The 127,942-nt window shown below is 41.8% G+C and overlaps 4 protein-coding genes across 4 annotated transcripts; 3 read left to right on the forward strand and 1 right to left on the reverse strand.

The window, feature by feature from the left end:
• The first annotated feature begins 25,341 nt into the window (after positions 1-25,341).
• On the forward strand, positions 25,342-64,308 carry LOC106605268 (zinc finger protein 385D). The gene is made up of 8 exons (XM_014200715.2): positions 25,342-25,827; positions 31,525-31,670; positions 47,600-47,707; positions 52,041-52,209; positions 60,314-60,664; positions 60,930-61,111; positions 61,723-61,824; positions 62,764-64,308. Exons 1-8 carry the CDS (start codon positions 25,806-25,808, stop codon positions 63,013-63,015), a joined length of 1,332 nt encoding a protein of 443 aa, XP_014056190.2. The 5' UTR covers positions 25,342-25,805; the 3' UTR covers positions 63,016-64,308.
• Positions 64,309-70,525: 6,217 nt separating this feature from the next.
• LOC106605269 (protein phosphatase 2C-like domain-containing protein 1) lies at positions 70,526-72,817 on the forward strand. Its single transcript, XM_014200716.2, has 2 exons — positions 70,526-71,208; positions 71,319-72,817. The coding sequence occupies exons 1-2, from the start codon at positions 70,578-70,580 to the stop codon at positions 72,128-72,130; spliced, it is 1,443 nt and encodes a 480-aa protein (XP_014056191.2). The 5' UTR covers positions 70,526-70,577; the 3' UTR covers positions 72,131-72,817.
• On the reverse strand, positions 72,191-82,696 carry rab5a (RAB5A, member RAS oncogene family). Its single transcript, NM_001140145.1, is given in 6 exon segments — positions 72,191-73,755; positions 73,862-73,955; positions 74,096-74,218; positions 76,594-76,745; positions 78,605-78,832; positions 82,599-82,696. Coding segments are annotated over 5 exon segments (651 nt in total). The 5' UTR covers positions 78,771-78,832; positions 82,599-82,696; the 3' UTR covers positions 72,191-73,639.
• Positions 80,839-91,683, forward strand: LOC106605249 (EF-hand domain-containing family member B). The gene is given in 13 exon segments (XM_045717733.1): positions 80,839-80,856; positions 85,836-85,979; positions 86,403-86,589; positions 86,709-86,813; positions 87,051-87,180; positions 87,309-87,316; positions 87,319-87,388; positions 87,525-87,592; positions 87,779-87,841; positions 87,844-87,911; positions 90,068-90,275; positions 90,734-90,915; positions 91,199-91,683. Coding segments are annotated over 13 exon segments (1,398 nt in total). The 3' UTR covers positions 91,346-91,683.
• Positions 91,684-127,942: the final 36,259 nt, after the last annotated feature.

Here is a 127,942-nt window from a genome sequence, read left to right on the forward strand (position 1 = left end):
TGTGTGAAAAGGAAAGAGGAAAGGTTTCAAGGCAAACAAACAAAGGGATCAATGTGTACATCTGTGTGTGTGTGTGTGTGTGCGTGCGTGCGTGCGTGTGCGTGTGTGCATATCTCCAAGCATTTGTTTGTGTATGTGGGCGTGTCTGATTAAAAAAATATATATAAATGTAACCTTTATTTTACTAGGCAAGTCAGTTAAGAACAAATTGTTATTTACAATGACATCCTACTGGGGAACAGTGGGTTAACTGCCTTGTTCAGGGGCAGAACGACAGATTTTTACCTTGTCAGCTCGGGGATTCGATCCAGCAACCGTTTGGTTACTGGCCTAATGCTTTAACCACTAGGCTACCTGCCACCCCAAATACACTGACAGGTTTGGAATGTTCCATCTCTGATGAGACAAGAGGCATTGCTCTCTCTTGTCAACATCATTTCCAACCAGGGCAAAAAGGAAAACACGCCCTTTCTTCTCTCCCATATTGAAGAATGGCTTTCATTTTCATTCGTTAGTGCTTTCAAATGTTTATGAATAATTCTCTAAGAGCTGAGGACCATAGGCTTCCATATCTTTATATATGATTTCCTGTAATCATACATCTATTATGTTGATTGATGTATATGTACTGTATGTATGATAAAATCTATATCTGTATCCTTAACATATATGCTTATCCTTATTTCTTTCTATGTCTCATTATCTTGCCTTTGCTGCAGAGTTCGTTACATGAAAGGACTTGCTTATCAGAATTGCTTATTTCATTTAAAATCTCAGCATTCTTCCACATCCCCCTCTGCTAACTCATCTGCAGATTATCTGTACTTGCAAGATTGTAATCTCAAGAAATACTGCCACCCTCCATCGACTCCTTCAGGGTAGCTCCTTGATCGTCATTGGCCAGGAGCAGGTGATGTGCAGATCAAGCCATGGAGACTTTACTAAGAGGTTTGAATGATGGATGATTCATCATTCAAATGTAAGGCCAAACGTAGGGCAAAAAGGACCGGTGCATCGGTTTTACTACTTCCTGTATTAGTTGTTAACGAACCAGGTACCCACACTCAACAGATATCAGTCTCACTGCAGCACTCACCCACAAGGTGACAGAGGCCAGGTAGATCATTGTGGGAGCTTCATCCATGCAGAAAGGACAGGGCACCTTTCAGTCACCAGGCCCCATTGTTCATTGAAGGTCAGTAGCAAGGGGGAAATTAAATAGGGTGACACAGCAGAGAGATAACACATAATGGAGACATAATAACACATATGCCAACATAAAACATATTCATAAGCACTATATATCACTTAGCAGCAGCTGGTAAAATCCAATCATTTTATTTATCACATTCTTCGTAAACAACAGGTAGACTAACGGTGATGTGCTTACTTACAGGCCCTTCCCAACAATGCAGAGAGAAACATAGAACAATTATAGAAAGATAATAACACAAGGAATAAATACCCAATCAGTAATGATAACATGGCTATAAACACAGGGTACCAGTACCGAGTCGATGTGCAGGGGTGTGAGAGGTAATTGAGGTAGATATGTGCATATTTTTGTTTAATGAGGCAAGTCAGTTAAGAACAAATTCTTATTTTACGATGACGGCCTACACCGGCCAAACCCTAACCCGGATGACGCTGGGCCACCCTATGTGACTCCCAATCACAGCCGGTTGTGATACCGCCCGGGATTGAGCCAGGGTCTGTAGTGATGCCTCTATCACTGAAATGCAGTGCCTTAGACCGCTGCACCACTCGGGAGCCCATATATAGGTAGGGGTAAAGTAACTAGGCAACAGGATAGATAATAAACAGTAGCAGCAGTATATGTGATGAGTCAAAAGAGTTGGGGGGGGGCAATGCAGATATATCATGTAGATACTGTACAGTCGAAAAACACGTTTATTGGGTAATATTTTAAATAAATCAAAAGACTGGTTGGAGGCATGGGCAAACTAATGGTAAACAACATGCTGCGTTCAGTACTCTGGAGTCATACTTCTATCTGGAAAGCTTCCCCGGCAAGTCGGGCTCAGCATGAGTCATTATGTATAGTCCTCTTTGAATTAGATCCCCTGGAATGAGTAAACCTTTACAACCTATAGGGGTAAGTGAACAGCGCACAAGAGGGGATTTACCCCCCGTCCCCCCAAGCAAATCAGAACCTCCTGTATACTTCACCAATAATGATTTAGTCCCAAATAATGACTTTCATATTTTTGGATCCAGATATTATTAAGAGTCCTCTGCTCTTTATCGAGAACTATTATTTTAATAGGAAATGACATCACTGGAAGCCCAAGGTGGGCCCGTTAAGGGACAAAACAACTGCACTGCCCATTGGCACAAACATGCTAGGGCTGGTCGTTTTTTGTTCACAGATGAGGGAACTGAAATTAAGGGTATTTTGTTCACTCACGCTAGGGTCCGAAAAAGATTATGCTGGGACTTGCAGAGACAGCTGGATAGTAAAAAGAAAAAAAGAAAAGAGGAAAATCCCCAGAAAGAAGCCTGGTCTTAATTACAAAAGGCTGATGGGAATGGTTGAATAGAGGAGCTTTGGAGAACAGATATTTGCAGCGGGATCAAAGGAGAAATGAAGGATGACAAATAACCCCCGGCCCAAGTCTGCTGGAATCCAACTGGTAGACAGTCTAACCCCAGGGATAGGAAAGAGAAGGAGAGAGAGCGTGGAAGGGGCGATGCGGATTGCATCCATCTATTTGAGTTTGCCCTTTTCCTGATTTTTTTCCAGCAACATTTTGGCATTATTTGTATTCAGAAAATAAGGAGCAGGTGGACCTTGACAGTACTATATTTTAAACAATTGCAATCCCCTCGAGTTGTACCAATATGGTACTCTTTTACAACTTTTTATTGCAATCGCACCATTTCAATGACGTCATCAACAAATGACAGCAGAGTAGGAGAGTTTCTTTCAGCTCCTGTTGTGATGTGTATTCAATGTCCAGTTCAATGTTTCACCAGCGCTGTCAATGGAACTGTCACTTTTGGCAAGCTTTGGTGAATTGAGTGCGGGTTACAAAAACAGGAAATAAAGTCACCCGTCTTTCCTCTCATTCCGAACATGCCATCTCCTCCGGCATTGGGAGAATTCCCAGCTCAGCCACAGTATGAGTCCCGATTATTTACACACTTCCTCTATTCAACACCAGGCCGACTTTATGAGAGGCTTTATTGTGTATTTGTAGGCTGTTCTTAGACCAAGAATAGGGATCAAGACTAAATGAAAGAGGATTGCCAATAATGTGACAAAAGGCAATCCTTTTTGTTTGACATCTGTTTTCACTGCCGAGTGGTATCTTGAGTAATAGTCGTGGGAAGTAGGGGTGCTGAGGACGATGCAGCACCCCTAAAAAATCGGATTATTTTTTGTTGTTTCCCACGAAAGTAGTATACTTGGCCTTTAATAGTTCTGTATTAGTGGACCGACATAGCCCTCTGTAGCGCAAACACAATTTAAAAGGATTCCACCTGATCATCTACTGTACATACCTTTGACATTAGTGTAAGATGATTCAAGTATTGAGCTAATGCGGTATATTTTTCTTCCTGTCCTGTTCATGTAACTAACTGAGCCCATTGCTTAAAAATCACCCATACAAAGGATTGCAAAACCGGTGTCAAATTGTTTCAAGGGGTTCGACAGGAAATCACATTAATCTACGGTATATCCTTATTGTTACAGGTTTAAAAAATAACCAAAGTAATCTTCTTCTTCAATAATTCCAGATGTCAGTATGGTGGTAGAAGTACCAACCCCATTCTAAAACACACCACAGGAAAGAGAAGAGTAGCATTACAAAACGGTCCCTAGGGAATCTCAAATTAGTCTATATAAAATAAAGCTGTCTGGTAGGGGAAATGAGCGAGGAACCTGCATTAAGTTACCTAAGAAGTAATACCTTCATCCAGTCCATTGATTTAAAGTGGTGGCTAGTACTCTATGTTACAGTAATTGGCTTTTTAGATAACAAAACAACTTTAATAGGTTTGTGCTGACTGGCTGAGCAGGCTTGTTGTTATCAGTAGTGCAGTGCACTTTGGATGATGGATTAAGTGAGTGGTCTCAGTCACAAGACAACCGGGTCTTTGAAAAATGGACCCTTATCTCGCTGATGTCATCAATGAGAGACTGTTGTCATGACTCATGATACAGCAATCATACATGCCTGGAATGTACAATCACAAGAGCAAGGTAATTACTTTTCTTGAGAGATATTCAGGACTATTTCCTCACTGATTTACTGGAGTGAAGATACTTGACATTGGTTATGAATTTGGAATTCAAATATTCCACTTGTATTACAGGATAGCCATAGTCATTGGTCTTAATTTGGTGTAATTGGGAGTAAAGTTCAAAGCACACAGAGAGATTTTAAAGTGCTAAAACATAATTGCTGCGGTGAAGGAGAACTAATGAACGCCGGCCAAACAGTTTCCACCCTAGGAAAGAACATGTTTTATTGAATCTCTGTGTGCTCCACTGTATCTGAGGCAACTGAAATTCTAGAAGCCCTGTAATGTATTGTGCTGTCTGTTATTGTATTGTGCTTTCAATATCCGCCTCAGCTGGGGCAATACAGCCCTTCTACTCAGTGCCAAAGTTGCCGTTAGCCCAGTGAAAGTAGCCTGTTGCTTCCTCCCTCCCTCAGTTTTTTCTTTAAAATTTGATAAAGCCAAAGTTGTCCAAGTTGCTTCAATAATGCCACCCAAAACAACAGAGCAGTAATGGGAAGGCAAGTTTGTCGAAAACACATTGTTGTTTGTGTGATTTTTTGTTGTTGTATGTTTCATTTTTGGGGGTTTTGCGATCCAGATGCATGTAAAATGAATAACCACTAACCAGTTATGAATATCTATCGCACGTCAGATGTTGCCTTATTAAGTTAATATTATGTCAAGTGGTTATTTAAAGCCCATGTTCCTCAGACACAAAGCAGACCCTTTAATTCAGGAAGTACAAAATTATGTCAAACTACACTTTCAAAATCGCGGAATCCTCAAACATATTAGGACAAATCATTATCATTGTCTGCTTAATTTTTGAATCAACCAGCCAGAGAAAAAGGATTATACATCAAACATACTAAATTGATGTGTGGTCGGGTTTTCAACCCCAGTCAATCCTTTGTGGCTTAGTTATGGAGAGTTTCAATGAACATTATAGGACAAGTTAATTACTTGCCTGTCATCTTTGCTGCATCTTTGCCCAAAAAGAACATTAGTAACATTAAAGAGATTCTCTGGTACTTTTGTTCACTTTTTAGCCAGTGGTCTTGAAAGTAGCACTCACATACAGTGGGGGGAAAAAGAATTTGATCCCCTGCTGATTTTGTACGTTTGCCCACTTACAAAGAAATTATCAGTCTATAATTTTAATAGTAGGTTTATTTGAACAGTGAGAGACAGAATAACAACAAAAAATCCAGAAAAACGCATGTCAAAAATGTTATAAAATGATTTGCATTTTAATGAGGGAAATAAGTATTTGACCCCTCTGCAAAACATGACTTAGTACTTGGTGGCAAAACCCTTGTTGGCAATCACAGAGGTCAGACGTTTCTTGTAGTTGGCCACCAGGTTTGCACACACCTCAGGAGGGATTTTGTCCCACTCCTTTTTGCAGATCTTCTCCAAGTCATTAAGGTTTCGAGGCTGACGTTTGGCAACTCGAACCTTCAGCTCCCTCCACAGATTTTCTATGGGATTAAGGTCTGGAGACTGGCTAGGCCACTCCAGGACCTTAATGTGCTTCTTCTTTAGCCACTCCTTTGTTGCCTTGGCCATGTGTTTTGGTCATTGTCATGCTGGAATACCCATCCACGACCCATTTTCAATGCCCTGGCTGAGGGAAGGAGGTTTTCACCCAAGATTTGACGGTACATGGCCCCGTCCATCGTCCCTTTGATGCGGTGAAGTTGTCCTGTCCCCTTAGCAGAAAAATACCCCCAAAGCATAATGTTTCCACCTCCATGTTTGACGGTGGAGATGGTGTTCTTGGGGTCATAGGCAGCATTCCTCCTCCTCCAAACACGGCGAGTTGAGTTGATGTCAAAGAGCTCCATTTTGGTCTCATCTGACCACAACACTTTCACCAGTTGTCCTCTGAGTCATTCAGATGTTCATTGGCAGACTTCAGATGGGCATGTATATGTGCTTTCTTGAGCAGGGGGACCTTGCGGGCGCTGCAGGATTTCAGTCCTTCACGGCGTAGTGTGTTACCAATTGTTTTCTTGGTGACTATGGTCCCAGCTGCCTTGAGATCATTGACAAGATCCTCCCGTGTAGTTCTGGGCTAATTCCTCACCGTTCTCATGATCATTGCAACTCCACCAGGTGAGATCTTGCATGGAGCCCCAGGCCGAGGGATATTGACAGTTCTTTTGTGTGTCTTCCATTTGTGAATAATCGCACCAAATGTTGTCACCTCTCACCAAGCTGCTTGGCGATGGTCTTGTAGCCCATTCCAGCCTTGTGTAGGTCTACAATCTTGTCCCTGACATCCTTGGAGAGCTGTTTGGTCTTGGCCATGGTGGAGAGTTTGGAATCTGATTGATTGATTGCTTCTGTGGACAGGTGTCTTTTTTACAGGTAACAAGCTGCGGTTAGGAGCACTCCCTTTAAGAGTGTGCTCCTAATCTCAGCTCGTTACCTTTATAAAAGACACCTGGGAGCCAGAAATCTTTCTGATTGAGAGGGGGTAAAATACTTATTTCCCTCATTTAAATGCAAATCAAATTATAACATTTTTCATATGCGTTTTTCTGGATATTTTTGTTGTTATTCTGTCTCTCACTGTTCAAATAAAACTACCATTAAAATTATAGACTGATCCTTTCTTTGTCAGTGGGCAAACGTACAAAATCAGCAGGGGATCAAATACTTTTTTCCCCCACTGTATGTGCAGATAGGCGCACCCTGTCATTGTTCTCATTCTCACTCTGCTGTGTGTGCATCTTCCTAGCTGTCACTCAAATGGTGAGGGTATGAAGCTCATTGGCTAGAACTCAAATTGCTAGGGGGGTGACCCACGTGGGAGAAAATGTAGAGAAAATGGCGCAGCACAGCTTACAGAAAACAGCCACTTTCAAACTAGGGACTTTGTGGCTAATTGAGGTAAAACAGTAATTCTGCTCATAGATTTTGCATGTATGAACTACATACACATTGACCCGTCCAGCCCAAAACAGAATCCTTAAAAAAATTGTTAGTAGTCGCCAAAGTTCCAGAGCATTTCTTTAAATGAAATCTGTGGAAAGGATCAGGGAGTCATCATAACACATTATAAACCCTACAATAAGACATTATAAAGGCGCATGCATGCTTATAACAAGTAATAGCATTATAAGCAGGTGTTAAAGTGGAACTAACAGCGTTTTAGCAACATGAAATTAAAATATTTTCATATACACCCCAGGAAGAATATGATGCCTTTTTTTCTTCTGAGAAGCGAGCACTTAGATATGACCATTTTCACATTTTCATACTTTCATAGAATGGTTGGGAATGAAGTAGAGTAAGGGATTTGTGAAAATTCTATAGAGTGTGAAAGCAGTCGTGCGTTTGGACAATTGATAGACACTGCAGTAAATACACACAATACCTGATGATGACAAAGTGAAAACAGGTTTTTTTAAATATTTGCAAATGTATTAAAAATAAAAAACAGAAATACCTTATTGACATAAGTATTCAGACCCTTTGCTATGAGACTCAAAATTGAGCTCAGGTGCATCCTGTTTCCATTGATCATCCTTGAGATGTTTCTGCAACTTGATTGGAGCCCATTTGTTGTACATTCAATTGATTGGACATGATTTGGAAAATAACACATCTGTGTATATAAGGTCCCACAGTTGACAGTGCATCTCAGAGCAAAAACCAAGCCATGAGGTCGAAGGAATTGTCCTAGAGCTCCGAGACAGGATTGTGATGAGGCACAGATCTGGGGAAGGGAACCAAGAAATGTCTGCAACATTGAAGATCCCCAAGAAGACAGTGGCCTCTGTCATTCTTAAATGGAAGAAGTTTGGAACCACCAAGACTCTTCCAAGAGCTGGCCCGCCCGGCCAAACTGAGCAATCGGGGGAGAAGGGCCTTGGTCAGGGAGGTAACCAAGAACCCGATGGTCTCTCTGACAGAGCTTTAGAGTCCCTCTGTGGAGATGGGAGAACCTTTCAGAAGGACAACCATCTCTGCAGCACTCCACCAATCAGGCCTTTATGCTAGAGTGGCTAGACGGAAACCGGTTTGGAGTTTGCCAAAAGGCACCAGAAGGACTCTCAGACCATGAGAAACAAGATTCTCTGGTCCGATGAAACCAAGATTGAACTCTTTGGCCTGAATGCCAAGCGACATGTCTGGCGGAAACCTGGCACCATCCCTATGGTAAAGCATGGTGGTGGCAGCATCATGCTGTGGGAATGTTTTTCAGCGGCAGGGACTGGGGAACTATTCCGGATAGAGGGAAAGATGAACGGAGCAAAGTACAGAGAGATCCTTAATGAAAATCTGCTCCAGAGCGCTCAGGACCTTAGACTAGGGTGAAGGTTCACATTCCAACAGGACAACGACCCTAAGCACACAGCCAAGACAACGCAGGAGTGGATTTAGGACAAGTCTCTGAATGTCTTTGAGTGGTCCAGCCAGAGCTTGGTCTTGAACCCGATAGAACATCTCTGGAGAGACCTGAAAATAGCTGTACAGCAACACTCCAACTTGACAGAGCTTGAGAGGATCTGCAGAGAAGAATGGGAGAAACTCCCCAAATACACAAGAAGACTCAAGGCTGTAATCGCTGCCAAAGGTGCTTCAAGAAAGTACTGAGTAAATGGTCTGAATACTTGGGGTATTGTGTGTAGATTGATGAGGGAAAAAAACGATTTAATCAATTTTAGAATAAGGCTGTAACTTAGCAAAATGTGGAAAAGGTCAAGGGTTCTGAATACATTCCGAATGCACTGTATATGAACAGATTTTAATAAGATTTCATGTTGCTAAAATGCCGTCAGTTCCACTTTAAAGTGTGTTTTTATTTCACTTTATATGGTTGTCAGTCTCTTTGGTCCAGTGGAAAAATAACCACCTTTTAACTTTGATTCTCACAGCTGGTGTCAGTTCACATTTGTTAAGTGTGGTGTGAGCACGGCAACCGACACATATGTAAAAGTGGAATGCATTTTAAGTTCTACATGGTTCATATGCAAGCATTACTTAGGTATATATCAGGTTTCTGTTTGCGCATTCATTGGATGGAAGTCACAGAGTCAACATTGAAGTAGCGATGGTGTTGTTATGCACTGCTTCCTGTAGTCAGGGAAGTTGAGGGAACCACAGAGGCAATCAACTGGGAGACAGGCATCATATTGAGTTCTGGATGCTGGTTAGATGTTTGAAGATACTGAAGTTGAGCAACACTGTTTAGTGTATGTCACTGTGTTAGATAAGGGCTCAATTAAATGCTGGGTTCATCACACTGAAGTGGATGAAATTAGATGTCTCATTGGCCTGCTGGTAAGTGCAGATCTCATCCAAGCAGAAGGGCTGTGTTCTGAGAGCTTTCGATATCTACAGCAAGGCTGTAGTAATTGTTTTAGATTGAGAGAACCTAACTCATTTGCTTGTACAGTTGACACATTTTTTAGGTTGACACATAGAGTAATTTATGTATAGTATGGTTGGTGTACGTCTTGGATATTTGCAGCTACGTTTTTTTCATTTTCTTTGGCGCTGTAGACACATTTTTTCCTTCACCTCTCTTCATCTGATGTGGAATTTATTTGTTTGCCTGATGCCGATTGAACAGTCTTGGACCTCAAAGCCAAGGTGTCAGCACTGTTTCCAACCCTTTGGCATTACTCAACGATGGTCGAGTCAGTGTCGACTACAAGCTCTCCTCCATTCAGCTCCCTGACTGGTAATTACTGCATTGTGATCTGTGTGTCCGCCTAACAAACAGCCCACCGCTCATGATTGGCCAGCTCAAGGGCGACCGGGCGCCCCACCCTGTCTGCTGCCATTGCTCAACTGTCGGTCCCGGTTCACCGCCGTTCATGCACCCTCTCAGATTCCATGATTCGCCTTCCCTGTGCTCTCCTCCTTCACCCTGCCAGGGACGACACACCAGGATGTTTCCACACAGATATCTTGGTGATCGAGTTGGCGATGGAAAATAGGTTTGAATATCCAATAAAGTGCATCTTTCCTCGCTAACCTTGACAGAGGCTGGGGGAGGATGGGGGATGCGTCCATTTATCTTGCAGTGCCTTGGCGGGCCGGCACATTTATTAGGATTTACGTGTCACTCGCTGACAAGGTGCACATTCTTTCCGTGCATTATGGGCTGGATGATAGCAGTTCTATTTTATTGAGTTATATATTGTGTCGAGTTTACGATTTGGACGAGGCCCACAGAGAAAACGACACAACTACAATGTCCAAGGGAATGTATATGGATGTGTAGAAAAATATCTGTTTTCCAGGGGGGGGGGGGGGTTCTTGTTTGGCCTGTATCATGTAAAATGTTATGAATAAATTCATGCCAATAACTAGACGTGTCAGAACAAATTCATTCTGAGTTAAATTATGTGCACTCACACTGGATTGAAATAGCTAATGTATGTTCACACTATCTATGAATAAAATGGTAACGGTATAGCACATTTAGTGATGAGCCATGCAGCTATGGGATCTGACTATAGCGATAATGAGATATCTGCAGAACTCGTCCTTTGTAAGGATATAAATTACCTCATGATTGAATGTTGCACTGGTGTCATCAGGTTAGACAAATATGGTATAATATTGGGGGGTTGCATTACTTCTACATTGGAGCACTCAAATCCAGGAATGATTAAAATGGATTAAATAAGCACAACAACCATTGTCTCACATATTTTACAATAGCAACTTTTACGGACCAGCCTGGGAAGTTTGTATTGGGCTAACAATATTGGGTGTCATCGATGACGTGTTCGACTGGAGAGACTGAATCCTTTAGTTTTGTACTTCCCTCAGCCAAGTGGTGTTATGGAAAAATACTAACAGTGGGGGATTCAAGATGGAGATCGATTGTTCAAAGTCCTACTCACATCACAGTTTTTCATGAGTAAGCAAAACTGGAATCAACAACTTGGTTCTATTATAGTTGGCTCTGGTTTCTGATGGGAGGAAAAGTGTAAAGAAGTGTTCCCTGCAGGAGAATCTAGATAACTCATGCTTGGTTAGGTTCTTCTGATCAAATCCACAATGTCTCTTAAATGACTTGCCTGCACACTCAGCAACCTCTTCAGAATACATCTGTACATTTCAGCTAAGATCCAACTCATTTCTGTGTGGCGCAAATCAAATCCATATTGACCCGGCATCCTGAAGGCTTGGTGAGCTGAGGAGGCTGCCAATCGATAACCCCCACAGCTCAGATCGGCTTTAGCACCGAGACGCCATCTGTCCGTCACTACACTACCTCTGTGATTCATAGCAGCTAAAACTCCCCACTCATGTCAGCAGCAATTAAGGTCTGGCTGTGCCAGCTGTAATAGAGAAAAATAGATGTTGAGATGAGATCCAATCAGTTAAGGAGGGAGCTTTTTCTTGTAAGACACATTCCCTGAAATGTCCTTCGTGAAGCGACTGTCTGGACTAGCGGTTCTGGGCGGGGGGGGGGCGGGGGGGGGGCAGTGCCCCCGTGACAACCATTTTGGACCCCCTTGTGGCCCCCCTAAATGTGCAGTATGAAATAATTTTTACATAACAACTTTTTGCTATCGTTCTTTTTTTACATCCGTTATTAGACAGTGGCAACGATGATGATTATGAACATGGTCCTTTGCCTGCTAATGCCTGCAATGCAGTGAAGAAAACGATATGACAACAATAACGTCTAATGTAACTGGCCCCTCTAACAGTACAACTGGCCCCAGCTTGGCCCCCCCAGTTGAAATGGTCTAGAACCGCCACTGGCTATAAGCAGCCATAAAACTGTAATCAGTGTGTGTAACAAATGACGTGGCACTGTTCTCCATTTCAACAGTACGCAACTGATAACCATGATCAGGTGATTGGCTATATCCCTAGCCAATCATACTTCATCATGGGCAACCACACACAGGACCCATCCAAACAATTTGTCCTGTTTGCGGTACTTGTCCTGACTAATGTAATGTCAATTTGATCATATTACTCCAGTGCTAGCCTCTCTACACTGGCTTCCTGTTAAGGCTAGGGCTGATTTCAAGGTTTTACTGCTAACCTACAAAGCATTACATGCTTTTGCTCCTACCTATCTTTCCGATTTGGTCCTGCCGTACATACCTACACGTACGCTATTGTCACAAGACGCAGGCCTCCTTGCTGTCCCTAGAATTTGTAAGCAAAAAGCTTGAGGCAGGGCTTTCTCCTATAGAGCTCCATTTTTATGGAATGGTTTGCCTATCCATGTGAGAGACGCAGACTCGGTCTCGACCTTTAAGTCTTTATTGAAGACTCATCTCTTCAGTAGGTCCTATGATTGAGTGTAGTCTGGCCCAGGAGTGTGAAGGTGAACGGATAGGCACTGGAGCAACGAACTGCCCTTGCTGTCTCTGCCTGGCCGGTTCCCCTCTCTCCACAGGGATTCTCTGCTTGAAACCCTATTACAGGGGCTGAGTCACTGGCTTACTGGTGCTCTTCCATGCCGTCCCTAGGAGGGGTGCGTCACTTGAGTGGGTTGAGTGACTGACGTGATCTTCCTGTCCAGGTTGGCGCCCCCCCTTGGGTTGTGCCGTGGGGGAGATCTTCATGGGCTCTACTCAGCCTTGTCTCAGGATAGGAAGTTGGTGGTTGAAGATATCCCTCTAGTGATGTGGGGGCTGTGCTTTGGCAAAGTGGGTGGGGTTATATCCTGCCTGTTTGGCCCTGTCCGGGGGTATCGTCAGACAGGGCCACAGTGTCTCCCGAACCCTCCTGTCTCAGCCTCCAGTATTTATGCTGCAATAGTTTATGTGTCAGGGGGCTAGGGTCAGTCTGTTATATCTGGAGTATTTCTCCTGTCTTATCTGGTGTCCTGTGTGAATTTCAGTATGCTCGCTCTAATTCTCTCTTTCTCTCTTTCTTTATTTCTCTCTCTCGGAGGACCTGAGCCCTGGGACCATGCCTCAGGACTACCTGGCCTCATGACTCCTTGCTGTCCCCAGTCCACCTGGTCGTGCTGCTGCTCCAGTTTCAACTGTTCTGCCTGCGGCTATGGAACCCTGACCTGTTTCCTGGACATGCTACCTTGTCCCAGACCTGCTGTTTTCAACTCTCTGGAGACAGCAGGTGCGGTAGAGATACTCTGAAGGATCGGCTATGAAAAGCCAACTGACATTTACTCCTGAGGTGCTGACCTGTTGCACCCTCTACAACCACTGTGATGATTATTATCTGACCCTGCTGGTCATCTATGAACATTTGAACATCTTGGCCATGTTCTGATATAATCTCCACCCAGCACAGCCAGAAGAGGACTGGCCACCCCTCATAGCCTGGTTCCTCTCTAGGTTTCTTCCTAGGTTCTGGTCTTTCTAGGAAGTTTTTCCTATCCACCGTGCTTCTACACCTGCATTGCTTGCTGTTTGGGGTTTTAGGCTGGGTTTCTGTACAGCACTTTGTGACATCAGCTGATGTAAGAAGGGCTATTTAAATAAATTTGATTGAAGTGTGTGTTTTTTGTTTGGTTTCTGTATCTACCCAACATTTCAAACGTTACTAACTTCCACTCAGTTTATCCCAGTATACTTTTTCTGGTCCTCATAAAGTCGATGTTTAAATAGCAAAGCCATCTTCCACAGCATGTACTTTGTCTTTTAGGCCGTTCTCTCGGCCCTAGATTTGCGTGGGCTTCTAACAAGAGCTCCCAACTGGCTGGAATCAGACGATGTCAAGTCCACATCAGTATCCAATTAGCAGCTGTTAAAGCTTGGAACCTCTCATGTCGAGTTTGGCTCGGCTAAAAGTTCAGAACCATTGCTTTTTCTCGTCCAGTGTCAGTGGAGAGGGGAGAAGAATGTTCCCCTGGTAGTCCAGCAGTGACAGAGCTGGCAGGCGAAGCCAAGACGAGATTAAATTAGTGTGAAACGCCTGTTTTCAGAGATCACATCGTCCCCAAACCTCTGGATGTTTAATTCCCATGTTAAACGGGAACAACAATATGTAAAATGTATTGTTTTGCCATGTTTGTCCTGACATAGAGTGACTTCATAACTCTGTATAGTGTTGTACAGTGCCGTGAAAAAGTATTTGCCCCATTTCAGATTTTTTCTATTTTTGCATATTTTTGATATTAGATAAAGGGAACCTGAGTTTACAAATAACCCCCCCAAAAATGTATACTTTTATTTATATAATTAACAATGCTATGCAACACCCAATTCCCCTGGGTGAAAAGTAATTTCCCCCTTACACTCAATAACTGGTTGTGCCACTTTTAGCTGCAATGACTGCAACCAAATGCTTCCTGTAGTTGTTGATCAGTCTCTCACATGGCCGTGGAGGAATTTTGACACGCTCTTGCACGAAGAACTGCTTGTAACTCAGCGACATTTGTGGGTTTTCATGCATGAAATGCACATTTCTAGTCCTGACACAACATCTCAATTGGGATTAGGTCTGGACGTTGACTAGGCCATTCCTTTTAGACATTTTCATGTAGACTTGATTGTGTGTTGCTGCATGACCCAGCTGCGCTTCAGCTTCAGCTCACAGATGGATGGCCAGACATTCTCCTGTAGAATACTCTGATACCGAGCAGAATTCATGGTTCCTTCAATCAAGGCAAGTCGTCCAGGTCCTGAAACAGCAAAGCATCCCAAACCATCAGACTACCACCACCATGCTTGACCGTCGGTATGAGGTTCTCACTGTGGAATGCAGTGTTTGCTTTTCGCCAGGCATAATTTTTTTGACATTTTTATTTCACCTTTATTTAACCAGGTAAGGTAGTTGAGAACAAGTTCTCATTTACAACTGCAACCTGGCCAAGATAAAGCAAAGCAGTGCGACACAAACAACAACACAGAGTTACACATAAACAAACGTAGTCAATAACACGAAAGAAAAAAAGAAAGTCTATATACAGTGTGTGCAAATGGCATGAGGAGGTAAGGCAATAAATAGGCCATAATAGCAAAGTAATTGCAATTTAGCAGATTAACACTGGAGTAATAGATGAGCAGATGATGATAAGCAGATGATGGAGTGTAAGTAGTGATACTGGTGTGCAAAAGAGCAGCAAAGTAAATAAAAACAATATGGGGATGAGGTAGGTAGATTGGGTGGGCTATTTACAGATGGACTATGTACAGCTGCAGCGATCGGTTAGCTGCTCAGATAGCTGATGTTTAAAGTTAGAGAGGGAAATGTAAGTCTCCAGTTTCAGCGATTTTTGCAATTTGTTCCAGTCACTGGCAGCAGAGAACTGTAAGGAAAGGCGGCCAAAGGTGGTGTTGGTTTGGGGATGACCAGTGAGATATACCTGCTGGAGCGCATGCTACAGGTGGGTGTTGTTATCGTGACCAGTGAGCTGAGATAAGGCAGAGCTTTACCTAGCATAGACTTATAGATGACCTGGAGCCAGTGGGTCTGGTGACGAATATGTAGTGATGGCCAGCCGACTAGAGCATACAGGTCGCAGTCGTGGGTGGTATAAGGAGCTTTGGTAACAAAACGGATGGCACTGTGATAGACTAGGTCAGAACCTTCCAGAGTAGTGATGCTAGTCGGGCGGGCGGGTGCGGGCAGTGAACGGTTGAAAACCATGCATTTGGTTTTACTAGCGTTTAAGAGCAGTTGGAGGCCACGGAAGGAGTGTTGTAATGCATTGAAGCTCGTTTGGAGGTTAGTTAACATAATGGGACCCATGTGGTCCAAACGAGCAGTTCATGCTTGAAAACCCACAAATGACGCTGAGTTGCAGCAGTTCTGTATGCAAGTGTGGGACGAAATATTCGTCAACAGTGACGTGAGAGACTGATCAACAACTACAGGAAGCGTTTGGTTGGAGTCCTTGCAGCTTAAGGTGGCACAACCAGTTATTGAGTGTAAGGAGGGGAATTACTTCTTCACAGAGGGGCATTGGGTGTTGCATAACTTTGTTTATGAAATAAAGGAAATAAGTATGTCATTGTGGTGTTATTTGTTCACTCGGGTTGTCTTTATCAAATATTAGGTTTTGGTTGAAGGTCTGATAACATTCAGTATCAAAAATATGCAAAAGTAGAGAAAATTAGAAAGGGGGCAAATACTTTTTTTTTTACTGTATGTCAACTGTCATGTGCCTTTTACTGAGGAGTGGCTTCCGTCTGGCCACTCTACCATAAAGGTCTGATTGGTGGAGTGCTGCAGAGATGGTTGTCCTTCTGGAAGGTTCTGCCATCTCCACAGTGGAACTCTGGAGCTCTGTGAGAGTGACCATTGGGTTCTTGGTTACTTCCCTGACCAAAGCCCTTCTCTCCCAATTGCTCAGTTTGGCCGGGCAGCCAGCTTTAGGAATAGTCTTGGTGGTTCCAAACTTCTTCCATTTAAGAATGACGGAGGCCACTGTGTTCTTGGGGACCTTCAATGCTGCAGACATGTTTTGGAACCTTTCCCCAGTTCTGTGCCTCGACACAATCCTGTCTCGGAGCTCTACAGACTATTTCTTCGACCTCATGGCTTGGTTTTTGCTCGGACATGCACTGTCAACTGTGGGACCTTTATATAGACAGGCGTGTGCCTTTCCAAATCATGTCCAATCAATTGAATGTACCCCAGGTGGACTCCAATCAAGTTGTAGAAACATCTCAAGGATGATCAATGGAAACAGGATGCACCTGAGCTCAATTTCGAGGCTCAAAGCAAAGGGTCTGAATACTTGAATACATTTGCAAACATTTCTAAAAACCTGTTTTCGCATTGTCATTATGGGGTATTTTGTGTAGACTGATGAGGAAATGTTTTTATTGAATCAATTTTATAATAAAGCTGTAACGTAACAAAATGTGGAAAAGGGGAAGGGGTCTGAATAATTTCCCAATGCATTATATCTTGCTCTTTTCTGCACACACAATCATGGCTTTCCCCTTTGTATATTCCTTTTGTATATTCAAGTTTTCATTGGATTCAAACCAGTCATATCTATTTGTAGTGGGAAACATTTGTCTGAGGGAATGTTATTTTTAGTGGCATGATAAGCTCTTGACTGCAATGTGTGTGTTAGATTGCAGTACTTCCCTGTTCTCTGGAGATCAATACTTTCCTCGTTTCTTTCCAACTGCTCCTCTTACAAGCTGTAAAAGCAGATAAAGGAGAGAATAATGAAAAAATAGAGAGAGAAAGAGGGGAACAGAGATAGGGAGAGAGAACAAGTACATTAAAGAATCTGGAATTGGTTTTGAATGCCGGAACATGTCTTGACTGTGTTCTTGCCTGTGTTCTTGCCTGTTTTCTTGCCTGTGTTCTTGCCTTGGTTCCGCCTGGGTTCTGTTGGCTCTATGAGGAGATAAAGTGTGGAGTGGGTGGATGAGGGTACTTTCCCCAAACTCTATCTAACTATGTCCATCAGGGTACTTTATCCCAACAAAGTGATGTGCTTCTAATCACCCAACTGGGTACAGAGCTATAGTACACTCACGTGATGCCGAGGATGAGATGTGGTTGCTTTGTTCCTCACTGCTGAGAAACTTAGAATAAATTACTGGATGATAAATTCATTGATTGACAACTGAAGCAGATTGATTAAATATGATTAGAAAAATAGTTAAAACATGTTGTGTGCGACAGTTTTGTATAAATGGCCTCATACTGCTGTTGGACGTGGCTGAGACTCAAATAGAAAATGTAGAGCATATAGGGCCCAAACCATCTCTATTTTGTTAAAGGTGTTTCTGCATATTTGTAGGTGGTTGGAAATGCTACGTTGCGAGCGTTCTACCCTGTAGGTATGAATGGTATCTCCCTGCTGTACGCTATTGACCAGATGATGTAAAACACATGCTGAGGAAATGGTGGGAACCCAAGTTTTACTCCCAGAAGGCACTGCAGGAGGGAAGCGGGCCAAATCGCCGTCCTCACACATGGAGGGATTGCACACAACTCGTGGTACCGTTTGCATGTAATGTTTCATTTCAGAAACAATGTGTAACTGTCAACTATCATCAGCGTAATATGTAGTTTACCTACCGAGCGTGTGGTTAAGTTAACATGGCCAACGGTGTTAAGTTTCCAGTGCTGGGGTTGATATTTTCTTTCTTTGAATGACTCATGTTCTTTGAGAAAGTGTTTGACCTAGTACTGTTTCTACTTATTCTACGGTTGTCATGACAGTTCTACTTTGTACCCACAACACAGTTCCAAGAGTATGTTACAAAATCTTACATTACACCAAGTTTGTCAGTATAGACAACATCTATTAATATTCACGCGATGCCTTGCATACATTTTTTATTTTATAGAATTTGGGGTTTGACTAACGCTGAGACGAGGACTTGAATACCAAACAGTATGGCCTAATAAAGGACAGAACCAGAATTACATGCCTGAAGGGCATTTATCTCTGATGGTTTATTCACTTGTGGTGTAAAGTACTTAAGTACTACTTAAGTAATTTGGGGGGGGGGGGGGGTTATCTGTACTTTACTTTACTATTTATATTTTTGACAACTTTTACTTGACATTCTGAATGAAAATAATTTTCCTTGACACCCAAAAGCACTCGTTACATTTGAATGCTTAGCAGGACAGGAAAATGGTCCAATTCACACACTTATTAAGAGAATATTCCTGTTCATCCCTACTGCCTCTGATCTAGCGAACTCACTAAACACAAATGCTTCGTTTGTAAATGATGTCTGAGATTTGGAGTGTGCCCCTGGCTATCCATAAATGAAAAAATAAACAAGAAATGTGAAATGTATACCTTTACTTTGCATTCTTAAGTATATTTTAACAATTACATTTGCTTTTGATACTTAAAACCTCTTACATCTAGACATTCTGCTAGCGGAACACCTGCTCCAATATCCAATGATAGGCGTGGCGCGAATTACAAATTCCTCAAAAAACCTGTGTGGGGGGGCGCCAACCCGGACAGGAAGATCACGTCAGTGACTCAACCCACTCAAGTGACGCACCCCTCCAAGGGATGGCATGGAAGAGCACCAGTAAGCCATTGACTCAGCCCTTGTAATAGGGTTTGAGGCAGAGAATCCCAGTGGAGAGAGGGGAACCGGCCAGGCAGAGACAGCAAGGGTGGTTCGTTGCTCCAGTGCCTTTCCTTTCACCTTCACACTCCTGGGCCAAACTACACTCAATCATAGGACCTATTGAAGAGATGAGTCTTCAATAAAGACTTAAAGATTGAGACCGAATCTGTGTCTCTCACATGGATAGGCAGACCATTCCATAAAAATGGAGCTCTATAGGAGAAAGCCCCGCCTCCAGCTGTTTGCTTAGAAATTCTAGGGACAATAAGGAGTCCTGCGTCTTGTGAACGTAGTGTACATGTAGGTATGTACGGCAGGACCAAATCGGAGAGATAGGTAGGAGCAAGCTCATGTAATGCTTTGTAAGTTAGCAGTAAAACCTTGAAATCAGCCCTAGCCTTAACAGGAAGCCAGTGTAGAGGATAGCACTGGAGTAATGTGATCAAATTTTTGGGTTCTAGTCAAGATTCTAGCAGCCATGTTCAGCACTAACCAAAGTTATTTATTGCTTTATCCGTGTAGCCGGAAAGTAGAGCATTGCAGTAGTCTAACCTAGAAGTGACAAAAGCATGGATTCATTTTCTGCATAATTTTTGGACAGAAAGTTCCTGATTTTTACAATGTTACATAGATGGAAAAAAGCTGTCCTTGAAACAGTCTTGATATGTTCGTCAAAAGAGAGATCAGGGTCCAGACTAACGCTGAGGTCCTTCACAGTTTTATTTTTGACGACTGTACAACCATCAAGATTAATTGTCAGATTCAACAGAAGATCTCTTTGTTTCTTGGGACCTAGAACAAGCATCTCTGTTTTGTCAGGGTTTAAAAGTAGAACATTTGCCGCCATCCACTTCCTTATGTCTGAAACACAGGCTTCCAGGGTAGGCAATTTTGGGGCTTTACAATGCTTTATTGAAATGTACAGCTGTGTATTGTCCGCATAGCAGTGAAAGTTAACATTATGTTTCCGAATGACATCACCAAGAGGTAAAATATATAGTGAAAACAATAGTGGTCCTAAAACGGAGCTTTGAGGAACACCGAAATGTACAGTTGATTTGTCAGAGGACAAATCATTCACACGGAGACAAACTGATATCTTTTTGACAGATAAGATCTAAACCAGGCCAGAATTTGTCCGTGTAGACCAATTTTGGATTCAAATCTCTCCAAAAGAATGTAGTAATCGATGGTATCAAAAACAGCACTAAGGTCTAGGAGCACGAGGACAGATGCAGAGCCTCGGTCTGACGCCATTAAAAGGTAATTTACCACCTTCACAAGTGCTATCTCAGTGCTATGATGGGGTCTAAAACCAGACTGAAGCGTTTTGTACACATTGTTTGTCTTCAGGAAGGCAGTGAGTTGCTGCGCAACAGCTTTTTCTAAAATGTTTGAGAGGAATGGGAGATTCGATATCGGCCGATAGGTTTTTATATACACTGCTCAAAAAAATAAAGGGAACACTTAAACAACACAATGTAACTCCAAGTCAATCACACTTCTGTGAAATCAAACTGTCCACTTAGGAAGCAACACTGATTGACAATAAATTTCACATGCTGTTGCGCAAATGGAATAGACAACAGGTGGAAATTATAGGCAATTAGCAAGACACCCCCAATAAAGGAGTGGTTCTGCAGGTGGTGACCACAGACCACTTCTCAGTTCCTATGCTTCAATTTCTCAAACATATTACTATTTTACAGCTATTTAAAGACAAGACTCTCGTTAATCTAACCACACTGTCCGATTTCAAAAAGGCTTTACAACGAACGCAAAACATTAGATTATGTCAGCAGAGTACCAAGCCAGAAATAATCAGACACCCATTTTTCAAGCCAGCATATAATGTCACCAAAACCCAGAAGACAGCTAAATGCAGCACTCACATTTTATGATCTTCATCAGATGACAACCCTAGGACATTATGTTATACAATACATGCATGTTTTGTTCAATCAAGTTCATATTTATATCAAAAACCAGCTTTTTACATTAGCATGTGACGTTCAGAACTAGCATACCCCCCGCAAACTTCCGGGGAATTCGCTAACACTTTACTAAATTACTCACAATAAACGTTCACAAAAAGCATAACAATTATTTTAAGAATTATAGATACAGACCTCCTCTATGCACTCGATATGTCCGATTTTAAAATAGCTTTTTGGTGAAAGCACATTTTGCAATATTCTAAGTACATAGCCCAGGCATCACGGGCTCGCTATTTAGACACCCGGCAAGTTTAGCACTCACCATAATCATATTTACTATTATAAAAGTTTGATTACCTTTTGTTGTCTTCGTCAGAATGCACACCCAGGACTGCTACTTCAATAACAAATGTTGGTTTGGTCCAAAATAATCCATCGTTATATCCGAATAGCGGCGTTTTGTTCGTGCGTTCCAGACACTATCCGAAATGGCAAAGAAGTGTCGTGCGCATGGCGCAATTCGTGACAATAAAATTCTAAATATTCCATTACCGTACTTCGAAGCATGTCAACCACTGTTTAAAATCAATTTTTACGCCATTTTTCTACTAGAAAAGCGATAATATTCCGACAGGGAATCTCCTTTTCGGCAAACAGAGGAAAAAATCACAAAGGCGGGGGGCGGTCGGGTCACGCGCATAAGCCCAGAGTCCCTTGATCGGCCACTTGAGAAAGGCGATAATGTGTTTCAGCCTGGGGCTGGAATGACGACATTCTGTTTTTTCCCGGGCTCTGAGAGCCTATGGAAGACGTGGGAAGTGTCACGTTAGAGCAGAGATCCTTAGTAAAAGATAGAGATGGAAAAGAAGTTCAAGAAATGGTCAGACAGGCCACTTCCTGTAAAGGAATCTCTCAGGTTTTGACCTGCCATTTGAGTTCTGTTATACTCACAGACACCATTCAAACAGTTTTAGAAACTTTAGGGTGTTTTCTATCCATATGTAATAAGTATATGCATATTCTAGTTACTGGGTAGGAGTGGTAACCAGATTAAATCGGGTATGTTTTTTATCCAGCCGTGTCAATACTGCCCCCTAGCCCTAACAGGTTTAAGCTGCAATGGTTTATGTGTCGGGGGGCTAGGGTCAGTCTGTTATATCTGGAGTATTTCTCCTGTCTTATCCGGTGTCCTGTGTGAATTTCAGCATACTCTCTCTATTTCTCTCTCTCCTTTTCTCTCTTTTTCTCTCTTTCTCTTCTTTCTTTCTTTCTTTCTTTCTTTCTTTCTTTCTGTCTCTCTCTCGGAGGACCTAAGCCCTAGGACCATGCCTCAGGACTACCTGGCCTGATGACTCCTTGCTGACCCCTGTCCACATGATCGTGCTGCTGCTCCAGTTTCAACTGTTCTGCCTGCGTCTATGGTACCCTGACCTGTTCACCAGACGTGCTACCTGTCCCAGACCTGCTGTTTTTAACTCTCTAGAGACAGCAGGTGCGGTAGAGATACTCTGAATGATCGGCTATGAAAAGCCAAATGACATTTACTCCTGAGGTGCTGACCTGTTGCAGACCACACTGTGATTATTATTATCTGACCCTGCTGGTCATCTATGAACATTTGAACATCTTGGCCATGTTCTGATATAATCTCCACCCTGCACAGCCAGAAGAGGACTGACCATCCCTCATAGCCTGGTTCCTCTCTAGGTTTCTTCCTAGGTTCTGGCCTTTCTAGGGAGTTTTTCCTAGCCACCGTGCTTCTACACCTGCATTGCTTGCTGTTTGGGGTTTAAGGCTGGGTTTCTGTACAGCACTTTGTGACATCAGCTGATGTAAGAAGGGCTTTATAAATACATTTGATTGAATTTGATTAATTGATAGCGGATAAGAATGTCGGGCCATTAACCGAAGTCACTGGTTCGAATCACAGAGTCGACTAGGTGAAAGATCTGTCTGTGCCCTTGAGCAAGACACGTATCCCAGTCCTGTAAGTCACTCTGGATAAGAGTGTCTGCTAAATTACAAAAAAACAAAAAATGTACTGTAGTGTTTTTGTGGACTGTACTTTACAATAGTATTTACTGTAGTGTTTTTGCAGACATTACTGTAGTATTTACTATAGTGTTTTTGTTTTATTATCTTTGACATAGAAGTGGAGGCTTTCTCCTTCAGGAAACCTACTTGAGAAATACTAAAATAGCTTATTTTCCATAACCTGTAGGTAGGTAGGACTGGGGTCTGAATGGATAGTAACATGTAGGGAACACAATCATTTTGTATACTTGGCATGTAGGTTTTCTCACTTATTGGTGGCATATGGGGGAGAGGAATGGGCAGGGTATATGCAAATTAAATACTTTAGTATTTACTATGGTCAAAGTGTAGTGTTTTTGCGGACTGTAGTGTTTTTGCAGATATTACTGTAGTATTTACTAGTGTTTTTTTGTGGATATTTACTGTAGTTTTCTACTGTATACTAAAACATTCTAAGTACTACACATGATCGAGGGATACTACAGTGTGTAGTGTAGTATTCTACTGTCACGACTTCTGCCCGAAGTCGGTTCCTCTCCTTGTTCGGGCGGTGTTCGGCAGTCTACGTCACCGGTCTTCTAGCCATCGCCGATCCATTTTTCATGTTCCATTTGTTTTGTCTTGTTTTCACACTCACCTGGTTTCAATTCCCTAATTACATGTTGTATGTCGGGAATTGTTTATTGTAAGTACTTGTGCTATGTGTTACTGGTGCGCTACGGGTTTTGTACCCATGTGTTATTTTGTATGCCGTTAGTTTTATATATTAAACTGCTCCGGCTATTCACCAAGTTCTGCTCTCCTGCGTTTGACTTCCCTGCCACCAGTTACACACCTCTTACATCTACAGTATACTTACTACAGTTTACTATGGAATTCTATAGTAAGTACTGTAGTATTCTAGAGTAAACTGTAATATTTGTTCATGTGGGTCTCTCTCTCTCTCTCCTGGCTCTTTCCCCTCCTCAGCCTCCCTCTCCCAGAGAGCAGTTTAAAGCCTTTGAAAAGCCAGAGAGTCTGCCTGTTGATCAGATAGCCCCATAACTAATGAAAAGCGTCATGGAAGTGACAGCAAGATTAATGAAGTAGCCCAGGCTGCACTTGCACGTGGTGCAGTGGTGCTCCTCGGGCTGCGTCGCTGCTCTAACCGCTATTCATGGAGACAAATAATGCACCATCACTGACACCTGCGAGTCAAGGTTAAAAAAATACATTCGCCCAGCCACCACAGCCACTGCCAGTGAAAGAGAGAGAGAGAGAATGACTAAGAGAGGAGGGAGAGAAGGAGAGGCTGCCTTTTCAGATATGGAATAAACGTATTTACTGGAAGTGGGCTCGGGGGTTGGGCGAGACAGAATGGGAATTCAGGATTAATTGAAAACATCTGTGTGACGCGAGATGGCCGCCATAGCGGAGCCTGAGGGGATAGAAGGAGAGAAATAGCAACACTTGAGAACATTGATTTCTTTTGGGGTCTTGAGGAGACAGTTATGATGTCACTAATGGCTGGGCTGGCTATCTCGGCGTGTGTGTGGACAGACATCACTCTGATCAGGACTGTCTCATTTGTAGTCGATAGTGGTGGCCAGGCTTTGGAGCGGTCAATGCTGCTGTCTGATCTTCAGAGGCATTACAGTGAACCAATCAAAGTGATTGTGTGAAAACAGAGCCAAGGGCGGTGGAGGTTAAGTGGGTGGATGCTGACACACACACATATATACAGGCAAACCCTTGTTGTGCATCACAAAACCTAGTTGGTATTTGTGTGGCCGGTGGCTGTCCCTTGTGCATGGTGCTGTTCTGTGTTGTGTTGTGCCTGAGGAGCCACCAGAAAGAGACGGAGAAGAGCAGTGGAGCTCACACCAACAGCACTGATATCAGCCCAGCTCCAGGAGTCAGATAACAGAGAGAGAGAGAGAGAGAGAGAGAGAGAGAGAGTAAGAAAACAGACAGAGGAAGAGAGCAGAGGAAGATAGGTAGTTAAAGAAAGAAGTAAAGAAAGAAAGATATTAAAAGGAGAGAAAAAGAGGGAAAGATATATAGAAAGTGTGAGAGAGGTGACGGGGAGAGTTTTACACAAAGAAGAGACGGACAGAGAAGAAACCCAGAGAGAGAGAGAGAGAGAGAGAGAGAGAGAGAGAGAGAGAGAGAGAGAGAGAGAGAGAGTGAGAGAGAGAGAGCGGCTGTAGCTGGAAAATGTAGATAGACACCTTGGAGAGAAGAGAAGCACGCAGAGGGGCCAGCGCTCCAGTAGAGTAGAGAGGAGAGTGTTCAGGAGAACGGGTGGAGAAAAGAGGGGAGGAGAGACCAGCAGAACCAGCAAGACGAGAGAGAGAGCAGTGTGTGGAGAGAAAGAGAGAGCGAGAGAGACGAAGGAGGGGGACACAGACCACTGTGAGAGGAGGGTGCCGGCTTTGCACGGTAACGGCTGCAGACACGACACGCAGACAGAGAGACGGACTACAGAGCTGCACACACACACACACTCACACAAACACACATAAAGAGTGTGTGAGACATGCCCAGGCTGCTGCCCATGGACACACACACACACAACCTGGCAGGGCATCCGAGAGGACATACAGACCCCTATGTCTAAGGAGTCATGGAGAGCAGCATGTTTTTCGGTGAGTTTGTGTGTGTGCGTGGGTTTGTGTGGCATGAACAGTGCATATATCATCTTCAGAGATGGAGCGGATGGTTTGGTTAACGTAAAAGGAAGGAAAGTGTGAAGTTCCACACTTACTAGATTTGACATGGTTGGATAAGCCCTAGGCACCGTGTCTATTTCCCCCTAGCCATTATCCATCCTGCCAGACTAGATCCATGTGTGGGGTTGAAAGTCCAAGATTTGGATTTCATCTCACATGTTTTATAGACTCTCGCTGATGTGTTTATAGCGAAGGAATTCAAAGAAGGACAAAGCTAGCTCACGGTCGGCTTTGAGAGCCACTTGATATGGTGTCTAGAATAGTTTGAGAAATGAAAGAATTAGACTTCTTCCATTAGATTCGTGTTTGATGAGAGGCTTAGGCAGACTTAAAGCAGGAGTGCTTTCCTTTCAAGTGCTCTTCACATCTCTGGCTTACATTCTCACGTTAGAAGAATAATTGCATTGATTCTTGCCGCAGCAAGTCTTCGTAAAAAGGCACTGTCTTTTTTTGTGGGATTAAAATGACCTCAAATTACACTGCAACCTTATAGAGTGAGATTCTGACATTATAAGGGGTTCATCATACATCATGCTGATGCCAAGACTTATAATGCATTATAACGGCATTACAATGCATTATAACTGCATTACAATGCATCACACCAGAGGGCTTTAAGTAAAGTGTTACAGAGAGTTTTTGTTTTGGAGCCAGGTGACATTGTGAGCAGACTGTTAATGTGTCCTTTAGGAAAGAGGTTAGGATGTAGGATGTGTGTCAGGTGTGATGTATTAGCTCTCAGAGACCTGTGACTGCTGGTTTTCTGGCAGGTGTTCATCCACAGGAGTATTTCTTTGTTGTTGTATCTTATTCGGATCCCCATTAGCTGTCGCTGAAGCAGCAGCTACTCTTCCTGGGGTCCACACGAAACATAAAACATGACGTAATACAGAATATCAGCAGAAAAGAACAGCTCAAGGACTGAACGACACACAGAGAATAAGAAAAATAGTACCAAAAAAAGGTCCTACTGACAGTTACACATATTACTGACAGTTACACACATTACTGACAGTTACACACATTACTGACAGTTACACATATTACTGACAGTTACACACATTACTGACAGTTACACATATTACTGACAGTTACACATATTACTGACAGTTACACATATTACTGACAGTTACACACATTACTGACAGTTACACACACATCAGTACAGATACATATGCCTCAAAGCCTGAATGCTGTGCGTGTTGTTTTATTTGTTTGCTTGAATAATTTGATAGAAGGGAGTTCTTGGCTCTATATGATCATGGCTCTATACACAATAATATTTCACACAGAAACAAGAATTGATGCAGTCAATCTCTCCTGTACTGATATGCATACTGTTGACATTAGCCCTCTGTGTACATTGAAGGGCAAGGAGTGTTGATGTAGTGGGGACGTGACTGTTCTGGTGTCCTTGGTCTGTGGAGTCACCTCCCTGGTGTCGGCTCAGCCTCGTGACTCATCAGCTTTAGTCAACACAGAGGCCCACATGGAGACAGGGGTAGCCCTAGTGATGATAGGGTTGTGAAATGCACTTTTGTCACTTTTGTCAAATGTACAAGAAGTGCGTTGTGAATAAAATAATCCAAAGTATATTATGTCTGGAATTATTTTGTTCTTTGTTCATTATGCAATGTCGTCATTGCATAATGGAGGAAAAGGGAGGAAGGAAGCTCGTTAGGTTTTGGTTGTGGAGAACGTGCGTTGCTTAAGCATTTGTGGATGAAGATATTAATATCGTTTGCATAATATTAAACTATAAACAAAGCTAAATTAGCTGTGGTGTCAGTGATAGAATACTTTTAGAATACAAATCCAAGTTTGTGGTTTTCCTCAAAGATGTTTTTGGTTGAAAACTTTTTGAATATGCATTTTGAATAATATAAATTCTCATGTCACATAATACTTCTACAAATCCCTACGAATTTGATCCCTTAGAATTTCCGATGGGAAAAAAGAAACAAAAATCAAAATACCTCTGTGCCCCCTATGCAAATAACCCTCTTCGTGAACCAAATGGATGAAGAAGGCCAATGAAAAGACAGTAACTCAGCAGGAGTAATGTCTCCTAGTGAGAGCTGTAATCATAAAAGGGATTAGTGTTGAGTTGGAGGCCCAGAGCACGTATCTGGTGTATCTGGCCTGGCGGTTGGAGTTTAAGAGCACGTAAACATCTCTTTGGTTAACCTCAGATTACAGAGCACAGTGGAAGTGATTGTTGGATCAAACTCCGAGACAGCTGTGTTTATTAGAGGTTACACCGCGAAAGTCATGACAACAGAGCGGGTTACGTTGGCAGGGTGGAGTTCTAGTGTTAGCCAGGTTATTCTAGTCTGAGCCCGGAGCTAAATGCTAACTGCTAGCAATGCAGCGGAGAGCTTAGTGAAATGGATACAGACATGTAGCCTAGGGGTACATTGGCATAAATCTGTTTCTAACAGACCAATCTTCAAATGTTATTGATTAAACAGAGAGTTTAATGTTTCGACATGCTTTGTTGTTTTTGTAAATGGGGTGAAAGCACTGTAACCCCTGCATCTTAATTACAGTGATTGATCCTGAGTGTAATTATAGGGTCATTGGAATACAGTCAGACAGCCCCTGAGAACACAATGCTGTGAAACACACCTGAATAAACATCATCAGGATATGAATGTTTTTGACACGCAGTTGAACTCATATTTCCCAATAATTGGATTTATATTTGCTCTGTGAAATAGTAGACCGTTGCACCGTAGATTCTGTATTCCATGACAGTAGGTTTCCGGCTGTGTGGAATCTCGGCCCTTTGGACAGATCTTATCGGAGAGCAGTCGGGATCAGGACCAGGAGAGGTGGAGGTTGGAGAGTGCAGTGGAACACGATTAATTATTCACGTTAGTCTGTGTCCTTCAGACATCTTTACTCTCGCTCGACACACTGCCGCAGGGTTTTAGTCCCAGATAAAGACATTTTTAAGAGGGCCGATATGCAAGGCGCCCGCATGCACAGACATGCATGAAAAGACGCGTGGCGCACAAGACGTTGACAGATACACATTAAACAAACTCACGAATACACGGTTACATGTATTTACGAGCAGCACACATATCTATTTTACACGTGTTTCAAAACACACCACATGAAAACACACTTGCACACTCCCCATAGGAGAACCCTTTGGTTCCAGGTAGAACCTATTTTGGGGTTCAATATAGGACCGTTTTCAGAGAGGGTTCTACCTGGAACCCAAAAGGGTTCTACCTGGAACCCAAAAGGGTTCTACCTGGAACCCAAAAGGGTTCTCCTATGGGGACAGCTGAAGAACCCTTTTTTCTAAGAGTGTATTATACACAGCTAGAGAGTCTTATACGTAGAGACAGGACTTACTCAAGTCTACAAGCTCCACTCTTAATACTACAATGAGCCATGAGCCAATATAACGTTCAGGTCAGGGAGTTGAAATACTAGCCTTACATGAGGCAATGTTAAAAGATGGAATGTCTCCTTGTGTGTTTGTGCATGTTGGGAGATCAGTGTTGCTTTGTTTTCCTTCGGAACGGAGGAAGTGAAATTTGAACGCATGAGGTTAAAGTGTCTTGTCTCAGTACGCCATCCTGAAATGGGGAAATTGGTTTTTGAGTTACTGCACTCTGTTAGGGGAGACTAAAAGATTGGCTAAAATATTGACCGATGTAATTTGTCCGCTTTTTGTCATTCAGTAGAGCTGAGATGCTGGACTCCTGTGTGCCTCTTGTAAGTGCAGACATTTACTGTATAACAATTCCATCACAACCAGATCCATTCTTTCCTTTTTTCTATGGACACGTTTATATTTGAAACACCACAATGGATACTGTAGCTCACTCCTCACTCCTCCACCAGAGTACAGTTCTGGTTGTTTGAATAGGCTGTTTTGACTGCACGTTGCATCTCTGGTCGGCAATCTGGCTTGTCGGCAACGTGTTTCCAGGGTGACGTCAGGCAACATGTCAGTGGAGGATCCTGCAGGAATGATGGCTGCAGAAGGACATGCTTTGTTAGAGGAGAACTGGGACGTGTCTCCACATGAGCATCGGCATTTGCTGCTTTCCAACAGATGGCAGTGCTCCTCCGAGCAGAAGGGAAAAAAGACTTGTGGTTTCCCTCCCTCCCTCTCTCTCCCTCTTTCTTTTTTACAACTGTTTCTTTTTATTCACCCTTACCATCGCCTGGGGACTCGATGTGGCAAACATAGTTTTTATTTGTCTCAAGCCGGTGTTTTGATATGGTATCTGCGCTTTTAGTCATGCTGGCTCTGAGTTCGTCATGTTGTTAAATGTGCTGTGGTAAAAGTCATCCCTGGTTCTAATTAATGGGTACGGAATGACTTTCTTTAGTTCCTAATGTTTTGGAAAGCTGCTTTCTAATCCCCCGGTGTTGAAGAAAGGCTCTGCTGGTTGTAATTCATGGCTTATAAAGCCCGCTCTGGCTTCTCTCATGGAGATGACAATACAAGTATTTACTTTGGTTTTTCCAGACAGTTTTGCACCCCTTGTTATTGAATCTTCTTAGTTATGGATCTGTCTGGTCTGGTGCACTCATTTCATATTTGTAATTAAGAGGATGGTATCAACATTAAGACGTTTCTCTCTTAAAGATGCACTATGCAGAAATTGCTTCGCCCTTTCCTGGTTGCTAAAATTCGAATAGTTCGCCTAATTTCAGTTTTTCTGACAAAACAAGCAACTATAGTGTAGAGAATCATTGTACCATCTAAACCGCTGTGAAATATATTTTCCATAACCAAAAATATTGTATTTTCAGCTGTTTGAAGCTGGTGTACAAAACCGAAAGTAGAAGACTCAAAATCAAAACTTAAGAATGGGAAGCATAGAAATAGTGCACATAGAACATATCTGCCTCTTCTTAGACTTGGTTTCAATAAGAATGACAGATTTATAACTTACATTTATTTCTATGTGAATTTGGCGGGTCACCCAAAAAGTTCCATATATTGATTGTAGCTTTAAACAGTGCTGATGAGAAGGATTATTAAGGAGTCAAATACAACTGGATAAGGCTGACATGGCATTCCCATGATCCAATTAACACCATACTGTATTTGTCTCCGTAGGCTATGTCTGAATTGTCTCGGTTTATCTATAACTTGTTCAGTCTAGAGGCCTTGTTTTCATTAGAAGAGAGGTCATCATAGTCAGAGAAGGCAGACCAATATCAGATTTTTTAAATATTCTACCTTTATTTAACTAGGCAAGGCAGTTAAGAACAAATTCTTATTTACAATGACGGCCTACCCCGGACGACGCTGGGCCAATTGTGCACCACCCTATAGGACCAATCACGGCCAGATGTGATACAGCCTGGATTCAAACCAGGGACTGTAGTGACGCCTCTTGCACTGAGATACAGTGCCTTAGACCGCTGTGCCACTCAGGAGCCCTCCCAAATACAGTCGGAAGCCCTCCAGATACAAGTGCTCTCATATTTCATCTCATTTGAATCTTACTTTTTTGGTGGTTTGGTCTATGAGACATTTTACATTTTGCTCATAATGTCATACTCTTGTTTAACTGAGAACCACCACAGCACAGACCATCTAACATGGCCCATTCTCTTTCTTCTCCTCTACAGGTAATGCATGTCAAAATGGCCTCCTGCCGACGCTGATACGTCCTGCTCTACCCACCATCCAGCAGTCTCTGGGCATGAAGCAGTTCCAGCTCCCGTTTCCCCTGGATACGGCCTCAGCAGTCAGCCTCTTCCCCGGCTTCGGCACAGTAAGTCCCGGGTCATGTGATAAGGGTCAGTTCAGGTCATTGGGCATTACGATCCTGGTTAGGTCTGGCTAAGGTCATAAAGTACGGTATCTGATATCGTTGGTGCAATGGTTTAGATTTAGTACGATGACATTCATCTCCGAGGGCATGTGATTTGTCTTTTGAAGTGTGAGCCTCTTTCAAACATTTGACCATACATTTCCAATAATTTCAACTGCTGATGTAAACAATTATTTAGGACAGTCTGTGCACTAAACCAGAGCATGCAGTCAACCAGGGTAATTTAAAAGAATATACTGGAATCGGGACTCGTTAAATACATTGCATGTGAACAGACTTCACACATGTCCAATGTGCACTTATTGTAGAAGTTGACTGTATTCTCTTGTACTGTTTTATTTGTATGCAGATATAAATTATAGGCAAGTACTGTATGTGGCCTCATCAGGTTTCAATTTAGCAAAATCATCACAAAATGATGACTAGTGGAAAATATGTGACAGATAAAAGTCTACGGCTTGAGCTTTTTGCCTTTGAATTACGGGGGATAGCTCAATTTAAAGTCCGCTTGAAACACAACCAGAAATATGGAGCACAGATGCAGGAAAACACGGGAGACAAGTGGGGACATCATTACGGAACAAGGCCTGGATAGTCCAGTTGAAAGCCAGATAGTATCAGGAATGGATTTCATGACAAAGTTCAAGTTTTGCCTCCATTCCTCTTCTCACCCTCTAATCTGCTTTTAACAGACCTTTCAGCATATAATGAGTAATGTACTGGGAAGCCTCCAAATCACTGAAAGCTGATACTGGATTAACATGGGGTAATCACCTCTCTCTTACACTCTTTCTTTCTCTCTCCATTTCTCTCTCTCGCTCACTCTCTCTCTCTCTCTCTCTCTCTCTCTTCTTTCTCTGTGCCTTTGACGTTTAATCACTGGCAGAATTAATGTAGGGCGATTGTAAAAGCTAGCGTTGGCACGATCAACAGCGCTATAAAAGTGTTTATGCACAAGTTATTGTTCCATGTTTGGTTGTGCTGCTTACACTTGCATATCTTTTGTATTGGTTTGGTTTCAGGGACATAACAAAGTGGCGCTGTCTTTTTCTTGCATGTGGGATGGAGCGCTTTTTTAGGTGTGTGTCCATTGGAAATGATCCATGGTTAGTTTTGTGCGAAGAGGTTTCACAGCATTGTTGCGAGTGGGATCAATTCAACGTTTTGAAGGAAGAGGCGCGACTCAATGCTTTACTGATCTAATTTCAGTTCAAATCGTGACGTTTCGAGCGTCAATGCCCTTCATCAGAAAGAAGGAATCAATTCAATCAAATGACTGATGAAGTGGGTCAATGACATGTGTGGTAATCATGCATTGTTTTCCAGTGTAGATAGAGAGGTGTTGGATGTCATTAAATGCACTATACAAGGTTTAGCTAAAGCTACCTACCATCATCAGCTATTGGAAAGGTAGCCGTTTTGTCAGATATAATGGCAGTTTTGCTTATGCGCCTCTAGGGCACAATAAACATTTATGCACTCTGATTCGCAAAATACAAAAGAATCATATAGACTACGATGATGACTACAGTTTTCCGTTAATCTACTCCGGTGTAATAAAGTGTCAGAGTTCTGGCGTGATGTTCAGCAGATACATTTCCCACCTTCTTTCCAGAGCCGGGGAGTTACGTGCATGACCACACCTGCATCTGATGAGGTAGATTCCAAGTCTCCTTGCAGCTCTCAGTCAATGTTGTTTTGTAATAATACAGTATGTGACTGACATAATCAGGATGCGTTTCCCCAGAAGGGATAGCAGGAATCTTTTCTCGATGTTTTGTTATACTCCCCCTTGGTTGCCATTCCTTCTTCCTGGGCTGTGTTACTTCTCATAAAATAGAAATGTGTCCTTGTGTAATATGACAGTGTATATATAATAAATGACATAATAAACTTTTTTTTGACTCATTTGCTGTATAGAAGCTGTGCAACACCCCGCTAATTTCCTTTGCATATTAAATTCTGGGCGTTGTGCTGCAGTATTTTACGTTAGAAAGAATTGGTTTGTAGAATCTCCTCTTCGCATTTCCTGGAAAACATTGGGTTTATTTGTCAGGATGTGAAAGAAAGTTTTTGTAGACAAAGAAACAACAGAGCAGGAAGGCCGTTCACAGCTAAGGTGAAACCAACTGTGAAATAGGTGTAGAACTTTAGATTACAGCAACTGCAGTAGTGATATTGAGCTGGCCCGACTGAAAGAACAGAAACAAAACCAAATAAAAAGAGTAAGAGCTCAACACTCAGCACAGGCAGCTGTTGCTTTGGGGGTGTAATGAAAGGAGTGAATGGGAAAAGTAGTTTCCAGTTAAGGGGGCTTTCTTCACCGCTGAAAATACCATTTATCTTGCCAGGGGCCTACATTTGTCTTGAAGAAACAATACAAACTCTATTTCCTCTGTAGAGTAATCAGGAATGTGAGTTATTGATTCCTTCGCACCGATCTGCAGGCTGGAAAATTGCTTTGTAGTCCTGGACTGAGAATGACACATGGGTTTCAGCCAGGAGTCCCTCAAGCATCACAACCCATTTCAATCCCCCCCCTAAAAGTCAATTATTCTATCAATACCAGTAATGGAAATGTAGGTTTCAAATGCGCTTGCGTATAAGCATACGGCTTTATCTGTTTTTGCTTTGGATGATAAAAGATTGCGGAGGAGCGCTGCGTGATTTGAAAAAAGAACAAAGGGCGGAGACTATTTGCAGATTTTTATTTCATTTACACAGGTCTCATAACAGCTAATGGATTCTGTAAATTGTATTCCCAGAAGGATAGCAGCTGAAACACCAAAGAGGAGAACACAGTGGGGATAAGGACCACCCTGGTGGTGCGCCCTTGCAAATTCCACCTGATGTAAACGCGCAATACAGACTATATGGTTATTGCAATGGTTGCTATCAGTTAGCACTCGGTGCTTTTTAACCTCTGCCCCTAACAGTAGCTTTATGTGGCGAGCGCTCTCTTGACGGTTTCTCCCATGATAACATTTCACTCCCCTGGGTAGCGGCCAGCAGAGCTCTCTCAGTAGGAATGCAGAGATAAACTGTGGAGCTAAAGCCAATTCTTTATGGGGATGCTCTGTGCCAGCAGCTTGCCTGGCAAAGTATTGTTAATACTCGTTCACTTATTTTGTAGTGCTTTCTCTCATCTCAAGATTTGCAGTAAGCCCTCTCCAAAGGAGAATATTCACAAAATTGATTTAGATGGGACAATTATGTACGGTGTGAAAAAGTTGACAAGAAATCCTACTGTACTGTATGTGTTATTCAAGGGTCTATGTAGCCCCATAGTCTATGATACACAGGTTGATTTATAGTGGATCAACCAAAGTCTTTCATAAGAAGGAATCATGATTCTGTTGCATTATTAGTTGCTCTCAAAGTGGGCCAAGATGAATAAGAAAAGGTGACAATATATCAATCTTAAATTGTTCATCTGGCAATTTTAAGATGTTCACCTGTTTTCTGTGTATTACCCAACTGCTCTTTCTCACACCCCAGGTAGAGGCATCTGTCCATTGTGGGGATGTGTGCGTGAGGTTCAGGTCTGCACGGTACCATGTTTCACTGCTAAACCAGAAACAGCTGGGGAGTCACGCTAGCAGGTTGCACCTGCAACACTGATTGTTCCCTAATGTAAAGCACACTTGCCATGTACGGTCCCCGGGAAAGATTTAGCAGAGGAAATATTTTCGCACCGAGACAAGGTTGACCCAGTGGATTTACGAGACTGACAATCTTTCAAGACTACATCATCATTTAGATTGTTAGCCTAGAGCGGCTAGAGGGCTGAACTTGCCTATCGTAGAAGATGTTTTGTGGTCTTTTGCCACACCCTACTTCGAGCTGGGATTCTGGGAACATTTATACTTCCCTTCCGCTGTTATGTGAAAGGTTTATGATATGTATTTAAGTCTTCCTCCACGGTTATCCTCCTGAGACTCTGAAACATCCTCTGATTTGTACACAAACTACAATATCTAGAGCTCAGAAGTATTATAAACTTCAAAATATATAATTCCTTGCATTCACATAAAAAAATTATATCACTTCAAGCCCTAACCTTTTGGGGGCCATAGGAGAGAATTTGTTGGGAGGCCCCTCCACCTCGCGGGCAAAAGTAGTTTTAGAATTAGTTTTAGTTTTAAAGTTAATTTCCTGCAATTCTACACATTTTGCCATGGAGCTGAGAGAAAACTTTGCAATTTGATAGCACATTTCATGCAATTCTACTCGTTTTGCCATGAGGCGGAGAGAAAAAGTGCAGTTTTACAGATAATTTCCTGCAATTCTATATATTTTGCCATGGGGTGAAAAGAAATTTGTGCAGTTTTGAAGCTAATTGAAATCCATGTCTTAAACATTGCTACGTTTCTGAAATAGCAACAAAAAAACTTGTGATCTGCTTGACACAATGTTACTTACCTTACAGATAACAAATTCAGCTAATTTACACTCCATTCATATGCAAATACCATTGATTCATACACTGGCTTGTCTGGCTGGCATGTTTTTCTTTTAAGCTGCCGTCCCTTATCCACACTGAAATAATATTATTTCAGTATTCCTCTTTTATGATAAAAATATATATCTATCTCGCATAGTTGTTGAATATATATATACCTATTGTAGGTCCCATGATACAACAATGAATAATGTTGTACTAACAAATGTCATCAAGGAATACCTTAAAATTTCCAACAAACACCTTGTGAAACAGCTGTGAAAACCAACCTGGCAATATTTTAAGATTTAAATATATAAACTTTCATCTTTTTTTTGGTACAGTTGTGTCATTCATTTATTTTCACCAGATTTTTTGGAACACTCACATGGCAATCATAGACTGAAATTGTGAATTCTGGTGTGTGGAATAGAGAGGAGGTGGGTGCTGTGTGGATGGGAGGTTCTACCTGTCACTTGTTCTCAACAGGCAGCCAGTCTCGGGAAGGGGGACTTGAAGAGGGAGACTTCAAAGTCCAGGCACTGCTGCTCTCTTTATTCTTAGTGTTTGCAGTGCTAGTGTATTATGTGCCCAGTATGATGAAGCAAGAAAACCTTCTTAACAGATAATGACGACAACAGTAGCCGTAGATGTAATGAAAAGTTGGAGGGTGGTTGGTAAGGGAGGACATCAGGTGGATCCATGTCTGGGTGTTAGGCAGAACCCCTAGGTCCTGGAGAACAAGAGCAGAGTAAAGGGAACAGGGTAGGAGACAGAGACATAAACAAGCAAATCTATAGTTCTATAGTCATTTGGAGAGGTAAATTAAGGAGGTACATTTTTATAACCTTTCTCAAATGTCAACCAAAGCTTAACATACTTTGGCTCATAGGCTTCACCAAAGTGTAGGGCATCAGGGCTTTCAGTGGTCGACCGTCCAACCACTCCGTCCAACCACTCCGTCCAACCGCTCCAACTGTAGAAGGTTGTTGGCTTCCACCGAGGTAACTCTAGGAAGACAAAGAGAAAACATCTGCGTCAGGTTATTTTGTGTGCAAATGCAAATAGTTATTATCTGAGAGTTTTATATTCACCCTAACAGATGGTGACCCCAGCTAGGAGCGAAAGAGCAGCGAGGTTTCCCAGGTCTCGTCTTCCTTTCGTCCTTCTTCCGAACCAAGTCATTTGCCTCCACATCCTTCTCAGTCCGTGCCTGAAGGTGGTCCTCGAAAGCGTTCTGATCTGGTTCGACACCTTCCACCACATTAGGTGGAGTTTCGGTGAGCTGAAAGTACGTTATACAAAAATAGCAATAGACAAACAACACTAAGTCAATCACAAAATTTAAAGACTACAGTATATGCAATAATTGTATATACAGAACTATTGCATTGTTTACCTCAGTCAACAGCTGCTGCTCCCGTCCGCATATCATGTGATCGTCGAGTACTCTGTGGAGGCCTGGACGCTGCTGTTGTGTGCAAAGAGAATTACCTTCACGTTGTCCTCCCACCGTTCCCGGTACCGTCAAGGGATTTGCCCATGGCAGTCTTGAGGGTCTGGTTGGTCCGTTCATCCAAAACCTGGAGAAGGGGGTAGGAAAGGGACATCTATTGACAATGTAAGATATTGAAATATGTCTTATGTACCATAAAATGAAAATAAAAAAACTGAATATAACCAATAACATCCGTACCTTGTTTCACACAAGATGGCCTGTGGGTGTTGAAGATGTCCATCATCACCTTGAGGTGGCCTCGCCAGTCTCGTTCTTGATTTTAATAGGTTACAGAAGGGAATTTAGAGTTAAGCACATTCTCTTCCGTTACTGACCTTAATGGATATTGCTTCCACCCACTTGGTGAAGTGATCGGTCGCTCTCAGACACCAGCTGTTGCCATTCCTGGATTTTGTGAAAGGTCCGATGAGGTACACCCCTAACATTTAAAGTGTTAGAGAGAAGATTACTTTATTCTTACCCGTATCTGTGTCATGCAGTATGCAGATTTTCATATTTGTAAGGATACTAACACACACACACATTCTATAATAAATAAAGCAACCATTACAAAACAACTTATCAGGGCAAAAATGGTATTGTTACACTTACTGATCATGGTGAAACAACTTTGATGGGCTTGTCGTGTCTCTGACTTCATTAATGAGATGACATGCTATTTTCAAATTGATTACCTAATGCGTAATTGATTATGTGATTGAATTAAACCATGCAACAATTAAACCATTAATAACCTGGGGCACCACAGAAGCATTATTTTATATAGAGTGGTTATCTCCCGAATCCACTCCTGAAGATCTGAAGATCTTTTATATCAATAGCAGTCCATCAGTCATTAATTATTCTTTACCAAATATCAGTCTCATCTGAACGTCATAAAATGTTTGGTTATCTGCACAAAACCAGCCTTTACTTATGAGTCATCCGTACACAAATTGGCTCAATTATTTATTTACTAACTAATTAAACAATTACAGAATATACAATACATAATAACATTATACAGTAAATACCGTCCCTACTGTTCCACTGTGACCCTCTCTCTCCCATATTGCATGGTCAGGGAGACAAGAGTCTCTGCATGGAATTTAGAACGTGGTTGTAAAGTTGTAAAACTGTCATGACGCTAGCCCTTTGAGTGAATTGGCTAGCAGAGATGTGAACACCCCCCCCCCCCACCCCACCCCTCCCCTTCTAACAGGAGAGGGGGGGTTGTTCACATCTCTGCTAGCCAATTCACTGAAAGGGCTAGCGTCATGACAGGCTTCAACTCTGGCGCCACAGTCTTCACCCTCTCAAACTTCTGACAGGCTAGACAGGTACTGACCTTTTAGCACAAAGTCACAAATTGAAACACTGTGTGCTCTCTGATATGACATTCATTGAAATCACAATAATTTCAGATATAATAGAATGTGATTGACAAGCAAAAGGTTATTTCACTTGCCCAGCTGTCTGTCTGTCTGTATGTGTCTGTCTAGCAAAGACACCTAGTTAAGTGCAGTTTTAATTATCATAATTGCTTACACCTATCCATTTGATTGATCAGGGTTAATTATAGCTAGATACCTCAATATGACAGATATATAACTACATGTTTTGCTAGCAACATGTAGATGACCAAATAACTAGATGGAAATGTTTTTTGAAAAATAGAAGTTAACTGCTTAACATTACCCGGAATTGTGAATTTGTGAATTTCTTTGCCCCCTGCGAATGTTGCGCCTCTTGTCGAGATCAGTAATGCCTTCATAGTGCTATGTCTGGTTGGAAAGATAAAATAAAATCTCTTTGAGGGATGCCATTGAAGTGCAAGCTACATACAAACAGAAAACTACAATACCAGGGGCACTCTTTGGCAGGGGGACACTATTTGGCATGACAGGCCCACTGGAGGTCAGTGCCCCTGGACACCCTAGGCCCTTCGTGCCGGTTGGTAATTCAGCCATGATTACTACAAGTTTAGATAGCTGGGTAGACTAACTTACCAATCTAAAAAAATATTAGCTAATATGGGCTAACGAAACGGTCACTGAGTTTATCAAGAAGTGTATAGGAGATGTTATACCCACTGTGACTATTAAAACCTACCCTAACCAGAAACCATGGATAGATGGCAGCATCTGCATAAAACTGAAAGCACGAACCACCGCATTTAACCATGGCAAGGTGACGGGGAATATGGCAGAATACTAAACAGAGTAGTCGATCCCTCCACAAGGCAATCAAACAGGCAAAATGTCAATATCAGGACAAAGTGAAGTCGCAATTCAACGGCTCAGACACGAGACGCATGTGGCAGGGTTTACAGACAATCACGGACCACAAAAGGAAAACCAGCCACGTCGCCAAGACCGACATCTTGCTGCCAGACAAGCTAAACACATTCTTTGTCCCGCTTTGAAGATAACACAGTGCCGACGACACGGCCAGCTACCAAGGACTGTGGGCTCTCCTTCTCTATGGCCAACGTGAGTAAGACATTTAAACGTGTTAACCCCCGCAAGGCTGACGGCCCAGACAGCATCCCTAGCCACGTCCTCAGAGCATGCGCAGACCAGCTGGCTGGTGTGTTTACAGACATATTCAATCAATCCCTATCCCAGTCTGCTGTCCCCACATGCTTCAAGATGGCCACCATTGTTCCTGTACCCAAGAATGCAAAGGTAACTGAACTAAATGACTATTGCCCCGTAGCACTCACTTCTGTCATCATGAAGTGCTTTGAGAGACTAGTCAAGGATCATATCACCTCCACCTTACCTGTCACCCTAGACCCACTACAATTTGCTTACTGCCCCAATAGGTCCACAGACGATGCAAAAGCCATCACACTGCACACTGCTCTATCCCATCTGGACAAGAGGAATACCTATGTAAGAATGCTGTTCATTGACTTTAGCTCAGCATTCAACACCATAGTACCCTGCAAGCTCATCATTAAGCTTGAGGCCCTGGGTCACGACCCCGCCCTGTTCAATTGGGTCCTGGACTTCCTGACGGGCCGCCCCCAGGTGGTGAAGGTAGGAAACAACATCTCCACTTTGCTGATCCTCAACACTGGGGCCCCACAAGGGTGCGTAATCAGCCCCCTTCTGTACTCCCTGTTCACCCATGACTGCGTGGCCATGCACGCCTCCAACTCAATCATCAAGTTTGCAGATGACACAACAGTAGTAGGCTTCATTACCAACAACGATGAGACAGCCTACAGGGAGGAGGTGAGGACTCTCGGAGTGTGGTGTCAGGAAAATAACCCCTCACTCAACGTCAACAAAACAAAGGAGATGATCGTGGACTTCAGGAAACAGTTTTAAGTTCCTCTGCGTACATATCACTGACAAACTGAAATGGTCCACCCACATAGACAGTGTGGTGAAGAAGGCACAACAACGCCTCTTCAACCTCAGGAGGCTGAAGAAATTTGGCTTGTCGCCTAAAACCTTCACAAACTTTTACAGATGCACAATTGAGAGGATCCTGTCGGGCTGTATCACCGCCTGGTACGGAAACTGCACCGGCCACAAACGCAGGGCTCTCCAGAGGGTGGATCAGTCTGCACAACACATCATCGTGGGCAAACTACCTGCCCTCCAGGACACCTACAGCACCCGATGTCACAGGAAGGCCAAAAATATAACGAAGGACAACAACCACCCGAGCCACTGCATGTTCACCCCTCTATCATCCAAAAGGCGAGGTCAGTACAGGTGCATCAAAGCTGGGAGCGAGAGACTGAAAAGCAGCTTTTATCTCAAGGCCATCAGACTGTTTAACAGTCATCACTAACACAGAGAGGCTGCTGCCTATATAAAGACATGAAATCATTGGCCACTTTAATAAATGGAACACTAGTCACTTTAATAATGCCACTTTAACAATGTTTACATATCTTGCATTACTCATCTCGTATGTATAGACTGTATTCTATACTATCTATTGCATTTTAGCCTATGCCCCTCTGACATTGCTCATCCATATATTTATACATTCTTATTCCATTCCTTACTTAGATGTGTGTGTATTAGGTTTTTGTTGTGGAATTGTTAGATATTACTTGTTAGATATTGCTGCAATGTTGGAACTAGAAGCACAAGCATTTCGCCACGCTCGCAATAACAGCTGCTAACCATGTGTATGTGACCAATAACATTTGATTTGATTTGGATGTCAGTAAGAAGAGGAAAACTGCTTGATGCACCACTAAACTTAGAAATTGTGTATTCCACTATTCTAACTCTCAACAGTAAGGGGGTCGGGGGACTAGGCCAGAGTCGCCTAAGCAAGGGTTTCCCAAACTCGGTCCTGGGGCCCCCTCTGGGTGCACGTTTTAGTTTCTGCCCTAGCACTACATAGCTGATTCAAATAACCATCTCACCATCAAACTTTGATCATTTGAATTAGATGTGTAGTGCTAGGGCAAAAACCAATGCGTGCACCCAGAGGGGGCCCCAGGACCGAGTTTGGGAAACCCTTGCTTAGGCGACCGCCTATGTAGCTTACAGTATGCCAAGGGCCGGCCCTGCTTCAAGCAATGTGGGCATGTGTGTAAAACCCTTGAATTCATTGATATTAAAGTGTTCACCGTTATTATATTCTGTGTTTGCAGGTAAGCCATGCATTTCTCTATTTCAGGGCATTGATTTGGGAAAGAGGAATTCAAATGCAATGTAGGTTTTTCTTTCATTATCATGAATATTGGCCTTGTTTGATATTCATAGTATAATATTATGAGAAGATAAATTGTTTCATCTTAGATTTCATTGAAGCATGTCATGAGAGAATAACTCCCCTCGATCCAGTGGGGTGTTGCCAGAGAGGTTTGATAGATTAATCGATTAGAAATCGGGTTATGGAAGAATTTAGCAAAACACTATCGAACCACATCAACTTGACCTACGGTACACAGATGAATTGTGATGTATATTCGAATGTATACACCTTTTTATTGTGGTGTGTTTGGCTCAAGACCTGTGAAGACATTGTATTGCTGTTGTAGATGGATTCATTCAAATAAGATGTGTGTGTGGGGGCGTTGTTTCATAACGTTCAAAGCTACTTTTATATCATGTCACGCGTGACAGTACTACGGATAAGGACAATTTGATGGAGCTCAGATGTGCTTTGTTCTGAGGCAAGGGGTGGGTGGGGCAGGGGTTAAGGGGTTAAGGTGTAACATTTTCATCTGAGCAGGTCGGGGACAGTGTGAGGCAGCCAGGTGGCTCTGGGGAGCAGAGGAGACACCCTAGTTCAATATTTCATCCTAACAGATCTTGATGGTGTGAGAGGGGTCAGCGGTGAAGACCGATGGGAAAATGCTAAAGTACCACTCATACTGGAGAAAATACAATCGGAGACAAGAAGCAGAAAGCCGAGGGATAGATAAGTGGAACGAGAGGCGCAATAGAGAAAAAGAGCAGAGCGAGGGGGAGAAAGAAGGGGTTATAAGGAGAGAGGAGAAATAGAGAGGGAGAGATAGAATTGTCCTTGTGCTTGCTCTGTGTTCGTCGAAAGTTGTCCATTCAGGTTCTCTCTCTCTCTCTCTCTCTCTCTCTACTTACATTTTAATCATTTAGCACTCTTATTTAGCGTTACTGACAGTAAGTGCCTGCATCAAGGGGAAAACAGCATAAAACGTCAATCCTTTTTTAGAATCCAAAACCCCTTAAAACCCCTTAAAAAGCAGCAATATCCACAGGAGCAATATGCATAATGAACCCCCACTCCAGCCTTCTGTGTGGTATATTGAATAAGAAGCCCAATTTAAGAGCTCAACAGTGCTACTGCCCCTTTACATAGTAATGATAGACACACACACACACACACACAAATACACCGGAAACCACCAGACCTATTTTCCTCTATACATGATGAAGAAACACACGTGAAACCCTTTCAGTTTGGGATGCTTCAACCCTAAGGAGGAGAGATAAACAAGTGCAACAATAGAAAGAAAACAGACTGTTCCCTGGGGCTTTTTGAGCAAAGTTAACACTTTGAAGGAGACCAAATTGATCTGCACTAAAGGACTCATAATCCTATTAGAATATTAAATTTAATCAAGATTCTATGAGTTTCATTCTTCTCACGGTCACTGTGAATTTTCCTATCCAGTGACCCACTCAAGTACACTATGGGGAAATTCCTTCTCGTCTCTCTCTCTCTCTCTTCTCTCTCTCTCTCTCTCTCTTCTCTCTCATTCTCCCTCTCTCTCCTCCTGTTGCAAACAAATCCATATCACACCAAACATACTCACTTCTCACAGGATATGATTACGAAAAAGAACTCAAAGTTTAACAGTTGTACTAAGACAGTGGGGGAAAATTGATTGATCTTTCTTTGCTCTTCACCCCTCAGACCTCATTGCTTCATCTCTTCCCCTCTCAACTTCCTCTCATGTGATAAGGGTCTGCTTTTTTATTAACACCTGGGAAGCTTGTTGTTTCTCATTATAAGTTATGAGCGTCCCCCGCATTTGACTTGCAAATGTTTTGGTGTGGCAACAATCTATAGCGGCGTGTCTGTTGATAACTAAGTGACTGGCCCAGGCAGCGAGGTAATTGGGAAACGTATAGGAGGGAGGATTCATTTTGACAGGTCGTTCATCCCACTTTAGTTAATGGTAAGCATGCGTGGCGGCCGTGAATGGAACATTCAGACCACATGGTGGGGGCTGGCTCAGTGTGTTGACCAGTCATTCCCTCTCTCTCTCTCTCTCTCTCTCTCTCTCTCTCTCTCTCTCTCTCTCTCTCTCTCTCTCTCTGATGCCGTCACATCACTGCAGTGGTGGAATCCTAAACAGTAAACTACGAGAACACATAAAGAACATGTAACTGGGCAGCATTTGAGCTGCTGGCCACAATCTTTTACTAAATCTACAGAACACAAAATAATATAATTTTTATTATAATTGTGACAATATGCAAAAAGGCTGATCTATGGATTTATTTGACCTCATGTTTTATACAGTGATGTGTGGGCCTTGTATGGGCATATAGAAAATATCATGTTGGTAAATTAACAAAAATAGTGCTCAGTGTTGTGTTTGTCCAGTTTATCACAGTTAGGAAGTGAAAGTCACCCACCCACACACTGCCACCGCGTCTCATCACTGTCTAGTCTTGTTGCATTATCTTCTGCTCTGAGTGAACCAGTCTCACGGCCGACGCGCTGAACTGTACGACAGACAGGCTGCTGTCGGCTGTCAGATAGTATCCATTAAACAGCCTGGTTATTCCTCTGTCGTCAGGGGTGATGGTCCCCCGACATCTCCCCAACACATCAGCATGAATCACAGAGGACACATGAATGAAAGGAGACACTCGCTCGGACGGAGAGAATAAAATAGGGAAAACTACACGTCCGTGGGCTTTGATAGCAGGCATGTGACTTAGCGTAAAGATGCGTGTGTGGATGGGGAGATATCTCAATTGAAGCCGGCTCCCAGCAGGAGGTTCTCTGTGGAGTATGTGGCGCAGTGGGTGGCTGATGGGAGAGTCTGATGGAGGAATAATGTGTCGCTAGGAATGCAGCTGTGCTGGCTTAGGCCCTGTTCACACTCAAGTGTGAACTGATTTACAACACATTTTGTTTAAACGGTTGTGATACAACAGAGATAAACGGTTGTGATACAACCAAAATAATTACACAAGCGCTGTGGAGACACCGTAAAAAATGTTTTGCAGACAAACTCTATCAGGTTGTATCACCATTGTGTCAAATACGTAGTACATCAGTTGTACAACCGGAGTGTGTACGGGGCCGCAGCTGAGTAGTGGAGGACTGTGTAATGGACAGATTTTATACAGTAGATCGAGAAGAGAGTTCTGTGAACGTTATGTGATGAGGCTATGTGAACATACACTGACTATACACCGAAACACACCAAGGTTACTTGTGTGAAGTACTTCCCTAGTAACCTTGGTGTATTGTGTGTTTATTATTCTAAGTCTACATAGCCCTGTCCCAATATTCATTTGACACTGATTGTGATGGTATTTCTGACACTCAAGCCCAGTGCGTGTTTTAAGTAGAAGGTCATCCTTTTTCCGTGGCACAGATGTTTCTCACACTCGATTCGTTTCCAGTCCTCCATATTAGCCTATTTCCCAGCAGGCTGTAGCTAATGTATCCGTACTGAAGCTTTCCCTGCCAGGGAACTGTGCCAGGTTCATGTGTCATCTTCTCTCCAAAACTTGGGTGAGATTTACAATGGAAGAATGTTGCATAACACACCTGTTTCTTCAATTCACCCACAGTATAGCTCTACTCACAAACTTGTGTAAACATTTTATGACTGCGTTAATCCAATTATGTTCTTGTAGAATGTTCCCTTTTTAACAGTATAGTTAGAGCCCTATAGATCTAGATCTATAGACAGGTGGGATATTTAGCAATAAACCGATGTGTGAGTAACTGTGGAGCACAACAGGCAGGGTTGGCTTAAAATCAAAGGATTGTTGACAACATGTAAACTATATTTCCTCTCCAAATCTGTATTGAAAACATATTGTCACTTATTGTCACTCATTGTACACTCAAATACATCGTTACAGTAGTTGGTTAGCTAGCTAGTACATTTTTGCAGCTTCTTGTCATTGTTGCTAGCTATCTGACGGTCCAGAATCAAAACAACACACAGACTTCTGCTGTGGACGCGGGTGCATCGTTTATGTGACATTGTGAGCTAACCCGTCTATCTACACTACCGTTCAAAATTTTGGGGTCACTTAGAAATGTCCTTGTTTTTGAAAGAAAAGCTAATTTTTTGTCCATTTAAATAACATCAAATTGATCAGAAATACAGTGTAGACATTGTTAATGTTATAAATGACTATTGTAGCTGGAAACGGCTGATTTTGAATGGAATATCTAAATAGGCGTACAGAGGCCCATTATCAGCAACCATCACTCCTGTTTTCCAATGGCACGTTGTGTTAGCTAATCCAAGTTTATCATTTTAAAAGGCTAATTGATCATTAGAAAACCCTTTTGCAATTATGTTAGCACAGCTGAAAACTGTTGTTCTGATTAAAACTGGCCTTCTTTAGACTAGTTGAATATCTAGAGCATCAGCATTTATGGGTTCGATTACAAGCTCAAAATGTCCAGAAACAAAGAACTTTCTTCTGAAACTCGTCAGTCTATTCTTGTTCTGAGAAATGAAGGCTATTCAATGCGAGAAATTGCCAAGAAACTGAAGATCTCGTACAACGCTGTGTACTACTCCCTTCACAGAACAGCGCAAACTGGCTCTAACCAGAATAGAAAGAGGAGTGGGAAGCCCCGGTGCACAACTGAGCAAGAGGACAAGTACATTAGAGTGTCTAGTTTGAGAAACAGACACCTCACAAGTCCTCAACTGGCAGCTTCATTAAATAGTACCTGCAAAACACCAGTCTCAACGTCAACAGTGAAGAGGTGACTCCGGGATGCTGTCTGTGTTCTTTTGCCCATCTTGATCTTTTCTTTTTATTGGCCAGTGTGAGATATGGCTTTTTCTTTGCCTCTTCACTGCTGATGTTGAGACTGGAGTCTCAACGTCTACCCCCGAAGAAGCTCTAAAGCAGGGCTCATCAACTATATTCAGCCTCAGGCCAATCTTTTCTTGAGCGGATGGTCAGGGGGGCGGGAACATAATTACAAATAATTTGTAGACAGCAAATTGGCCACAAGAAGCCCAAACAGATATAATGTTTGACTAAAACATAATCATTTCAAACATTGCTTTGTATGCGATCACATATATCTCTCTACTATGCAATGGAATACTTTGGAACAGATTTCCAAAATTAAAATCACTTGGAGCTGATGTTTTGCTGGTGTTGTTACAGTCTTTTGTGTCCAGCAATAAAAAAATATATAATAATAATCCATATAAAAAAAAAATACTCTCCTCTCTCCCCCCAGATGGACCCAGTTCAGAAAGCTGTTATGCATCACACGTTTGGAGTTCCTCCCTTGACGAAGAGAAGACACGTCTCGTGCAGCGTGTGCCAACTGAGATTCAACTCACAGGTGAGTGAGCTTCTGGAGATCACACGGGTCCCAATGCCCTCGATGAACCTGTGCTGTGTTGAGTCGTATTAGACTGAATAACAAAGTACAAAGGTCCACTCCTACTTGCTCAACCCATATTTACAGGATCCCAGAAGATGTTGATGAGGTCATACTTCAAACAAAGTCTTGCTTGAAACATAAGACATAACGGGCTCATGAATCTTCAAAAGTATATGTAATTTGTTATAAAAGGGGACACATTGCATCCTTATATAAGATGTCAGTTGTGAAATAGCACATGATGTCACTTGTCTCATATGGGGATGTGTCCTGAATAATATATCCAGCACAACATGCCGTCTTTGTAATCTAGGGCAACTTTCTTGTAAAGACTTTAAAGTTGGAGTAAGTAACTGTTATCTTACAATACACGACAGCAGTTGTTTAATAATAAACAAAGTAGTTCTGATATAACCCTCATTGCTAAAATGCATGGAATCTGACTGTTCAATTTCCTTGTTCTTACCATCAAATCACATTTTCCTACAATTTAAAACACATTTTTGAGCCAGGGGTAGTTAATTCAGTAGCATTACAAAATGGCATCGTCATACTTCCTCCTCTAAGGAAGCTATCTATCTATTCAGGGCCCCAATGTGCTAGTGATTACTCACTGCGGCGGTTATTATTTCTTCAGCATTGAGGTCTAGCTCAGGATAATCATCATCCATCCCAGCCATCAATCACAACTCCTGAGCAAACAGATAAAGATGGTGTTTACCTATCAAATCTCCGTGGTACCGAGATAGGGAGAAGAAATTTCAGTTTGATGTCACTTGGACATCAAAAATACTTTATCATCTTTGCAGATTGACTATATAGGAGTTTAAATTGGATGGAGAAACCTGGTGGACTTGGAAGTTGTTTGGGTGGTGGATGATGCATGTAGCCTAACTTACTTTGCTGAAGAACAGAACACCTGGACTTTTGAGTGGTGAAAAAAAAAATACATACAATATGATTTAATTAAAGGGGTCTTTCCATTGTACCATATAATTGGGATATTCCCACCCAGTTTTCTTTTGCACTAAGTCAAAACTGCCTCAATAAGCTGACAGCTCTCAAATTTCTTGCTCAAACAGTAAAACAATTTTTACCTCAAGAGTCATTCTTTAGAGGAGGATGTCTCCTCACATTTCAACCTGAGGAGATAACTACTCATGTTCTGATTGGTGACCAGTAAAACACAAGCCACAAACACACCCACTACCACCAAACCAGTCTCACGCTGTGGAGAACTTCACACTGATTCTCTCCACCTCTTGCTTGGTTGTTGACAGAAAATGTCAGTCTATAAAAAGGGCCTGAAGTATCTGCTTTTCTTCTTCTTCAACTTGCTGCCCTGGATCGATAAATGCATCCTTATGAGTGTCTCCATCTACCAAAGTGAATAGGGATGGAAGCAGTATTGCAGATGAAGCAGTCCCAGCTCTAAACCTGCTCTTAATTGTTGGAGTCATCATCATGGTGTTTGGCTTCCTGGGTTGTGTTGAAGCTGTTGTGACAAGGTAGGGGTGGTATACAGAAGACAGCCCTATTTGGTAAAAGACAGAACAGCTCAAATAAGCAAAAAGAAACCACAGTCCATCATTACTTTAAGACATGAAGGTTAGTCAAACCTGACAATTTCAAGAACTTTAAATGTTTATTGAAGTGCAGTCGCAAAAACCATCAAGCGCTATGATGAAACTGGCTCTCATGAGGACCACCACAGGAAAGGAAGACCCAGAGTTACCTCTGCTGCAGACGATAAGTTCAATAGTTACCAGCCTCAGAAATTGCAGCCCAAATAAATGCTTCACAGAGTTCAAGTAACAGACACATCTCAACATCAACTGTTCAGAGGAAACTGTGTGAATCAGGCCTTCATGGTCAAATTGCTGCAAAGAAATCACTACTAAAGGACACCAATAAGAAGAAGAGACTTGCTTGGGCCAAGAAACATGCAATGGACATTTGACCAGTGGAAATCTGTCCTTTGGTCTGATGAGTCCAAATTTGAGATTTTTGGTTCCAGTTTTGATGTCTTTACTATTATTCTACAATGTAGAAAATAGTAAAAACAAAGAAATACCCTTGAATGAGTAGGTGTGTCCAAACTTTTGTCTGGTACTGTATATATAGAAATAATTCCAATGCAAGTCATTGGAGAGTGAGGCCTGCTACAGCATTCTGACTCTTTCTCTCCCTCTCTCACAAGCACACATAACTCTGTTATGCCTTTGTTTGGACTTCTTTGTCCAGATTGGAATCTTTTTCCTTACACATGGTTGTATTGATCTAATTACACCGCCAGCAAGATATTTCCATACAGCCACCCATATACTGTAACATAGTGACTATAACCCAACCAAAAAATGTCATATTTTGTATATTTTAAGAATGATTTAAAGAATGCATAGAACATTAAATACCAAGTGGGAAGGCACTTTAATTTTCTGTGAGTTGATTGACTAAGTGGCTATTTGCCAGTCTTTTTCCATAAGATGTCTTTCTCACTTATAGACCATCCAAAAACGAATTGCCTCCTTCCCCACCTTAATCAGGTCTGTGTCAAACCACAAGTATCATTAAGGCAATTTTTCCACATCATTGCTCTAATGAAAGATGAATTATGGACTTGATTACACTAAACACTCATCCATATCACTTGTGTCTTCTGGCAAAAATCTACTGATGGCTTGGATACCTGGAGCATGATATAAGGACGCAATATATTGGAGTAAAGATAACATAGACATTAACCAGCTTTCCATCCAACCTTTTTATTCGTGTAAAGAACATGTCGGATAAAAAATGTCATGACAGGCCTGAACGAAACAGCACATTTTGTTGGATAAACTTTCCAAATGTCAAGCAAACAAAATACACTCGACAAAGTGGGATCTTTTTGTTTCTGTAAAATATAGAATGCGAGAAATGGCGGTGGAAACGCCTTTATGCGCAAATATTGATAGAGTAACCATCATATCGAAGTAAATTTCAAGTCACGCGATGATATTGTGTGGTCCTTCCACTACGACTCGTTAAAGCAGGCTGTATATTAGGCTACAGATGAAATAAGTGATGATGAACTTTATAGGGTGGTAAAAGTGCAAGTTGATGAGCTTGATGCTCCTTTCCAATAAATATCTACGTCTTATTCTGATGACATGATAATCGATGCTTGGCTGCCGTTTGAAAAACAAAAATAATCTTGCTGTTGGTTAGAGCGCACGTGCCAAGACCAAAGATTCGCTATAAAACGCAACATTTCTTCTGACAAAATGATCAGTAGAGTTGAAAATGCGATGGAAATCCATTCAATTTATATTTAACAGCAATAGTATAACAAAATATGTTTATATGTACTACGTCATCACGCACAGATCTTTGGTGGTAAAATATCTTAATGCAGATTTTAGAATATTCGCATGAAAATCTGTTGCCAATTGGATGGAAAACTAGCTAGTGCCATGCTTGGCTTTAAAAAAAATATATATTCCTTGCAGCAGAGGATTAGTATTGTATGCATTTTCCAATGCCAATAATTGTCTATGACCTCCACAGACTAAATCAATTTAGGTTGAGTGCAGAGAAAAGGGGTTTTATCTGGAAGTTTCCATTTTGTTGATTTGCTCTAATTGGCATGGAGAAAGCTAATTATTCCTAAAAATTGCAAACGGCAAGTAAGAATTATTTGTCTCAATGGTTTTGATTGAAACTTCCCTCGTAGCCCATACAGATGCTAACAATGTCCTGCTGGGGATGTGGTTGGCACAAAAGGCAATAGAATTTTTCCTAATACCTTCCTTTCTTGCCACGGGCAAAGTCAGCCAGGAAGTATGTGGAGGTAAACAAGGACGTCTGAAAGTTTTTGCATGTGGTCCAGTCCACGAGTCCGGGTAAATCCGCTGTGAAGGTGAATCTTGGACGAATCGTGTCTGGACTCTAAATTGAAACAGCTACATAAATAATACATCAGACTATCACAGATTCACCCATCACATGGCCATTGATTCTATACTGAGATGTGAGATAAACAAAAAAATCACATAACAGGCAAAGGAGCATGGATAACATTGTAAATTAAATTGGACTAAAGTCTGTAGCGCGTGGTCCTTGTTAATGTCATGGATGTTCTTTTGATGCTGAACCCCTTTAAAGTTTGTGTTTACTTAGCACTATAAAAGGCAATGCTTTGTGATGCCTGCTCACTGTGTTGTATATTTCATGAGTCACTGATTTGAGTTAGTTTTTGGTCATAATTTGGCCTGGTTTAAATTGAGCCTGCTATTTGTTCTTCTCACAGAGCCAAGCCTTAGCCCACTACAAAGGAACAAAACATGCCAAGAAGCTGAAATCTCTGGACGCTACCAAATGTAAGCTCAAAGGTACAGTGCTCACCAAGGAAACCATCAACCAGGAAGCCCCTAAGAGCATCAACCCTCCAGCAATGTGCTACGGCACTGACAGGAAAGGTTGGTAATTTTCCTTTACTTTCCTTCCGTGTCCAATGTTTTTTCCAATCCCCATCCACTCTCTCTGTCTGTCACTCATCTTTGTCACATCCATCCAACACATTTCAAAAGGTGCCGAGTCTGCCAAAATACCTGACCAGGTCCCTTTGGTGTAAAGGTTGCAAAAGAAAACTGTGTGCTGATAGTTCTCTTTCTCCACATCCATTTGTTTTCACCTGGATAACATTACTGTAAATGTTGTATATCTGATCATGTTGTCACACTAGAGGAAGTTGGGAGCAGGAGGAAGTAGATACAGGAGATGTCTTGATGATGTACATTTACTACAGGAGACAGGCACCAGGACCAGATAAGCTTGACTCTCTTTTATCTTTCTAAAATGTAGTCAGTGGAGGCCCGGAGGATGACCTCTGTCAATTCCATTAGTCTTACAGCTAAACCCATAGGACCTGGAGAACCAGAGTGCTCTCTGGGTTACCTCTGTCCACTACTAAAGTCTTCCTGTATCCATCTTTAATTGCCTCATAAAATGGCACCAATGAAACCTTGGACCATAGCTTTCCAGGATTAGGTCTGAGTGCCTCAGTCTAGGGCCTACAATCCAATGTTCCATGAGTAAGCGGTTTTAAACCAGGAGCACATTTCTGGAGCACATACAAGCATCCATAATTGAGCTCAGGTTCTGCGATTCCTGTTCACACTCTGAAGGCACTGCATTGTGAACCCTCTGGTTCCACATGCTCACACCTGCAGAATAGGATCATTCACAATTTACAGAGAGAGTATCAACATATTTCAAAAGTCAAAAGTTATTTATTCCAATGGGATAATGTTTTGTCCCCACATTCTAGTCACTTTACCCCTACCATCATATACAAATTACCTCGACTAACCTCTACCCCCGCACATTGACTCGGTACCGGTACCCCCTGTATATAGCCTTGTTATAGTTATTTTATTGTGTTACTTTTTATTATTTTTTACTTTAGTTTATTTGGTAAATAATAACTCTATTATTTGGTAAATAATAACTCTTTCTTGAACTGCATTGTTGGGGTCAGGGCTTGTAAGTAAGCATTTCACAATAAGGTCTACCTGTTGTGTTCGGCGCATATGACAAATAAAGTTTGATTTGAGTTGTGAAGGAAGTTTTTAACATAACGTTTTCTCCACAAATGGGGGATTTCGTCAATGTATGTTTTGGTCCTCCTCATGTTAGTTTAACTGAAACCCCCTTCTAACGAGAGCTGATATCATGCTTCAGTCTAGTACAAACCTAATGAAGTCCAAAACAAGCTTTAGTTTATTCATCCAGTATGTCTTTGAATATTTATGCATGTGTTAGAGAAATGCAGTCCAGAGCTCACTCATAGGTGTGTCTCAAGAACAAGCCCACGTCTCACTATGTGGAAAATATTGTTCGCAAAATAATGTTTCAAAATAAGACCCTGAAAGGCCTCAAAGACAGACCATTAAACACTGTATCGGGAAAAGGAACAAATAGCCATAAATCATTTTCATCACTGACCTCCCAAAACACAACAAGCAGGTTTCTCCTCCACCTCACTATCGTGTCTACAAAGCGTGGGAGCGTCCGATTGTCAAAACGGGTGTTGGGTAATGAATATTAATGTGCTCAGATGTCAGGGAAATTAATTGGCGAGGCGGGTAAACGCCACATTATCTTTGGGGCTGAAGTATTTAGCGGTATATCAGTGCCCGTGAGCTCCTCTAATGAAAAGCCGAGGTCAGGAAAGAGAAATGGCTACGGAGAGCAGATATGAGGAAGGGGGAGAAGAACTGCAGTCTCTTTTGATAGTGGGCTCTCAGTGTTGATGCAAAACTTCTGCCGAAGAGCCATTATAACACACATTCTGTGTACATGTGAGTTCATGTATTTTCTGTATGCATTTTGAGGATGTGTGCGTGTGTGTGTGTGTGTGCTTTAAACTTGTGAACTTGTGTGTGGCTTCGAATGGACAGCCGGCCACAGTGAGATTGTATAGATTAGCCAATGGCTTACCCACTGCTTGTCAAGCTGTGTGTCTGTGTGTGTGTCTGTGTGCGTGTGTGCGCATGCTCGTGGCTAAGAAAGAGAAGAGTTGCCCATAACGCAGTCGCCATCTCACAGTTCCAGTCCAGTGCCTGAGGAAATGTACCCTGATATTAGCTATTAAAGAGCAGATTGTCAGGGGAGCTATGCCTGCACTGACAGCAGCTGCACAATAGAACAGGCATGGGGCATGGGGGCGTGCTTAGGCTTGTTCAGCCATCAGTTAACCACTAAAGCTCCCCATGCACGTCTCCTAACCAACAAGGAATTCAAAGATCCAAATCTGTATGCACTGGGTTGGAAAAAGCCCTTAAACACAGACATGCATCACAAAGTGGAAAAGCTGATGACTCTGTGCATTAAACCTGCTTTTCACTTGCGTGGAACTAGGATTTCCTGTAAATGCCCTCGTTTGTGAGAAGTTCCGAGGAGGTTTAAAGCTGTAGAAACTTTCCAAAAGGATTTTGTCTGGAGAATGAATTCCAATGAGGAAGGAGGGGCTGAATGAGTCAACGTAAATTCTATGACCCCTGCCTGCTGTGAAATATCTCAAAGATAATTTTGCTCTGTTATCCAAATGATAATCACGACCATAATAAATACACTTCTGTGTCAAAGCTACTTTATCGAGATCCTAATCACAGTAGATTCAAAACTGCCTCTGTAGTTGGCCTGGAAATCAAAATGAAGAAAGGAAGGAATGCCTCACAACTGCAGGGCCTTGAGGGGTTTCTGTTCTTTAAGTCATGGTGGCATATAATGGGGCCCCATCATTTTAATTAAAGAGCTTAATCCAGCATCATTGAGAAAGGTAATCAGATCTCAGGGGGAGCTCTGTGATTGCCTGGAAGCCTAACGAGAGTGGAAGGATTTGAGAAGAGCATTTCTGCTCTATCGCCAAAGGAAATCTCCTGGGAAAACTGAGAGCTATAGAGGTATAGAAATAGGCAATGTGGGCCTCCCGAATGGCACACCGGTCTAAGGCACTGCATCGCAATGATCGAGGCGTTACTACAGACCCTTGTCCATTCCCGGGCTGTGCCACAACCGGCCGTGGCCGGGAGTCCCATAGGACGGCGCACAGCATCATCCGGGTTAGAGGAAGGTTTGGCCGGGGGGAGGGGGCTTTACTTGGCTCATCGCTCCCTAGCAACTCCTTGTGGTGGGCCGAGTGCCTGCAGGCTGACGCCGGTCGCCAGTTGAGCGGTGTTTCCTCCGACACATTGGTGCAGCTGGCTTCCGGGTTAAGCTGGCGGGTGTTAAGGAGCGCGTGACTCTACCTTCGCCTCTCCCAAGCCGATTGGGGAGTTGCAGCAATGAGACAAGATCAAAATTGGGGAGAAAAGGGGGGTAAAAAAGAAACAGACGACAAAAAGGACGAGAAGCTCTCCAAGAGGGTCATGATCGCTGTCTCTTTTTCCCAATCGAATTCCCTCTTTCTTTGTGGCATCCTCTCTCTCTCACTTTCTCTCTCTCTCTAATTGTGTCCCTCTCTTTTGATTTTATTTCCTCTCTTCCCCCTTTCCTTCTGGGGTCCCTGCACTTCCTCATCTTTCTTTCACTTACTGTATTTTTCATTCCCTCTTTCTCTCTCACTGTTGCTTCCTCTCCACGCTCTCTTTCCCTCTCCAATCTCTCTTTCTCGTTCCATCTCCTTACTCCTTTCCTTATTTACTCTATTACCCCTTATCTCCCCTTTTCTCTCTCTTTCTCCCTCACTACCCCCCCTCTCTTAGCCCATAACTGTCAGTCCCCACCCGCTGCCTCTCTAGATTGATCACAGTCATTACCTTCATTAATGAGAGGTGATTGAGTTCTTAACAGAGCCAGTTAGGTCACAGCGAGTGGGGATATGGATTACTGGAGCCTTCCCAGAGTAGAGGGCGTTTTAGGCCAGCCAAAGTACACTATAATCACCTGCTCGCGAAAGGCAAATGGCTCTTTAATAGCATTATGGAAGACGAGTGCACTGCAATGCAAGAACAGACACATGTATGTGCCTACATTGCCTTTTGAACAGGTCACCTTTGATTGAAGTAGAGGTGGGTCACTGAAATGGGATTTCCTGTTTAAAAGATGAAGCAACGAAGAGTCACATTCATGCTTGTGTGTGAACAGTACACAACCACACACACACAGTCGTGGCCAAAAGTTTTGAGAATGACACAAATATTAATTTCCTCAAAGTTTGCTGCTTCAGTGTCTTTAGATATTTTTGGCAGATGTTACTATGGAATATTGAAGTATAATTACAAGCATTTCATAAGTGTCAAAGGCTTTTATTGACAATTACATGAAGTTCATGCAAACAGTCAATATTTGCAGTGTTGACCCTTCTTTTTCAAGACCTCTGCAATCCGCCCTTGCATGCTGTCAATTAACTTCTGGGCCACATCCTGACTGATGGCATTCTTGCATAATCAATGCTTGAAGTTTGTCAGAATTTGTGGGTTTTTGTTTGTCCACCCGCCTCTTGAGGATTGACCACAAGTTCTCACTGGGATTAAGGTGTGGGGAGTTTCCTGGCCATGGACCCAAAATATTTATGTTTTGTTCCCCAAGCCACTTAGCTATTACTTTTGCCTTATGGCAAGGTGCTCCATCATGCTGGAAAAGGCATTGTTCATCACCAAACTGTTCCTGGATAGTTGGGAGATATTGCTCTCGGAGGATGTGTTGGTACCATTCTTTATTCATAGCAGTGTTCTTAGGCAAAATTGTGAGTGAGCCCACTCCCTTGGCTGAGAAGCAACCCCACACATGAATGCTATCAGGATGCTTTACTGTTGGCATGACACAGGACTGATGGTAGCGCTCACCTTGTCTTCTACGCACAAGCTTTTTTCCGGATGCCCCAAACAATCGGAAAGGGGATTCATCAGAGAAAATGACTTTACCCCAGTCCTCAGCAGTCCAATCCCTGTACGTTTTGCAGAATATCAGTCTGTCCCTGATGTTTTTCCTGGAGAGAAGTGACTTCTTTGCTGCCCTTCTTGACACCAGGCCATCCTCCAAAAGTCTTCGCCTCACTGTGCGTGCAGATGCACTCACCCCTGCCTGCTGCCATTCCTGAGCAAGCTCTGTACTGGTGGTGCCCCGATCCCGCAGCTGAATCAACTTTAGGAGACGGTCCTGGCGCTTGCTGAACTTTCTTGGGCGCCCTGAAGCCTTCTTCACAACAATTGAACCGCTCTCCTTGAACTTCTTGATGATCCGATAAATGGTTGATTTAGTGGCAATCTTTCTGGCAGCAATATCTTTGCCTGTGAAGCCCTTTTTGTGCAAAGCAATGATGACGACATGTGTTTCCTTGCAGATAACCATGGTTGACAGAGGAAGAACAATGATTCCAAGCACCGCCCTCCTTTTGAAGCTTCCAGTCTGTTATTCGAACTCAATCAGCACGACAGAGTGATCTCCAGCCTTGTCCTCGTCAACACTCACACCTGTGTTAACGAGAGAATCACTGACATTATGTCAGCTGGCCCTTTTGTGGCAGGGCTGAAATGCAGTGGAAATGTTTTTTGGGGATTCAGTTAATTTGCATGGCAAAGAGGGACTTTGCAATTAATTGCAATTCATCTTATAACTCTTCATAACATTCTGGAGTATATGCAAATTGCCATCATACAAACTGAGGCAGCAGACTTTGTGAAAATTCATATTTGTGTCATTCTCAAAACTTTTGGCCACGACTGTACTGTATATACTCACCACAAAAACACAGTGTACATGGAGAGAGTACATACTCAAAAGCACATTTATAAAGACACTCATGTGCGCATGCAAGCACAATACATGTATGTTGATAGACAAACTACAAAAAGACATTTAACCCTGCTTTTCAAGGACAAATCAAATCATTATCTTGTGCTGAAAACCTGCCCACAGAAGGAGGTAGGTTGACAGCTCTCGGTCTCTAGTGAGTTGGCTTTGATTGAAGGATTGGCATAGTGTGACTGAGGGATGTTTTGATACCTGGCACTCAAAAGAAGGCTGGGAGTAGCTGAATAATAATTGCAGGGGGTGAGGGGGCAGTGTTATTGTTTTCCTCTTAACATAAATAGTATTCATCAGTGACAAGGTGAGGCCCACCATCGGTTGCCATCCAATTGTCGTGACGTTGTATTAGTTAATGTGACGACTGCTGCTCATCGAATGATTAAAGGTTTATAATTGCGGGATTAAATGAATCAAGTAATTATTAACTCATTAACCTGGGGCACCATGGGAAAATTTGTTTTATTGAGTTTCTATTTCCCAAATGAACTCAAAGAATATCAGAATATCAATTTTACAACCGTCGCTAATTAATCAATTTCCTCTACAGTCTCATTCTGAACGTCGCATAATCCGGGAATTTGCACAAACCCGAGTCCCACCAATGAGTTCGAATCACACCAATTTTAGTTGATTATTTATTTACTAGAAAGCTAAAATTATAATAAAAGATATACATACACAAAAACACAGTCTAGGCTATTAGTTAGAACTTAGTACAATGGGCCAACACACTCTGGCGCGTTACCCAAAATGGGGATTTAAAAGAGAGAGAAAAAGAGAAAGTACACAAGAGAAATATACATTTGGGTGCATTTGTCAGCTATTCTTATTTTACCCTAGCCTTGCCCCTGAACTGCCGCTCTTATGGGTCAGAATATAATGATGTAATTACGGGTTGAAGGTCTCTGCTGTGGGTCTCTGCGTGGGCCGTTTAGGCTTCCAGAATGGCACACTTCTCTGGTGCAACTCTCTGGTTGTCCTCACGATGTCAGTGTCCTTTTGGCTTAATAGTCTGATTCCTCACCCTTGTTCTGAAAGGGGTCTTCTGAGGAAAGCCAGCATAGGAATGAAACAGTGTAGATACGATTCGATGGGGAGTGGAGGCCGGGTGGTCCGGCTTGAATTCACCCGCTTAGACGCAGCTACTCCTCCGTAGCATGGATAGAATAATGTTCCTTTGTCTTCAACCTCGTGTTGCGTTTTGGGTTTGTTGACTACTCAGACCTTGCTGCAGCTCGGGTCACTTAGTCTGATATGTTAATTCTTAACTCGCATGTCTTATACCCTCGGGTCAAAAGTGGGCGTAACCGCCTTTAGGGCAATTCTCTGGGCGTACCAAGTTAAGAGGCAAGTTCTCGATTTTACTCAAATCCAATTTTAGGCAACTAACTTCACATTTCATCTTTACCAAAATATTCTCTTTGATTTGGACATTTTCCACACAACATACAATGTATAAAAACATCAAGCATATACTAGGAAAACTCTTACAGTTACAATGTTTTCGTAATAACAACATCCTTTAACCTTTAATAACAAAAAAAAATGACATTCATTTTCATATTCCATCTATCGTCATTACCACCATTTTGGCTGACGGAAACCATTGTTCCAAAGTCCATTTATTGCATGTTTAATGTTCTGAGTCTGGTTCTCCATGGTGAGAGGACAAATTAATTTTGTCTGTCGCCTAAGATTTACAATGGGATTGAGGGGTCATAAAATCCTCACATCTCCATACCCCTAGATCTCTCCTCCTCTGTTGGGGGTGAGAGACAATCTGTAGGGTTGTGGTCTCCTGTAACCTGACCTGATCAGGACAGTCATGACACAATTAAGGATTCACTCAAATGCTAATTATGGTGGCTTTATGCGATAACAGAAATATCAAGTATCAAAAGTGTCAACTAGAGTTAATGGTGTATACTGTAATTTGGATATTGTAGAGTGTTATAAATTAAATTAATTCACTATTGATTCGCTCTCTTGGCTGGCGATCTTCAGTCTGTGTCATTGCAGTAGAGAGAACTGAGAGGAATTGACATCGATCAGGGAATGCTGCCAAGACTAACATTTTATTTTGGTAAATGAGGAGCCAGTTCACAGTATTTTTTATACCGACTTGTGTTGTTTCTCTCATCAGATCTTATTGATCCATAGATGACTTTGATCTCCATACATGAGACAATTATTTTTGGTGCAGTAGTCGACTTGTAACAGGTTATTTCAGCAGGGAAGGTAAATTAACATATCTATCGCCCTCTGCAGATGGCTTTCCAGGTGCATCGCCACTACCACTATCTCCTGTGCTCACACTGGCTCCAACCCTGGGATCCCTGACATCAACCATGGCACCCATGACATCAATGTTACCACCCCTGGCACCTACGCTGGCATCGAGTCCCAACTCATCCACAGGGACAGAGACTACCTCAGCTACAGGATGGGATGACAGGGCCTCGCCCAAACCCAGCTCACCTTTAGAACCAGACATGGAGGTGGAGCAAGAGGCTGAGACCGACCCGGAGACAGAGGAAGAGAAAGCCAGGCGTCTGCTCTACTGCTCGCTCTGCAAGATGGCCGTCAACTCGGCATCCCAACTGGAGGCTCATAACAGCGGTGAGAGACCTGCCCTCCTCTCAGTCCCTCCTGTCCCTGGGGGCTCAATCACTAACCCTGAATAGCAGCTCTTAAATAGAGTTCACTCTTCTGTCAATGTGAAGAACACAGCCAATCATGTCCATTATTTGATTGGTAGGGTCTATTCATTGGCAAATAATGTTAGTGCCTCTCAATGCTGTTTACATAATAGTGGCAAAGGACTGTGGATGCAAATGCCTGATAGACCTTATTGTGACTCACTTTTTCCTATTTTATCGTCCAGGTACGAAGCACAAGACCATGCTAGAGGCCAGGAGTGGTGTGGGCTCCATCAAGTCCTTCCCCCGGCCAGGGGTCAAGAGTAAGCTAGCTCCGCCCACCAAGGCAGCCACGGGCCTGCAGAACAAAACATTTCACTGTGAGATCTGCGATGTGCATGTCAACTCCGAGACACAGCTAAAACAGGTGAGATACACCAAGGTGTTACATGAACATTAGCCATTGTATATCATCACAGTTCCATGAGTGAACATTGTGAATTTGGTTAATGGAAATTGTTTGAATTCACTATATGTAAATGTCATGTTCTTATCAGTGGTATATCTGTCTCTCTTGGGTTCGTTGAAGTAGTGTCTAATTAGAAATTATTACTAAGCCTACATAATATAACCTTGAAATTACAGAGAAAAAAAATTCAGGCATTGATTACACTAAATGAATAGAGACAAATTAGTAGGTAGGCTTTCAAAACTGGATGAATGGAACATGTCCTAAAATTGAATTGGCAAGTTTTTATATATATATATATATATATATATATATATATATATATATATATATATATATTTGGACTTTTAGAGTGCCGCATTGATCATGCAATTTTGACATATTGCATTTACTGGCAATTTTCTTGTTTTCATTTGTACCTCTACGGCTGACGACCCTTCTGAATCAATTAGTGGTGTTCTGTCCTCCTTGGTCTTTTTGAGCCCCCTTAAGTAAATCTAGGACCAATCGCTTGTGGTCTCTCTCTTTCATACTATATAACCTTACTGTCCTCTCCATCTCTCCTCCAGCACATCAGCAGCAGACGTCACAAAGACCGAGCGGCGGGCAAACCGGCCAAACCCAAATACAGTCCCTACAGTAAACCCCCGAAAGGCCAGGCCACACAACCAGTAAGTCCCTCGTCTCAATACTGACAAAATACAGAATCATAGGAATCACCTAAACAATCAGAAAGTCTCTACTCCACAAATGTTTATTTATTTATTTATTTAACCTTTATTTAACCAGGAAGGGCTCATTGAGATTTAAAGTCTCTTTTTCAAGCACGTCCTGGCCAAGATAGGCAGCGCCAAGTCATTACAAAAATTACAGACAAACAACATGAAAAACTACAAGTAATCTAGTAAAAACCATAGAATTCACAAGAGTATAATGTCACCAAGATGTGAGAGACATGATTGAGGGTATCTCTTTCTTGTTTTGTAATCTAAAACGGTGTTCTTCATCATTCGTTTATTCAATAACCCCTGGATATGAAGTTGATACGGTTTGTGACTTTAAAGGCCTAGTAAAAATGAAGGTCTGAGACCGACATGCTAAAGGTGGAATGTATTGGGGATTCATCTGGGGCCAAATGGCAGGAAAAAATTTAAGTCAAGTTTCCATCACGGGTCTCATAAAGTGGCAGACAGAGATAACTTGCGACCAGGCCCAGGGGTTGACAATCTGTGGTAAATGACACGTCTAAATCCCATCATCAACTGTATTAACCCAGAGGAGACACTTATATACGGAAAGAGCAAAGATTCCTCCCAGTAGGATAGAATACATGAGTCAGTTGATTGACAGCACATAACAATTTCCATCTTGGTGTTCAGAAGAAGCTCCATTTCCCTATCACTAATACAGAAGACGATTTCAAAGGGCTCCATTGACCTTCAAACCCATACTCTCAGACACTGATTGAGTTTTTTGTTCTGTCTTTCTCTCCCTCATTCTCTCTCTCTGTCTCTCTTTCTCTGTCTCTCTCTCTGTCTCTCTCGCTCTCTCTCTGTCTCTGTCTCTCTCTTTCTCGCGCTCTCTCTCTCTCTCTCGCTCTCACTCTCCAGGTGAAGCTGACAGTGGGGAAGGAGTTGTGCCAGCCTCAGATCACCCAGATAATGCCCGCTCACCTGGCAGCATTGGCATCAGCAGCAGCAGCAGCAGCCATGGGCTCGGCCTTCCCCGGACTCCGCTCCGCCCACGCTCCCTCCCATGGCCCCACCCTCTTTCAGACACAGACCCTCCCTGCTGCCCTGCTCCGCCCCGCCCCCGGGCCTGTCAGGACCTCCCATACACAGTTACTGTTTGCCCCCTACTGACTCACAACCCCACCCTATAGACTCCATGGACTTCCCATGACGGCCGTGCCCCGGAAGTTGTTATGAACCAGAGTCCTCTTCCCTCTGCGTATCCCTTTATACATTTGGACCACAGGCCACCTTCACCAGAATATGGGGATAATAGGCACACAGGTATTGTTTAACCCATACTGCCAGATAAACCCTACTGGGCTGGCCAGACCTCCCGTTATGATCAGTGTCCCCCTTCCCTCTGCGGTTCCCCCTACATTCAGAGAAGAACCACACCGGAACGAATAACGGCTAAAATCAACAGATGGACGCGGTGTGTTAGCGATCACCTGCTGGGTGTGAACGATCCAACATGTAGAATCATGGGGAAATAACCTAAAATAATAGCCGATATTCTGGTCAGTGGCGATAGGACGGCCCCCCACGGCTTTTAACCGTTTGTCGTCCTGGTGTGTTTCCTCTGAAGATTACAATCTTCACCAAAACAACCTGAAGCATTACATCTGGACTACTGCCCACTCTATTCCGTTTGGATTACTACTGCTCTACAGTATTAACCCTGCATTTCCCGTTCCACTTGACTACAGGCCAGTCTCGTCATTACTGTAGGACCACCCTGTCGAATCTACTCGTCCATCTTCACAGAGTCATTGACTCATCACAATTCCCTCCTATAGTAGCTAGTACTTAGTAGTATCCAAACAGCCACCCCTTCTAGTATTACAGGGCTACTTAGCCCCAAACGTTCCTGTGCCATTCTCTTGCCCATGATTCATACCCAAGGACAGGACTTGGGAGTTATATTGTACTGCAATAATGTATAAGACAAACCAGTGAACTATGCAGTGTCATTTCTGTCTAATGCAAGGCACAGTTTGAGCTATAAATGTGCTATAGGGATATCATATTGGTAAAGATAGTGTCGCACTAAGATCATTGCTTCAGTGGAGGTAGCTATCCCTCACGTTTGTAAAAAAGACTGATACGGATCTCCTCTTTTGCTGTATGCACTTTAAGTCCCCCCTCTGTATTAGATGGCTAGAGTATGTGTTGTAGTTTCTCTTGCATTACATGTCTGTGTCTGTTAGTGTGTAAGTGTTTGTTTTGTTTGTCTGTGTGTGTGGGTGTATATGGGTGTTTGTGTGTGACCTTGCCCTCCACCTTAAAGCCATCCCAGCTGACACCCAATAACCATTCTGAATGACCACGTCATGGTTTAAAGGGACCACTAATGCTTGTGTATAATATCTGTTAATGTGTAAAAGATGAACAATTTCAAATAAAAGAGTCTTACTTTGTTAACTTTGTTGATGCTAAAATTCACCAATGGGACTGTACAGTTGCACATACATGTACAAAAATGTATGCACTACTGTAAGTCACTCTGGATAAGAGCGTCTGCTAAATGACTAAAATGTGAAATGCACACGTTATAGTGTCATGTAGACATACAATACAATTTGAAGGCTCTCAGCTTGCTTGACGGTTAGCGTTTTTTGTCATGAATCTTATTCTGGAGGCAGCGCAGCAGAGTGATCACTAGCTGGCACAGCCACAAAGTCATAGAATCTGATGTTTTACCTAACCCTAATGCCTAACCCTAACATTTAAATTAAGACCTAAAAGCAACAAAATTCAATTAAATAAAAAAACATAGTCAATTTAAGGGGAAATCATCCTGTTCTGCCTCCAGGACAAGACTCATTACAATAAACATCAACCTGCAGATTGCTTCCCCTCAGGAAGTAAAATCATTGATAAACAGGTTTCGGCGCTAGCAATTTGAGCTAACCAAAACACTATAAGTCATCAGGTACATATTGTAGACATTTGTTCAGTCTGTCTATGCTCCAGTCCATGAACCCATAAGGCTGTGCGTCAATCCCCAGTATATCTATCCAAAAGACTCCTGACAACATTCCTGGCACACACAACTCCCCTCTCCAGCCAGAGGGAGATACTTCCAACCCTAATCCAACTCCAAAAACCACAAAGCAGGCCGCCTGATGACCAGAGAGCAAGACATTGAATGTGTGACAAATGGGTATTGAGGTTCCTTGGTACCAGACAGTAACATCCAGAGGGGTTTATTTCCAAAATATTAGCACCTTACATTTATCACCTGTTAATTAGGACTCCTGAGAAAACCACAGATTGGATTGATGAATTGCTCCCTACTTGATGCCAACCAAACTTTTGATATATGTTTCTTTGACCACAGAAAACATTCATTTTATGATTGTGAAGAATTGATCTGGTGGGCTGTGGATGTGTAACAGCAGGTGTGTTTATATGCAGTAGAACACACTGCTGAACTAATAGCTGGTTGTTTTCTGTCATCTTAAAAAAGACAGAAGTTCATTGCGCTATTGTTTCTATTTGAGTAGGTCTTCCCTTTCTATCCTGTAGGCTGTAGAAAATGGTGTCATGCTGGAGGGCTAATGTACAGGCAGGGGGATGCATAGTAACACAGTAGGAACAGGCTCTGAAGTCGGATACCCTTGGGACACAAGGGCAGATTCAGACAGCGTGCCTGTCCATGTTCACCTCGGATTCCACATTATGATAAATGCCTCAATTAACATTCCACGTCCATTAGAACTTCATATTTCTTCCATCAGGTTTTATACAGTTTTGAAACCTGGTGCTGTTATCTTAGACTGAACACCTGCATCACATGCCAGTTTGTTTTTACAGTCTCATGTTTCAGCAGACTGCTTTCATGCCTTTCATGGTTCAAGTTAGGATAGGGATTTGATTAGAAGTCCCAGTCAAATATTTTTGTGAGAAGGTAGAAATATTGGAGTGCTCAAAACAACAAAGGAACTCCTAATGTAATCTTAATCCAAACATAGGTCATAGTTTTTGAGGTTTGGTTTCGAAATTCCACAGAGTAATGTGTCTAAAATGTACCGTTTACCTTTTCTTTTTCTCAATCTTAAAGAGCTATACAGTACCTTTGACCTTGGCAATAACGTTGGCCTTAAAAATGAGAGCAAAGCCCACAAGCTTCGGCTTGTTTAGGAGTCTACGGTTACCATGCCGTTCAGATCGACTAAGACACAACAACATTACAAACATGCTTCCCCAAATGTATTGGAATGAGTTTGTTTGAATGGAACTGAGGTGGAACTGAGTTAAGAACTGAGTTAAGGAAAGCATTTACATGCAAACAAATAGCCCAACTAAGTTATCTGCTCTCCACATTGTACAGTATAGCTATTGTTGACATCTCCCATTGGCTCCAAATCCACCTTCATGTCCAATATCAACATGGGGAATCAACAAGGAGAAGAAATTGGCCCAAATAGTATACAAATAAATAAATAATACTAGCCTACATGATTACTAGTGTTGTCATGGATTCATTGCATGCATACAGAAACCCTTACTCTGTTAGCTCAGAATACTACTGGCTGACCCCTCATACTAAATTAGTATTTTCAGTTATATGACCAGCCCATGCCTTGCTCTCCTTGGCCACATCAATTATTGAGCCATTAATTATTGGCTCAAACAGATGTCACTCAAGTGAGACGGAGACTGTGACCCTAATGAATAACCTGCCGCCATAAACACACAGAGAGCGTGTTGGACCAGTCTGAACAGATCTGAGAGATGCTATAAATTACAAGGACAGAGAACTAGTAAAAGGGAATGGTTCCATGTCAGTGACTGGCCAATATATCAGCCAGTATGATGTTATAAATGCTTATACTGCTCCATGTCTCTTCTAGGAACCAAAAAAGCGTTCCAATAGAACATATTAATATATCTAACTGGGGCAATATGGGAAGAGTAGCCTGCCTATAAAAGGGCACTAGGTGTGCAGGAACTACCCAGCTAGCACACAACATTCTGAGAACCATATGTTTCTTAGAGCTTGGTGAGAGCGTGGTTGTCTTATGATTATTTTGCATACAACATTCTAGGAAAGGTGCAGGATACCCAGCTAGAGCGAAACATTCTGAGAACCATATGTTTCTTAGGGGGGAATTTCAGTACTTCAGCATAACATTTCCTAAAGGTTTCGTCATGGTTCTATTTAAAATAATGTTCTCAAATTGTTCCCGAGAACGTTAAGAAACAACGTTCATCTGTGGGAATTTCAGTAATTCAGCATAACGTTTTCTGCAGGTTTCCTCATGGTTCTACTTAAAGTCATGTTCTCAGAACATTAAGAGAACTTTCCATAAAAACCACAAGAAAACACAAGTAACGTTCAAAGAACATAATAGGAATATACACTCCGTTCTTTGGGTCAACAAAACTCTCTCCATCCTCCGTCTTGTTAAGTGTGTTCAGATGTGTTGGCTGCACCCACTAATTGGCCACACCTGATCTTAATGAGTGAGTGTTTTCTTTGAAATGGGGTTTGTTTGAATAGACAAATATGTAAAACTTTGTATGAGTAAACAGGAACATTTTTTATTTTAACCAGTAAATTGACTGAGAACACATTCTCATGTAGAGCAACAACCTGGGGAATAGTTACAACGGAGAGGATGAATGAGCCAATTGGAAGCTGGGGATAATTACATGTCTATGATTTGGAATTTAGGCAGGACACTGGGATTAACACCCCTACTCTTATGATAAGTGCAATGTGAGCTTTGGTGACCACGTCGTCCCATCCGAAAGACGGCAATCCTCAATCAATGCCCTGGGATATTTGCTTTTTTTTCAGACCAGAGGAAAGAGTGCCTCCTACTGGCCCTCCAACACCACTTCCAGCAGCATCTGGTCTCCAATCTAGGGACCGACCATGATCAACCCTGCTTAGTTTCAGAGGCAAGCCAGCAGTGGGATGCAGGGTGATATGCTGCTCACTTCTGTTCTCAGAATGTTTAAAAAAAACGTTCAGTTTTACCGGCCAGGAAACTTACAGCTTAATTCCCAGAACCAATGGGAAACCAAAAATGTGCATTCCCACAACTTCCAAAGAACCTCCAAAGAACCAAATGTCAAAAGAACCATGCTGGGTATGATCTAGAAGGCACGGTTATACACTTTATAGCGTGCTTAAGAAAATTCAAGTGCCCCTGGGCTGAGTGAAAGGTTGTGTAAGGTCTGTGGAAAGGTTGTATAAGTGGGCGTGTGTGCGTGTGTGTGTTCAGTGTTCTCTATCAATGTCAAGTGCCTATCAAGATTTAGTTGACAGGAAATATTCAAGCTATTATTAAAAGTGGAGATGGAGATAATGTAAACTGTTTACCAATGACACATTTTGTTGAGTCATTTTTTGAAACAACTTACTGTAGATGACATATCCCTGCAGGCAACTGCCTGGTTCTGATAGTTGGGAATTTGTGTTAGTTTCAGTGTTGCTGTCTCCTTCTCATCACCTGATATAGAAATGCAGCAGTAATGTATGCACGGCCAGGAGAGTTATCATGGTAATAGAACTGTCAGGGAAGTGACATCTCAGGGTTACGGTGATGACATGTTGGATAGGTGATGCAGGCCGCCAGCAAAGGAGATCACACCAGATAGCAGCTGTGACTTTCAGGAAGTGTCACCTTGTGTTTCATGTCAACTGCAGGTTATATTTTTTATAATTTTTCATTTAACTAGGCAAGTCAGTTAAGAACAAGATTCAAAAGGCACTCGCACATCTGAGCAATCTTGTTACAGGTGCATGGCAACAGTTGAAACAGGATGAATGAAAAAAGGAAACCGCACACTGTTCTTGATAGTATCACTGATATTTAATAAGCTTACGTATCGGCCTAACTAGCTCTAAGTCAGTTAAGAACAAATTGTTATTTACAATGATGGCCTACCCCAGCCAATTGTGCCTCGCCCTATGGGACTCCCAATCACAGCCGGTTGTGATACAGCTTCGAACCAAACCAGGGTCTGTAGTGACACCTCTAGCACTGAGATGCAGTGCCTTAGACCGCTGCACCACTCGGGAGCCCCTAAAGGTAAGAAGGAAGTGAACACATTCTTGCATCTCACTGCTTCCCTAATGCTCTATTGACTGTGTGTCATGCAGTAATGTCTGTACATTGCAGCAGTGTGTTATAGCAACATTTTCACAAATGTTCTGTAAGGTACACTATATATACAAAAGTTAGTGGATTCAGCTATTTCAGCCATTATTGTGAAGTGGAAACGTCTAGGAGCAACAACGGCTCAGCCGTGAAGTGGTTGGCCACACAAGCTCACAGAACGGGACCGCCAGTACTGAAGCACGTAGCGCGTAAAACTCGTCCGTCCTCGGTTGCAACACCCACTACCGAGTTCCAAACTGCCTCTGGAAGCAACGTCAGCATAATAACTGTTCGTTGGGAGCTTCATTTAATGGGCCGAGCAGCCCCACAAAAGCCTAAGATCCCCATGCGCAATGCCAAGCGTCGGCTGGAGTGGTGTAAAGCTCGCCTCCATTGGACACTGGAGGAGCGGAAACGCGTTCTCTGGAGTGATGAATCACGCTTCCCCATCTGGCAGTCCAACGAATCTGGGTTTGGCGGATCCCAGGAGAACACTACCTGCCCCAATGCATAATGTCAACTGTAAAGTTTGGTGGAGGAGGAATAATGGTCTGGGAATGTTTTTCATGGTTCGAGCTAGGCCCCTTAGTTCCAGTGAAGGAAAATCTTAACATTAGAGCATACAATGATATTCTAGACGATTCTGTGTCCACATACTTTTGGTCATGTAGTGTGTTTGAGGTGCCTTTAACGATGGTATGGATGTCAAATTCTCATTCTAATTGTTTAAGGATTATTTCATTAAACTCCAAGTATGAAATTATAGATTTTGTCAACATTTCAAGAGTAGCCTATAAGGTAGGCTGGCTCACACTGACTCATTCCTTCATGGTCCCCTTTGAGGCGGTGTACTACTGCTGCCATCTGTTGGATTAAAGAGGGCCATACAGGTGCACAAAGCCAACTCTTTAAGTTCTTTAAGTAAATTGACAAGCCTATACTCTTTTTGTTGTTTTGTTGTTGTCCCCTTCCCCTCAACACTATTAATCAGACTACTACTTTACTCTAAGTGTCCATAATGACCAAAAGCCTACCAAACATCTTTCTTCATTTGATTCCGGAAAAAAAAAAACTTATTTGGAAGGCTCTTGCACAAGCTGCACAATTTTGTCATAGTGCCTTTAGTTGCCAGGGAAACTGTTTCCATGGAAAGGCCAGTAAACAGCTGAACTCAATCTAAAGTACTGCCATTACTTGAGGCGAGCATAAATGGACTCATGGTACACCCCTTCACATTATGTCTGGAAATATTCACTAGGCTAGTTTGAGAAATAAGTCATTCTTTGTTACTAACTTGTGAAATGGAAAATGAAAGGGCGACACATTTCAGTCCTGATTTGTTTGTGTTTGTATTCCCATTCTTTTAATAATTCTCACTCCAGTATTCCCATAGAGGAGCTCCCTGGCAAATCCTTTGGCTCCAGTCCTGACACAGGAAGCCCTTACCCTTCCCAACACCATGCCCTCCACTACAGTGGTAGCAATATCCATGGCAACCCATCTTCCAATCTGGAGAAAGGTAAGAGCCGCTTCAGCGTCAGCGTCCAGTGTGTGGACTTTGTCCAACTTCAGCGCATGGCAGAATACAGCGTCACCACGCACACAGTGAGCAACCCGTTAATCCGTGCTGTGGCAGTGTGTGAGGAGAGAAACTCCACATGGAAAAAGAACATGGAGGATGTGACCGTTTTTCATGAGGGGTATGGAGGCAAAGAGGGGGCCAGCTTTTTCGGGGTCTTTGACGGGTTTCACGGACAAATTTCTGCAGTTACGGCATCTAGGGAGATGCCCGTTTTAGTCCTGGAGCAACTCTCCAAACAGGACCCCTTGCTCTCCTTGGAGAAGGACCAGGTGAAGCTACTGTCACGCTTTGAGGCCCTGTTCCAGAAAGACTACAACAGACCTTACCCAGGCCAGGCCCAGAACATTGAACTAGGCCTAGGCCCTGAGCAGCTGGAGAATCTGACCAAAGTGGAACAGGTGAACCTAGCCTTCACCACAGCCTTCTGGAAGATGGACCGGGTCCTGGGGCTTGGCAAGAACGAGACCTCCAAGATCCGCTGGAGTGGCTGCACAGCGCTCCTCTGCCTGATCGACAGTGGGCTGCCCTCCTCAGATGGGAAGGAGCAGGGAACAGGACAGGAGAATAATACACCAACCCCCTCACAGGAGTTACAGGGTGGAAGAATTCTCATTGCTAACTGTGGTCAGTATTTTACTAGCATACAGATAATACATTGAAAATATGATACAGAACAAGTCTTATTCATTGAATACTATCAATTTCCAAATCTCTTGTTGATTCCCATTTCACAGGTAACGTCCATGCAGTGCTGTACAAACAAGGCAGGGGCTTCCGTCTGACCAAAGACCACAGCACGTCCAACCCTAAGGAGCGCAAACGCATCCTCCAGTCCGGAGGGGCAATCAGCGTCAACAAACAGCACGGTTTGGTGGAGGGGCTGACCAAGGCCACCCGAGGGCTTGGTCATTATGGCGATCGCAAGCTGAAGAAGTCAGTCATCCCTGTGCCTTACTCTGTGTCGCTACCTACGGACCCATCCTTCCAGCTGCTGGTCCTAGCGTCCAGTGGCCTCTGGGAAGTCTTGGATGAGCATGCAGTGGCTGAGAGAGTTCTGACTGTCATTGAGTTGACTCAACAGAAATTCATATTGAAGACCCTGTGCCTTATGCAAACTGTTGAGGATTCACTCATTTCAGATTCTCAAAGTTGCATACAGTCAAGACCAGGGTCATCTATTTTTGATAGTGTAGAACCTTCCAGTGTCAAGGATGAGGACAACCCACCAGAGTTGGACATGCCAGAGCCTCTGGGGGTACAAGCTAGAGATATGCAGAATGCAGAGGAAACAGAGAGACATCAATCCTCAGTCCTGCAGCAGGAGAGTGAGGTGAATGTGAAGGGAACTATGGCTGACAGTCTGAAGAATCTCAGCTTGGACTACGAGCACCTTGCAGCTGACATTTGTAGAGAGCTAGTGGACACAGCATTGGTCTCAGGTTCAAGGGAAAACATTTCAGTCATAGTCATACTTCTTCATGGATTGGATGTGCTCAGAGAAAACACTCTCAAAGGAGAGTTGACAAAGCAAACCAATACCATGTAATTATAACTTCAGGACAATTTTTCAAGTTTTGCCAAGAATGAACAGCTCTTGCAATTCTTGTGATATTGTATACCTAATTTATTGAATTTAGTGACTTGTACCCTGACACTCAAACTGATCAGTCCTTCTTCACTAGTCATGTTTTACATTGTTAAATCCACCTGGCTTCAGAAAGAAGTCAGTTAGTGCCACTATCGGTTGTTTGAGGCAATAGGATAGCAAGTCCGACACAGTGCATCAGTTTTATAAAATGTAATGGCCAGTCATTAATTCAAATATAGCCAACAATTGTGCAATGCAATAAGAGTCCTCTGAAATATGAACACACCATTTTGAGAAAAGTAACAAGACACAGGGGAGTTGCAATTGAATTGTTAATAACACTACATATTTAAAAAGACCACCATTGATTAGCATTTGACCAGTTTGTGACAAGGTAACAAACCCATAGCTGACCTAGACCTACATTGGTGTACTGTACAATTGTTCGAAATCTCTAGACATTTTCCTGACAAGCTTATGCTCTCCAAGATGTATTGGTAGAAGACAACATTGCAACATCCTATATAACAGTAGAGTAATATTCCACAGACCGATGATAGGTAATAGTCAAGACTTATGTTGGTGCATGTTTTGAGGCCTAATTTTAAACACCACTAATTCTGACAAGTTGATAGCTGAACAATAGCAGTTTGGGGAAACAAAGGACTAGTCACATGTTAGGTCTTTACAAGACAATTTACAAAGCTTGTCGGAGCATGTCCAACTGTCTCAGTGTTCTTCATTAAATCAATGCATCAGAGAATGTTGTGATTTCAAGACGGACTTCCCATGATCCACAAGCCAGTCATCATATATGTGACAAACTTGCATAGTCACCAGCCATCCAATCACAAAATCACCCTTAAATCCTGTTCAACCGGTTGCAGTGGGCCAGTTGTGTAATGGCGTTGGATGTTCTCGCCAAACTTCTCTGCAGACGGAGATGTCGTCGTCTCGGCAGCAGATGCAAGGAGGAGGAATGCTTGGTTTGACAGTCCTTGCCTGACACTGCTTCAATAATATTATAATACTCAGTACAAACAGTCACAGCCTCCAGGCATTTAACAATGGGGGAATTTGGTTTGTTTATGTTGGAAGGACACAACTTACTTTTATCCCCAGTCCACTAACCCTATGACCTAGGTTACACTTTCTCTTCAGGGAATCAGACACACACCTCTCTCTCCCTCTCTCTCTCTCTCAGGGGTTAGACTTCAAACTGAATTAAGTAAAAAATAATAATATATGTTTTAGGCCTTGTAGTGATACATGCATACATTATACTGATATACACTTTTTAAAATGAAAGCAAAAAAAGTATTAAATGCAGCTATACAGAGTCTTTAGCTATTCCGGGGAGAAAGGACGAGAGGTGGAAGGTCTGATGTCAGAAAGGAGAACACCATGTCCTGATGTTATTCAGAGTTAGGAGAGGGGGAAGGTGCATGTTGGAAGAGTGGGCCAGGTTTAGGTACTGCAGCAGGAGCGGCTGGCCGGCTGAGCTGCCTCCGTAAGATCCACTCCCCGGTTACGCCCACTGTTCGCGCCCTCAGCTTGAGGCTCGTTCTTGGGTAATTTCTTTGCTGTGAAGCGATTGGGAAAATGTTTAGGACCGGTGTTTCTATTATCAGATTGAAAGTTTGAAAATGTTAGTCTAAGTGTAATGAACATGGAACATAAAACACTTACCAATAGCCATGAACATCTCATTAACGTTCATAGAGGTCTTTGCTGATGTTTCCATGAACAGTAAACTGTTATCATCTGCGTATGACTGGGCATCCTGGAAGAAAACCACCAAAAATCAGTCAATATGCAACAAAGGTTGTGTTTAACTGCCTTACAGGTCAAATTGTATGACGACTCCATTGAGAATAAAACTAGCACAGTGTAATGTTCATTAGCAAATTCACCGGCACGAACCTGAAAATCCAATGCTCTTTTGTTTGCAAGGTCAGCTTTGTTCCCAGCCAACGCTATTACAATATTTGGACTGGCTTGTCTCTGAAGCTCCTTAACCCAGTTCTTTGCTCGTGCAAAGGACTCCTGGCAAACAGCAGAGGAAGAGAGATTAAGTCAGACAATAACAAGGTCCTTGTGGAAGAATGACAACACAACCCCTCCCTTCATTCCCTGGTTATGCTATTGACTTTGCAGGATATCCAAGATGTGGTCTTGTTAAAAGGAGAACTTCTATAAAATATGACAATTAAATATAATGTTCCCCAGCTTACATGTTTGTCAACATGATGTATCATATTCCTGAGTTGAAGTCATGCTCTGCTCCAAACATTGGCTTAAGCTTTATGTACAAAGCACTGAGTTAGAAAACCAAGCTCGTTTGACAGCTTATTTCCATGAAATACTATGTTCCATCAACTTCCCAGCAAACGTCTTAGCAAATAGAGCAAAAGCAGACATGGGGATCAACATAGAATTTCTCCTTGGAGTTGCTCTTTTTTTTTTAACCAGGTTTGTTCATCTCAATGAGACTCTCTTTTACAAGAGAGACCTGGCCAAAATAGTAGCACAAAGTATCAGAAACAATTACAACATAAAATATCAATTCACACATTGATGGTTTGGGAAAGTGTGGTGACACTAGGGGTAAAAACATTGTCAGCTCCTCAATTCATTTGTTAAAACAAAAGTGCCCTAGATGTGACAAGTTTGTTAGGACCAAATTCAATTAATAGGGATATTTTAGACTTGGGTAAAATCTAAGAGCTACAGAAAGATGCTTGAAAACATGTCAGCAAAACGAGGCTACCCTTTTTCCTCAATATTTTCTTCAGATTCTCAACTAGGCCTATTATAGAGGGCCTAATCATCAAACTCCTGCTAAATTTTCACAAAATGTCTTCAGCTGTACCTAATGCTATACAGTTCATTCGGAAAGTATTCAGACCCCTTTACTTTTTACACATTGTTACGTTACAGCCTTATTCTAAAATGGATTCAATTGTTTGTGTCCCCTCATCAATCTACACACAATGACAAAGCAAAAACAGGCACAGAAATGTTTGCAAATGTATTAAAGATATAAAACTGAAATATCAAATTTTACATAAGTATTCAGAACCTTTACTCCGTACTTTGTTGAAGCACCTTTGGCAGAGATTACAGCCTCGAGTCTTCTTGGGTATGACGCTACAAGCTTGGCACACCTGACTTGAACCCTCCCAAGCTCTGTCAGATTGGATGGGGAGCTATTTTCAGGTCTCTCCAGAGAAGTTTGATCGAGTTCAAGTCTGGGCTCTGGATGGGCCACTCAAGGACATTCAGAGACTTGTCCCAAAGCCACTCCTGCGTTGTCTTGGCTGTGTGCTTAGGGTTGTTGTCCTGTTGGAAGGAGAACCTTCGCCCCAGTCTGAGGTCCTGAGCAGGTTTTCATCAAGGACCTCACTGTACTTTTCTCTGTTCGTCTTTCCACACAATCCTGACCAGTCTCCCAGTCCCTGCCACTGAAAAACATCTCCATAACATGATGCTGCCACCACCATAGGGATGGTGCCAGGTTTCCTCCAGACGTGACGCTTGGCATTCAGGCCAAAGAGTTCAATCTTGGTTTCATCAGACCAGAGAATCTTGTTTCTCATGGTCTGAGAGTCCTTTAGCGGGATGTCATGTGCCTTTTACTGAAAAGTGGCTGTCTGGCCACTCTACCATAAAGGCCTGATTGGTGGAGTTCTGCAGAGATGGTTGTCCTTCTGAGAGGTTCTCCCATCTCCACAGAGGAACTCTGGAGCTCTGTCAGAGTGACCATTGGGTTCTTGGTCACCTCCCTGGCCTAGGCCCTTCTCCCCCGATTCCTCATTTTGGCTGGGCGGCCAGCTCTAGGAAGACTCTTGGTGGTTCCAAACTTCTTCCATTTAAGAATGGAGACACTGTGTTCTTGGGGACCTTCAATGCTGTAGAAATGTTTTGGTACCCATCTACCAAATCTGTGCCTCGACACAATCCTGTCTTGGATATCTACGGACAATTCCTTCGACCTCATGGCTTAGTTTTTGCTCTGATAAGCACTGTCAACTGTGGGACCTTATATAGACAGGTGTGTGCCTTTCCAAATCATGTCCATTCAATTGAATTTACCACAAGGATTTACCACAAGGATGATCAATGGAAACAGGATGCACCTGAGCACAATTTCGAGTCTCATAGCAAAAGGTCTGAATACTTACCTTATTTACACATCTGGTTTTTATTTTTAACACATGTTAATGTCTAATACCCCGTTTTTGCTTTGTCATTATGGGGTATTGTGTGTAGATTGATGAGGGGGAAAAAACATTTAATCCATTTTAGAATAAAAATGTGGAAAAAGGGAAGGGGTCTGAATACTTTCCAAATGCACTGTACCTAATTTAAGAGTCTCTTTTAATGTGTGACAGAGTACATAAACCCGGCTGCTGACTCACTTTGTTAGTGATGTCGTAGACCACGATTGCGGCCTGGGCACCTCTGTAGTACATGGGTGCTAAGCTGTGGTAGCGCTCCTGACCAGCTGTGTCCCAGATCTCAAACTTGACTGTCGTGTCATCCAAACATACTGTCTGAGTCAGGAAGGCAGCTGAGAGGAGACAAACAGTCATAGCAGCATTTAGAATTTTGTTGCAGTAGGCTATAAGAAAAACAACTGGCTGTCCATTTTCCAACAATGGACACATATATATATATATATATCTCATGGGAGATCGCATACCCTACAGAATGTAATCAGAAATGTAGTCAGAATCACTACAGGACAAAAAGATAGTGGAATGGACATAACCCAAAACCACTAATACAATGAGGGAAAAAAAGTATTTGATCCCCTGCTGATTTTGTACGTTTGCCCACTGACAAAGAAATGATCAGTCTATAATTTTAATGGTAGGTTTATTTGAACAGTGAGAGACAGAATAACAAAAACATCCAGAAAAACACATGTCAAAAATGTTATAAATTGATTTGCATTTTAATGAGGGAAATAAGTATTTGACCCCCTCTCAATCAGAAAGATTTCTGGCTCCCAGGTGTCTTTTATACAGGTAACGAGCTGAGATTAGGCGCACACTCTTAAAGGGAGTGCTCCTAATCTCAGCTTGTTACCTGTATAAAAGACACCTGTCCACAGAAGCAATCAATCAGATTCCAAACTCTCCACCATGGCCAAGACCAAAGAGCTCTCCAAGGATGTCAGGGACAAGATTGTAGACCTACACAAGGCTGGAATGGGCTACAAGACCATCGCCAATAAGCTTGGTGAGAAGGTGACAACAGTTGGTGCGATTTTTTGCAAATGGAAGAAACACAAAAGAACTGTCAATATCCCACGGCCTGGGGGGGGGGGGGGGGTCCATGCAAGATCTCACCTCGTGGAGTTGCAATGATCATGAGAACGGTGAGGAATCAGCCCAGAACTACACGGGAGCATCTTGTCAATGATTTCAAGGCAGCTGGGACCATAGTCACCAAGAAAACAATTGGTAACACACTACGCCGTGAAGGACTGAAATCCTGCAGCGGCCGCAAGGTCCCCCTGCTCAAGAAAGCACATATACATTTCCGTCTGAAGTTTGCCAATGAACATCTGAATGATTCAGAGGACAACTGGGTGAAAGTGTTGTGGTCAGATGAGACCAAAATGGAGCTCTTTGGCATCAACTCAACTCGCCGTGTTTGGAGGAGGAGGAATGCTGCCTATGACCCCAAAAACACCATCTCCACCGTTAAACATGGAGGTGGAAACATTATGCTTTGGGGGTGTTTTTCTGCTAAGGGGACAGGACAACTTCACCGCATCAAAGGGACGATGGACGGGGTTATGTACCATCAAATCTTGAGTGAGAACCTCCTTCCCTCAGCCAGGGCATTGAAAATGGGTTGTGGATGGGTATTCCAGCATGACAATGACCCAAAACACACGCCCAAGGCAACAAAGGAGTGGCTCAAGAAGAAGCACATTAAGGTCCTGGAGTGGCCTAGCCAGTCACCAGAGCTTAATCCCATAGAAAATGTGTGGAGGGAGCTGAAGGTTCGAGTTGCCAAACGTCAGCCTCGAAACCTTAATGAATTGGAGAAGATCTGCAAAGAGGAGTGGGACAAAATCCCTCCTGAGATGTGTGCTAACCTGGTGGCCAACTACAAGAAACGTCTGACCTCTGTGATTGCCAACAAGGGTTTTGCCACCAAGTACTAAGTCATGTTTTGCAGAGGGGTCAAATACTTATTTCCCTCATTAAAATGCTAATCAATTTATAACATTTTTGACATGCGTTTTTCTGGATTTTTTTGTTGTTATTCTGTCTCTCACTGTTCAAATAAACCTACCATTAAAATTATAGACTGATCATTTCTTTGTCAGTGGGCAAACGTACAAAGTCAGCAGGGGATCAAATACTTTTTTTCCCTCACTGTACATGAATAGAAGATATCAGATCAGCCTACCTCCGATTGTGCTCTCTTGGAATTCATGAAACTGGCCCTTGACGAAGCGAAGTACAAGACTGGACTTTCCCACGGCGGACTCCCCTAAAAGTACTAATTTGAACTGGGAGATCTTGTTGCCTGTGTTCGGCCCATTGGGTCGTGTTGCACCACCCCTACTTGCCATGTCCTACACCACCGTCTCTTGCTCTGGATGCAGAAGTACCGCTTGAATGGTCACTCCTAGAACTGCCAAAAATGATATGTCACATTACTTAAATCGTCAATAGATCACTGCATAAAGTAGTGGGGGAAAAAATAAATACAACTACAAAATAATCCAAATGATCAACTTTGACGTTTAATTGGTTAGAAATTGTTCAATTAGCTTTGTTTCTGATCATCATTGTAATATCATTGAATCACAGGATGTAGCTAGCTTGTTAACTACAGACAGTATTTGGAAATGTGACGACTTTCACTTGGCAATTAGCTAGTAACGTTAGACTTGTTTACAAAGAGTATATTACACCTATTTCTTAACTGTCCCAACTAGGGTTGCAAAGGGTCGGAAACTTTCCGGGAAATTTCCGGAATTTTCTATGGGAAGTTAAGCCCGGGAATTTGGGTGATTTTTCTTAAATTCATCAACAACAAAAAAGTTAGCTTATAACAGTGAACCTTCCTTGCGGGATACACAAGGCAATTCTAGTTCTTGTGGCATATTTTGGTTAAACTATCCCCAATTCAATGGAATTTCAACCCTCTGCATGCACACTGCATTCTTCCATCACATGTGCAGTACACTCGCCATCACATGTACAGCTGATTCTCAAGATCTTGCACACTAATGAGATGCTATTGAGCCCACACTACTACACTGTCTGAGCCAAGGACTATATTCTTTCTGGTAAGTTTTGATTACAATACTGGGTGGGGTGAATATATTTCATATGACATAGATGATTTTTTGTTAGCTAGTAAATAGTAGCCTACAGCAAAGTGTGTTTAAATCATTTCTAACTTGTTAATCATTTCTGCTAGTTAGTTTTTGCTACCATGTGGGTTTTAGCTTGCTTGAGCCTGCTAACTGAGGAGTGTTAATTCACGTTTCCATAAAAAAAAATTCATTTAAAAATAAAGTATTACAAAAGGAGTTGTTTAATCTAACTGATTAACTATTTATCTCTACATGAATTGTATTTGGGGGGGGGGTGTAAAAAAAATTCTACTCTTTACTGGAAAATGCCATGGGCACTATGTGATGTGTGGAGACATTTCACTGCAGCTAATGTAGAAGGAAAAGCTCTGCACATTTGCAAATACTGTGCCAAATCATATGTGAAGAATGCAACAAAGATGCAGAATCATCTGGCCAAGTACATAAAGATCCCTCAGCGCTCACAACAAGCAGCCTCGAATAGAAGTAGAGAGACTTTTATCTTATCGATAGCAACAGCTCATGGTCCTCCTGGAATCAGAAGTTTTTTTTGACTCAATGGAGGAACGTAGTCAGAGAAATGCTGATGACTGTCTTGCTCGAGCTGTGTATGCAATTGGAAGAGATTTCTGAATGTTGTTTGCCCAGCATAGATCCCTCCAACCAGACATGCTTTATCTACTAATTTGCTGGATGCAGAGTTCAACAGAGTTCAAGTGAAGGTCAAGCAAATCATAGACAAAGCAGACTATTGCAATCGTCTCTGATGGGTGGTCAAATGTTCGTGGGCAAGGAATAATTAACTACATCATCTCCACCACTCAACCAGTATTCTACAAGAGCACAGACACAAGGGACGACACACACACAGGTCTCTACATTGCAGATGAGCTGAAGGCAGTCAATGACCTTGGGCCACAGGTATCTGCACTGGTGACAGACAATGCTGTGAACATGAAGGCTGCTTGGTCTAAAGTGGAGGAGTCCTACCCTCACATCACACCCATTGGCTGTGCTGCTCAAGCATTGAATCTGCTCCTCAAGGATATCATGGCACTGAAAACAATGGATACACTCTACAAGAGAGCCAAGGAAATGGTTAGGTATGTGAAGGGTCATCAAGTTATAGCAGCAATCTACCTCACCAAGCAAAGTGAGAAGAATAAGAGCACCACATTGAAGCTGCCCAGCAACACCTGTTGGGGTGGTGTTGTCATGTTTGACAGTATCCTGGAGGGGAAGGAGTCTCTCCAAGAAATGGCCATATAACAGTCGGTAGATCTGGACAGCCCCATCAAGAGGATCCTCCTGGATGATGCATTTTGGGAGCCTGGTAAGCAGCCTGAAACCTACAGCAGTAGCCATTGCATGGATTGAGGGAGACAATGCCATCCTGTCTGATGTTCTGACTCTGCTTGCAGATGTAAAAGAAGAAACCCGTACTGCCCTGCCCACTTCACTGTTGCTCCAAGCAGAGGAAACTGCAGTTCTGAAATACATGAAAAAGCATGAAGACTTCTGCCTGAAGCCCATACATTCCGCAGCGTACATGTTGGACCCCGAGTATGCTGGCAAGAGTATCCTGTCTGGTGCAGAGATCAACAAGGCCTATGGTGTCATCACTACCATGTCTCACCACCTTGGCCTGGATGAGGGCAAGGTTCTTGGCAGTCTGGCAAAGTACACATTTCCAAGCAAGGGCATTGGGATGGAGATGCAATATACCAACATATCTCATCAGCCACCTGGTGGAAAGGACTTTGTGGATCTGAGGCTCTTCCCCCTGTTGCCTCCATCATCCTCCAAATCCCACCAACATCAGCCGCTTCAGAGCACAACTGGTCCTTGTTTGGGAACACACACACCAAAGCACGCAACAGGCTGACCAATACAAGGGTTGAAAAACCATTTGAGGCGTTTTGAGCCTGACAACGAGCCATCCTCAACAAGGTTGGAAAGTGACAGTAAAGATGAGGCCTCAGAGTCTGATGTTCAAGAGGTAGACATTGAGGAGTTACAGGGAGAAGACATGGAAGCCTGAGAGGAAGACAACCAAAGCTTTAGTTTCTAGAATATCATTTTACAGATGTATGTTGAAAACGTTTTTGGGAGATGCAATAGATCATTGGGGATCATTCAATATTCCCTTTCTTTTGTTCAGTGAAATCATCCCATGTTCAGAGTCAACTCATTTAATTAAAGTTCAATTCGTAACTAAATAGCTTTTTTTTAATTGGAAGGATTTAATCATTTGCATTTATGTCTACTTATGATAAGGTAAAATGTCTCCATATGATATGGTAAATATATCAAATGCAAAAAACATCACATTTAAATGGTATTAATAATCATATATTCCCGTTAATTCCCACGGAAAGTTTCCACCTCTGAATATTTCCCAAAATGTGAAACCCTAGTCCCAACATGTAAACACAACAAGCCTATGTGTCTAGTCTAGCCAAAAATAATTGCAGTGAAGACATGTGGGTCGAAATCGTGTTACGTCAGTCTTAACCACAAATAACCACTGTGTTGACTAGCTAGCTAGTCAGTCATGATGGCGGATAAAACCTATCATCAAGCACTGTGTCCGTCAAAAATAATGATTAGCTTCCTCAGTCCCACCCATTGGTCCAATCTTGTGTACGACAAATTGGTTAGCTAGCACGCTAGCTAGCCAGCCAGCCAGCTAGTTATAACTAGCTAACGTAGCTAGCTATAATTATTTAGATTAGGTGGCTACTGTTAGCGAGCTAGTTTACTTTAGCTAACTAACTAACTACAGTACATACGGTATATTGAAAAATTAGCTAGTTCGTACACGAAAACTATCGGTCTTACCGCTAGCAAGCTACATAAGGTTGAACCACACCTCACCCTGCTTCACGCAAATACGTAGAAACTAGCTACATAAATACATTTCAATGGTCAACTCATAACAGTATATTAAGAACGGGTCAACTGCTGGTTTATTATTTGCTGTGAGCTAGCTAACATAACATAGCTTTCGGCCTAGCCAGGGCTCGCTAGCAAGTTCTGCCGGTAAACTAGCTAGCTAGAATGATATCTGCTTACCTTATCCGATATAATTAACTAGGTAGCTGAAGGGATTTACAAAAATATATATTTCCAGTACTCCACAATCTTTTCAAAGGTCGATAAATTTCATAAAGCTTGTCCCTTTCCCACTTCCCGTTTGTTTTGCATGGTACGGTGTATGATGATACATGAGCACCTACGTAGCGCTGAGAATAAACCAATCACCACTCGTGTTAAAGGGGCAATCTGCGATTGAAACAACAACGTAATCCCCGCCACTGTCTCGGTAAAAAGATGAGGGATGGGGCTAGAGAAATGTAACCGCTCTCAAATTAAAAGACAGAGCTATGGATACAAGTACTGGCCATCCATGGTATCAACATTATAGTTTGAGCTATGTTTTGAGGTTATACAACGTTTGTTTACATTTACTTTGTTGGAGTAAAATAAACGTATATATAGTGTTATGATGGGGTCCGACAGTTGAACTAAGTTCGAGGAATGTATAAGTTATATTCTTAAAGAATCAATTTGTGCATTTAATTAATTTACAAGTCCAAAAATCGATGTAGCAACTGCAGATTGCCTCTAATGAAAGGACCCGGAAAACGAATCGTTTTATAAGGCAAAGAGGTAACGTTACACAAGTGTGATAACTAATTCACAAAAAAACCTTTGTAACATATGACATGACTTGATGTATGCAACTTTTTGTCATAACATGTCATATTGCCAAAGTGTAGGCTAAAAGCAAACATTTGCAACGTTCATAATCATACAGGTTATTAATTGTTTTTTAAATTTATTTATACCTTTATTTAACTACGCAAGCCAGTTAAGAACAAGTTCTTATTTACAATGACGGCCTAGGAACAGTGGGTTAACTGCCTTGTTCAGGTGCAGATCAAACAGTTTTTCCTTGGCAGCTCGGGGATTTGATGGCCCAACGCTCTAACCACTAGGCTACCTGCCGCCCCAAGTGGTTGGGATTGAACCATTGTTTCTTTAACATTTCTTAGTTTGGGTCTGAAACAATTGTTTCCATTTATCAGTTTCAAAGACAAGACATTATATTATATTATATTATATTATATATATATTATATAATATATATATATATATATATATATATATATATATATATATATATATTAATAAACTGCTCAAAAAAATAAAGGGAACACTAAAATAACACATCCTAGATCTGAATGAATGAAATAATCTTATTAAATACTTTTTTCTTTACATAGTTGAATGTGCTGACAACAAAATCACACCAAAATAATCAATGGAAATCCAATTTATCAACCCATGGAGGTCTAGATTTGGAGTCACACTCAAAATTAAAGTGGAAAAACAGGCTGATCCAACTTTTGATGTAATGTCCTTAAAACAAGTCAAAATGAGGCTCAGTAGTGTGTGTGGCCTCCACGTGCCTGTATGACCTCCCTACATTGCCTGGGCATGCTCCTGATGAGGTGGCGGATGGTCTCCTGAGGGATCTCCTCCCAGACCTGGACTAAAGCATCCGCCAACTCCTGGACAGTCTGTGGTGCAACGTGGCGTTGGTGGATGGAGCGAGACATGATGTCCCAGATGTGCTCAATTGGATTCAGGTCTGGGGAACGGGCGGGCCAGTCCATAGCATCAATGCCTTCCTCTTGCAGGAACTGCTGACACACTCCAGCTATATGAGGTCTAGCATTGTCTTGCATTAGGAGGAACCCAGGGCCAACCGCACCAGCATATGGTCTCACAAGGGGTCTGAGGATCTCATCTCGGTACCTAATGGCAGTCAGGCTACCTCTGGCGAGCACATGGAGGGCTTTGCGGCCCCCCAAAGAAATGCCACCCCACACTATGACTGACCCACCGCCAAACCGGTCATGCTGGAGGATGTTGCAGGCAACAGAACGTTCTCCACGGCGTCTCCAGACTGTCACGTCTGTCACATGTGCTCAGTGTGAACCTGCTTTCATCTGTGAAGAGCACAGGGCGCCAGTGGCGAATTTGCCAATCTTGGTGTTCTCTGGCAAATGCCAAACGTCCTGCACGGTGTTGGGCTGTAAGCACAACCCCCACCTGTGGGCGTCGGGCCCTCATACCATCCTCATGGAGTCTGTTTCTGACCGTTTGAGCAGACACATGCACATTTGTGGCCTGCTGGAGGTCATTTTGCAGGGCTCTGGCAGTGCTCCTCCTGCTCCTCCTTGCACAAAGGCGGAGGTAGCGGTCCTGCTGCTGGGTTGTTGCCCTCCTACGGCCTCCTCCACGTCTCCTGATGTACTGGCCTGTCTCCTGGTAGCGCCTCCATGCTCTGGACACTACGCTGACAGACACAGCAAACCTTCTTGCCACAGCTCGCATTGATGTGCCATCCTGGATGAGCTGCATTACCTGAGCCACTTGTGTGGGTTGTAGACTCCGTCTCATGCTACCACTAGAGTGAAAGCACCGCCAGCATTCAAAAGTGACCAAAACATCAGCCAGGAAGCATAGGAACTGAGAAGTGGTCTGTGGTTACCACCTGCAGAACCACTCCTTTATTGGGGGTGTCTTGCTAATTGCCTATCATTTCCACCTGTTGTCTATTCCATTTGCACAACAGCATGTGAAATTTATTGTCAATCAGTGTTGCTTCCTAAGTGGCCAGTTTGATTTCACAGAAGTGTGATTGACTTGGAGTTACATTGTGTTGTTTAAGTGTTCCCTTTATTTTTTTGAGCAGTGTATATATATTACAAACACTTGAATTTTTCGATAGATTTTTAATCACCATAGATGCGGTAAACAGACGCACATCCAAAAAATCCGTCATGATGTATGTATGTGTTACTTAAGTCCGATTTAGATATATTTATCTGTTTTTACGTTAGAAGTTGTCCCTTTTCAGGTTTAGAAGTGACTTCTAAATGCTAACTCCCTTTCAGAAAAACTGGTTAGCATAGCTAGCATACAGAAATCGGTAGTGGTAGGTAATCAGTCGTTTTTAACCGTAATGCAGTTGATTGGTGACAATGACATGAACATGTGTTGGGGTTAACATCTATACAAACATTATACTCCGATTTTTACCTCAACATAGTGTGATATACACATAAACAATATCCTAAATGTAGACTAATGTTGGTAGGGGGCAATGAGAAGATTCGGGATCTTTCCCTCACTGCTCTTCCCCCATGCGTTTCCATGTCAATTCCATTGTTTTGTTCGATTGACCTCTTTGCGCTGGAGTCACTTTTTTCCACAGTCTCACACACCTTCCTTTTAAAGCCCCAAACCCTAGCAGTAGTGAGGATGTTTCTCAACACAACATGCCCAGGTGCAGGGACTATCCAAGTGTTCCATGGGAAAGCCAACGACCCTGATATTGCCAGTATTCTAGTTCATGGAGTGAGCAGCCAAGCTTCTATTTCTGTGAGTAGAGGCCTAAATAAACAGAGACATCCATAGTGAGTTTTAAGCTAACTAAACTCAGGTTTTCATTTTACAGATGTAGGATCTTAATTTGATCACGATTTTGTTGCTGGGAATTTTTACTGCATAACAGGAAATGTAAACTTGTAGTGTATTCATGGTTTAAAAAGACTTCTAAAGTTTCTAATTTCCAGACTTGTTTTGCCCTAACAAAAAAATGTATCAACCGCTACAGAAAATGTACATTCATTATAATCCACATAATAATTCAAATTTCCTGTTGCTGCAGGATTGTTTTCCTGCTGTAGCAAACTGGCTAAAATTAAGATCATACATCTGTAGATACATTTAACATGGTAGAGATCATCAACACATTAATTCATGGAATTGGTATGGTCACATTTGTTTCTGTATTTCCTACAGGGCGGATTAGTGATCAACCCACCACCTAAGACCATCTACCAACAGAGGTTACATCAGCTCCGTGAAGCTGGGTATTCCACCAATCAAAAAGCCCCCCTGGGCAGGTCACATGATCAGAGCCCTGGGCTTCCAAATTGGTTCGACACCGACACCGGCAAAGCCACATTTGCTGTGAAATCCCCCCAAAGTGAGTCAGACAATAAAGAAAGGCACTAGAAGCTACAATGAGTCGCCATGAACATTCATATTATGTCTGAAAGACATATCCACAAGCCTTCATGTACAAGTGTGTTCCTTCTTATCCAGCTGCAGGTGCGATTATCAACCCACCTAAAAGCGTGGAGCAGGTGGAGACAGAGGCTCAGGAGGGACACCAGTCTTATATCTGCTCCCACAATGCCTACTTTCTCGGTGAGTATTGTGGACATGTGTCTCTCTTTGGTTCTGACAGTGTTCAAAGGGACTTCATTTAGGCTTGGAAGTAATTTATATGCTATTCAATATGTTGTTTTACACATTGATTTAACACCCATAATTTTCAGACACATTTCTGTAGAAACACCATAGCCAGTGGTTAATCACACCTGTCGATATTTCTCTGTTTGATTTTAGCCAGGGTAAATCCATCATAACTGTGTTGCGTCCCAGGTGAACAGGTTGATAGGAAATACAAGTGGAGTCGTTATGGAAAGGACGGCAGGTTCGGAGTGCCTACTCCCCACCACAACGATGGACGCAGTGTCTCCAAATCTCTCCACTGATTGTGTGATACTCAGAAGTAAGCACTTATCCTACCTTACATTTATTCAAAACACCTGACTTCTCATCACCATTCAATGTCACACAATGCATTGCCAATAGTCATGACATCAAATGTTGATTTGTGTACTGCTATTTTTCCCATAGGCATAACAGTGCAAATTTGTTTCTCAGAGATGTGATGACAGGGAAAGGATACAGCCACAGATTGGCAAAGTGCATGACCTGTAAGTCTATCACATTAACTCTTTAATGCAGATCTAGTTAAATGCCTGTTCAGTATACGTTCCAGACATATGTATTTCACAACTCATGCCCAGCTTCTACAGTAGCTTTAATTCCTCTATTCCCAGCCTTTTACAGCATAGCAGACACGTTGAAAGTGCCAGCAGGTCATACATTTGGAATCTTGATGCGGCCAGATGACTTTGGTGAGTCAAATTGTTATTAATAAAAGGACACATTTTCATAAAAGGACACATATTGAGTTTTCTATTACAATGCCAGTATGAAATTGGTAAAAATGGGTCAAGCTATAATGTAGTCTAGAGGGGTGAACAAAATGTAAGCCTTCTGTTATTGTTTGAAGATGAAGAATGGTTTAACTTTCTCCACAGGTGCGGGTGACCTTCTCCACTCCACCCCTCCAGCAGAGTACCAGAAAGGCACAGAGTACCAGAAAAGCACCTCAAGAAGGTCAACTTCCACAACTTTAACTCCCTGCTGCAGGCCTTCGGGCACAACGACAAGGTTACATACAGTGCATTTGGAAAGTATTAATACCCCTTGACTTTTTCCACATTTTGTTACGTTACAGCCTTATTCTAAAATGGATTTTTTTTTAAAAAATCAATCTACACTACACACAATCTACACTCATCAATCTACACACAATACCCCATAATGACAAAGCAAAAACAGTTTTTTTGACATTTATTACAAATAAAAAACAGAAATACCTTATTTACATAAGTATCCATACTCTTTGCTATGAGACTCGAAATTGAGGTCGGGTGCATCCTGTTTCCATTGATCATCCTTGAGATGTTTCTACAACTTGATTGGAGTCCACCTGTGGTAAATTAAATTGATTGGACGTGATTTGAAAAGGCACACACCTGTCTATATAAGGTCCCACAGTTGACAGTGCATGTCAGAGCAAAAACCAAGCCATGAGGTCGAAGGAATTGTCCGTAGAGCTCCGAGACAGGATGGTGTCGAGGCACAGATCTGGGGAAGGCTACCAAAACATGTCTGCAGCATTGGAGATCCCCATAAACACAGTGGCCTCCATCATTCTTAAATGGAAGAAGTGTGGAACCACCAAGACTCTTCCTAGAGCTGGCTGCCCGGCCATACTGAGTTATCGGGGGAGAAGGGCCTTGTTCAAGGAGGTGACCAAGAACCCGATGGTCACTCTGACAGAGCTCCAGAGTTCCTCTGTGGAGCTGGGAAACCTTCCAGAAGGACAACTATCTCTGCAGCACTCCACCAATCAGGCCTTTATGGTTGTAGCCAGATGGAAGCCACTTCTCAGTAAAAGGCACATGACAGCCCGCTTGGAGTTTGCGAAAAGGCAACTAAGACCATGGAAAACAAAATTCTCTGGTCTGATGAAACCAAGATTGAACTGAATGCCAAGCGTCACATCTAGAGGAAAAGTGGCATCATCCTTACGGTGAAGCATGGTGGTGGCAGCATCATGCTGTGGGGATGTTTTTCAGCAGCAGGGACTGGGGGACTATTCAGGATAGAGGGAAAGATGAACGGAGTAAAGTACAGAGAGATCCTTGATGAAAACCTGCTCCAGAGCTCTTAGGACCTCAGACTGGGGCAAAGGTTCACCTTCCAACAGGACAATGACCCTAAGCACACAGCCAAGACAACGCAGGAGTGGCTTCGGGACAAGTCTCTGAATGTCCCTCAGTTGCCCAGACAGAGCCCGGACTTGAACCCGATCGAACATCTCTGGAGAGACCTGAAAATAGCTGTGCAGCGACGCTCCCCATCCAACCTAACAGAGCTTGAGAGGATCTGCAGAGAAGAATGGGAGAAACTCCCCAAATACAGTTGGCCAAGCTTGTACTGTAGTGTCATACCCAAGAAGACTCAAGGCTGTAATCGCTGCCAAAGGTGCTTCAACAAAGTACTAGGAAAGGGTCTGAATACTTATGTAAATGTATAATTTTAATACATTTGCGAAAATGTCTAAAAACCTGTTTTTGCTTTGTCATTATGGGGTATTGTGTGTAGATTGATGAGGGAAAACAACTATTTAATCCATTTTAGAATAAGGCTGTAACGTAACAATGTGGGAAAAATAAAGTTGTCTGAATGCACTGTATATACAATTCTACTGTATTAACCTGATAATATCACAGAATTTCTAAACCCCAGGACCAACATCGCAATACTTCCGGGAAAGCTTTGCGAAGCAGACTTGACCGACCAGACATGGGTTTGGGGTTTGCAAGTCAATGGGATAAGTGAAAAATTCTTCCATAGTTGTTAATTTTCCTTAAATCTAAAGGCACAACCTAGATTCAAGCCAATGTCTGAAGTAGCTGAGCATGTTATTACTCCAACGTTGTGAAAGTGACAAACTGACACATTTTCATCAAAAACAACTTAAAATCGAAGGAGTGCCTTTGATTTGATTGCCTGCACATGTGCAGTTTGGCGTGAGACTGCCGTTAGAGCTGATGACATGTTTCTGCACATGAGCTTAGCTAACCAACGTCGCCATGACATCGCCTACAAGCATTTCTATTGGAGAAGCAGTTTCTTGATATCTTCATACTGTACTGTCTTTGATAATATTAAGTTAGTTTGAGATTGTTCAGTGTGTGTGTGTGTGTGTGTGTGTGTGTGTGTGTGTGTGTGTGTGTGTGTGTGTGACTCTACAGAAGGGTCAGGGTGTGATTGACGAGGAGGACCTGCAGGACGTGTGTCATCAGTTTAACCTGGACCTGAGTGGGCCGGTGCTGGATGACTTGATGGAGTACTGGGACATGGACAAAGATGGACTCATCAACTTTCAGGAGTTTGCCAATTTCCTCAACTGGAAGGACAAAATGCCCATCAGTAAAGTGGAGCAGCGCATTCTGACCAGTGGTCAGTTACAGTGTCTAAGCATAGAAATATAATTACTAGAATGCTCATTCCCATTCAAGTCAACCATCTGTGATTGGTGTACTGGCGGTAATTCTATTCCCTTTTGATTGACAACTCTACCTCACAGTGTAAGACCAGCACAGTCCCAGATAACATGCAGAGAGAGGCTCTCGCTTTGAGACCTGCAGCCTCAGAGGCTTTGGCCAGACCGGAGGACCTGGAACCTGCAGAGGTGGGCAGCATGCTGAAGAATAGATATTTAGGTGAAAGATGCATGAAAAATTTGATATCATTCCCACACTTCTCAAAAACAATTCAGGGAGGGAAAATTCTCTGAGATTCAGCACACGATTTCTCACATTTGTATCTTAGCATTACAATGGACTGGTAGTCCTTTTCCCCCTGATTCTCTACATTGTGTGAATCTCACTGTATAATTATGATATCTTTCCACATAGACTATCATATGTATGGGACTCCCACAGTGCGCACCGACCTGGTGGCCCCGCAGATCAAGCGCGTCAGCGACAGCACTAACTACAGTGACCAGACCACAGCCTTTGACCTCCTGTATCCTACGCTGTACTCCCTAAGGGGAGTCCACAAGGAGCACTTCTTCTGTCCCCGCACCAAAGAGGAGGTACAGAATACCAATGAACCCACTGAAGAATCAAGAGAAAGAAAGAAAGATATGGTCTAGTAGATTTTATAGAATAGCACTGGGACATACAGTACCATGTGGGATTTTGTTACAGCATTCATAATGTAGGAAAAACGTTGTTTCAAAAATATAATTGGTATGAACAATTCTGCCATTGGAGAAGTGATTGACACAAAATGTTATTGAAATAGGACGGAGCTTGAGCAAATCATTTGTCAAAGAGATCTTCTGATTCTTATTTCCGCCTCCATTTCCTTTTCAGATCACTGACATATTCCGAAATGTGGGCGTGAGTATTTCCGAGGAGACATTTGCGGAGGCGTGGAAGCTGGCATCCATGAGACACCCCACTGGGGACATGTGTGTGGAGATTTTCCGGGACGTTCTAAAGGAAATTCAAGCTAATTAAATCTGAATAGTATCTTTTACCTCCTCAGTATCTATTCCGTGAAAGAATGTACTTCAAGTATTCCATATACAACAAGTGTTGTACTTCTTTTTTTTCTTTGAGACTAACTATTAATTGAGCAAATTATTTTTGATTGTGGACTGTAATATATTTTCTTATGTTGAGAGCAATAAGCTGTTGCTAGAATTGTAACGGTTGTCCAAAGGAGTTGACCAAGGTGCAGCGTGGTAAGTGTTCATCTTGATATTTACTTTTACTCAGAACGCTTAAACAAAATAATAAACAATGGCAAACGACCGTCACATCTTGCAGGCTCACCGAGCAGTAAAAAAATAAGATCCCACAACACAAGGAGGGAAAAAGGGCTGCCTAAGTATGGTTCCCAATCAGAGACAACGATAGGCAGCTGCCTCTGATTGGAAACCATACTTGGCCAAAACATAGAAATATAAAACATAGAATGCCCTCCCCACACCCTGACCTAACAAAATAGAGAAATAAACCGTCTCTCTCAGGTCAGGGCGTGACAAGAATAAGAATAAGTAAAAAAAAAAAATCTGCTGCTAACTAAATGCTTACCCTTCCTGCATGTGATAATATACAGTATCTACTCCTGAAACCTAAGTAAATATTGATAATTATGAGTACCATCATGCCATCGGAGTCTTATCATTTGAACTCCTGTTTATTCTGTCACACTCTTTGATTAGATTTACACACATATTTACTCTATGGTTTTATTAGTCAGTGTTATAATGTTAATCTGTCAATCCTAATTAAATATGTGACCACAGCTTTCGACACACAAACACACAGGCGTGTGCACATACACACAGGCGTGCGCAAACACCCACCTACTGTACTGACGGCATATTGAAGTAATTGTTTGGATAACAATATCAACTTGAATAACCAGATGAATAAAAGGTACCGAGTACATGCACTAATCCATGTCGAAACCCAACAACACAGAAATATAACATGTTAATAAACACAACACATTAGCTTTTTGTCAGTGTTTTATCACTTGAATGATTCCACTACTGTAAATTACCATTTAACAATCTGACTCCCTGGCGTGGTGAATTGGCTAATATGCTATAAACATATTCACTAGCATTTTAACATAAGTAAAGCTTTCCACACTCATAATCACATTAGGAATAACCAGGAAGCGTCTCTACCCAGAACCCCCTACGCACCTGCCCATATTACCACGCCTGGAAATTATAATAATCCCCAACCATACTTCATTATGCATGAATTAATGCTTACTAATGAAGGAATTGTCTCTCTTTTTGATGCATCATTAATAGTGTGATTTAAGAGTTGACAGAATTGGATGAAACACAGTGTTCAATAGCCTGTCAGTGTATTTTTTTTTACATTGTATTTTATTAAACCTTTATTTAACTAGGCAAGTCAGTTAAGAACAAATGATTATATACAATGACAGGCTAATAGACGATGTTTGATTTTGGCACTGGCATAATACATTACAGTACACCAACATCTGTGATTCCTTTGAGACATTTAATCATAATGTAAGATATGTGTATGCTTCATAAGCACTACATAAACCCTTCACAAATCATCTAAGCATCTGTCATACTCTATAAATGATGTATAAAGGGTGACATAACCATTACCACTGTAGGGTGAACAGCCAAATGTGACATTACACACTTTGTATGTTTTTACAACATTTATGGAATATGACATATGCTTATAGACTATTTGTGAAGCATTTATGTAGTGCTTATGTATGCTATATAAAGCCTTTACAAGTTGTACTTCCTTTAAAGTGGGACCGGTATGTGTATACTATCCTACCTTTGTTTTTTCCCAAACTAAACCGAGGTCACTCATGTAAAATGTGTATCATATAAACATAGGAGGATAAGGAGACTTGCCAGTTGTTATCCAACAGCTTTCAATAAACACTCATTCATATTGTGATTTGTGTAACACTATCGCCCCCTTCTGCTGAGGATTGTTGTGTTTATTAATTGTGTCCTACCTTTATAGATGCTATGCGGTGTCAATTTTACTTCTGAATAATCCGACAACTAAGGTGTTTCTGAACAATACAGAACAACAGTTTAACCTGTGATACTGTTTCAAAGAGATAAAAGCTCATACCGTATCACCATGAAGCAGTTTATTTGGTTCTGGGACAAACTATAACAGCAGGGATATTGTAGGCACTAATTGTTCATGCTGAGGTTCATAGAAAGTCTATTGTTCCCAACAAACCTGAGATCGGAGCACTTACGGATAAATAATACATCTGTATTTCAGTGTGTAGGGCTCTGGTTCCATCCAGTCCACCCTACAAAGCAGCTAGGATTCAAGGTGACTCTTCTGTTGACTTGTAATGGTTCAGTTGAGTTTGGGCGCGCTTGGCTGAGTACAATGGTCCTGCTGATTGAAGTCCTGTTGGTTAATAACGTTTTGTTGAGTTGAACGTTGTCAGAACTGAATTAGGTAAACTGTGCTGTGTATGCTTGGTCTGACGCTGTATCCTGGTGACAGAGGTGTTCATGGGTCTTGTCCAATCACCCTATCAGGTTCCAGTGCCAGATGTTAGTGACTGTCCAATCAGGTTCAGCTCCCCTGGTCAGCTCCCAGTGGAATCTGAGAGGAGAGATGGAGGGATGGAGAGAGAGAGCGAAAGAAAGGAGAGGGAGAGAAACACATTCAAATTAGATCTAATAGGAATTGCTTTTAGATTTTTCTATGGTGTTTTCGCACTTCTGCAAAGCGACAAGAGAAGTAGAGTGAATGAGACACAGAGAGAGTAGAGAGAGCAAGAGAGAGAAAGAGAGTGACGACAAATATATTTTATAGAGTATACTTTTGAAGATGAGAAAAGTTGTTTCCAAACAGCTGAGGGAAGATTCCATTTAAACCAATGCTGACAAACAACCAAACTAATCTTCACACCATCACCTTGAAAATAAGGTGAAGCATCTTAACAGAGCTCTCTTATCCTGCCAAACTGTATTCAGCAATGAAAGGGAAAACATATGAAGTTTGACAGGCTTTTAGAAAAGAGTATTAAGACCTGAAACAATGAGAGTGAGATTCTGGCCAACTAGATAGGTGGGTATTAGGTATGACAACCAAACCGTGTGGTCCAATTCCTAACGGGATTTCTGATCAGGAATGGGAGAAGAAGCTTGATCCTGCTCCGTGAATCGGAAGTGGATTTAATTCCTGTCATTGTGCTTGGAGCAAATCGCGTAAGTGATTTAGACCAAATCAGAAGTTACAGCACTGAAGCGTTCTCTTCAATTGGTTATACACAGGTGTACTTTAATAGCACTTAGGAGGTGTTATAACACATTTCTTACACTGTCAACATGGCTGTCATAACACACTACAACACTATGAGACGTAATACAAAACATACAGTATAAAAGCAGCAAGAGCAAATACAATGTGTTTTCTTTATACACAATATAACTACCTCACGTAGAGGTTTGTATGTTTCCATACTTTTCCCAACCTTCCTCTATGAGATGCAGAAAATTAAGGTCCTGGTTAAATGTTTGCATTACTTATTGTGGGTTCACATACATGGAGAAAGTAAATAAAATATTGACAAACTCTCGCACATCAAATCTCTTGGCTTATCCATCAAGATCCAGTAAGAGATTAATAATTGGTAGAGACACAGCACATACAACTTTTTAATTCATATTTAAACATATTTAAGTCAAATTTAGGGAGACTTAATAATTATAATCCAAACATTTGGATGCATGAAATGAATATTGATTAGTCTTGGATGCCATGCTTAGTCATAGACAGCTGTCACTATCTTCTTCTGTGGGCCTCTTCAGTGGTGGCCATTTTGAAGATCTTGGTACTCTCCTGGTCCTCAGGAACATCAGCAGTGGACATATGCCAGAACCTCATCACAATGAAGCAAAACTTCCTACCTGAGAATAACAGAGGAAGCAGGAAAACAGAGTTAACAGAAGACAAATATACAGAAACAGTGAAGTAGGACACAGTTATGCAACACACTAACTCTCTCTCACACACACACACACGCACACGCACACACACGGATTATTACGGATCCACGTGAGTGGATTAGGGATGCCGACCACTGTGATGCCATGGTGACCATGGCCGCCAGTGCGCTTCCGTTCATTCTCGCTCTCTGTGCAGTACTGTCTGTATTTCTGATGGGAGAAAACCCCACTTTGTCGCCGCAAGTTATGCAAGCTACATAGTGCATAGTACATTCTCCAAGCGGACCCGCGGTGCGCGTATAAATAGACGTCAATGAACGGCATAGGGACTGTTGTGGCATTGTGGAATAGGTCCTATTCCAAGGGTAGGCCAGCGATGATAAGTATGAGCGCTTTGCCAACCCGCCGAGCTCACGGCAAGTGGCGATACATGTAAACCGCTGCATCATGCCAACGCACCTGCGAAAGCAAAACGATATAATATAATTCTCATTCTGGATTTTGATAGAGAGCAAGATTACTGTGTGGTTCTTCAGGCAACTTTATGAAACTATCCGATGCTGTACCCATAATCCTTATGGTAAAACATTTACTGTACCTACAATATCCAGTAGAGGGAACTAAATGTCTACAATTCAGTCTTGTACATGGATAGTTTCACAACTAAAATTGGCTGGGGAAAATATGCAAGTGTCTTAGCGTGAAATCAGATTCCCCATGGAACCTTGAATTGCAGAAGTTCTTGTAAGGTCTTATTTCTAAAACCTTGCATTTCAGACCCATGCCTTTAAAGCTGCAATATGTAACTTTTTGGGTGACGACCAAATTCACGTAGAAATGTGGGTTATAAATCTGTCATTCTCTTTGAAAGCATGTCTAAGAAGCGGGAGATCTGTTATATGTGCTACTTATATTCTCCATTGTTAAGTTTAGTTTTTGCGTCTTTTACTTTCAGTTTTGTAAACCAGCTTCAAACAGCTTATAATACAGTATTTTTGTTTATGGAAAATATATTTCACAGCGGTTTAGATGGTACAATTATTCTCTACACTCTACTTGCTTGTTTTGTTACATAAACTGAAATTAGGTGAACTATTAGAATTTGAGCGATTTTTACATCGTGCATCTTTAATCATTAAGTCCAGAAAAACAACATACAGCCCAACACAAATAGACTTACTGTTAGAGATTGTTGTCACACATGCCCATGAATCAATGGACAATTTAGTTCAAATCAAATCAAATTTTATTGGTCGCATACACATGTTTAGCAGATGTTATTGTGGGTTTAGCTAAATCCTTGTGTTCCTAGCTCCAACAGTGCAGTAATATCTAACTATACACAACAATACACACACATCTAAAAGAAAAATAATGGAAAGAGGAAAAAAGAAATATTAGGATGAGCAATGTCGGAGTCCGGAGTATAAATAAATAAACATATACTGTATATTTATATACAGTATATTACTGTATGTGATGGCATGCATAGACATTATGGGCAGTATGTGGATATAATATATAGTATATCGGAAGAATACGTGGATAGAATAGTGTAAATACAGCAATAGTTGAATAGGATGGACATGACTAGAATACATTATATACATATGAAATGGGTAAAACAGTATGTAAACATTATTAGTGACCAGTGTTCCATGTCTATGTACATAGGGCAGCAGCCTCTAAGGTTCAGCGATGAGTAACCGGGTAATAGCCAGCTAGTGATAGTGACTAAGTTCAGGACAGGTACTGGGTGGAGGCCCGCTAGTGATGGCTACTTAACAGTCTGATGTCCTTGAGATAGAAGCTGTTTTTCAGTCTCTCAGTCCCAGCTTTGATGCACCTGTACTGACCTTGCCTTCTGGATGGTAGTGTGGTGAACAAGCCGTGGCTCAGCTGGCTGAGGTCCTTAATGTTTTTCATGATCTTTCTTTGACACCGGGTGCTGTAGATGTCCTGAAGGGCATGCAGTGTGCTCCCGGTGATGCGTTGGGCTGACCGGTGCGGTTGCTGTGCCAGGCTGTGACATAGCCTGACAGGATGCTCTCAATGGTGCATCTGTAAAAGTTTGAGAGGGTCTTAGGGGCCAAGCCAAATTTCTTCAGCCTCCTGAGGTTGAAAAGGCGCCACCACACTGTCTGTGTGGGTGGACCATTTTAAATCGGCGGTGCTGTGTACGCCGAGGAACTTGAAGCTTTTCACTTTCTCCCTCCGTCGATGTGGATGGAGGCGTGCTCCCTCTGCTGTCTCCTGAAGTCCACAATCAGCTTCTTCATTTTGTTGATGTTGAGGGAGAGGTTATTTTCCTGGTACCACTCCGCCAGGGCCCTCACCTCTTCCCTGTCTCGTCTTTGTTGGTAATCAGGCCTACCACTGTTGTGTCGTCTGCAAACTTGATGATTGAGTTGGAGGCGTGCGTGGCCACGCAGTCATGGGTGAACAGGGAGTACAGGAGGGGGCTGAGCACGCACCCTTGTCAGGCCCACAAATGCTTAGGCCTACATTGTGTGTGTGTGTGTCTGTGAGAGTGAGAGAGAGAAAGAGAGAAAAAAAACTACAATGGTTGAGTAAACATACAACTGTGTTCAAATAGCTTTGCTTTCAGACGGATGTTTGTGCACAGGTGCACAAAATCATTGTCTCAAAAGCTGAAATTTGATCAGTAGACCAAAGCATAATTAAATTCCCGCTGTTCTTGGTGATTACAGGTCACGAACATTTGTGTTTGCTTGATATTTCGATTTCCTTTTAGTGTTCAGGCGAATTAATCTGAAAATCTGAAAATATATTCTAGTTTGACATAATATTCCCACGCATGAAAACAAGCGGAGAGAAGCCCACGCGTGTCCACACCCCTTTAAGTTCTGTAAGTCATTTTATTGATACATAATTGCTAGCGCAGCACTTGATTATTGAAATTGCGTTCAGATATGGAAACCTTTCTGAGAGTATTATAGTAATTATCCACGTCAGTTTAAAATGCTTTTACACCTGTGGGTTGAATGGAGCAAAATAATAAAATATATTGCTGCTCTGATTCCACACGATTGCCAAACTATTTCTATATAAGGATGAAGCCTTCTTCATGTGAAGGCAACATTTTGCAATTTAATTGTAGTTAGTTAAGCCATAATCTATTTTGCCACTTTTGTCCACAACTTTGTCAATAAAACATCCCCATTAACAGGCCAGCAAATAAAATAAATTTAAAACATTTAAAAGAAAGAAATGTGACAGGGTAGGAACTATAGTTTTGGTCAGTGTTTCCCTTGGGACTATAATGAGTGGTGAACATGTAAACTGGTACAAAAACCCTCCTTGTATACCTGTCCCCCCCACTCTTCCACATTAATCTAATATTATTTACTTTATTATCATCTATTATCTCATTTTTTGTTATCTATTTTATCTTTTAACCTAACAAAGTTTGTTTTAAATAAAATCATGTTGGGAAATCACATTAGTTGAATGCATACAGGGAATCTACCTGACCCAAGAGCACCTTTAAAATCACAATTAAAATCCACATTAAAGCAGAGAAATGCCTTGATCTAACCACACCCTCCCTCCTTGATCTTTGCCAGCCTCGCGTCTTCCTCCCATCCAAGATAACTATTTGGACAGAAAAGAGCAGAAGCTCTGAGCTGTCCCATCAGGCCCAGTTAGTCTTAATCCCTCTTAGTCTCTTAGTGTCCAGATGAGAGCTTTTGTGCCGAAGGTACTGTGTGGAGTCATTAGGCTACTGCGTCGTTGCTGTAGGCCCTACTAGTCTACAGTGTATTTGTGTGAGAGAAACCATTTTCTGAACATGCTGTTTTTAAGAAGAATTTGGGTTTTGGTTGGGAGTTTCTACATTGTAGAATAATAGTGAAGGTGTCAAAACGATGAATTAACACAAATGGAATCATGTAGTAAGCAAAAAATGTTAAACATATCAAAATAGATTTTATATTTGAGATTCTTCAAAGTAGCCACCCTTTGCCTTGATGACAGCTTTGCACACTCTTGGCATTCTTTCAACCAGATTAATTAGGAATGCTTTTCCAACAGTCTTGAAGGAGTTCCCACATATGCTGAGCACTTGTTGGCTGCTTTTCCTTCACTCTGCAGTCCAACTCATCCCAAACCATCTCAATTGGGTTGAGGTTGGGTGATTGTGGAAACACTATATATACCTCCAACTCCCTATAGGCCTAAATGGAAAGTTTGAATTAACCCTTACAGAAAAATAACATTATTTCACATGTGGAAAATCACATTATTTCACATGAAATTTCAGATGTGAAACCATGTGAAAACATGTTTTTTGAACACTTCTCATGTGCACTCTTAGAAAAAATGCTTCCAAAAGGGTTCTTCTGCTGTCCCCATAGGAGAACCATTTTTGGTTCCAGTTAAAACCCTTTTTGGTTCCAGGTATTTTGGTCTACAAGGAACCCAACACGTTTCTACTTGGAACCAAAAGGGTTCTACAAAGGATTCTCCTATGGGGACAGCGGAAGAACCCTTTTAGGTTCTAGATAGCACCTTTCTTTTATTACATGTTACATGTTGTCACGTGTTATCATTATTAACTTCACATAAAATCACATGTGATTGCATGAAACCATGTTTTTGGAACACTTCATATGCTCATGTAAAATTAATGTGTTTTTTCCCGTTTTTTCCGTAAGGGGATTAAATAAAGAAAGAGATAAAGAAAGAAAGAAAGAAAGAAAGATCAATGCAATATCCACATTTTAAATGCAAATCCATGGAACAAATTTAAAGGGCAATTCTGCCACTTTTCAACCTCATATTCATTATCTCGAGCACCATACCAGTCTACATATTTGAAAACAGCGTGTTTCTATGATCTGTAGTTAAAAAGATAAGACACCCCCCCAAAAAACATTTTTTTTAAAATCTGTGACATCACAGGGTAGGATTCAAAGTAAGAAAAACTGCGATTTTCAAAACCTGCAACAATGTTTTGTATTTTCTTGCTCCCTACATCACTGCGAATCTCATAGTGTTTGAAAATCACTGTTTTTAGAATGTTTTAACTTCTGATGTCAAAAAACGTTATATTTTTTCTATTGAAACTTTATCTTTTTTCTACTGAAACAATGAAATGCACTATTTTCACAGACACTGATATTGTGCTGGAGATAATGAAAACGACGTTGACAAGTGGTGGAATTGCTCTTCAAGACAGTCATTATCATCCTATTGTGGTTATAAGAAGCTGAGGCCTTATCTGCCTCATCACCTCTGTTTGTTAGTCGTCTTTCCCATGTCATGCCACTGAAAGGCACTGTTGTCCACAAATGAACCCATGAATGCCATAGGTTGATGGTGAATTACAATTCACTGTTGTTGAACCGCATAACTGCTGTCTGTCTTTCTTAAAGATTCTGATAAACAATCGAAAAACTTGCTTCTCCTACAAATTGCCCTAGCGTACTTGCATGCCACCAAAAACTCCCGGGGACCCGCATACGTTTCACATTTTTGTTGTGGCCCTGAACTAGCTCATCAAATGCACCTATTCAAGGGCTTAATGATTAGTTGACGAGTGGAATCCGGTGTGCTACTGTAGCTGTGGAATAGTTCAAATACATTTAATGGCTGTGGTCCCCGAGGAGAGGTTTGAAAACCCCTGGCCTGGACTTAACTGTAATGATTGAACGAAGCATGAGGGCTTCTGAGTGCATGTTCAATGTGCGTCCTCTCCTCAAGACCTGTCGCCTTTGTTAGTACGTTGTCAAGGAGGGCGTTCGCGTGTTTTTGGGATCAGAGGATCACTAGTTCGAGCCTGGTATGGGACAGGGACAGTGGAGGAAGCTGTTACTGTTAGCAGCACACTGACATCGGTTTCGCTTATCCAACCGAACAGCCTGCTTTTACTATTTAACACAACTTTCTTACAATAACTTTTATGCCGCGTACACTACAGGTTTGGCATGTGTTATCTGTCTATTGGCAAGTGGCCACTTGCACAATACTCGGCACAGGTGTGTCGATCAAGGAGAAAAGAATAATCCACATTTAAAAATTGAAATTGGAGTGACAGTCACCGCGGGAACAAGCTTAATATATTTATTTTATTTTTCCTTGCCAAACTATATCTTAAAATAATATAGAGCTTGTTGATCAAGATTCTGAGCAACGATGTCTCTTTAACTTTGGTGCAGGGTAATGAGAGAAATGAGTGCAAATGCTCTAAGTAATAGTTCCTGATTTTTTCCCATCACAAATTATTTTTTCAGCTCGTTTTTGTATCTATGCATAAATTTAAAAATCCGCTGAAATTTATTATTCATCTGAGATGTGATTAATATGCAAAATTATGTAAATTAAGATGCAATTAGGCTCCAATTCTCTAGTGGAATTTTCCATTATAATTTAATACAAAGTAACAGAGTAATTGGTGTCACGTGTAATTACGGTTACTCAAGTATACTTTCAGGCATGCAAATGATTTGCTATATGTTGGTTATCCTATGCAAATGTACCATGTGGTGCTTTAACAAGTTAGGAAATATGAAGGGAAACCAAGAGGAATTAACAAAAAAAGGTAACTCCACCAATGTGCATTTCTTTATTATGAATGGACATTCTAGGTCCTGTAAGTTTTAGGATGAATTTACCAAAGATACTTGGCTGGAAAGCAGTCAACTGAATGTTGAGGAGATAGATGGGGCCTCTTATATTGAAGCTTATAAAACATCACCTGTGCACATCACTATCATATTGTATCTGATCAATGAGAAAAGTAACATCACTTTCAGAGATGGACGAACTAGCATAACAGTTGGATATAAACGTTTTTCTGTTTTCGAGGGCTAAGGTGGGCATTGAGTAACATTAAAACTGTTGATTGCCAATCAGGGAAGATCATGCTAGAGAAATGAAAGGGGCCATGAATATTATACTATATTTGATCAATGGAAAAGAAAATGTCACAACCAATAGTAGGCCTGCAACATAATGTATGAGCTCAATTACTCTGCACAGGGCGACTAACTTCATCGTGGCAGTCTGCTCTGAGGGGAGAGAAAAGCGATTATGTAATTGATATCTATTTAGATAGAATAAAAGTCCTTTACTGCTTCTTGGGAAATTCCTTTGCGGAGAGCAACTCCCTCTCAGGAGCCAAATTGATTTAAAATTGTTACATGGCTGGTTACATGTCCTGACATCTTGCTTTGCTCTCTCTCTCTCTCTCTCTCTCTCTCTCTCTCTCTCTCTCTCTCTCTCTCTCTCTCTCTCTCTCGCTTTCTCTCGCTTTCTCTCTTTCTCTCTCTCTTTCTCTCTCTCTCGATCGCTCTCTCTCTATATATATCACACACACACACACACACACACACACACACACACACACACACACACACACACACACACACACACACACACACACACACACACACACACACACACACACACACACACACAGCTATCTGTCTTGTTCATGATCATTGCACTGAACAAAGACGTCCTCCCCCCTCTCCCAGCTCTCTCTCCGCCTCCACGCTGTGTGCCTGCCTGCTTGCACAACTCTCTCAAAGAACATAATCCCTCAACAAAATGCCAACACAAAAGAAACTTGAGCTCAATCCTATAACACACGGACACAGCAGACAATGCCCCCTCCCACCAGCCCCCCCCAACCCAGCTTCTCTCCCAGCAATAAATGCCCCGTGGCACAGATCAGGCTTTGAGGCCCCCCCATTCCCCCTCCTCCTCCATCTCCATCCCTCTCTCCCTCCATCTTTTCCCCAACCAGGATGATAAGAACCCCGACTCCCTCAGACACACACACTACAATCTCCCCTTCCCTCTCCGTTCTCTCCCATACCTCCACACCCACGACCCATCCCCATCATTGGAGCTGAAGAATGGAGGCTGCAGCTCCATAAACAAGGGTCTCTGTGACCTAAAGATAGACTGATGTGTCATGAAGATAATGGATCACTTACTGTAGGTTGCCAGGGTGATACTGATGATGGACAGCCAGATTAGAGAAATGTAATGCCGAATGAATCTGCATGTGTTTATGATGTATGCCACCTTGCACAAGCCCTCATTTTCTTTTCGACCGTGAGGGTTATTTAACTACAGCACAGCTGTCATGTGTAACGGAGGTAACACCTCGTGATGAATAACCTTACCTGAGGTTGACTCTCCACGTGAATGTCTAGGCTTTAGCACGGTGGGCGAAGACAGCCTTGTCTCACGCAGTGACCCGGGTTCGAGTCACACTGTGATAGTGAGATTTGTGGCCTTTTTTATTTTTTTTACATAAATGGAGGGTGATTAACTTATTTGACTGTCAGAATGTCAACATTTGCTATAAATGCACAAGGCTTCATAGGAACATGGAGATATGCTGTTATGCATGGCACGACAATGGAAAAGATAAAGATCCAAAGAATGACGTTTGTGGCTTTTGTGCATGTAATGTAGGAAGGATAGTGGTGGTTTGCTTCTGCCTAGTGTTTACTTTCATTTGATATTACCGCCCATGCTTCTCCAATGCACTGATACCTGCTCCCCGTGTCCCAGCCAAACCCCTATTTTCTCTCTGTTTAGTGTGTGTTGTCAGCTCTGAGCTCTGGCTGGCGTAGCTACATGGTGCGGTTGGACGAGTGAGTGGGTGAGGTGGGTGAGAAAGGGGCGGAGGTCTGATGTAATCTCATGTCGGAGGCGTTGGCACGAGCAGGGCTCTCATTCACTGTGTGGTCTTCTGAGAGCGTCTACACCCCCTCCCTCGGTTTCGGGGCGAGACGTGCGTTCTGCCCCCCATCTGCTGATTACATCAACAGTGCACTGGCAGACGTGACACCGAGAGAAAGTAGGCCACCTTAGCACCTCGTTGTCACAGGAAGTGGAAGTGTACCGGTGCACCTTCTTCACCTGTGTCTGTCTCTGAGCTCAGTGATGTAGCCGTCGGTACTAGTCAGGCACACATCACTGTGATGCTCTTGTGCAGGATGTGGTAGCTTCGAAAAAAGGGTCCTAGCATGGTTGCCTTTTGAATGGTCATATGAGGCCTCAACATCTAACTAAAAATACATATAGTTGTGTATAGATGATTTTCCATTTAATATCGAATTACTTTTTTTTATATATATATAAGTAAAGTATTGTGCACGTCTATTCCAAAAGTAACATATTGTATAATGCAAGAATAGTATATATATTAATTACAATAAATATATTTTATAAATTAATATAAGACTTTAAAGTGCATTAATGTTTATTACATTATAATAACTGCACAAAATTAGAAATATATATATATTTTTTCATCATTGTATTTTTATCCAAAAAGCAGAGCAATTAACTCTAAATTAATGTGACATTTAAAAATCATAGTAAGGCATTTTTATGATTTTTGGAGGATGCACAAGGCTATTGAACCTCTTACCAAAAATAAAACCCAAAGACATCAGAGATGGGGAATGGAGGGTTCAAAATACATTCTATACATTTGTGCTCTTTTTCATGGATTACTGTCATTTCACATCCTCCATTGTGAGAGCCTGCCAGCCCTGCTTGCCATTTCTGGGCCTGTGTTTGGAACCTTGATATATTTGCCAAATGAATATTTGAAGCTTTAATTAAATGCATTCCACCTCTACACCTTCTGTAAGACGGCCAACGCCACCTTGCACATTTCTCATATTTCACATTGGGTCTATAATGTACCTGCTGGTTAGGGTGAAAATCTACAGCATGTTGCCATTCCAGAGAATATTTCCGCTAGGTTAAATTGACTGATTTGTGAACATGTATAAAGCTGTAACAGGATCATTAAAAGATGGCTTTAGTCCTACAACAGTTAAAACAAAGAAGTCAGTCATTATGACCAAAAATAAGATAGCAAAGAACAAATGAGAAATATAATTGAAGCGTACATATGAATGAAAACAGTAATGATGCAGTAGAACTGTGCTGTGTTGTTTTTCTGGTGCTAATCTCCACTCTCCTGACAGACGAGTGACTATTTCCAGCCAGCCAGGGGAGGACGAGCTAGCATACTTTTAACCAGGACAGAGTAATACATCTTACTGTGAATACTTACTCAACAACCTAGAGCATTTCCCTTTCATATACCCACAGAGATGGTAACTTCCATTAGTTTGGAATTGTTCAGGGGTGAGGGGTTATATTCCAACTGCATCGTGTTTGCCAAATGAAAAGTGTAATAAACCATGCTTACAGTAGATGTGTAATTGACTGTGTACGTGTAGGTTATAGATGGGAGGAGGGATTTGAATAGGAAGTGTTCTGTGAATACTATTCATGCCTACCTACCATAACAGTAGTATATACAGAAGAGCTACACTCAGACAAACAAACACTTGTTCATGGTGAAAGAGGGCATTGAAGTAATGGTACAGTAGGACCCTGAAAACATCAAATACATATTTGATTTCAGAATACAACATTTGTCTGACTGTTTGAATCACCTCATCAAATCCTAGCCCCTCTCCCATCCCCAACCCAAGTACACCCTACACACCAAAGGCGCCCTCACTCTTCTCCATAGCCCCCCCCCCCAAATGCCTCCTCTCCTGTCTTTAGATAATTACCCCACTGGTTCCCAAGCATTTTTAGATCACGGTTATGGTGACATAATTCATTAGTGTTTGCCCAAAGAAATGATTTAAACTCTTTAAAGTGCTCCTCCAAGCAGAATAGCTATTACTGGAGCCATATGCACCAGCTTAAGTATTAAACGGTTTGTTGAAGTCAACTACGGAACAAGAGATGATAAACATAAATTATGGCTAATATACTGCACCAGTGGTTTTTTGAAAAATAAAAAATGACTGACACAGGGAAAACACTTTGTGGTCACCGTCGCAGCAAAACTGCCCCTCTAATCCGTGACTGGTGAAGCGAGTGCCTAGAAAACACAACACTACATGGCACCGCTTCACCTTGAACATTCAGACGGGTTACTGCATCGTTTATGCCTGGGTACACCAGTGTGATTAGCAACTCCTGGTTTGGCATAACTTTGATTTGTTGAGATATCTAGGAAAACATAACTAAATAGAATGTATGAATTCCATGTTTTGGGTTGCTCCTAGTAAATCACATTTTACCCTCAGAACATATTGTGATGAAAGTAAAGAACGCTAACTATCACTGTCTTGTACGTGTGGTTAAGATTGATGTAATTATTATCCTTCTATATAAAAAAAATCCCCCAAGTAAGGATGTGTTTTAAATGTCAGAGAAGAAAGGTATTTTTATCATTTAATAGCAGTTAAATCAAGTTTCGACGAGTCTAATGCCATGTACTTTCAATTATTATTATGATATGATTAACTGATGCTAATGTTCTAGATTTGTTGCTCTACTCAGGGAGTTAAACAGTATTCTTCTAATGTTAACTGACATGTATAACTAACATTTTTGTCTAACTTTGTATCCCACACTTTAACTGTTTGTTCTTCTATTCATCATGATGATCATGACAGTGAAATAGGATAGCGTCAGAAGGGTCCAGTCATTTTTTTCTCTTATCTCCGTACCTTGTCGCTACAGCCAATCAGGTGTGACATTTAGATCCAGTAACTTCCAGTGATTCTGAGGGGAAAACTAGAGGGTACTTTGTGCAGGTTCGCTAGTATGAGGGACCTGATGTGACCTAGCAGCCACTCCCAGTAGCTGAGGGGTCTTTGTGAAGGCCCGGGGTTCATTGTCAGCATGGCCTTACTATTACCATATACAAGCATTCATTACGTTGTCTCGCCTTTGTGTGTATCTCTTTTTTAAGGGAACTGCAGGAATTATTAGAGGCTTAGCATTGAAAGGGCCTCTAAGTAGCTTGAGGGGTGTAAGCCTCTTCCCCAAGTCAAGGCCAACATGCACACTCTGATCCCCAGTCCTATTCAGTGATAATGTACATGTCAGTGGGGACATGCAATGATCCCGCACTTCTCCATGCTAAATGATCACTCTCTTTCTTCCCCTCTTTCTTTCATTTAACTAAATCCATTCCCCTAAAACTCGCAGCAAATATTAACATGTTCCCAAACAATAGTCCACAGAAAGCATGAATCAGCAGACAATTCCCAATTCCAGGCACACAACAGGGGACTGTGTAGGGGAGGGGAGAGCTCTGTCGAAGCCTCCATCTTAAAAAATTCCAAACCCTGGAATAGGAGGGATTTTGATCCTGGGAAAGCCAAAGCGAGTTGCGAGCAGTGCCGCACAACTCCGTGTCTCCAGACGGCCTGATTTGGGAACGCCGTGAAATCCGTGGCACCTCTCCTGCTTCTCCGGCTGAATCGGTGCCATATCTGTGATGGACTGAGGCAGGAAAAGGAGGCAGCCAGGGATGAATACGGCTTAATCTTTACCCAGGCCACATGTGTGTGTATGATAACATGGATGCTTTCTTCCTGTGCAGGGCTATACTCAGCCAGCTGCCAGGTTGCTGCTTCGCTGCGATATTTGCTCACACTAAAAAGAACTATTGCACCTAAGGAGGGGGTTAATGCATGTTTTTGGAATAGGAGGCTCAAATGGTGGTAATTCCTGACACATTTCGAGAGACAGATAGGGTTGTCTTATGGCTACTGACAATATGTAAAAGCAACTACACATGGCGCTTTCTCCCCTCTAGGTCCTTATATCTGATTTGTACAGATCACCTCACGTGGGGTTATTTTTGTACACAAGTGACGGTGTTGCCATAGATGCTCTTGTCAATTAGAATAAATAAGACGTTTTAGTCTCCATGCACGAGGAGAAATGCTACCTGCAGCGTAACACCCCACCAGGATTCTATGGAGGATGAATGTAGGCCATGTTCTGTCTACCTTAAATCCTCTGATTTAACAGAATATAAACAAATGTATCTTCCTAAGCATGTATGGTGCCATAACAAAATACCTGTCTGTGTGTGTGTGTGTGTGTGTGTGTGTGTGTGTGTGTGTGTGTGTGTGTGTGTGTGTGTTGGGGCCGTGTGCGTGTGTGTGTGTGTGTGTGTGTGTGTGTGTGTTGTTTGTAACATCTTTCGCCGCATACTGCCTATATGCAGTAGTCACTTGGACAGCTTTGTTTTAAAAAATGTAAACGGCCTCCCCATTCCCCACCCTTTCCCACATCAAGTCCCCCCCCCCACCCCCCACCCAGCAACAAAAGCCATTTATTATGATTGCATTACCATAAATGACTTTATAACATCTGCTTGTCAATAATTATCGTACAAATTCCCCTACCCTCTGACCCCTGGTTTGGATGAACCCCAGGTGTATGCCACAGTCAGGCTAATGAGTAGCGCGGCGCTAGCACATTGTCCCCACGTCACTGCACACAGCCACCCAACCACTTCAATTAAAACACAGTGTGGGCCTTAATATTAAGAGGAAATGAGGAATCATGAGCTAATTGAAAACATCACATTCAAGAGATACTGTAGCTTCTAAACAAAAGACTTGGATATTTGATCTAATATTGCTCAAATAGCTCATCAGTAACATATGGAAGGATGGTATGTATTGTATGTGATAGTTACAACAAGGGGATATACGAGTATTATTTTATTTTATTTATTTATTTTATTGAACCTTTATTGAACTAGGCAAGTTAGTTAAGAACAAATTCTTATTTACAATGACGGCCAACCAAAAGGCAAAAGGCCTGCTGTGGGGACGGGGGCTGGGATTAAAAAGTATATATATAAACACTACCGTACAAAAGTTTGGGGTCACTTAGAAATGTCCTTGCTTTTCAAAGAAAAACACTTTTTTTGTCCATTAAAATAACATCAAATTGATCAGAAATACAGTGTAGACATTGTTAATGTTGTAAATGACTATTATAGCTGGAAAAGGCAGATTTTTTTATGGAATATCTACATCGGCGTACAGGGGCCCATTATCAGCAACCATCACTCCTGTGTTCCAATGGCACGTTGTGTTAGTGTCACGTCCTGACCAGTAAAGGGGTTATTTGTTATTGTAGTTTGGTCAGGACGTGGCAGGGGGGTGTTTGTTTTATGTGGTTCGGGGTTTGTTGGGATATGTGTTTATGTAGAGGGGTGTTTGTTTAGAGTATTCCCGGGGTTTTTTGGTTATGTTCTATGTTTTGTATTTCTATGATCTGTCTATGTTGTGTATTTCTTTGTGTTGGCCTGGTATGGCTCTCAATCAGGAACAGCTGTACATCGTTGTTGCTGATTGGGAGTCATACTTAGGTAGCCCTGTTTTCACATGTCCCTGGTGGGAAGTTGTTTTTGCACTGCTAGGGTTAGCCTGCAAAACTGTTTAGCTGTCATTCGTTTTCTTGTTTTTGTTACGTGTTCAAGTTTATTAAAATAAACGTTAAAATGAGCACTCAACCCGCTGCGCCTTGGTCTACTCCCTTTGAAGGCCGTTACAGTTAGCTTATCCAAGTTTATAATTTTAAAAGGATAATTGATCATTAGAAAACCCTTTGCAATTATGTTAGCACAGCTGAAAACTGTTGTGCTGATTAATTAAGCAATAAAACTGGCCTTCTTTAGAGTAGTTGAGTATCTGGAGCATCAGAGTTTGTGGTTTTGATTACAGGTTCAAAATGGCCAGAAACAAAGACATTTCTTCTGAAAATCGTCAGTCTATTCTTGTTCTGAGAAATGATGGCTATTTCATGTGAGAAATTGCCAAGAAACTGAAGATCTGGTACAACGCTGTGTACTACTCCCTTCACAGAACAGCGCAAACTGGCTCTAACCAGAATAGACAGAGGAGTGGGAGGCCCCGGTGCACAACTGAGCAAGAGGACAAGTACATTAGAGTGTCTAGTTTGAGAAACAGACGCCTCACAAGTCCTCAACTGGCAGCTTCATTAAATAGTACCCTGTGTTTCGCGCGTACTATTTAATGAAGCTGCCAACAAACATTTTGAGTGTTTGTTGCAGCTCGTTCCAGTCATTAGCTGCAGCAAACTGAAAAGACAAGCAACCAGGGATGTGTGTGCTTTGGGGACCTTTAACAGAATGTGAGTGGCAGAACAGGTGTTGTATGTGGAGGATGAAGGCTGCAGTAAATATCTCAGATAGGGGGAATGAGGCCTAAGAGGGTTTTATAAGTAAGCATCAACTGGTGGGTCTTGCAACGGGTATACAGAGATGACCAGTTTACAGAGGAGTATAGAGTGCAGTGATGTGTCCTTTAAGGAGCATTGATGGCAAATCTGATGGCCGAATGGTAAAGAACATCTAGCCGCCCGAGAGCACACTTACCTGCCTATCTATAAATGTCTCCATTATCCAGCATGGGTAGGATGGTCATCTGAATCAGGGTTAGTTTGGCAGCTGGGGTGAAAGACGAGCGATTACAATAGAGGAAACCAAGACTAGATTTGACTTTAGCCTGCAGCTTTGATAAGTGCTGAGAGAAGGACTGTGTACCGTCTAGCCATACTCCCAAGTATTTGTATGAGGTGACTAACTCAAGCTCTAAACCCTCAGAAGTAGTAATCACACCTGTGGGGAGAGGGGCATTCTTCTTACCAAACCACTTGACCTTTGTTTTGTAGGTGTTCAGAACAAGGTTAAAGGTAGAGAAAGCTTGTTGGAGAGAGGCAGGTAGCAAACCAGGCCAAAGACCCCTCAGAAACACCAATACTCCTTAGCCGGCCCACAAGAATGGAATGGTCTACCATATCAAAAGATTTGGCCAAGTCAATAAAAATAGCAGCACAACATTGCTTAGAATCAAGGGCAATGGGGACATCATTGAGGACCTGTAAGTTTGCAGTGACACATTCATAACCTGAGCGGAAACCAGATTGCATACCAGAGAGAATATTATAGACATCAAGAAAGCCAGTCAGTTGATTATTGACAAGTTTTTCCAACACTTTTGATAAACAGGGTAAAAGTAGTGTTTTAAATAAAAACCATCAGTGCTTGGATTTAGGATTTTATTAGTGTTCACTGGATTTATAACTATTATTTTCCAGACTAAATGTCATTATGAGAGCTAATAGCAAACATATTTTGGAAAATTACAATATCTCAAAATTTCAAAGCACAATACTTACATTACAAAAATAACATCTTTCAAATGCCTAAATAGTGCAAAGTGTGTCAATCTATTACCCAAGTCTCCCTAAACAGCAGTCTAGTTGCTTGACTAGACACCACGGCAATGTCAGATGCAGCACTAATTGAAAAGTTAATTATCTTTTCTAAGCCATCAGCTGTCATTTCGGCAGATCAAATTCTAGCACAGCCTCTCGGGGCCAACTTTATTTTCTTCTTAATGGCTCGGGGCCTTCCATTTAGCTGTGTGGGAACATTTGGTCATTGAAAGTACCATTTATACAGCATTGTTTAATTAAAGTCAAATTAAGAGAACTGTATGCAGAATTTAATTTCTTGTATAAATGATTGTCTAAAAAACTGTGTGCAACTTAGATCATCAAACTTTTCATTATCTTTCCCATCTCTCGAGGTGTCTATGCTGTTTCGCTGACGCCTCTCTGCATCTTGTTGACGGCTCCCGAAACATAAATGAGAGGAAATCACCCACAATGCACTGCATATCTCTTCAATGAATTCGTTTTTTTGCAATACCTTTTCCAAAACACAGAGTGAGATAGGTTGTGAGAACTTGTTTATCTAATTTCCTCGTCAAAAATGTAGCCCTGCATTGTATCACTACAAAGGAGGTTTAAGTTTAGAGAAGATAACTGTCACTAAAGTGTTGAAATCAATGGCTATTTGAAATTCCAGAGGATTTAGGTTTACAATCCATTTAAGTAAGTAAGGATTAAGCCATCATGATTACAAGGGTACAGCAAAATGCGTTCTGCCAAAGTTTGAGAGTGGCTTAGACCCATAAATGCATTATTGAAATCTCATTACAGTGCATTGTGCATTGTGTACAATATAAACTCACGGACTATTTCCTGTTCTTATGGTTCACATCATGACTTTAGAAATGACTTGCATTGGTGCTGAAGTAAAATATAAATATTCCATTCCACATGTTGTCTTGAGACAAATGTTTTTGTGTACCACCTTGCCTTCCGTAATCACATTCCTTCTGAGGGTCAGCATCAGTGTAATTGATTCTGCTTCATCTTATTCCATTTGTTATTAGGGCCACATCGCTCTCCATGGGAACGCCTAATTGGTCTTCCCAGGTGGCCACTTGGAGAAACAGACAGAGGCAGTCTAACAGTCACTCTCCGTGTCCAGTGGGAGAGCAGCTGATAAAAAATGTGCTTCATCTTACAACTATAGGATTCTGCCTGTGTTGCGCTCATACTAAGGTATCTCGCTCAAATGAATTGTGTTTTTTGTTTGTTTTGAGATTTGCATTTGTGTCAATCAATGTTCCCTCAAATTCTTTCAGCGCTGAGTAAATTTCTTCTGTGCAACTTCCAGCTCGCGTTTACTGTGAACACTGAGGCTGTACCCGCTTTAAATGACAGTTTTAACAGTTACCAAGTAGGCTACTGTGGCTATTTGATCATAATGTAGGTCAACCAGAGTGGCCTAACATCAAAACAATGGAGAATATGCATCTCATAATAACATGGAAACAGCTGTTCTATCATTCAGCCTACAGTAGCAGCCAATGTGTGCAGTTCAGTGTAGGCCTACATTCCATGAGACTTCTGAAAAAAAACATACAGGGCTTGATATTAACATGTTTATCCACTTGTCCTTCAGACAAGGAGGTGACTGAAAATGTTGTTGTGTTGTTTGATGCAAGAAATCACTTTACAAAGTAAAATGCATTATTATTCCCATACCGTTATTACAGAGAATCAGACAAATTATGTTAGCTACCCTCTGCCTGTTGGCTACTTAGCTTATCCATGCATTTCTCAAAATACAACACTGCCCTTTTATGATGTAAAATCTCTTTACCTGACTCACTTTTCAAAGTTTTGTACTCTTGTAGGAAGCAATCACTCCCCTGTTGCTGACTACAAATGATCTATAAGTGGGATAGTAACTCACTAACTAGCAAAGGATATTAACAAAATAATATAGGTCTAATGCAGCTCTGGTTGAGTTGTGCAATAGAATCCTACTCCAATGTGTTCTGCCTACAACAAAATTTCTTGCATCGTTTTGCATGCTGAGTCTTGCATAGTTCATTTTGTTTCTGTATGTTGCATTTCAAGTGGATAATAATGCGTTGATTCGATCACAATTGCCACAGTAAAGGGAAACAGTTGATATAGTGTTAACTAACAGGGAAAGCTGAGTGAAGTTCAATCTCGTGCTTCGTTCAGCAGGCTTGTATTTCTTCTGCTTTCTTCTACAAGGCAGTGTGCAATTTGAGGAGATTGATGCTTGCGATCATGCCTTACTTTGTAAGGTAGATGGGTTATGACGATATGTGTACATTTATCATTTGCTATGTGTAGGCCTATGGAACACAGTGACATTTTCAGAAGGTCAGAGAGAGCAGCTTGCGAAACGTTTTCTAATATAACAGCCATTAAACTGTAACTGTTTTAAAATCTCCATTGGCATCATGGTGAAATCCCTGACGGGTTTCCTTCCTCTCCAACAACTGAGTTAGGAAGGACCCCTGTATCTTTGTAGTGACTGTGTGTATTGATACACCATCCAAAGTGTAATTAATAACTTCACGATGCTCAAAGGGATATTCAGACATTTTTACATTTTTACACATCTACCAATTAGTGCCCTTTGCGAGGCATTGAAAAACCTCCCTGATCTTCACTACTCAACTGAGGAACCTTACAGATAATTGTATGTGGAGGGTATAGAGATGTCATTCAAAAATAACGTTAACCACTATCATTGAACACGGAATGAGTTCAATGGGATTTGTTATGCACATATTTACTCCTGAACTTATTTAGGCTTGCCATAACAAAGTGTTTGAATACTTATTTACTCAAGACATTTCAGATTTACATTTTTTATTCATTTTAAACATTTTCTACAAACAAAATTCCACCTTGACATTATGGGGAATTGTGTGTAGATCAGTGACACAAAATCTCAATTTAATCTGTTTGAAATTCAGGCTGTAACACAACAAAATGTGTGAAAATGAAATGGGTGTTAATACTTTCTGAAGGCTCTGTCGGCTCGTATTACTTAGCCAGCTAGAAGGATGAAGTAATAAGCTAACGTTAAATGGGCCTTCCTCAACTGGAGCAAAAAAGAGGATACTAAGTTCTCATAATGACTTTGCTTTACAGAGAGTGGGCTACTGAGACAGACAGTGATGTGGCAGGCTGCAATCACTGTGGTATAATAAGAACCGGAGACTGCGTCCAAGATGCCCAATTGTTGTTTTCAAGGTAATCTGCTCACGTTCTCATACGCCGATTCATGGACCATGTATATCTGGGTTGAACAACATCACATGAGCCATAGCAATCAGTGAGCACAGGGAGCAGCGCGGGCAGCACCGGTCATCATGTCATCCAAAATCCTGGCAGACGTTGGATGAATATAACATTTGAATATCTTCGACTGTGAGTTATGAAGAAAAAACATAGGCCTCAGCGACTATTATTTGAATAATTAAATGGATGTTTTGTGGACAGAGGTGATGACTAATAAGTGTCTTATTAGGAATTTTCAAGTCTGACTTCTCTATGTGGCCGTCTATGGAAATTGTCTTTCTGGGCCGGGCGTCAGTTCAACTGCAGTACTGAAGCAAAACTATAGGAGCAATCGAAACCGTGCTTCTAGACCGGAAACCCTGGCTCCTTGGCTGCAATGCATGCAGGAGGAAGCAGAGGAGACAGAGAGAGAAAAAGCAAGCAGAGACAGATGTTAGTACAGTGGTTCCAAACGTGGGGTTGGGGCCCCATGTGGGGCCCCTAAGAAAATCTGGTCTAATCTTATCAAACAAGTCAGGAACAAAAAAAAAGAAGATATGTTTCAATATGCTATCTTCCCTGTAGGCCTACATTGAAATGCAATCAAACAATACAGTTCTAAAAATGTCATACGTTTTCATTTATATCGGTGGTTGTTCATCTTACCTCGATCACCCACTGGAGTTTATAGTTAACCCATTACCCACCTTTTGTTTTTACCACTACATCACTGATATTAGTACAGAATCATAAGTAATATTCTAATACATCATGTGAATGTGATAATACGATCATCTGTGTGCTCTGTTGATGTCTGTTTGGGTGTAGTTTTATTAAAACCTCCACCCCCCTCTTCCAGACCTCACTAAAACTCAATCCCTGCTTACAGCCCTATTTGCCATGATTACGTGCCACTTCCCTCAACTTCAATGTTGCCCAGGTAGCTACTGTTTGTCTGTCTGGTGCGTCGTGGAACATTGTTCTCTTAGCTCTTTATCTGCTTCCTGTCACAATTGTCCCAAAAATGTCCCCGGTAGTTAACTTACAATAACTAAGTAATAATAATAACAATAATACAAAACTTACACAATCAGTTCTCACTCCTCAAATATGTCATTACCTCTGCAAACGAAGCAGAGTGCAGTTGCTTGGTATCCATTTAACCTATCAGTCACGATCAATGACTGATCAGTGATCGTGCTACATAACTGGGGTTTTTCAAGTCTGGGTTAGGCTCTATTCGTATAATCTCACAGTTTATTGATTATGGCAAATTTTACGGTAACTAGATTAACATTATATACTATCCAAATGTCAAAATGAACTCTGAAAATGACGCCCCACCACTTACAGCTCCTATGGTATGACTCAACATATGAATTGAACAAATACTTTGAACTTTCCCATGCTTTGTTGTGGCAGTAATTCTTTTCAGAACGCCCTCAATTTACCTGAAGTAATTCAACACAATTTTTCCAGTACTTTGCTAGACCACAAAAAAAGTCAAGGTACAAAGGCAAGTGATCTGAGAGAAACAGAGCCCCAAACGTTTCTGTTTTATCCTCACATGCCATTCTGTGTAAGATAGCATGGGTTTATTCCATGAAATCACATCAAACAACGTAAAATGAGAAGAGATAGCGACAGAGATTTGTACTTTAGGAAGTTGTTTTAGCAATAAAAAAAAGTACGTGTAACATGGGCATGTGAAAGCTTTTCAGTAGTATCTTTCTTCCCGACAATAAATATTGATTTGAAAATGAACGTACACATGTTTGGTGGATACAAGAAGAGCAAATTTTATTAAAATGCATCAGAGTTTAAAATGACAATAGTATAGTATAAAATGACAGTAGTATCTTTCTTCCCAACAATAAATATTGATTTGAAAATGAACGTACACATGTTTGGTGGATACAAGAAGAGCAAATTTTATTAAAATGCATCAGAGTTTAAAATGACAATAGTATAGTATAAAATGACAGTAGTATCTTTCTTCCCAACAATAAATATTGATTTGAAAATGAACGTACACATGTTTGGTGGATACAAGAAGAGCAAATTTTATTAAAATGCATCAGAGTTTAAAATGACAATAGTATAGTATAAAATGACAGTAGTATCTTTCTTCCCGACAATAAATATTGATTTGAAAATGAACGTACACATGTTTGGAGGATACAAGAACAGCAAATTCTATTAAAATGCATCAGAGTTTAAAATGACAATATCTGAATACAGAAATCACTGTGGGTCTCCCATGCCCAGCTTTAGCATCTCAGGGTTAAATAGTATTATCTGTTGTGATTAAGGAGTGTGTAAAGGATACCTGATCTACCACTGAGACAGCCATGGGTGTCAATAGGGCTAATTAGCTCATTACACCGCTATTTAACTGTGCCATAATCATTCCATGTCATCACTTAAGCCTTGGTAGATCATTGGGGCTCTGAGGGCTGAATACCCTGCAACCCCAGAAATGATTTGAAATATTTAATACTTTAGTTTGAGTGACTGGTTGAAAAGTTTGTTTGTATAGCTTTTATGGACTTATCTTTTTCCTTTCAGTGTTCCTTCTCCAGCAACGTACCCCCACAAAGAAAATCACCCCCCCAAAACAGTTATATGGGATGCTCATGGCTTTCTCTGTGAGTCTGTGGATTTTAAGGGCCACTTCTACACTCAGAATTCTCCTCTCTATGGACTGATAGCACACATTTAGGCAAAACAGACACAGAAACATTCGGCAGAAAAGTTCCAGTGCAGTCACATTGATGTATTTATCAAACCTTTTACTCCCCTCTCTTTTTGTCAACCTGCCACTTGTATAACTCCATTGATTCAATTCACCATGTTATCTTCTCATATCCCACATATTCCATAGGACAGTCATGCCTTCACTGACAGTCTCTAGTTGATGGGAAGGGGGGATGACTTCAGGGCCTGAGTGCTGGCAGGGTGTTGACCGTGCCTCTGCTCTCTGTGAAAGGAATGTGTTTGGTGTGGCATCAGCTCACTGCTGGCATCTAAGAGACGGGCTGCCAGTCCCCTATCAAATGCCACCGTCACACACACACACACACACACACACACACACACACACACACACACACACACACACACACACACACACACACACACACACACACACACACACACACACACACACACACACACACACACACACACACACACAAACATCGACCGTCACACTCGGCTCTCACCTTGTGCAGGGTAGTGATAGGCAGAGGAGGACGACCGAGGCTCCTTATCGACGCCAATCCAGATGAACCTAAAGACACGCTCCCCAATATCCCAGACTCACTCGCTCTGTATTTGGCCACCATTAGTCGTCTTTTAGCTTCAGCAGTCCTAAGGCTAGGGGGGCCCCACTGCCAAGGTGCTCTCGTGATTTGCTACGTCTCCCTGGGCTACAGGGCCTGTGGGCTTACTGGCCCATGGAGACTTAAGCCCCGGCCTCCCTGGGGCTCTCGACCAACTCAAGAGCTTGGCATGGGCTGAACCGCCCCACAGATCCTTCCCAGAGCAGTGGATGACTATAATATCCTTCCACCGAGGGCCATGTCAGTCACGTGTCATTTGAAAGGATGAAGGGAATGTGTTAACTGGAGCTGGCCTGCTGGAGAGAGGGAGTTCACCTGCCTTCACATCACATCCCTCTCTCATAGGGTTCCAGTCAATGATGGCTTAAAATGGACCCATACTTAACTGTAGAATAATTGCCATTTTAGTATTGAAGTGTTTAATGTACCCATGTCATTAGTGAGGCCTGGTTTAGATTATAGTACAACTTGCTTAGTTGACAGTGAAAGTCACATTACCAAATACAATGGAAAGCAAGTGTTAGTTTTACAGTATATCAATTATGTCAATTTTGCCTCTATTCTAAATGTACTCACTAAATCAAAGGTAGTTATCAACATTGCATTTTCTTCATTGTCTGTCTATTGCAGTAGCAACAGCTTTCTCCTTTATGAGACTTATTATCCTTATAGATAATTACTTGGAGACATATATCATTTCATAAGAACTGTCACAAGTAACAAAATAATTCAACCGAGACTGCGCCACTTCAACACGAATATATCCAAGGGGTTACAAACACATTGAGAGATTACTGTAATTTTTTATTTAGACATGTTGTTTTTTTAATTCTCTCTGACTGCTTTGCCTTGATGGTTTTGATTAATATCTCTAGGAAGTGTTTGTGAGTAAGACGTATACCGCGATTCATCTGCAAAATAATCCAATCATTACCAGCTAATGACAGGGGGGTGAAAAATGACGCGTCTACCCGGGTACTCCCCAGCATGCGCGATGGCCCAATAGACATGGTGGATGTGGGCCCCACCTGTCACAGCATTGCAGTAATTGCATTGTGGGTCCTCTCGCTCTCTCCTCTTCTTGCTGTCTCCCTCCATCCTCTGCAGTTCAGCTGCACAGACAATACTGGTCTTAATGAAGCCGTCTGACGAGGTGGCAATTACAGACTTCTGTCGCCGTCACCGGGGGCAACCAGGAGCGGGGGAGGGGCGTGCTTATGCCCTGAGGGCCCTCCACACCCCCAGGTTGGGTTTAATAGGAGGGAGGAGGGAGGAGGGAGGCTAAGCTGCTGTCAGAAGCAACTTGGAACATAGAAAGATGAAGGGTTACTGTATGGGTAAACTAGAACAAGATAGTGTTAATGTGGCGATGGTAGGACTGAGGAACTCAGCAGGCCCTAGTGCAATGATGTAGCAATATGATCAGCTTGAAACTCCTGTGTAAAACCTTTATCTTTGCCTGTTGACTTAACGCGCATGTGATATACAGTGCTTTCAGAAAGTTTTCATACCCCTTGACTTATTACACATTTTGTTGTGTTACAGCCTGAATTTCAAATGTATTAAATTTGTTTTTTTTCTCACCCATCTACACACAATACCCCACAATGACAAAGTGAAAACATGTTTTTAGAACTGTTTGTAAATGTATTGAAGATTAAATACAGAAATATATTGTATTATCTTGTACATACAGAAATATCTTATGTTGTAGAAACACCTTTGGCAGGGATTACAGCTGTGAGTATTTCTGGGTAAGTCTCTAAGAGGTTTCCATACCTGGATTGTGCAGCATTTGCCTATTATTATTTTCTTAATTCCGTAAACTCTGTCAAATTGGTTGCTGATCATCAACTATTTTCAAGTCTTGCCATATATTTTCAAGTAGATTTAAATCAAAACTGTAACTCGGTCACTCAGGAACATTCAATGTCTTCATGGTAAGCAACTCCAGTGTAGATTTGGCCTTGTGTTTTAGGTTATTGTCCTGCCGAAAGGAGACATCTTCCTCTAGGATTTTGCCCGTGCTTAGCTCCATTCCGTTTCTTTTTTTATCCTGAAAAACTCCCCAGTCCTTATTGATTACAAGCATATCCATAACATGAGGCAGCCACCACTATGGTTGGAAATATGTAGAGTGGTATTCAGTAAAGTGTTGTATTGGATTTGCCCCAAACACTTTGTATTCAGGACAAAAAGTAATACTGCTTTGCCACATTTTTTGCAGTATTACTTTAGTAACTCGTTGCAAACAGGATGCATGTTTTGGAATATTTGCATTCTGTACAGGCTACCTTCTTTTCGCTCTGTCATTTAGGTTAGTATTGTGGAGTAACTACAATATTGTTGATCCATCCTCAGTTTTCTCCTATCACAGCCATTCAACTCTGTAACGGTTTTAAAGTTACCATTGGCCTCACGGTGAAATCCCTAAGAGGTTACATTCCTCTCCGACAACTGAGTTAGGAAAGACACCTGTATCTTTGTAGTGACCATCCAAAGTGCAATTAATAACTTCACCATGCTCAAAGGGATATTCAATGTCTACCTTTTGTATTTTTTTGAGGTAGTCATTCAAAAATAATGTTAAACACTATTGCTGCACATAGAGTGAGTCCATGCAACTTATTATGTGACTTGTAAAGCAAAGTTTTACTCCTGAGCTTCTTTAGGCTTTCCATAATAAAGGGGTTGAATAATTATTGACTCAAGACATTTCAACTTTTTATTTTTAATTAATTTGTAACATTACGGGGTATTGTGTGTTGGCCAGTGACCCAAAAATCCAAATTGAATCCATTTTAAATTCAGGCTGTAACACAACAAAATGAGTGAAAAAGTCAAGGGGTGTAAATACTTTCTGAAGGCTCTGTAAATACTATGTTATGGATCATTTATTACTGCTTTGGCATTTCATGTTTCGTGTTCCGTATGATTCTAGAGTATAACAGTTTGGCATAACGTATAATGAGACAAAGTAAGGAAGAGAAGAAATGACCTGCCACATAGTATTTATATCGCACAAGCCTTACGTCAACATGCAACGACATTTAAAGGTTTTTCACGGGAGTTTTACACTGCTGAGAGTTGCATCATTGCAATGGGCAAAAAATGGAAGCAAAGACAAAGCAAAGAAAGGATGCCAAGAACTACATTTAAATCAATGAACTCTCCTTATATGTCAACAAGTGTATGTCTACTCTCTAAAAAGTTGTTTAATTGTTCAACATGGATACAATTTTCTCTCAATTATTTATCTTCTTGGACAAATGTTAATTGAATCAGGTCGTAAATGCTAGGCTGAAGTGTTTTGATGGCTTTAATGAAGCTGACACTTGCGACACGCTCACTCACTCTTCCTCTCCCCCCATCACACCACCCCACCCCTGATTGGCCTCAGGTGTGCCCTGACGCTTACAGACATTGCCATGGTTACATCATGCATTCCACTCCTATATGGCTATGTGGAATGACTTGAGGTGGCTCCTCAACATAACAAAATAGTGTAAATATATCTCTCAGTACAGTACATTCCACTCTCCTCACATCTCTACCCACACAGACTTCTTACTCTTCTCTATCAAACTATTTCAGCAAAGTGATATGATCCATGTCATCTGGAGTGTAGACTACATTATATTTAGTCATATGTGACTTCAATTAATTGACAGCTCTTACTGTCTCACATATTGACAAAACAAAAAGAATGACAAGTATGAAATTAACTCTTTGTAATTGCATAAGTAAACTATTGGAAGAAATATCAGCGGCCTCATTTCCTTGAGTCGCCCAATAACATATGAGGGCATATTACCTCATGCCCTGTCAGAAGTCAAAGTCCTCATTTTGGTCTGAGATAGGATAGGAAGACTATTGTTAAGAAGAAATCCAATGCCCTGGATATCTTGAGTTTAGCTGGCCCTTTAGTAATGAGTTCATTGTTAAACGACTTCAACCACCATATCCTGAGATGCAGGGGCAGAGAAAGTTCAAATTGTAACTCAATGTGCTCCCCTGTTACTTTTTGGAACTTAATTTTCAGAGCTACTTCTGACATCTTCAATATACTGTATGCCACTGTACTGCTAATGCGCTGTACTTTACTGCTACTGATACTGTACCAATACTACTACTGTACTGTAATTCTTCTTTTTTTTTACAGTAAGTAACACAGTACAGTATGTGTTGGCAATTGGGAGTCATTTGAATTGAGTGATGACTCATTTCCCCTCAATAGCTTTAAGGGCAAGGGAAATTAGGTCACATGTTCAAGCAAAACCTCACACTCAATGACTCACTCATACTCAATGTCTCACTCATACTCAATGACTCACTTACATTCAATGACTCACTCACACACTCAATGACTCACTTACATTCAATGACTCACTCACACTCAATGACTCACTCACTCACTCACTCACTCACTCACTCACTCAATGTCTCACTCACACACTCAATGACTCACTTACATTCAATGACTCACTCACACTCAATGACTCACTCACTCAATGACTCACTCATACTCAATGTCTCACTCACACACTCAATGACTCACTCATACTCAATGTCTCACTCACACACTCAATGACTCACTCACACTCAATGACTCACTCACACTCAATGTCTCACTCACACACTCAATGACTCACTTACATTCAATGACTTACTCACACTCAATGACTCACTCACTCAATGACTCACTCACACTCTCAATGACTCACTCACACTCTCAATGACTCACTCACACTCTCAATAACTCACTCACATGCAATGACTCACTCACACTCTCAATATCTCACTCACACTCTCAATGACTCACTCACACTTGATGACTCAATCACACTCAATGTCTCACTCATTCACTCAATGACTCACTCACACTCTCAATGACCCACTCACTCTCTCAATGACTCACTCACACTCTCCATGACTCACTCATGCTCTATGACTCACATACACTCAATGACTCACTCACACACTCAATGACTTAATAACACTCAATGACTCACTCACACTCAATGACTCACTCACACTCTCCATGACTCACTCATGCTCAATGACTCACTCACACTCAATTACTTACTCACACACTCAATGACTTAATAACACTCAATGACTCACTCACACTCTCCATGACTCACTCATGCTCAATGACTCACTCACACACTTAATGACTTAATAACACTCAATTACTTAATAACACTCAATGACTCACTCCCACTCTCAATAACTCACGCACACTCAATGACTCACTCACACACAATGATGCACTCACTCTCAATGACTCACTCACACTCAATGAGTCACTCACACACTCAATGACTCACTTACACTCAATGACTTACACACTCTCAATGACTCACTCACACTCAATGACTCACTCACACTCAATGACTCCAAACAAATCAAAATAATGATATAGAGAGAAATTCTCCTTTGGTGTTCCTCAGTCATTGATTGTCAGCATCCTTTGGGCCCACCCAACATATGTTTGAAGAAATGTATGTCATTTGCCAGTCACAAGCTTTCTAGTTTACAATACGAGCATTGCTTGCTCTATCGACCCATATTCATCGTTGGTTTTACAAAATCTGAAAAACTTCAGATACAGTAGGCTACATCCCAAGCATTTACTTCACAAGTAGACACATTATCCACGCACAAGCTCTCAAGCTCAGCGAGGAGAGTATTACTGTGTAATAGGAAGGCCTACCATTAATAATGTCTAGCCAGGGGATGTGGCAACACTACTCCTCTCATGGCCACTTCCTTATCAACGATTCAGTCGTGTGAGTTTGGATCTGTCTAATTACATTAGTTTAATTAAGCACGGCTAATAGACTCTCCTGGAAGATATGATGTCTTGCTGTGACTGGAGCGCCGTGCTGAGATGCATGTCAAACACACAGACAGGGGCATTGTGGGGACTTCAAATGCTTTCTATTGGCAGGCATGTCAGACCAGGCAGCTCGGAGTGGAGGGCTGCGGGTTAGATAAGGTTCAACTACTGGGAGAGTTAATCAACGGAACTTACTGTAATTGTCTATGGAATGTTTCAGCATACTGTAAACTCTGCTTGTAGCCTACCAATAACTGAGTTTTGACATATAAATGTAATTTGCTTGTGTGATTGTAAAAACTGAAAGATCATTGTTTTCTCTTGTCTTTTACTTACAGGTAACATAAAGGTGACAGGAAGTATGGATTTAGCCATTGAAGCCCAGGCTTCAACTAGACGAGGTTTTGAAGGATGGTTTCACAAGATTAATTTGGATGACAAGGGTATGAAATGCACTGTTGAATATTCTGTTATAGCGACACCTCACTGACTGAGTGTGTAGCCATACACTTGGGGCGGTGGTTAGCCCAAAGGCTATGGAGATGGACCTGTGGCCAAAAGGTGGCAGGTATGAATCCCAGGCCAGGCGCTGGAAAAACGGTCAGAATTGATCTGGAAACTGGAGGGCTGCTGGGTTCACATCCTCAAGACATTCCCCTACCATTGGTCCCTTAACCCCACAACACGCTCTCCATCCAGGCGAGCTGCACTGCAGCTTGACCCTGTGCTCGTCTCACCTGTATGCGTGACGTCAGGGCGGTTTAGAACAGAGCGGTAGACACATTACTGTTGTTCGCTGTAACAAATGGACAATAAATTGTATTTGATACACTTTACTGACATTTAGCAGCCATTAACAACCCAGTGGGCAAACAAACAGGATAAAAACTTTTACTGAGAGCCTAGAACTGCGAACCTGACTGACTGACACACCATTAGTGCAGTAGGCATATTAGGCATGTGCAGTTTGGATAGGGCCTCTGTGGGTCAACTCATTGTTCTGCTTGGTTCTCCTCTTCAGAGTCCTCCCTGACGGAGCACAGCAGCATCTTGGGGGAGCAGATGAATGAGGCTTAATAGCGTTTCATCTGGACTGTGAGCACGTTTAACACAGCAGAACACATCCAGTTAGACATGAAGGTCCCATCGCCACATACAGAATTGGGGAGAGGTAGAGGCTTCAATGGAGAGAGGGTAGGGGGGATGAGCTCAAATTCCCTATTTGATTTGTAACGGGTGAAAATAGAGACAATACGCCCTGTGAAATGGTGAAATGATCAGAAAACAACATGAAATTCTGGAAAATACAAGTAGATGACAAGTGCTAGTTTGGATTCCTCAGGAATTCTTGCTAAGCATAAAAGGTGATGAGAAGTTGATTATGAAAGAGAGTAACTCAAGCAAGCAGTGAACATTAACCACAAAATCAAAACAATAAAACACATTCCAGATTTAGACGAGACGTCTGACTCGTGGCTCAAGGCATCTTTTTTAGACCAATTACATTCAGTAGAAAATAGTCTGTAATTAAAATAGACCCACTTCATGGAAATGCAATGATGTCTTGCCATTAAGTTGGTCGGAAACATGAATTCTGGAGTGTTGAACCCTTGTAATCTTAAAAGTACTGTTTACTGTCTTCAGAAGAACACAGACAATTAAAATGTTTTCTGGACCCAGCCCATGGTGTTGCTTGATCATGATTTGCGTAAACTTGACTTCTCAGTTCTTTTAACGATATTCCTAGCAAGAGAGGTCTCCATGTTACTACAGCTCAGTGTAGAATAGGTGATAATATGCATTATCACTGCTATTTGGAATATCCATAATACTTCTCCAATACTCACAACTATCCAAGTGTAATGTCTCTATAGAGATAGTTATTATACAGTTATTCCAGTTTCAAACATATTACCATTAAATTCAGCAGTTTTGTAAAGTTTTTAATGTGTGGTTGTTGGTCAATGAGATGAAAAGCTAAACAATTTCATAAAATGTCCCCGAACTGACTGATGGGTAAGAAATCAGGATTATGGGGAGACAGGGTCATCACTTTTCTGTTTCCGTCCTCTGAGTTCTGCCATCTGTCTGGTGCAAACGTCATTGTAGTCCCCCTTGTGGCCAAAGTGGGAAAAACATACGAGTGCTTGAGCAACTAATCAGGTGGAGGAGGATAAGTCTACGTTTGAGTAAATACATAAATTGTTTGTTATCCATATATTTTTTTATTCTACTGAGACAAAATGCAAACTTAAACATAAAATAACAGTAAAAAACGTAAACTCCGAGTCCCTTTAACTGTAACTTTGGAAGCCACTTCATTCTCCCATGAGAGTGCAGTAAATTAATCATACGGAGAATCTGAGTTTTTTAAATGTAGATTTCAGATATAACTCATTATGAAACCAAAATTGCTTTTGTGGATTCCCAAACCCACAACAAATACACCTTTCTGAGAAGTATTTCTTCCTGTGCCTTACAATAAACCTGCATCCATATAGAACCATTTGAAATAGTTAACGTTACACTCATTCTTACCTGTTACAAAGTAGTAGGCCTATCGGTAAAGTAATTGTTATGCTACAACTCCTTCTGTGATTTTAGTTTAGTTCTTTATGGTTGAGCTGCAGCGCCTCATTGCAGCTCAACTGCAACTACTGGTACCTCTGTGTGCACGTTAAAATAATCAATCAAAGATCAAATCGTCAATCACTTAGTCCAGACAACATATTCTACACGCACGCACACACGCACGCACACACACACCCAAGAGAGAGAGAGAAAATTACATAACAACAAAAGCCCACTATCATATAGGATTCAAAAACTGAGTCCTCATTACATCATACTTGAAGTACCTTTTGCCTTATTCCAAAAATGTATTAGATAACACATTCTGAGGAAAAGTCAATTACACAATTAAATGACCACGTCCTCTTGCCCATAGGCTACATAGTTTGGCCATGTAATACAACCACTCTGTTCGTTTGAATATTTACACATGCATACCCTTTGCAGTGCATGTCCATCATTGTCTAGTCTTTCGGTCACTCATTTTTAAGTCATATTATGAAACATATCAACGTTACCTACATTTATTTACCTATACTTTACAAAGCATTACGCACGTTTTCACATTGGCAAAATGTTTTCAACCCACTGCATTTATATTTTCAACTCATCATATTTATACAGGTGAACCTACAGGATTTAGCAAATACTTATTTAAATTGTTTTAGTAGAAATTTGAGAAAACCTCTCAAATAGACTGCAATTAACTTTTAGCAAATTAAATACATGTAAATGTTCTCCTCTCCTTCCAACCGCCTTTTGTTAAATTGTTAACACATTTTCAAACAGGCATAATCCAATAGCCTAATAGAGTAAAATAAGATAGAAAATCTAATTCAGAATTTTATTAGCTTTGGACTAGTAAAGCCTTACAGGTGGCACTCTTATCGATCACAAGACGATTTTCAATTCGATTGTGCCATACAGTAGGCATCAACGCGCAATTTTCGGCTACTGTATTAACTATGGCTGAAGCAACAGCTTGCAGTCTTAAGTGATTTAAACGGTAGGTATTGAATGCCAAAGGCATTTTTCTTACGTAGAAAGTATGCTATATTATTTATATATTATTATTTTTATTTTGACAATTTATTCATTGTAAATGTAAATTATTGTTATTTTTAAATGTGTGTGTGCGTGTGTGTGTGTGTGTGTGTGTGTTATCGTTGCAATGCAAAAGCCTTTCAACAAGTTTGTCTGCTATAACAGTTTTTATTATCTTTTCAACTGACATTGTTGGATATGAAACAATGAAGTGGTTATTGTATCGCTTGTTTGGTTAACCATGGATGTAACGATAGGCTATGATAACCGGTGCTGTAATTGATTTGATACTTGATGTTGTGCTCTGAGACCAGGTTGGATACCAACACTACAAGCCACTGCCTAGGAAGCTTCTAGAGTTGTATATTATCCGGCAGGACCAGTTTGAGAGTTTGGACAATATAATGATCTGTTTGCCATGCACCATTGTTAAAAAAGAGGCTATGCGCACCCTCAAACAAATGTATCTTATGAACACGCAATGTTT

The sequence above is a fragment of the Salmo salar genome, chromosome ssa05 (genome assembly GCF_905237065.1).
Source record: "Salmo salar chromosome ssa05, Ssal_v3.1, whole genome shotgun sequence".
In the NCBI taxonomy this organism is placed as follows: Eukaryota; Metazoa; Chordata; class Actinopteri; order Salmoniformes; family Salmonidae; genus Salmo; species Salmo salar.

Excerpts from the sequence above, each read along its gene's own strand:
- LOC106605269 (XM_014200716.2), top strand. The coding sequence starts at position 70,578 with ATGGCAGAATACAGCGTCACCACGCACACAGTGAGCAACCCGTTAATC. Across the intron at positions 71,209-71,318 it reads AATTCTCATTGCTAACTGTG|GTAACGTCCATGCAGTGCTG; the intron begins GTCAGTATTTTA and ends CCCATTTCACAG.
- LOC106605268 (XM_014200715.2), top strand. The coding sequence starts at position 25,806 with ATGGAGAGCAGCATGTTTTTCG. Across the intron at positions 47,708-52,040 it reads AACTGAGATTCAACTCACAG|AGCCAAGCCTTAGCCCACTA; the intron begins GTGAGTGAGCTT and ends TTCTTCTCACAG. Across the intron at positions 52,210-60,313 it reads CTACGGCACTGACAGGAAAG|ATGGCTTTCCAGGTGCATCG; the intron begins GTTGGTAATTTT and ends CGCCCTCTGCAG.